The sequence below is a fragment of the Hippoglossus stenolepis genome, chromosome 3, assembly GCF_022539355.2.
Source record: "Hippoglossus stenolepis isolate QCI-W04-F060 chromosome 3, HSTE1.2, whole genome shotgun sequence".
NCBI lineage: Eukaryota > Metazoa > Chordata > Actinopteri > Pleuronectiformes > Pleuronectidae > Hippoglossus > Hippoglossus stenolepis.
The window spans coordinates 20,572,264-20,682,617 of record NC_061485.1 but is presented as its reverse complement, the minus strand read 5'-3'; the positions used below and the strand labels follow the sequence as shown (position 1 = coordinate 20,682,617).

General features: G+C 41.3%; 6 protein-coding genes across 10 annotated transcripts; 5 read left to right on the top strand and 1 right to left on the bottom strand.

Moving 5' to 3' along the window:
* Nucleotides 1-2,140: 2,140 nt before the first annotated feature.
* LOC118104468 (protein unc-119 homolog B) lies at nucleotides 2,141-7,833 on the bottom strand. Its single transcript, XM_035151364.2, has 5 exons — nucleotides 7,357-7,833; nucleotides 6,316-6,429; nucleotides 5,641-5,740; nucleotides 5,255-5,427; nucleotides 2,141-3,461 (listed from the first exon to the last, which is right to left on the bottom strand). The coding sequence occupies exons 1-5, from the start codon at nucleotides 7,610-7,612 to the stop codon at nucleotides 3,349-3,351; spliced, it is 756 nt and encodes a 251-aa protein (XP_035007255.1). The 5' UTR covers nucleotides 7,613-7,833; the 3' UTR covers nucleotides 2,141-3,348.
* Nucleotides 7,834-10,693: 2,860 nt separating this feature from the next.
* Nucleotides 10,694-32,045, top strand: tnks1bp1 (tankyrase 1 binding protein 1). The gene is made up of 10 exons (XM_047339423.1): nucleotides 10,694-10,932; nucleotides 13,698-14,729; nucleotides 16,561-19,372; nucleotides 27,078-27,190; nucleotides 27,887-27,965; nucleotides 28,152-28,296; nucleotides 28,429-28,565; nucleotides 28,655-28,857; nucleotides 28,967-29,052; nucleotides 31,097-32,045. Exons 2-9 carry the CDS (start codon nucleotides 13,708-13,710, stop codon nucleotides 29,040-29,042), a joined length of 4,587 nt encoding a protein of 1,528 aa, XP_047195379.1. The 5' UTR covers nucleotides 10,694-10,932; nucleotides 13,698-13,707; the 3' UTR covers nucleotides 29,043-29,052; nucleotides 31,097-32,045.
* A 1,442-nt stretch (nucleotides 32,046-33,487) lies between these two features.
* Nucleotides 33,488-35,297, top strand: LOC118105043 (beta-crystallin B3). The gene is made up of 6 exons (XM_035152415.1): nucleotides 33,488-33,714; nucleotides 34,075-34,156; nucleotides 34,270-34,385; nucleotides 34,480-34,621; nucleotides 34,696-34,838; nucleotides 34,953-35,297. The coding sequence occupies exons 1-6, from the start codon at nucleotides 33,488-33,490 to the stop codon at nucleotides 35,245-35,247; spliced, it is 1,005 nt and encodes a 334-aa protein (XP_035008306.1). The 3' UTR covers nucleotides 35,248-35,297.
* A 961-nt stretch (nucleotides 35,298-36,258) lies between these two features.
* On the top strand, nucleotides 36,259-73,258 carry cita (citron rho-interacting serine/threonine kinase a). 3 transcript variants are annotated; one of them, XM_035152695.2, is made up of 50 exons: nucleotides 36,259-36,406; nucleotides 36,614-36,737; nucleotides 36,872-37,013; nucleotides 37,703-37,878; nucleotides 38,829-38,930; nucleotides 42,385-42,527; nucleotides 43,722-43,815; nucleotides 43,902-44,108; nucleotides 44,340-44,493; nucleotides 45,755-45,944; nucleotides 49,606-49,711; nucleotides 50,133-50,276; nucleotides 50,390-50,509; nucleotides 51,987-52,157; nucleotides 52,261-52,314; nucleotides 52,417-52,470; nucleotides 52,705-52,845; nucleotides 52,979-53,104; nucleotides 53,584-53,679; nucleotides 54,271-54,387; nucleotides 55,059-55,168; nucleotides 55,601-55,775; nucleotides 57,556-57,753; nucleotides 57,984-58,037; nucleotides 58,611-58,808; nucleotides 59,109-59,302; nucleotides 59,394-59,529; nucleotides 59,670-59,774; nucleotides 60,029-60,169; nucleotides 60,400-60,507; nucleotides 60,664-60,856; nucleotides 61,395-61,556; nucleotides 62,394-62,417; nucleotides 62,931-63,068; nucleotides 63,602-63,782; nucleotides 63,868-63,959; nucleotides 64,142-64,246; nucleotides 64,443-64,612; nucleotides 64,973-65,017; nucleotides 66,507-66,587; nucleotides 66,676-66,811; nucleotides 66,905-67,044; nucleotides 67,200-67,292; nucleotides 67,414-67,522; nucleotides 67,702-67,830; nucleotides 68,059-68,139; nucleotides 68,239-68,317; nucleotides 68,526-68,708; nucleotides 70,328-70,715; nucleotides 71,221-73,258. In XM_035152695.2, exons 2-50 carry the CDS (start codon nucleotides 36,636-36,638, stop codon nucleotides 71,242-71,244), a joined length of 6,411 nt encoding a protein of 2,136 aa, XP_035008586.1. In that variant the 5' UTR covers nucleotides 36,259-36,406; nucleotides 36,614-36,635; the 3' UTR covers nucleotides 71,245-73,258. The 3 variants fall into 3 exon arrangements, with proteins under 3 accessions (XP_035008586.1, XP_035008589.1, XP_035008588.1); XM_035152698.2 differs by lacking the exons at nucleotides 62,394-62,417; nucleotides 64,973-65,017; XM_035152697.2 differs by lacking the exons at nucleotides 62,394-62,417; nucleotides 64,973-65,017 and having other exon boundaries at nucleotides 52,976-53,104.
* Nucleotides 73,259-75,391: 2,133 nt separating this feature from the next.
* Nucleotides 75,392-78,211, top strand: myl2a (myosin, light chain 2a, regulatory, cardiac, slow). The gene is made up of 7 exons (XM_035153186.2): nucleotides 75,392-75,495; nucleotides 76,026-76,118; nucleotides 76,628-76,703; nucleotides 76,900-77,004; nucleotides 77,113-77,191; nucleotides 77,401-77,449; nucleotides 77,724-78,211. Exons 1-7 carry the CDS (start codon nucleotides 75,493-75,495, stop codon nucleotides 77,826-77,828), a joined length of 510 nt encoding a protein of 169 aa, XP_035009077.1. The 5' UTR covers nucleotides 75,392-75,492; the 3' UTR covers nucleotides 77,829-78,211.
* A 2,734-nt stretch (nucleotides 78,212-80,945) lies between these two features.
* Nucleotides 80,946-108,985, top strand: LOC118105359 (paxillin). 3 transcript variants are annotated; one of them, XM_035153046.2, is made up of 11 exons: nucleotides 80,978-81,155; nucleotides 96,608-96,789; nucleotides 96,915-97,000; nucleotides 97,247-97,383; nucleotides 97,547-97,742; nucleotides 97,858-97,993; nucleotides 103,453-103,611; nucleotides 104,253-104,426; nucleotides 105,759-105,840; nucleotides 105,955-106,103; nucleotides 106,442-108,985. In XM_035153046.2, exons 1-11 carry the CDS (start codon nucleotides 81,143-81,145, stop codon nucleotides 106,706-106,708), a joined length of 1,581 nt encoding a protein of 526 aa, XP_035008937.1. In that variant the 5' UTR covers nucleotides 80,978-81,142; the 3' UTR covers nucleotides 106,709-108,985. The 3 variants fall into 3 exon arrangements, with proteins under 3 accessions (XP_047195424.1, XP_035008937.1, XP_035008936.2); XM_047339468.1 differs by lacking the exons at nucleotides 103,453-103,611; nucleotides 104,253-104,426; nucleotides 105,759-105,840; nucleotides 105,955-106,103; nucleotides 106,442-108,985 and adding exons at nucleotides 98,999-100,390; nucleotides 101,328-101,597; nucleotides 101,881-102,252 and having other exon boundaries at nucleotides 80,946-81,155; XM_035153045.2 differs by lacking the exons at nucleotides 80,978-81,155; nucleotides 103,453-103,611; nucleotides 104,253-104,426; ... (1 more) ...; nucleotides 105,955-106,103; nucleotides 106,442-108,985 and adding exons at nucleotides 94,968-95,060; nucleotides 98,999-100,390; nucleotides 101,328-101,597; nucleotides 101,881-102,252.
* The last annotated feature ends 1,369 nt before the right edge of the window (nucleotides 108,986-110,354 follow it).

Sequence of the window (110,354 nt, the reverse complement as noted above, 5' to 3'; positions counted from 1 at the left end):
TAGGTGCGTGCATGTGTGTGTGTGTAGGGTGAGGTGGATGAGGTTGATTTATCCCACCTGTCTAGTTGTTTCCGGTGCGTGTGTTTCGATCCACAGCTGAAATGTATTCCACGAAGGCCTGGGAACACACAAATCATCCCTGGAAAGTTGGAAAGTGTGTGTATTTATTGCTGTGAATGTGTCTGTGCATGCGCTTGCTAATTGTAGACACTAAAACCGGATATATTGAGGTTCCTATTATGCCAACACGTGGTCGGGCACAGTACAGCTGCTTTGCTTGCGTGCTGCAGTGCACAGACCCCACAGCTCTGATGGAAGGCCACGGTTATTGATTCATCTGCTTTGTGGCCCAATCAGCAACTGGCACATTGGGTCTCAGCACCATTGTCTTTTATGCATTTTAAAGGGGTAGTTGACGCTTTTGGGGAAAGGTGAACTCATGGTCGCCTTTTCTCGACAGAAATCAGTGATCAACAGGGAGGTTAGCTTAGCCTAGCTTTGTTACTAAAAGTTGGAATGTGGAAACAACATGGATGCTGCTCTGCAAGGCACATGTGTTTTGCGGGACTAGTGCAGTCACTGAAAACACAGACTTGTCGGGGAAGGTTTTCTAACCAGAGGGACACTCAGTAGAGCACATGCCTCTGTAAAGGCCCTAAAGTCCCCTTATGAAATCACATTTAAATTCACTAGATCCTGATTTTTATTCAGAGCTTTCATCAAGATATATGAAAATCCACCAAAAATGTTGAGGGTTCCTTCTTGGGTCAAGCCCCACCACTTCTCAAAATTTCATAGAAGTCGGTTTAGTAGTAATCCTACTAACTAACAAACTCGGACGAAAACATAACTAGTAGTTTAGGCGTTACTTTTTCTAACTAACTTATCTATCGCTTTTAGATAGATAGTTCAACCATTTTCCTTTTATTGTTATCTAACTAATCAAAGCCACTCTACGTGGATAGCAGATGCAGATTTCCCATTGAGATTATTGGAGACCCCACTGGGCCATAAGCAGTCCTCGTGTCACACCCTCAATATGATGTAATCATGGATGGATGTCAGCTAAACCATCATTTCAATGTAATTAAATCAACACTGTGTCACATTCAATTTCAGTTTCATTGGGTGTAAAAGAAGAGGAGGTCGGGAATGGATTTTTTTGGGATTGATTGTTTGACAAGTGAATGTATCAATGAAAGAACTAAATATACAGGGAGGCAGAAATAACATTAGAAAGAAAAAATAAGAAGGAAAGCAAAAGTAAAAGAAACTGGATGACAAGGTGAACAGGACATAACAAGCAGAGACTGTATGTATTCCTTTGTGATTCAGCAAACTGTATGTTTCTGTGCATGTGTGTGTTCAGCTGTGCAGTAACAGAGGGAAGGGAGGAGAGAGCAGAGGGGATCCATTGTGCCTCAGATTGTCCTCTTCTCTGGGAAAGTGGAAACTCAACACTCCTCTCCAGAGGTCTGGTTACCAGGTGAGAGAGGAGGAAAGAAAAGGGGAAAACAGAGCGGGAGAGCGAGGCCGGGGAGAGCCACATAGGTGAGGAGAGGGAAACAGAAAAAGGAGAGTCAAGAGAGAAGAAAAGGACCATGGGAGTTTGGGCATGAGAGCTGGAAACAGAGATGGAAATTGAGAGAGGGAGATCAGGAGATGAACACAGAGATAGGAGGAAACTGCAAAAGAAAGAATAAACAGAGAGGGTCTCAGAATTTTGGTTTGAATCCCACTAGACTCCAAAATCAAAGTGCAACAAATATCGAAATGTATTGCGTGTTGTGTTCGCTCCTCACATGTGGCCTGTGGATAAAGTAATGATGTGGAATTAGAATTATATTATCAGAGTTGTATCCCTCTCTGCAGAGAAACCCCAGCCACAGACGAATAAAAAGATCAGATCGTGACCTCAGCTGAAGTAATTCAACTTGTATTAAGCAAATAACAGATATGAATGTCAACACGTCTCAGCGTAATAATAAAAAATCACTGCTGTGGTCTTTTCCACAAACAAGCTGCACCCGAACCAGTGACGGTGCTTAGTAACTTAGTTATAATATGACTCCTCCTGGTGGACACTTTTGGGACTGTACCAGAATTACCTCAACTTGACATGAAACAAGCATCACACAGGTTGTATTTCAAAATGTACGTTTAATTGATTTTGTCACTTTTTACTATATATATATATATATATATAGTTAATTTATTTTCTTACAAACACAACCTTTAACCCTGAACACCGAAGTTTACAAAGTACAAAGTCGAGGTATGCTATCTACATAGAAGTTCTAACTTGATGTTGATCTTTAAAGATGTGCACGATAGGAGAATGATTTAAAAATACAGATGATTAAACTAAGATGGAGAATAATTGATGCGACTTTCACACAAGGAAGCCCACCATCTTCCTTTTTTATTTTTTCCACACTGAAAACCAAATAAGTTATTAAAAATTCCCTTTTTTTACATCATCACATGCGTCATCACGATATGAAATCAGATCTGCCTTTCTCTATTCACCTTTGTCCATTATTCAAGGTTTATTTGGTCGCAGTCAAATGTTAGAATTACATTGTAGTTAACTGTTCCCTGATTTGTTTCAATGTTTGTTACTATCAAACAGAGAAAGCTGCAAAACAAAAATAGAGAGTGATATCTCAGAGACCTTTTTATCTTGTACAGTACTATTTTGATGTGTTCATGAAAGTGAAAGGGGGGACAGGGGCGAGGGGGTTTGGGGTTGGATGAGGGGGTGGGGAGAGGATTACAGGAGTGACCATGTGTGTTTGACAGGAATGTTTTTGTGGATGGCTTCTCTCTTTCTCCCCAGATATTGTCTGGAGTGGATTGTGGAGGCGGTAGCTCTGAGAACAGCTGCTTCTGACAAACACTGCGTAAACATTATGTGTGTCAATTGGGGATTGAGTGTGTGCATGTGTGTGTGTGTCTGTTTGAGTGGGTGGTAGGACACTTAAATTTGCTAAGAGGACACTAACCATCTATTTATTAACCGTTTGGTCTGTTTTGGACAAATGACCCACAGCCACTGATTTTAAAGTCATCGGTCCAGAATTAAAAAGTAGATAAATTGGCCCATTTTCTATGTCTTTTTGACGGAAGCATCCTGTTTGTACGTCAGATTGATATTGACCTCACGTAATATCGAATACATCCCCCGAAATGCCAGCTTTGATGAATGTATGAGTGAATGAACTGTATTTATGTTCAGCCATGTGCATGCATGTCTGTTTGTATATATATCTATAAATGTGCGTGCACATGTGTGTGTGTGTGCATGCACTTGTTTGGGGTGTGTGTTTCCATGCTGGCAGGCAGATATCACTGTCCTCCATTATAAGCATAGTCTGCCTTGTTGTGCATGACCAGTCTGTTCTCGACGAAGTAGAAGCTGTCCGAGCGAGTCTCGTACGGACGCTCCACCATCTGACGGACTGCAAAACAGACACAATACGGAAGACAGTAATTTAAACAAATGTGTTTTTTAGTGTCCATGCAATTATAATCAATAAATGTATGAAAACAAAAAAACACCTGAAATCATTGGGTCAGTTTTATTGATTCAGCACTTGCAATATCCACATTAAACACTGAAAAGTCAGTAATTGTGGTTGTAAATCCTCCTCTCCATACTGGTCTCAGCTTCCTAACTACATTACAAAAGATTTGTCTGAGGTAGTTTCAGTCTTTTTAATCACAATGTTCCCCCTTGTGTTTTGTGTTTCACAGCAGAGGAGTTCTTTCTGGTTGTCACAAGTTGCTTTGTTGCTGGAACAAAACACAGATAATAAAACACTGTGACCATTTATACAACTCAGACACAGGGCCCTGTTCTGCATATGTATATAATGAGATTATTGTGTTAAAATTTTTACATGGTGATGATTTTAGATAAGAATATGAAGGTTATTGAGAAATAGTTATGATCTGCTGATTTAATTAACACAGTATTATCACCTATATTCATAGATGGTAATTTATTTTCAGCTGCTAATCTATGTGTTTGAAGTACACAAACATTTGAGTATTGAAAGACAAATGAAGCGAGAAAATACAACATTTAACTTAAAATGGGAATTTGCTATATTTGCTTAAAATTGATAAAGCCACTGGATTTGCCTTTGAGACATTTGAAGAAGGTTTAATTTTCATAGCAGGCTGATGATGATTGCCCCGAATAACTACCTTCCTTCAGTCACAGTCAATTTAGATTCAGTGGTTCGGTAGATTCAGTAGTAATATGCTCATTTTTACACTGATGAAGGTGTGGATGCATAGTAGAAGAAATTAAACCAGAAACACTGTGAGAAGAGAAATCAAATTAGGCTTATGTCCATGACTGTGTTGGCCCAGTGCAAGTTGAAATGATTCACAGCACACCTGCCACACAGATTCACAACCACATGATCAACTCTCAATTACAGCGTATCAGTGGAGCGTGGTTTCAACTCTCCACTCTTTCTGTCATTACTGAAAACAGGAGCAGAAGGTAACATCGTCCACAATCAGCAAATCGATCTCTTAGTTGTTTACAAAGAAGCTAATTAGCTGGATGAGAATGACAGGATTATTGTAGCCAGAAAAACACCATGTTAGTTTATTTTAGTGTAATTTCGACTTTAATAATTCCCATTTGAAGCAAAGGGCCTTTAAATTTCACATTAACTTTACAGCATAGTGTAGTAGGTAGGAATCGCTTTATGAACCATAAGTAGAGGAGAAATTATTGCCGTTATAGTTCTCAGCATTCATAAGTCATGTAGATACAATAACTACAATAAAAAATATATTGAATCTACCCTTTAAGAAGAAATAGTAGTTTTAATATGACCATTTTTCTCATTAATATGAATGGTCATAAATCAGTAAGATCATCTACTTTATAGAATGTCCTAAGTATTGTTCACAAGTTATTGATTGACATGAATTTTTCCACATGCAGACATCACCATGGTGACATAATACAGGATATGTTGGATAGAATGAAATGCAGACGAATGGGTTGAAGAAAAGTGTGAATGTCATGAGGGATTTGTTGCCAAATTATGATGAGCCTAATGTAAACTTAATGTAAATCTGATGTAACCTAATGTTTGCTTTTGTCAATGTCAACTGCTCCACTGTGACACATGACGAGGAAGGAGTCAAAGATCTCCTTTATGGCAATACTTTGGCATAATTATAATATTATAGCATTTTCACAATAGTATAGATCATCTCTTCTCACCTAGGCTGTCAGACAGTTGAGGGAACTCATAGATGTGCTCACAGGTGTTACGGCTGTTTGGGATACAGAAGCCAAAGTCAAAGTCAAAGCTCTTCAGCAGGTGATCGCGGAAATAGTGTCTTTCAATCATGCGGAAGTTGTTGAGCGGCCGGTTTCCAACTGTGAATTCCACCCTTATAGAATAACAGGGAGAGAGAGGAGACGTTACAACAGTAGGTCTTGAGTAATCATAATGGTATTGCAGCCAGTATCAGTACACAGATTGAAAAATGTGTGTGAGTGTGACTAGGTGACTGAGGACAATGCTGCAACTGTCTTCATTGTTTGATGGAACAGGTGAGTGTGTTTTTTAATAGCTGTGTGTTGGTGAAGTGTGAGTCACCCACGTCGCTCCCACAGTCCTCAGGCGCAGGAAGGCCGGGGTGAACTGGTAGCGCACAAATCGGCCTGCGCTGGCGTCTGCCTCTCTGTTCTCCTCATCATCCTCTGAGAGACACAACCGAGGAAGAAGACATTTAACATCATTCACACACAGAGGTGCTATCTGTGATCAGAACAACCAGCAGTTTCTGGACCTGGTTAAAGGCTCAGAGTCTTTCATTTTAAGCTAACTAGTGCAGAGCCCATTCTAAACATGGTTGCTTTCTTGGCCTGTTTCAACGCTCTAAAGCTACTTCAGAATTATCCCTTGTCATTAGTGAGTCTTCCTCAGACAGTTCTACAATATACTGTCACCTTTTATTGTTTGTGAGCTGGAAGTTGTGTGTAGAGTTTTTATAGGGTCTATGGTGCAGAGTGAAGCAAGACAACTTTGAATTCACCCTACCTTGTTTATCTGCAATGAAGATTGCCTAGTCAATGTTTTTCATAAAATGAACTAAAATAATATATGAATTTGCACTGTACTTCACTGGGCCATTAGCAATATGCCAAGTGTGAAGCAGATTAAACGGTTTGCAAAACATGTGTTCCACATACAGACAGACATTTGTGGATTTAGTAGATAGATAACACTAGAGGTCAAACACTATGGTAAAGGAAGCAGCTAATGAAGACAATACCTGTATTTGGTGGTTTGGCAATCTCAAAGAGGACGGTGCCCGTCTCCAGGTCTCTGATCTTAAAGCGCACAAAGTCTATGTTGTAAATATTGTCCTCGGGTTTACACAGGTACCCTGCAACAAGGACAGACACATGGCCGGAGTTATAAACACAAGCCATTGGAGTCAATATGTACACTGTTCAAGCACAGACATGCTGCTCTGTCGATGCACAAAGGTTACATGCAAAACAGTGCGTTGTAAAAACTCAGATGACGTTTTGCTTACACAAGCTGAGACAAGGCTTTAATGATCAACGTGGGGCTGCTCTGAGTTATACAAGGAAATACAAACACAATAATAATATACTGTGTGAACTAATGGAGGCAACAGAGAGATTAAAGACACTGATCATGGCTTCACAGTTGAAACCATGTGTGGTTTTCTCATCAGGGGAAATGAAGCATAGCATTACAGTTTCTTTATTTCCTTCCTGATATCAAATTTAACCTCAACAGCTGTAACTGTGGTCTAGACAGATAGATAGATAGATAGATAGATAGATAGATAGATAGATAGATAGATAGATAGATAGATATAGACAGACAGACAGACAGATAGATAGATAGATAGATAGATAGAAAGTACCACACTGATATACTCTGTACTCTGATATATTCTGTATTCAGCAACACTCCTGCCAGTGTTCTGTGGAGTTGGATGTGAGTTTAAATACATAATATCTCAGTTCAGTGATTAACTGAGAGTATTTAATATCCTGAGCTGCTTCAAACAGGATAACACATATGTTTATACATGAATGAAAGATCGTGTAATGGCGTCCTACATTTGTTTATGATGTCAGATATGTATTCTCTCCTCGTTAGAACAAGTGTAATATAACAGCATATTCGTCTCTATTGTAAACGAGAGCCAACACAAGCAGACGTCATGTGTACATGTGATCGTTTCTGATTCTCGGACTCATTATGTTCAGATATAATTCAGCCTGAGCCCCACATCAAGCCCCGGTGGTAAACCACCACAGAGAGTCACTCAAACCTCGCGTCGCCCCCCGCAGTCCCAGCACGTCCTCCGGCGAGATGTGTCCGCTCCGCGCCCGCAGGTCCTCCTCCGTGACGGGCCTGCTGTCCACCTGGCTCCTCCGGGACTTCAGCCTCTTCAGGACCCCTCCGCCGGACTTGCGGTCCCGCGGAGGAGCCGCAGTGCCGTGCCCGCTGCCGCTGCCGCCGCCGCCGCCGCCGCCGGAGACGTCCTCAGCAACAGGCGCGTCGCTGCGGGCTTTGGCTCCGCTCATCCTCGACTCTCTTACCGCGGCTCCTCTCCGCTCCTCTCCGCTCCTCTCCCGCTGGAAGCAGCACCTTCGGTCGGTCTGTCCGTCTCCCCCTGGCTCCCCCCGACAGACGCTTCAAGAATAAGATGGCGTCGCAGATGTCGAGTGGAGAGAAGTGTCGGTGAACGGTCAAGCTCCAGTTTTAGTAAACACATGCTGTACAGTTGCCATGACAACTCGTCCGCCGAGCCAGAGGAGGAAGGGAAGAAGCGGTTCACCTGAGCGTCCACCAGGGGGAGACAAACACAGCGCTGAAAAACACTCAAATGTCTTATGGTTTTTAGTTAAACCAAATTTATATATAATTCATAAATAAAACTAAAAGTCCGAACCTTTTTATTGTATTAAGTTAATTTTTCTAATTGTAGGCCCATAACTGAGGGCAGAATTTTTTTTTTTACCCATACCATATGGTTGGATCATAGACTGTATATAAAGAAGTGGTGGGATGTATCAAAGTATATTTACTTCATTACTGTTCTCATGTATCTGTACTTTACTACAGAATATTTATTTTCAGGTACTTTTCACTTTTCAGAGCAGGCAGGTAATTAGACCAGATCTGTAGTATTCTCTATGACAGAGTCTGTATTACTCTTGTATTAAACTAAATTGACAGTAGGGACAGTTAATGACATAGGTGACCATTGCAGAAGAGAATAGGCTACAGACAGCAAATACATTTACCTTAACTATATGTATATTTAAAAGTATGTACTTACTTATCTTTATTCAAGTATAATAGTCAATGTTGTACTTTTACTTGGGTACATTTTTGTCTATTCCTTTTAACTTTTATTTAAGTAAAATGTTTATACCTCATCCACCACATGCAATATTACCTTTCAACACAAACGACATTACTGCTCAACATCATGTGCAATATCACACTTTCATTATAATGTGCTATATGTGTAATACTACTTTTACAATTTCATGTTCAATTTCACTTCCATTACTATCATCTACTGAAATATATTAATATCATGTGTAATATTACATTCATTATCACGTGTAGTACTCATTTGTCATTTTACTTCTTTTCCTATTTTTTTAATTCTAATATAATTTTGTTACTTATTTTACTTATATTGTTATATATGTATAGGCACTGACTGGTCCTCTCTTACTTCCCATTATACTAGATACTTCACTTATTTTTTCTACTATTATACAGTATTATTCTGTGTTATTGTAACTTTGGAGCAAGATCTGGCATAGGAATGTATTATTAAATTTCAATCTTATTTTAACTTGTGTTATAATTATAACTATCTTATATTTCTGGTTCAAATCAAAGCCAAAAATTATCACCATGAAAATGTACTTAAGGCATCAAAAGAGAAAACATTAATTGAGAAGAATCTTGAATTACAGTGGCACACTGTTGTAACTGATTGAGATTCAGCTAAGTTTATCTAGACAATTAGGTTGGCTGTTCCAGTGGTTCCAAACTGAAGGGTCACGGGATATGGTTGTAAAACAGATTAAAAGGGAATAGGAATTAAGAAAACATAAGTTCTGCCACACAAACGTGGTCGTTCTTTGAAATATTTGATCATTTGATCTCTGGTACAGTTAATTGAATGAAACCCCTCAAGAGGTTTAGAGGGCCCAGCCTTTTGATGGGACTATCACAACATCTCAAACACAAGAAAAGGCCCCAAGTTGATACTTTTTTATGATGTGAAAACGTTTGGAAACATTTAATCCTGTTATAATCATATTTGTTTGTTCTATATATTTACAAAGTAACAAGGACCATTCAATCAAACACACACATTGGTAAATTCATCTGAAGTCTTATTTCTCAGATGTGCTGCTGAGAGTCACAGATCCCTTCACTGTTGCTGTGCTGTTTCCTGCTCTGCAGCGCGGGTAAAACAAATAAAGTTTGATGTAAATGGTGTGAGCACTTCCTGCTGTGAAGAAGCCTCGGGTCACGTCAGAACTCTCCATGAAGCAGGGAGAGCTGCAAGGATACAATTCCTTTTCTCTCGGAACCTGTTTATCCGGTCAATTGAACAACGTACTGCCGTCAAGCTACTGGGAATTCCCAGGCCACTTAAACTCTTAATTTTCAAAATAAAACGAACAAAAACCTACTGTAACTTTCCATGTGCAAAGTTGGGATTTCATTTCATTTGCGCTCCAATCACCATTCTCCATCCATGACAGTTTCCCTGCTTGATTTGGATAGGACCCATATTTTCAAATTTCACTCTGCACCATAGACTGTTTATAAAAAGCTCTGCACACAACATCCAGCACAAAATCAGTAAAAAGTGACAGCATATTGTAGAACTCACTAATGAAAAAAAAGGAATAAATGTAAAGTAGGAGCATTGACACAGGACAAGGGAACAGGCAGGTTTAGATTGAGCACTGCAATAGTGTTTGAAATGGGCATAGAAATTCAATCAAAGCACACATTGTATCAAGTAGGTGTAAGAGTAGTGTTGCTGACTGTAAATTAATGAATCAATCAATCAATAAATCAACCATTTAATCAAACTTTATTTATACAGCATCTTTCATGCAAGGTAATGCAGCTCAAGGTGCTTCACTTACGATTGACAACATGATAATAAGACAAACGTAAGAACAAACACAACAAGGGCAAAGAAAAGACACAATTAAAAACAATTAAAAGTAAATTTAGTCTAATGCACGCAGTAAAATGGAGATAAATAAATAAACAGATAGAAAAATGAATAGAATAAAATAGCATAGAATAGAATAGAATAGAATAGAATGGATGAGCTGATTTTAAGAGTGGTGGAATAAAAAACGAAATTAGGAAACTATAATAAAAGACTATAAGCAAAATTGAGAAGAATACAAACAGTTAAATACAAGTTGAGAACAAAAGATACAACGGGAATAAGCAAAGGTAGTTAATAAGGATATAGCTTAACATACAAGATATAAATTCTCTATTTCACTAAACATTGCTTTGGAAAACACTCCTGTACTTCCTGTCTCTCCTTGTCTGTGTGTGTGTGCGTGTAGCTTGACCTCGCAGGAGCCTGGCTCTGGTGCTGTGTATCGGCAGAGAGGGAGTGTCTGTTAGTGTGTGTGTGTTTGTGTGTATTTGTGTGTGTGTGTGTGTGTGTGCGTGTGTGTGTGTGTAGGAGCGGCCTGACGTCTCCCACTCTGTGTGTGAATGAGCTGCGGGAGAAGAGTGTGACAACAGCTCAGCGGGAGAAGAAACCATCGCGGAAACCCTTTCTAACTTCTTCCCGCTTCCTCCCTCAACCCGAATGCCTGCGTGACGACTGAAGGTAAACACGTAAATAACAACACAACAGCTTCATGTACACATACCGTGGGGGGGGGGGGAGCTGACCTGAAGAGCAGGTGCACACTCTCCTCTGCGTTACGTACAAGTTTTACTTTACGTGTGGTCTCATAGAAAATATGTGTAACCGAGTTTAAAGTCAATGTAAAGTTACTTTCGTTTGTCAGTTTGTTCAGGGGACGCGCTGCTGCTGGTTCAGCGACAGGGAGTTCATTGTGGACAAGTTTATTAGTCACTTATTAACAACTCCCAGTCAAACACATGGATAGAGTTGGACAATAAAACCTCATCTCACTCTTTAATGTAAACTACACGTCCTCACATCGCGCTGTTTCCGTGTAGGAGACTCAACAGATCAGACATTATTAGCATCTCTCACAGCAGTACATGAATAATCGTGTACTATCAATATGAAGCCTTGGCAGGGTATCAGGCTCTGAAGGCAAACACAGATAAAGAGAGTTTACAGTCTGGGAGCTGTGGGTCCATGACTGTGGCCTAAATAAGCAAAAAGAAACCATCTGTCAGCTGAAGCTTTGCCTGCTGGACACTGTTTATTCCTGAGGAAAACACAGATCCTGAACACATCCCCAAAACCCTGCAACACTCCCTAACTGGGTGGTGTTACCACCTAGTCTGATCCCATTACACAATATCAGGGAAACCCACAGGCGGACTGTGTTTAGGCAATGAGGAAAAAGACTTAATAAAAACATGACACATGCAAGAACTGCCTAATTGCAAAAGCTCTCTTCACTGTGCATTCAGAGCGTCTATATGCACAGCAGCTGTGTTGATACTGAGCTTATTGCTGACACATTAAGTGTTGCACATTATTACAGTGTGGGGCGTGGAGCTACTGGTTTGTGCAAAAGTCTTTCAGGTCAAACCAGATGAGTACTGTTCGCAGCAGCACCTCTGGTATTCAGTGTTACAAATTATAGAAGCATTCTTGTTATCTTCCTCACACAAGCTGGAAATTTGGGCCTTTTTTAGTGAAGGCTCTCTTGAGATGTTTGAACCTGATCACGTGTCGGTGGGTTCAGTTCAGTCTGATGTGACCGTGTCATTAGGGTTAGGGTCATGTTGTAGACGTGCAATGACTCATCGGACATGTTTCAGTCTCTGACAACACGTCACCTGCCTGTTTTATTTGCTTTTCATTTTCTCATTCAGTGTGGTGGAAAATAAACAGTAAAATTCCCATCGTAATTCGTATCGTATCGTATTTATGCATCAAACATTATCAAACTTGTGCATTATTATACATAATCAAACATGTGCTGAAGAGATTGGAGTAGTTTTCAATTGAAACAATTAGCTGATAAATCGATATAAATGATTCTGCGACTATTCTAAACTTTTTTAAAGCAACTTCTGAAATGTGAATATCGGGTTGATATTAAACCAGATATCAGATGTGGCCGAAACAAAACAAAAAAGCAAAAAAAGGGTGACGAGAGAAAATAATCGTCAGGATCTATAATGGAAATAATCATCAGTGGAAATAATCATTAGTTGCTGCTCCATAAATTATTCACTGGCTGGTAGCTCAATGAAGCGATGATGAAATGATCAGATATCAGTGACAGAAGGTTAATAACCTGTAATTGGTTAACTGTGATCTACAAGAGTCATTCTTGAAAGGATCAAGTATTTATGTATTATTTTGAAATAATAAATACCAGAGCTCGACTGATATGGATTTTTGGGGGCTGATACTGGTATTAGGGAGTAATAAGTAATAAATAAAAAAACTGATAACGATTCCTAAGGTGTTCATATCAGCAAACATAAATACAGTCACGATATGTCAGTGAAAAGCTCATATTAGCAGATATAACCGGTCGACTGATGAATCAGTCAGGCTGTAATGGAGCTTTATGTTCAGTAGGCTATTTGTACAGTTTAACTACCAATGTATTATTCCTCTCTACTCTTTGAGTCAGTGTTTTTGGTCTTTGGAGATCCTCAGTGAAGACGACCCTTCAAACAGTACTTGTAACAAAAGTGACAGTGACTTGTCAGATCTATACTGTTACTCCTCTTTTACACCTAAAGTACTGGGTATACACAGGTTTTATGGGTTAACCCTCTAAAAAAGCAGATTGACTCTTCCCATTGCCAGTGGAGGAGTTTGCCTTTCAATTTTCTTTCCCTGGTGCGTCATGTTTGACGTCACAAATGCACCTTAACTGAGGTGCTCACCTCGCTGTCTTTCCAAATTAGCGCGTTCACCTGGGTGTCAAATTTCCATCACTGCCGATCAGAGCAGGAGCGGATTAAAACGTGTGTCTACTGCAGAGTCATTTGACCAGGGAGTGAATGCAGATTGTATCCATTCCCATCACAGGCAAAGCCAGATGTTGGGTTTCAGTGGGTTTTTTGACTATTGGAAACACGGCTTTATGGAGGTGATTTAAATGGTTTTGATTTTCTAACAGAAGTGTAATAATTGTTAATACTTTTTTATCAGTAAAATAGTAACCTAAAGAAGGAAGCTAAGTAAGAAAGTAAAGGTGATTGCAGCAGAAAGACATGTGATGTGTTTTCAGTGTAATAGACTGGTTTCTCTTCGCTCTTGTGGAGGTAAAGTGCTTTCAAAAATCTAGACAGACCAGACTTATCCACTCTTTGTTGTAACAACACAACCAGCTGGCTGTGTCTCAACACAGAGTGGTAATATTTTTCAGTGTTGATTCTGCATTTTTTTTTATATAAACGTCTCCTCTCTTCTTCTGCTTTCAGCGACTCAGTTATGGAGCGCTCCATCGAGACTTCCCAGACCGGACACACCTCAAACCCAAAGCCGAGTCTGGCCTCCAGACCTCGGCTTGCTCCTAAGCCCTTCTCCCTGCAGAAGAACACTTCCATTCGCTCCATCCACGCTCCAAAGACGGTCACCACCACAACTGTCAAGTCAACAACGAACCAAACTGGAAAATCTGAAGCTGCGGATGTCTCCAAACTGACTCCGACCGCCCACGCTCAGAAACCTCCTCAGCAAACCACTGCCTCTGGCTCCAAACCCAGCTCTGTGAGAGAGAACACGAAAAATATACCAAAAACTACCAAAGAAAGTACACCAAGTCCACGTGACGAGGATACTCCTGATTCTAGTGTAGCTCCAAGAAAATCCGATCCTGCCTCACAAACTGTTCCACCCAAAGAGACACCCACATCCGAGCCACTGCAGAAAAACGATGTCCTCCAAACAAACCACAGTGTATCCACTGATCTTGTTACTAACTCAGAACAGAAAGATGAGAAAAAGAAAGAAGATGAAACTCAGACGTCTGTCGTCCAAAAGCCTGAAGAATCAGGGAGCGGCGCTTCCTCTTCGACAAATATAGTGAATCGATGGGGCGGCCCCAGGAGGAGTCTGTCCTCGAAGCTCACTTCAAGGTTTCAGTCAGGTGGTGCACCCCTGCCTCCCCAGCCAACGATAACCGTATCTACGAGCGACAGCAAAGACGATTCAAACAAGCCAGTGTCCTCCAACCTAGAGCAGAACCAGACAACAGAGCCATCAAGCAGAGAGAGTGATGAAGGAGGACTGAAGGAAGATTATAGCGGAGGAGGAAGTATTAAACGCAGAATCAGTCTTCTGTTTGACTCCTCACAGAGGCCAGAGGTCATGACAAAGAAAGAGGAGCCCGACATCATTAACTGTACAGGGGGCGTAAAGGAGCGAATCAAACACTGGGTGGCGGAAACAGTTTCTGAGGGTGCCAAGACGGAGGGGAATCCTCAGGTTGCACCTCGACCTCGGTCTCGTAGGTGAGTGAGCTTCTTTTTATCAGTGTGGTTTGAGTTTAGTGACATGACCAGACACGAGTGAAAGGAAAATAACATTCTCTTCAAAGTGCAACCAAGCAAGAAGTTTATTTTATGGTTAGTGTTAATATTATGACTCATACCAGTCAATTGGTACTCTCAAAGATGCTTCACGTGTTTTAATGTTTTCCTCAGTTTTGTTTAATGCACATTGTGTGGATGTGGTAAATGAATAACGTTGCTTATAATATCAAGATGGCAGGCAGATTTATGTCCTCAAATAAAATAGTTTAGATAAGAGAGCAAACCTGGCCACATGAATTTTAAGATTAGCTCTCCAACCTACTACTTTTTCTCAAGTAATGTACTTGAGTATACATGTAAGACACTTGTCCTTTATACTTCTTCTTCACTAAAGGGGAAAATTAGAGGGGAGTAGTGTAGTTCTTAATCAATTACAGCTTTAGCTGCTTATATTTTACAGTTAATGACTTTTCCATTCAAGACAAATGATGAATTTATAAAATATGAAGCATTGTTAGAGATGAAACAATTAACAGTACATCAAATAGATTAGTTAAATTAGCCAAACAACGTAAAATCAATTGGCAACTATCAAGCTGATATATGATTAGAAATCTATTTTCAAACAAAAATACCAAACAGTTGATAGTTGAATGTGAGTATTTTCCTCTTTTCTTTGTCTTAACTTTGTGGTTAGTTGAATATTTTGGGAATTGGACAAAAAACAAGACATTTTAAGACATTGTAATGACCATTTTTCAATGTTTTATGATGTCTTTTGTGTTTTTTAATAAATAAAAGATTAATTGAGAAAATAATTTTCAAATAAATCTATTGTGACTATGATGTTCAATTGCATTCCTAAAATATGCTCCACATTAACCAGAATGCTACTTACACATACAATACTACATTCAATATTCTACATCAATGAAATTATATGTAGTAACAATCACAAGGTTATAATTTCCTAATGAGTGCTATTACTTTTTGATATTTAAAGTACATTTATAACTCTGACTTACTTTATTGAAGTTATCTATTGATCCAATGAAATATTTTTACTGCAGTGTTACTACTGTTCCTTAAGTAAAGGATTTGAATATTCCAATGATGACAGTTTTTGTCAGTTTTCTGCTGCTGTTCTCACTATAGTGGTTGTAAGTTCTCCTCTCAGAAATCTACATGTGAAAGTAACCCGCTCTCAGTCTTTAAGAGAGTTGACTTCAATTTTAGACAATTTTACCCTCGGGGGTTATAAAGATGATCCCTCGATCCAGAAACAATAGCAGCAACAAGTCTTTACAGAAATAGAGTCCTCTCTGTTTTGAAGAGATTTCATTGCTAACATTTTTTCTGCAACTATTTTCTACTCAAAGTAAACAAAACTATGAACAATCTTGACAGCTAATTCTGTGGAAATCCAGACTTACAGAGATTCTATTTCTGAAAAGATATGTTGCTCTTTATGTTATTTAAACTTCCAATGCTCTGAGCTCCACAAAAAAATACATCTCTATTGACGAGGGAGAGGGAGACGCGTTAGGCATATGTTTCACAAGACCTGGCAAATAAAACCAAAACAAAGGAATAGTTCAACAGCTGTCTCGCTCAAGCTTCACATTTATAGACACGAGTCCTTAAATCAAACTCGTAGAACAATAGCAAGTATATTTGCCGAAATGCTGAAATCTTCCTTTCCTCTGACATGGTATATGCTTAGATGAAATGACACAACTGAGCACTGCCAAGCAGGTTTATTAAACTAATTTTAATTCAGAACGACTGATGATTTCTGTCTCTTCTCCAGCTTTGAGCCGATGGCTGCTCCAACAGCAGAGAAAATACCCAAAACACCATCGCATGAGAAACCTGCCGCGACCAGAACGTCATCTACACAGGATGTGGATCCACGTCCAAAGGTCTCCTCAGCTGAACCCCCCTCACAGACCCCAGTGGAAAAACCTAAAGACATTTCTACAGAAAATAAGTCTATGAATAGCTCAAGCGAGAAACCTGGAGAGGACAAGCAGAACAAATCAACTGATGGCGAGGTTCGACTCCGCAGTCGGAGCCTATCTGCAACGCAAACAGCTAATGATGAGGCAGACAGTGGCCAGCGCCCTCTAAAGAGAGACAATGTCAAGCGTCGCTCTGTTCGCTTTGGTATCGTGGAGAGAGACGATGGTGGGCCTCCACTGATCCTGGGCTCAGCGTCGGAGTCCAGCTCAGAGGAAGAAGAAGAAGAAGCTCCTGAGGATAAAGCTGAGGAGGAAACTCCTGTTTCGTTGCCCGTCTACAGACGAGTGGGAAGTCTTCAGAGAAAGGATCAAGAGATGCTAAAACAAGAAGAGGAGCGACTGAAACATTTGGAGTTTGAAAGACAGAGAGCAGAGGAGAACAAACAGGCGAGACTTAAGTTAGAAGAGGACCATAAACGAGAAGAGGAAGAGAAGAAGAAAGAAAACTTGAGGCAGAGGGAAGAGGAAAAACAGAGAGAGGAGGAAAGGGAAAGAGAGAAGTTGAAGGAGGAGGAGATGGAGAGACAGCGGAAAGAGGAGTGGGAGAGGGAAAGGTTAAGAGAAGAGGAACACGAAAAGGAGAGGCTACGAGAGGAAGAAAGGGAAAGGGAAAGACAGATGGAGATCATGTTGCAGGGACAAAGAGAGGAGGAAAGAGAGAAGGCAAAGCAGAAAGAAGAGAGACCAAAGCAGGATCAGGAGGAGAGTGAAATAGAGAGGTTGAGGGAGGAAAGAGAAAGACAGAGGTTGAGGGAGGAGCAGGAGAGACCGATTCATGAACACGAGGAACACAAATTGGAGGTGGAACTGAGAGAGAAGGAGATTAATAAAAGGAAACGAAGAGAGGAGGTGTGGGAAAAGGAGTGGGTGAAACGGACAGAGAGTTTGGGAGAAGAAGAAGAAGAAGAAGAGAGTGAGGGAGAAAGACAGAAAGAGGAGGACAGAGAGAGAGCGAGGCAGAAAGAGGAAAGACTTAAACAAGAGGAGAGGGAGAAAGAAAGGGAGTTGATGTGGCTGAGACAGAAAGAGGAGGACAGAGAGAGAGCGAGGCAGAAAGAGGAAAGACTTAAACAAGAGGAGAGGGAGAAAGAAAGATTGAAAAAGGAGGCTGAGGAAAGAGAGAGGGAGAGAGAAAAAGAGTTGATGTTGCAGAGACAGAAAGAGGAGGACAGAGAGAGAGCGAGGCAGACAGAGGAAAGACTTAAACAAGAGGAGAGGGAGAGAGAAAGGGAGTTGATGTGGCTGAGACAGAAAGAGGAGGACAGAGAGAGAGCGAGGCAGAAAGAGGAAAGACTTAAACAAGAGGAGAGGGAGAAAGAAAGATTGAAAAAGGAGGCTGAGGAAAGAGAGAGGGAGAGAGAAAAAGAGTTGATGTTGCAGAGACAGAAAGAGGAGGACAGAGAGAGAGCGAGGCAGACAGAGGAAAGACTTAAACAAGAGGAGGGGGAGAAAGAAAGATTGAAAAAGGAGGCTGAGGAAAGAGAGAGGGAGAGAGAAAAGGAGTTGATATGGCAGAGACAGAAAGAGGAGGACGGAGAGAGAGCGAGGCAGAAAGAGGAAAGACTTAAACAAGAGGAGAGGGAGAAAGAAAGATTGAAAAAGGAGGCTGAGGAAAGAGAGAGGGAGAGAGAAAAGGAGTTGGAGTTGATGTGGCAGAGACAAAAAGAGGAGGACAGAGAGAGAGCGAGGCAGACAGAGGAAAGACTGAAACAAGATGAGAGGGAGAAAGAAAGACTAAGAGAGGAGGCTGAGGAAAGAGAGAGGGAGAGGCAAAGGAGGCTGGAAGAGGAAGAGAGAATGAGGGAAAGACAGAGACAGGAGGAAGAGGAGAAAAAAAGAAAGGAGTTTGAGAGGAGAATGCAGCAGGAAAGAGAGCGAGAGATGGAGACGACGAGGCAAATAGAAAAACAGAGAGAGGAGGAGAGAAGGGAGGAGAGGGTGCTACAGATGGAGAGGGAAAGATTGGTGGAGCTGGAGAGAAAAATGCAGGAGGAATTGGAAATGAAGCGAGGGAAAGAACTGGAGGAAAAGGTGAGAATGTATAAAGAAAGAGAAAGGGAGGGAAGGAAGAGTTCAGCAGATTTAATCAGCTTTGACTCTGAAGATGTCCCTCAGAATTCAAAGACACCAAATTTACCCTTAGCTAAAACCTCAGCGACCACTGAGAGTCCGATCAAAGTTGTGTACGATGACTTCTCCGTCAGGAAGCCTCTGATCGAGGTGGATTTTGACGATTTTTCAGTCAAGCCAAAGAGATGGGGCTCGCGGGCCAAAGCGGAAACTAGTCCAGTCGTCGACAGCTGGACAACAAGTCCCGTGGATAGAAGAGAAGAGTCGGAGGTGCTGATGCCCCTGAGTGTATCCCCTCAGGAAAACTGCGCACCCCAGCATGTTGCAAAACCAGACAGTCCAGAGCCTCCTCCAGCTGTGGAGAAAGCAGAGGAGAAGGAGGAGGTGGAGGAGAGGCCAGAGGAGGAACACCTCATCGCATTAGAAGTTGAGGAAGAGGAAGAGAAGGAGGTGGAGGAAGAGGAGGAGGAGGAGATAGAGGAAGAGATGGATGAATCAGAAGAAGAAGAAGAAGAAGAAGAAGAGCAAAAGGTAAATACAAAATTCTGCCTTTTTCACTTGTAATGCAACAAACCATACACCAGGAAGTTAAATGCCAGATTCATAGTGTGAGGTTAAAAGAGCAGAGACAGGAGTGTACATGTGATTATTTCACCACTGAATCATACCAACCTGTCAATCTCACACACACACACACACACACACACACACACACACACACACACACACACACACACACACACACACCTCACCCCACCTGCATCAACACATCACTGTTCCTGAAACATGAGGACAGATGTCATACTTGTCATACTTGCTTTGGCCTAATTAAGTTTCATGTCAGAATGTGTCTTTGTGTGAGTGTGTGCGTGTGTGGGTGTGTGTGTGTGTGCACTCATTTTTGTCACCTCTTTCGGACTTATACAGCATAAAATCTTACCAGTCGACTTCATGGGGAACAAAGTCGAGTCCTAAATTATGTACAAAATTCAGCAGCAGAGCTATTAACTAGAATTAAGAGGTATCACATCACACCTGTCTTAAAGTTTTTGTATTGGCTCCTGGTTTGTTTAAGATTTTATTGATTACCTTTTAGGCTCTTGATGGCCTGGCCCCAGGGTATAATTCAGATCTTTTAATCGCCTCTTTACCTCTATGCAGCCTGCGATCTTCAGGCAAGCGTCTGCTGTCTCTTGCTGAATCAAGGCTGAAAACTTGATGAGGCAGAGCGTCGGCATCAGGGCCCTAAAGTTCTGGAGTGAATTGCCTGAGGAAATAAGTCTGTCTGAGACTGTCTTCTTATAAGTCGCGTCTAACAACGTTTTCATTTTGGCATATTCCTGAATTCACGTGGGGTGCCAGGCTACAATTGGGCTTTTATCTCTAACATTATTATTACCATTATTACTTATGTACTTGAAACAAGCAAGCAAATCCATATCGTGTGCCATGTGTCAGTCTATAGTGTTTCAAGTTTATAAAAAAATATGTCAGAGTGGGAGATGTGATTAAAAAAACATACATGTAACTGTGAATGTGTACAGTTCTCCATCAGTGCTGTAACCCTGAAGATGTTAGGGATGAGATTGGATTTCTTTTTCATGTTCCATTTTATATACACACATTTGCAAGGTCAGGAGTCTCTTCTTTCTCAGATCCTAATGCATCATGTGAATTTTCCATCCATTTGCAACAGTACATCAAACTGTATGAACTCTATGTCTGCTGATGTGTGAATGTATGTAGGAGGGAGGTTATGATAATCACAAATGAAACAGACCGTGAGGTTATGACTTCCTCCGAATCTCTATCTACAATTTTCTGTTTAACGCTTTCATTTTCTTCTTATTTTTGCATCTAGAAAATACTTTGTTGTTTATCTTAAAAAAGATAAACAGCAGTGGAAAATAAAAGGAGGATGTAGGAGCATGTTAAAGAGGGAGGCGTTATTTGCATACAGAAATGTTACCTTAGAAGTACAAGTGGTTTTCCTATGAATTGCAGAGCCAGCTCAGCAATTTGCCTCCTCTGTGAGAGTTCCAGCTCTTATGTTGTAGATTCATTTTTTTGTTGTTGTTTGCACTAAGACAGCCTCAATTATCACTGTAATAACCACTTTAATTAGGGACTATCTAACTATTGAACTATTCAGTGCCTCATTGAACGCACCATGTGTGGATTACATAGCCTGAGAGAGCAGATAGTTAAATGAGAAAATAAGAAGAATGATAACCACTGTCACGTCTGTGCAATCAATAGGAACCATAGATTGTATAGAAAGATGGACGACATGTCTCCACTTCCTCTCACTATCCAGAAATGAAGCCAAGATACACAAGCACTGCCATTTTGTGCATTTGGAGCCAGAGTCTGCACTATAGCAAGGTCCCACCAGTACACAAGCTCATCTCAAATGTCAATCATGATGCTTTTATAGCATCAAATAACAACTATAAGCCAGAAAAATTAGCAAATGATATACATCATGTAATAAGAACTACCTAAAATGACAGAAACCATCTTTGAGAAAAAAATGTGATTGACATGTACTTTGACATCCACTAACGTGGAGGATTTATGACCTCTACTATAGCCACCCACCAGATGGCAATCGAGATGCTTTGACTTCACTTTTCTGGAGCTGTCATGTTGACCATCTTTATATACAGTCTATGATTTTAACCTGCAGTCATCAGCTGGTTAGCTGACAGAGGGGAAACAGCTACCTTGGCTCTGTCTAAATCTTTTATTTATTCATACAAAAACCAAGATGTCAAAATCATCTACGTGTGTGTGAGTTGTGTGCTGGATTTCAGACTAGTCAAACAAGCTGTATTGTGTTTATCAGTGACCTTAAGAGGTCATTTTTTTTTGCATTTGGATAGAGCCAGGCTAGATGTTTTCCCCCTGATTTCAGCTAAGCTAACTGGCTGCTTCAAATTTGGGGCACAAACCTGAGAGTGGTACTGATCTTTAACAATCCTAATCTGTTTCCATGACAAGAGTAAAGATTTCTTCCTCTTAGTAATGTAAATGTATTTAATCTCACATCCGTAACATTATTCAGTCATTAATTTGTACTTCACTTTAAGTCAACTAAACAAAATTCTGGGTGGATCCATATATAAACGTCATCTTCCACTGCCTGAAAGAAGCCGTCTTAATGAGTAGGGAGTGTTACACTCCCTACTCATTAAGCTATTGTTACTGTGACATTTTAGCCTTGTTAGCAATGTTAGCCTTGTTTTTATGTAAAAGGGGAAGAGGCTTAAAACAAACTACAAATGGCCTAAACACAATGTTTAGTTTATTGGCAAGTACAATAATTAGATAATTAATAATTAAACAGACATTTCAAACAACATAAGAGAAATGAACATTGGAAATCTGAAGGCGGAAGTTTGTTCACCATGAAAAGACACAAAAAAAATTGTGGTGAAGTGAATGAACAGCTGACAAGGCCGTGCCAGTCAAGACAGATCAGTCAAGCACCTGTTTGAACATGCAACATTTTTGCAGAGTAAATGGAAGCACTGAATCCTGGAGCCCTGAACTGTGTGTATGCACAGTATGTGTGCGTGTCTTTGTGTTATCGTCTTTCTGTTTGCAGCGCGCACACTTATGCAAACAAATCATAACCCACATAACCAGTGAGCTACTGCAAAGGGACATTGTGCATAGCAACTTCAACATCATAACACTGTTAGTAGTGAAGCGTTGGTCTTGGCTGTGTGAGTACACCCTTGTTTCAACCACTGAGTGGTGCTGTTGCTCTTACAAATCGTTCTTCCTCATGCTTCCTTCCTGAAGTTTATCTCATGTAGACCACCTTACTCTGCTATAATATGGCCGCCATAAGACTAAACTGTATGGTTTCAGATGGTTTGATAAATAAAATGTATAATTTCTAGGGTGCAAGAAAAGCTCAGGAAAATACTGTTGTGTGTCAGAAAAAAGCAATTTGACTGAGCAGAAGGAGGTAAATGTTTACAGGGCAAACACGGGCTGTGCAGCAGACCGTGCACTCTCAGTCACTGACAAAATGAAAGACGGACAGATTGATGGATGGATGGAAAGATGGAAGGATGTTATAGTAGGGCCAAGGTGCTATGTGGTCATCATGTCCTCATTTGGATGTGTCCAACAGGGAAGCGTGTCAAATGACCATACATGGTGCCCCTATCTCCTCTCTGTCTCTCTACTCATTCCCTCCACCCTATTTTGAGAGAGAGCCTGTCACCCCCCTGCACAATCGCACACACATACACACTTTCTGGCACACATACACATAGAGAGGATGGGCCAAACCACTGACAAGAAAGTGCACATTTCATCGTGTCACTCAACTATCTTCTGCTGCGTGTTGCTCATACTTTCTCTCAACTTTCCAGAAGTCTGCCTGTTTTCTGCTGTCCTCTCCTCCCTCTCCTCTCACAAAGACCTGCTTCATTCATTACTTGCATGCAACTACGGAAAGAGAGCAGTGGAGGCAGGTACAGAAAACACCTTGGCCCCACTTACCGCACCTTCCTTCCCCCTGGGATTTTCCACATCTGAGAACAGACCTCCGCTTTGTTGTGATCAGATGTTCCCTGGAACCAGTCTGGTCTCAAGGAGATAAAAAGGGCTGATCTACCTCTCTGTACCTGGCTTTGGATGTTTGAGGAAGCAGTTATTTCCCACGCTGCTTTTCCTTTTTTTTCTAAATGGAGAACGGAGTTGCAATGTGAACTCGGAAGTAGGTCCACAAGCAAACAGGCTTGGCTGTTGCAGAAGAAGTCTCAGGAAAAAAAGAAAAGAGGTAATGCTTAGAATATTTTTTTGTCAGACTGAAAAGCTGCTTTCCTTTTTTTCACAAAGTTGGAGTGAAAGAAACTTTTATTGACACTTCTGTCAGTGTCTTTCAAATGGATAATAATGTGATGTGACGATGGGAAAGTCTATCTTTGGGAAGCTGCTGTTTCGGATGTCATATCCATCATTGTGAATGCTGCAGTCGAGTGGTGTCGTCACAGAGCAAACACATGGCTGGTCATACTATTTACTTCTTCTCTGGCAGCAAATAATAGACTGTTCCAGGAAGTTTGTGTGACCTGAACCATAAAAATATGGAAAGAGACGATGGGCACCGCTCAAATGGAAGAAGGATTATTTCTTGCTTTGTATGAGTTCAGAATCTGTCTTTCTGAAGAAGACAGTTTGAGTTTTCTTTAACGTCTGCTTCCTGAAAATGACGACTGAAAGCCAGATCACACATCCAGCTTTTTGACCCACTCAAAGAAAATCCCTTCAAAGCTGTAATTCCATTCCTCTGGTGGCCCAGTTTCCATGGTGACCCTAGTGCTTGGACGACCAGCTGTGTGAGCGTTACAACCATGCAATACTTTGGAGGGAAACTGTCAGCGGCCCAGCTGCAGGTGGCGGGCTGGGTGGGCAGCGTCCGGCGCTCCTTACAAGAGGCTCTGGAGCTGGTGTGGAGCAACACAGAGGAGAGGCAGGAGGAGGAAGATGAGGATAAAGAGGAAGAAGTTGGAGATGGAGGAGGAAGGTTTCAGAGGGCCGTGTCACCACTCCGTAGCTTTGCCAGACGTAGCAGGAGATCCCTGCGCCGCTTCTCCGTCAGAAGTCGGCAAAGTGTGCAGAGGAGAACCACTGAAACCTGCTCTGTAAGAGCTGATGCATTAACCCAGTAGATGGCAATGAATGCTTTAAAATGCTCTGCGTCAAGTCTAATTATAATCTGCTGTTTAATCAAAATGATATTTTACCTTAAAGTCTTGATGAGCTCATTTTTATAGACATTTAGTGCAATGATAATGAACGCAGCAGTTTGTAAAGCCTGAGTTCATTGCATGAATACCCAATCGTCATTTATTCCATGTAAGTCATGACCTGGTCACACCCATGTGCCAACAGATGAACACCCATGTGCCAACAGATGAACATGCAAATGTAAAGAGGGAGAGCAGCAGTCAGTGGCCGTCTGTTTCAGGAAGAATAGTTATCTGAAAACAACAAACCCTTTCCTCTTTGTCCATGTTGTCTGAGATAAAGCAGAGGATTGTAACAAACACTTAGACAAGCTTTATAGTTAAAGTGACTGTTTATGTCTGTGCACTGTGTGTGTCTGCAGCTGCCTTTTCTTCACACTGCAAGTGGTATAGATGATGGATAGATGGAATTTTTTTAGGGGTATGGATGATTTAATAATATTGCTTGTTGCAGGCTTTGAGAACTACAATAGACTTTCAGTCTTACACTTTGTTCAGTCAGTAAACCAGGTATATATTAGAGGTTAGGTGTTGTTGATGGTCGTCATCTGTTTCATTAGAGTCTCTGTTAGTTCTGCTTGTGGCATCTTTTACATCTTATCCTCATCGTAAACAAGCTCTCACCCACCAATGACTGTGACAGAAATGTGATGCAGGTAAACTGTAATGAAGCCAACTCTGTCTTGACTTGCACATCCTCTGCCCTCATGAGCACATACTGTTCAGACCCATCATTACAGCTTACAGGTGCTGTTTTTTGTGGGGTAGGGTTTAAACATACGTTACACATGTCTACACATGTGTTGAGTTTGTCCAAAATGCTCAGTTTCCATCGTGTGTCTGAATATATCTGTGAATCTCTGTGCACATGTAGATTAAAGCTGCATTTGAGCCATTGTTTTATATAAACAATGGCTCAAATGACTGAGTCATGAGTGAATGTTGCCACTGAGTTGCAAATCAACATGGTTTTTATCACACTTCCCCTCAGCTTTAAGAGGCATTTTATCACCCTTCAGCTCATTGTATCGGTTCTACGGCCTTTTTTCCAGCCACAACAGACAATGTTTTTATTGAAAGTGCTTTGGTCAACCCTCTGTATGATACCTGCCCAGCAGCAAATGACAGGTAGTCAAAGTTAGACACTAACTGGTGAACATAGTGGAGCATATGACAACTGAAAAGCTAAATCCTATCCTCAGGAGTTGGTAGGGATCAAAACAGAGCAAAAAGGGGGAGAAATACTGAACTTGAACTTGTCCAATACTGAACTTGAACTCGTCCATCAGAGCAGTTGTTCTGTTGACGTGTAATATGTTGCTTTTTCTCGAACTTAGATTTGATACAAGTGGATTAGCTGTTTCATTGGAATCCGCATATCCGAGACTGATACACACTTGCCCTTCGTCTCATTCATTGTTGCATGCTGCACACATGTACAACTACCAAACAGGAACTTTTTAGAACATTCATACAAGTCCTTTTTGAACCAGGGTGAATAGGAGGTGATAGAGCTACATGACATGACTGAAAAATAAGTTAAAAACATATACATCATGATATAACTTGGTGAGCTGCAGTGGATATACTTCCATGATAAAGGCAGGTCCTGTATGGTGCTGGTGAAATTGCTCAATCGTAGACTGTGTCTCTGTTCGACCAGACTTTGTTTTCCCCTATAACTGAACACAGTCTGTGATCATAGGAAAATCTCTAGAAGCCTATTCACTCATGCTGTGATGCTGCCAGATAACAGGCATTGTGCAAATGAAGCTGCTGTGTGAATGCTGAGTAATAAATGGACGGAGGAAGGAGATGAGATGGATATGAGATTATAAGGCTTGTTTACACGAGTGCTGTGTTGTATCCAGGTGACAATATTCAAGAGAACAGCACTGGGATGTGCCCCTTGACAAAATGTGAAGAGAGCTTAAAGGAATGTTTGTGAGGAGGTGCACAGTAGTTGCTTTTGTGTGGAATGTGTGTGTGTATCTGTGTGTGTCCACCCATGCATTCCAGCATGTGGGCGTGACAGCATGAGTGTGTTTGGTGTGTCCGTGCAAACGCACATAGGTGTGTATGCCAGTGCGTGTGCGTGCATACACACGCTGTCAGTGTTTATTGAGGACAGCCCAGTCTCTGTGACCGGCTCATTAAAAGATGCATGCTTGGCTGGTCCTCAGTCCTCTCTCCCTCTGTAGTTAGTGATCTTGGCTCAGCACACGTTCCATTTTCTCCCTGCCGCAGATCCACAATGTGAAAGTTCTCATGTGCAGATTTACTCAGCAAAAAAGCCACACGTCACATCATCATTTGATTTTGTATGATAAAGCTGTAGATCCGAAGAGATGAAGTCATTTTGTCAAACACTATCAAATGGCTCCTTCATGTTTTCTCTGGTTCTGTTGTATAATATGTTTTCTTATTCATATTCCTTATAATTGAATGATCTTTCTGCCTCTCAGACACAGGTTAACAGCTATTCCGTAAACGGAGATGACAAAGACACTGATGCTTTGATAGACAGTGAGCCAGAGCAGCTGAGTCCCAGCCATGAAGAGACATCTGAAACTGACAGGTAAGTGACAGGTTGCACTATAACATCATACAAAGTCTTACCACTAACACTGTCCGTGTTGTATGTTCAAGTGGCTTCATTTCCTTCATGTACACTTATGGAGGCAGACAGGACCAGACAGGTTTAAGTGTCATTCTTTGTGTCTTGTGCTGAAGGTGTGGCTCCACATCATGTGGTTATTTTATTCCAACTGAGCACACCTGAAAAATAGAGGCCCTTTAGCTACCTTTACATTTACACCTCAAAGTAAGTAGCCTTGAGGTGCAGGTCAGAGGGGCTTGTTTAACTGTGGTTGATTCTTACTGTGATCGGTGGCGCATCTGAAAAATAACCCAATATTATTTAGATACCAAAGTAGTTGTTCTATTTTGTTTTTTTAACCTTAGAGCCTTGTGTGATTCTGTTTTTAATCAATAAACAGATAAATTAAATCTAGTAAAACAAGCAATTTCTGAAACATAATTTCTGTCAAAATAACTGCAGCTACACATTAAAATGTCACAGCAAGAATTTCAGGAATTGAACTCCCTGTGCCCTCTTGTGGTTAAAGGAGCACAATGTCCAAAGCCCAGAGGAGTGACCCTTTGTTAAACATTGACTCAAATTACTGAAATTTAAAGTGAAAGCACCTCGAACTACACTTCAAAATGCACTGTGCCTTCTCTTCTAAGTCTGTGACCCATAACATGTTTTCAGTCCGACGCTGATCCCTGACCAAGTTCCTGAAGTCGCCTCTCAAGATGTTGATACCACTGATTTCTCTTCATTCCCTGAGGTTAGTTTCTCTTTGTTTCTTAAACCTCCTGGAGACCAGAGCAGTGATGACAGTAGCGGTATGGTCAGTAATAGTAGTTTATATTCTAGATTATTATTTGATTATTGCTAGATTATTTGTGTGTGTGTGTGTGTGTGTGTGTGTGTGTGTGTGTGTGTGTGTGTTTGTGTCTGTGTCTGCGCACAGAGCTCCGCCCCACTCCTCGACACCAGCGCACAGAGATCCAAGGCCAATGTTGGAAAGAGGCGACTTCGATCGCGTCCGTCACGCTCGCTCCGGGCAGGGCCAACTCCAAGGGACATGTTGGATTGGAGGGCTTGTGACACCGCAGGTTATAATAGCATCCTTAATATTATCTAATCAACATAGAGGGCTGGAGCTGATTATTTTAATTCAGAGTAAACAAGCAACATACACCAAATAGAGTCATTCTCTGTTTTGACTCTTAACTTTTTGTTTCTAGATGGAAAGGAGGTGTCTTTCCAACAAAGGGAGTCAGATTCTGAGGAGGATCAGCCAAAACCGAAGAAAGCCTTACCTCCCCCTCCCACCTCACAAAGAGTCTCAGTGTTCCCTGGTCTGAGCCCTACAGCCCTGATTGTAAGCTTAAATACATTTTACCAAATGAAACGTGATGGAAACGGTCAGTATTTGCAGTGAGGTAAAGTTGTCTTGACTTGCTCCCCAAGGCTCAACTAAAAAAGAGAACAGTCAGAGGAGCAGCTGGAGGAGGAGATGAAACAGAAGACAACAAGGGAAGAGAAGAGCGAGGAGGTCAACGCGAGGCAACAGCACCATCACCCTCACAACTCTCCCGCTCCTCGCCTCGCTCTGCTTCTCATCTCGCGGGGGCCGCACTTGTGCTGCCACCCCTGGGCGGCACAGATGGAGGGTAAGAACAGAACACGACAGCACACTTAAAAAATATTCAAACCTTAGAAATTATGAGAAAATTGAATGAAAGTATTTTAATGATGACTGTGATTCTGTGTGTCATTCAGAACCAGCTCTTCTCCTGCTTGGCTGAAAGAACTGAAGTCTAAGAAGCGTCTGAGTCATCACGACAGCGAGGCTTAGCCAGACACAGGTGAGTAATATGGATGATGTTATAATAAATAAATAAAATAATTATTTAAAAAAATACAAAGACACAGGCGAACTAAAATCTTAAATTCTTGCATTCCAGATTTTTTTGTTGTTGAAATTAATAAAAAACTAGAATGGCACATACCAAGGCCAAACAGTCCCCTCATCAAACCACATTTTAATTTCACAAGATTTGTATTTGATCTGCAGCCAATTTACACACACTCATAAATATCAGGCCCCTAAACACGACTTTTTTTTTTTCATCATTTCCATGAATTATTCTCTAAGAAATCAATGAAGATTTAGAAAAACGCCCTATCTCACAACATTAGAGAAAGTGAAATTAATAGATCTGCCCCCTGATCCAGATCTGCACCAAAATTTAATGGGTTCTTTCTTGGGTCATGCTCCACCAATCTACAAAATTTCACAGACGAAAACATAACCTCCTCAGTGGAGGTAACGATATTATAAGAATATGAATATGAATATGAATATGAATATGAATATGAATATGAATATGAATAAGAATAAGAATAAGAATAATAGTATCAATAGCAGTCCAAACAGTTGTCCTCTTTCTTTCTGTCTTTGAAAGATGATGCAGTGATCTTTGGGAAAAAAGAAGCATCTTTTGAATAACTTCCTGATTTCTCTAACATCTGCAGAACTTTGATGCTGGTATCTGTGAGACGCACATTAGAGTTTCATAAGCAGTAAATGTCTTGCAGCATGATGAACATTAAATTACTTAATGAGAGAATCAGCCGTAGATGAGGACTGAGTCGTGATGGTTTTGGCATTTGGCTTATGCAATGTGTTACTGTAGGAGTGAAGGCATTATTTAAAAGGACTAATTTGCCTCTAAGTCATGATTAAAGACAGCTGAATAGGTTTGCAATAATAGAGCGTGAATGGTTTGAACCTTTCTGCGGGGCTGTCAGTAACACTCATGTTACTTAATGTAGACTGTGACAGAAAAGATTAAACAGGAAATGGTCCATATCTTTGCAACACTTTCTCCTATCAGATCTGCACTGTGGGTAAAATATCATCACTGTTCCTGAATGCAGTTTGTTTAAATGGAACTTTTCTGTTCACACCTGGCATTAAAATGTATAGTGAATGTTTGTCCTGTGACCACTTGTGATCTGATCTCACACTTTCAGAATTTCGGTCCAAATTATGTTGTTTTTACCCAGTCTGAGTTTAGAGATGTGTCCAAACGTCACTGCATTTGTGTGTGTGTGTGTGTGTGTGTGTGTGTGTGTGTGCGCGCGCCAGCAAGCCAGTGAGAGAGAGAGAGGAGTCTGGACGGGTTAAATGAATCTTGTGCAGCTCTGCTAGGATGATGCATTTTGCCAATGTAAGAAAAATGTATATTGTGTCGGTGGCCACAGACAAATCAACATTTGTTGGTAAAAATATGTTTGGTTAATTGTGAAACGGTAGCGGCTCAGAGGACGTCAGCTAAGTAGGCGGTCCTTCGTATGTGGCCCAGGACAATTTTGCGTTCACACAGAAAAAAGAATGTGGCCACATGTCTGCCAGACCACCTCAAGATTCAAGATTCAAGAGTTTATTGTCATATGCACAACGATAACATTAAGCAGTCGCTTGCAATGAAATGCTTGGGTCACAGGCTCTCTTATAACAATGCTCAATCAAAATTTAAAATTTAAAATAAAATATACATATCTAAAATATATATATACACCTAAAGGTAAAAGTTTTTGTGATGGGATCTGAGGACACATTGAGGACACATTTAGATGCGTTCAGACCTAAACTTAGTGCTGAGCTTGTGATCAGATCCCTCAGGACAGATGTTAATACCAGGTCTGAGCAGAGTCACTGTGATGTACAGTTAAGTGGAGACCAATGTGGCTTTAAGCACCACTTGGCCATCCATGCTGAAACTGATTACATTCATGTGTGGAAACCTAACAAACCTATGTGATAAATGCTGATTCAATTTTATTAAATGTCTGTTGTGGTTTGAAACTTTGTTCTAAACCTTCTGTATCTCTTGTTGCCTTTAGGACACTGTGCCATGGCCTTTTAGCAAGAATCAATTCATCTCAGCTGCTGATGCTCCTGACAGACGTCTTGTCAAGATTGCTCCATTTTCCACTTCGAGTGCCTTATTTTGAACCTTTACTGGTACAATCAGAGGAGGGTTTTCTGGATATAGAGGCCTCCGAGAACTTTTATCTTGTAAATGAAATAATTGTGCCAAGGCTGTGATGTTTTAATGCCAAGTTTTATGTTTTATTGACTGTTGTACAGAGGCTGAATGGAGGGTGAACACCCCAATATAATTTAGAAAAAAGCCATGCACTGTCTTGTTGTCTGAATTTCCAAGTCCATCACATTCCGACAGGAACTGATAACACCAGACCTTCAGCAGAGTACGTACCATCATACACATGCACACCTATACTGTATATACAGGAACTACTGAATATAAATGATGGATCGCAAATTGTGTGTATTTAGTGGAAATTGTATAAAATGCTTTTTGCATTATTTTACCAATCACAAATCGTCCCAAGTAAAACTACCTAGCACTTTCAGAAGCATAGCAAATTATCTTCCATACAGTGCGATAGATTAATCAAGTAGATAATTGTTGTAACAGGGTCATGGGATTTTCTTTTTCTTTTTCTAACACCTTGAATGCCTTTCTTCTCTTCAAAGTTGCACAACATGTAAGGATATGGTCCCTGGTTTTATTAAAATGGACACTAGCTGATCAGAACATCAGCAGTGAGCTGGGAGGAAAATGCAGAAATGCTGTAATGGATTTAAAGAGTGTGTTTTGTAAAATCTCAAAACAAATGTTTTCCTCAGCTTGAAATTCTTTCCCAAGTGCTTTTTTTAAACGTTAATGATTGACTGTCATCAATGCTGTAATCATTTATGATCAACTGTCTGTATGATAAGAGGAAATCGAGGGACCTTTATTAAAACCTTTTCTATGAAATACAATGGAGTATGTTTTTGTTTTTTTTATGGGAAACTAACTGCATATCTTCATAGATAAGTGACAATGGAGAATTAAGAATCATTGGCCTATTTATCAGTTTTAAACTGAAAAAATCTGACTCCTATATCACAAGCTGCCTGTTATAATAAATACATATTTTTCTATAGCAGCTATCTAAACAAGGTGACAAGGGGCTTTACAAAATGCATGCAACACACAAAAAAACAAGTCTCCAAGTCTTGGAGAGCATAAAGAGCATAAATATTAGCTCTGCAATATAACTTGAGGCCAGATTGTGCTGGGTTTTAAAAGTTGTTAATATAATCTTAAAATCAATTTTAAATTTAACTTGGCAGCTAATGAAGTAAGAATTGGAGAGATATGTGCCCTGTGCGTTTTGATGTTGGTTTAAAGGTTCTGCACCTGCTGAAGCCGAGACACTGAGGATGGACCGGTACGTTCAAACAGTGCATTGCAGTAGTCCTGGTGTGTGGTGGTAACTGCTGTTGAATAAGGAGCAAAGTCAGTGCAGGCCTTTCTGAGATTTAATGCAGCACCTGCAGATGGAGTCATCACATCTGATGTGAAAATGAGCAAAGTGAGGAAGGAATGAGTTATACCTGTTAGATGAGTCACACATTATCTAACACTGAGTCAACACTATATGCATTGTCAACACTACAATAATATTTTGATGGTGGCAAGAACTTCAGGTCAGTTTATATTCTCCTGTCATTGGACTTGCAGTAAAGTGCTGGCGCTTAAACAAGTGTGTCCTGCAAAGACTGTAAAGAATACTGTGTCAGATGAGAGGAGCATTGAGCATTAAAGATAAGGAATAAGAAATGCATTCATTACAAAAGGTTAGAATTTACATTTCCCCACTTAGAGCATTCTATGCTCACAAGCACAACATTTTAATACAAGAAAAGACAGAGCTGATAAGATTTTAGATTTATTTCATAGATGAACGTAATAAGATTTAATAAGGTTATTGACACTGGCTTAAAAATGTAGTTGAGAGTCAAATCTGATACCAAGGTTTCTGGCTGTGGATTTAATTTTGCTAACCAGTGGACCAATAAATGGTTGAAGTTTGCCTACTGTGGTCAGGGCCAATGATTATTACGTCAGTCTTTTCTAAAATACTATTAATATTATGTGATACTATTATCAACATGGCATCATAAGAAAGCCAGAAATCTGATGCAGCTTTTTGGATGCTGGATGAAGAGAAAGATAAAGAAGCAAGTAGAAGATGGGAGAGTGCAGAGAAAGATAGCTGGGTGGGGCCGATAGTGCTGAGTGAGACTGATCCCTGCACATTCTCTTGGCTGGCAACTGGTGCGTGTGCCCACTATAGGATCATGGTCAGGATGGCAGCATGGGCAGAGCCAGGCAGTGTTTGCCAGTGTGCCAGGGACAGAGGGGCAAGCCTATTGAGATGCAGTGTGACGGACACAATGGGCGCGACAGACTTGCTGCATCAACAGGCTTTTTGCTGCTGTGGCCAGAAATAAACCATAAATACCCCCGCTGGCCTCCACCGACCCGCTCGCCAGGCCTGCACACCCACACCCTCACACTGAGACAAACAGTAAAGAGAGATAAGACAGAGGAAAGACGGAGAGCAAGGCTCCTACGTGGTGCAGTGAAGCACAAGCCATCCAGGTAAAAGACAAAAAAAAGATCATCCTTCTGTACCTGAGAGGCCTTTTCTCTCTTACGCTCTCCCTATTTCTTCTTCTATCTGCAGATGATAGGTTGCTAAGAGGCATTTTGTGTGTGCCATATTGATGTTGTATACTTGTATAGCCTTTGCAACAGACACAACTAAGATTAGAGTAAAATAAGATATGCAAATATTTGGTTTTATGTTTTGTTTATGAGCAATTGGATTGTTTGTTACTACCAACCATGTATTGAAGTTATATTATGTTTCCAGGGTTGCAGGATACACCAGTGTATTATATTCATGTAATGTAAATAATAATGCAAAATCTCTAAAAATGTAGTTGTTGTGCTTTGTAGAGGTAAAATGACCGAACAGCAGGGAACCCCGGACCAGCTGCCTGCACATAAGGGCCAAGGAGGAGCCGGTGCAACATATAAGGTACGTTTCATAAAAGTTTTTCTGTTGATGTTGAAATGAAAAAGTCAGACTCATCATGGGCTTGGGACTTTGCCGATCACACCATCAACTCCCCAACTCTTCTTGTCTTGCAGTTGGCAGTTTTTGAGTTTGAGAACTTTCGTGGGAAGAAGGTGGAGTTGTCTGGTGAATGTAAAGACTTGTGGGAGAAGACACAGCAAGTTGGCTCAGTCATCGTGGAGGCTGGACCGTGAGCGATTCAGTTTCCCCTCATCCAAGTTGTTTACCATGCTCGGGGGAAAATTGTTGCATTGATACGTGATGTGTTTTCTCCATGTCCTCAGGTGGGTTGGGTTTGAGCGTCCAGGTTTTGCAGGAGAGCAGTATGTGTTGGAGAGAGGAGAGTATCCTCGCTGGAGCACCTGGACCAACTGGATCAACTGGCAGAGTACCTACAGCCTGAGCTCATTCAGGCCCCTGAAAGTGGTCGGTATTATGGGTGTGATGTTAGCAGATAACCTCTTGCAAGTCATGCTCAAACCTGATGAATTTCTCTCCAGGACAGTGCAGATCACAAGCTGCACCTCTTTGAGAACACAGGCTTTGAAGGCAGAAAGATGGAGATAGTTGATGATGATGTCCCCAGTCTGTGGGCGTATGGTTTCCAGGACCGTGTGGCCAGTGCTAAGGTTGCCAGTGGAACGTAAGCTGCAACCCTCTCAGACATAAATATTACTCATTGTTTTGTTCTGTTATTATATTGCCCAGTTCTCCACCCCACAAATGTGATATATTATTCACTGTCTTCCCTCTGAAGGTGGGTGGGATACAGGTATCCAGGCTACAGAGGGAGCCAGTATGTGTTTGAGCATGGAGACTTCAAGCACTGGAACGATTGGGGAGCCACTGCACCTCAAATCCAGTCCGTCCGACGTGTGCGGGACATGCAGTGGCACAAGAAAGGGTGCTACATTGCCCCTGCCCCTACGCCTCCCAACCCCAACCCCAACCCCAATCCCAATCCCGAACCCAAACCCAAACCCAATCCTAACCCTAACCCTAATCCCACTCCCACTCCCAACCCCAAATCACAAACACAACCCCAATCTTAATGCCACACCTCACGCACCACCTACAGCAACTGGGGCAAGATGAAGGCAGCGAGCCAGGAGCCAGTCTCACAAACATACCAACTGTTAGTTTAGACTATCTGACCATGCAATTCTGGAAACTGGAACTGACAAACATGTATCTCTGTTGGAAATAAAATGATTTGGCCCTGATTTTTGCAATCCGCACATTATTGCATCTTTTTACTCATAAAGTGCATCTTATTCTGAGTACAGGGAAACTAGAAATGTATGGTAGTAGGAGCCTTACAGTAATTTTGAGAGTGTCTAAGAATCTGATTAAGAGCTATGTTGATCATCTAAACCTTGAAAACACAAAAACCTTGAGTTAATCAAGGTATAATTTAAGGGGCCGATTCTAACCTTGAATATAATTTTACTCTTTAGTGAGTTCCACTTAACGTATGAAAAAGTTGTGCATTTTCAGATTAATTATCTAATTAATCTGAGTTCTCTTGGTTTGAGACAACTAATTTATAACAAAAGGTCTGTGTTACAGTTTGAAAAACATTGTTTTTGAAAGATAAAGGAATTTATAAAGCAGGAAGAGTAAAAAAAAATCATGCCAATGGTTTAATTATGGGAAAAGTGATTTTAGAGCTGGACCATAGACTGTATATAAAAAGTGAATCCACATTAGAGAACAAAAGTCAGGAAATGACTTGATTTTGGCCAGCCTTTTCATTTTTAATCTATTTATGGAAAAGCAAGAGTAAATGTCTGCATTACCTAACAAATAGGCCTATAAACAGGACATATCGAATAATCAATCTACTTAGTTAAGATAACACAGTCTTTTTTAGCTTTAATTTATTTCCAGACGCTCATTATTTCATATTTATTTTTGTGCACGATATTTCTGTTGGGAAATGAAAGCGGAGTCTCTTCCTGATGTGGCGAACAGGCGTGGACCAACTGCCATTGGTTGAAAAAAACCGTTGGACCCGCCCATAAAGAAAAATTCCCATCCAGTCATACGCCATCTTCATTGAACAAGCGCGAGGGGAGGGATGGCAACGCGCAAAATTTGAAAGTTGACCGGAAATAACGTTGACCGGGAAGAAAACAGTGTGTTTCTCTTATGAAACCAATGTTTTGTGTAAATTATTAATAAGTATCACATCCACCTGCATGGCAGCTGGTGAGTACTCCCGCATTACTCTGTGAAAGTGTGCGTGTGTTAGCGCGACTTGCCTGTTAGCGACGCTAGCAGACAGACGGTAGCTAACCTCAGTTAGCTACAGAAGGGATGTCATTGTTGATGTCTGTTGCTTCGCTCCCGTCTTCACCTCCCACACACACACACACACGTCTATTCACTTCGACCACTTGTGTGTCATGTCCTCAGGTTAGTTTTTTATTAGGAAGCCATGTTGAAGTTTAAATACGTGAGTCAGGGGAGCCTGATACCGATGGTCTCCTCCACGGACCCCATCGCCAGCCGCAGCTCGCGACTCAACCAGGTGTTTCAGGTAAAATGCGGCTTTGTGTCCTGACGCTCATCATCTAGATCTATAATAAATACAGTCACCACTCGGCTTAAGACCAGCTGCGGTCATTGTTATGTCGCTGACTTCCTGTTCCGGTGTTGATGCGCTGTCCACAGGGCCGTGCCAGTCTGCGGGGGCAGCAGGAGGGATGCACTGTGGGCCGGGAAGAGTTCCTGGAGGCTCTGCTGCTCCTCTACCAGGAGTGCACCTCCCCGGAGCTGATGAGCATCCATCACGTGGCGAACTTTGTCAACAAGTGTAAGCACGCATTCTACACCTATACTACATTTCTTTGTTGTTATTTTTGCTTTCGAAAAAAACATGACACATTTCCTCTGTGTCTTCTTTTCACTCTTCTACAGTAAAAAAAGTGTCCTATGGTTTTTTTTCTTGCATTTTTGTGTGTATTGCACTCATCCCCTACCTCCACAAAAAAAGTGATCACTAAAAAGCATAATCCACAACGAGCAAATTACAATAAGACATTTGCTAGAATGATCTATATTTGCATAGCATCAATATCGATGATTGTCACAGTAAATGCCACATTGTTTCTCTTAAGTTTAAAAACAGATTTTTGCTCCTGAGTGAAGGTTGTGGTTTTAAACATTTCTTTATGAGCAGAGAATGACAAACACATACAGCAAAACATTTTACCAATCTGAGGTGGATTTAATTTGTTTTACATCCTAAGTGGGCTTGCACAATGAATAAGCAATAGATATATATTGGACTTTTAATAGATAGCTACTGCTGAAAATTATATTGCGATAATTGTTGATATTTTTTAATTTCACAGCCCTAATCTCAATCCATAAGAGCTACATTTCAAAAATGTCCTTTCAATTGTGATGTGTTGAGAGAGTGTGTCCTAAATGTTGTTTCAATTTCTTTCTCACAAACAATGGGCTTGAAACCTCTGTGTTTTCTTTTTGTCTGTGAAACAGTTTCTGAAGTGGTCTCCGAGCTGCAGGCCCTGCAGCCTCGGGTCGATGACTTTGAACTGCGTGCGTTGGTCGGCCGCGGTCACTTTGCTGAAGTCCAAGTCGTTCGAGAGAAAGCCACTGGAGACATTTGTGCCCTGAAAGTCATGGATAAGACAGTTTTGCGCACTCAAGAAAATGTAAGAAAAGTATTTGTTTATGGTGGGGACATGCTGTAATGGGATTTAAAAAAAATCTTGGTTACAATGATCATTTGGCTGCAACATGCAATCATTTCTGTGCCCTCATTTCAATGATGCTATATTTGTGGTTTAGGATTTCAAATTTAAAGGTTAATTCATTCAGACATATTTCATATAAAAATGTTGAATGAATGCAGATACTGACCACAAACTGTGTTGTTTATCACCAAGTAAACAGGAAATATAAGAAAAGTCAGACGAATAAGAGGAAACGTGTTAACAAATCCCAACTTTTATAAATGTTTATTGCTTTGAATTTATATCTTAAATAGTATTTTTATAGGACTAAGTGTTGTAATTTTATATTTTGCACAATCCTCTTTGAAGGCTTTGTACAGTGTTTTTATCTATTTTGTGTCCTGAAGTTGCAGTCTGAAAATGGTCCACTGGGGGGTGCTGTAATGTTGAATACATCTGTGTACATTATTTCACAGCTGTGCTCTTCAGCATGTGACTAATAGAACAGATTTCAGTCAGAATAGTACATGAGCTGTAACAGGAAGGAGTCTGAAGTGAGCCATATAATGAACAACTCGTGTGAATTACAAATCTTTTGCTCATGCCACCTGTCACTACTTTGCATCATTTTAAGTGGCATCCCACTTTAAACAAGCAAACAATATAACATGCAAGAAGCTAGGAAGAGAGGTCTTGAATGCTTTTAGTCCAAAAGTTTGGTATGTGCATTCGATTTTTTTATGAATTCTTTGAATACAACACATACATTACATTTAAACGCTATTCATCCTCTAACGTTTTTTATCAGATCAATGTTTTAAATTGATGAGTTGATGGGGATTGTACACTACTCACATTGACAGTTTGTCCAACACTATTGTTGCTGTTCTATATGTGTGCTGATTGCCTACCTTTTCAATTCTCCTCAGCTGGTTTTTCATGAAGTAGAGCGGAGGATCCTGGCTCTGAACACCAGTCCCTGGATCCCACAGCTTCTCTATGCCTTCCAGGATAAAGAACACATCTACCTGGTGAGGCTGCAGGCTTCTGAATTTTTTGTTGATTTTTTTTTTTCTCAGTTTTGTAATAATTATTTATAGTAGAGGCAGGTAATTAACATGTGGTGGGCTAGCTGTGTTAAATGGTATATGTAGTAGCACTTCCTACAGTCATGGTGAGGACAGGCTTTGTGCTGTAGATGCCTAGAGGTAGCCTCTTTATTTAAGCATGCTAACTGAGATACACATTTATACAGCTGTGGTTCCTTGCCCAGCAATTGTTTACAAGAGAGGCTATTTTAACTGCATTTTAATGTGTTGTCAAAATACATTTCCCACCCTAAATTAAACCAGGTGAGGGTTCTCTGGTCCTCAGTTCACTGAGAAGTCAGTTACTGACTGACGAGTTTGCATAATCGCTCAAAATCTTGAAATAATTTATATTTGACTGAATGAAATCTGTACAGTAGCAGTGGCATTGAACGGTCTACTGACTGTAGAGATTGTATTTGATCAAGTAGACAGTTATTTGATACAAATTATACTTTATTATGACCTTGATTTTCTACACATGTTAAATATATTTTCAGAGCATGAGAAACATGCTTGTTTGCTGTGTAGTGAATAGAAAATTGGAGCTCCCATACAATTAGTCATGGCAACAGGTAAATAAAGAGCCTTCCATTTTAATCCAATTAAACTAGAAAAGAAACGAGAAAGATTGATGTGTGGCAATCTACATTTATCTTTCAAAAAAGTGCAGCAGCAGCAGTGAGAGAGTCTGAGTTGGATAAAAGTGTCAATAAGTTAAGTCTAATACATTTTATTCAGGGTAGTCCACAAGACTACACTATTTAGCAGACTCATTTCCTTAATGGATGGTAAAGTGCTGAAATCCTGTTTGTTAGATTACATTTTTAAATGTATATAGTCACCTGTAACCTGATGGGAATAAAGTGCTGCTGGCAGCACAAGAAAATATAGATTCAACAGATTGGAAATAAGTTAGATCTGTGATTGTAATCTCATTGTCTGACCCAGTTATATCGGGGATTTTGGTGATTTGCAGTCGAAAAAGCATCTAGATTGAAACTGAAAATGTAAATTCTATAATTCTATTTTGTAAAAGAATGTTAAAAAACTGTTTCTTATCACTTTATTTTAAAATATAGGAAATTAAAAAAAGAACATTTAATGTTAGTGTAGAATATTTGCATCCTATACTCAACTCACTTTTGAACATTTAGTCCAGATTAAAATAATTTAAGTCTTTTCCAGAAATATCACATCATCTACAAAATGTAGAGTCTTATCTTAAAGAATCTCATAGATTTGAGTGGTTATGCAGGGATTGTAATGCAAGTCCACAGACTCTGTGTTACAAAGACAGAGGGGCATAGATTTCTTTCTGAGCTGAGGATGAAGCCTTGAGTAAAATTTGAATGTAAGAGATGGATGACTGATTATACATGTTGTAAAGATAGGTCTTGGGTAACAAGCCAATGTCCAATTTGGATGTTAATGTTCTCTAAACCTAAACGTATGCAAATTTATGTGCTCTTATATTTGCTTATATATTTACTGTCTGAATGAGAAAATGAAGTGTCATGTGAGAAACTTCTTCAGACTCAGCAGGAGAGAAACTCAGGGTTTGTTGAAGAAAACTTGCTGGAATGCAGGTTAACAAAGTTATGATGATCTCTGGCTTAAGGTTTAAGTCATCTCAGTTTCTGGAACAGTAAACCCAGAGATTGGCTCATCTGCTGTCTGAAACAGGCCTCTGGTCTCCATCATAAATGGGAAAAAATGCATCTTCCAACAACCCCAGCTATAATTAAAAAATAAGACAACTCCAAAGTATCGAATTCTGAAAGATGAGACCTGATTCTAAAACCAAAATATCTTATTTCTATATGTGGGTTTTGCAAAAAGCGCAGCATAGCTTATATGTTTTTATATAGAAGGCTTTTTACAATTAACCTGTTCTGGAAGGTGTTCATTTTTCTTATTTTCTGCCACAGCTGTGTTTTCCATAAAGTGACAAAAAAACCACTGGCATCAGTCAGAATAGGACATGAGCTGCTTCAGGAGGGGATGAGAGGAAAAACTTGTATGTCGAAGTAATGCTTTGAGGCAGGGGGAAACTGTTAGCTTTACGGTCCCCACTAGGATTTTGTTCACATTAATGACGCTAACCAGTGTTCAACCTCCCCTGGACAGGATCCTTGAGGGGCTCTTTGGGCCTAGCTGTTGTTTTAGTAGCTACCTGAAACTAAAATCTCAGTGTTTCATGTGTAGGTAAAACACCCCCAAGATGTCAGTACTCAATGTGCATATTCATAATTAATACATCTTATCATTTGAGTCTGGTTAAGGAGGTGCCCAGACATATTTCCCACAAATGTTAGTGTCTGTCTAATGGCCTAATCTACAGCCGTGAAGTAAAGTGTCAATTCTCTCCTCACAGAGAGCATCCCATGTAATCAGTGTGATAGCTGTTAAGCTCACTGAGGATCTATATTTTCTCTGCTGACCTGTTAGATTGGCACAGGGTGGAGGAAACAGCATTTCCTCCTCAGCCAAGCCTTTTACTGCATACTGCCCTTTGTTTTTCTTTCACTCCCCCTCTTCTTATACTTTCCGTCATTGCCCCCGCGTGTCTGTCTCCATTCTTCCTCCTCCTCCTTTTTTCATTCCCCCTCTGTCTCACCCTGCTCCCTAACTGAGCATGGAGGAAAATACAAAGCATCCATCTTTATCGGTGTGTCAGAGAGACACCAGTCTCCCTGTTGCTAGGTAACACTGGAGAATGCTCCCCGTTCATTCAGTCTTGCAGACCATTCATGCACCAGGGGCTCTCTGCCTGTCATGGCTGTATGACTGCAACCATATAGCTCAACCAGCCCGACCAGTGCCCTTCAGCTCAGGATGCAGAAAGGAGAATTTCAGTCAAACATGATCTAGGTTGATTTGTAATTAGCTTTTTTTTTTAAATTTAAAAATAAGGTATCTGAGGATGAGATGTGTTTTATTTATTTATTTATTTATTTTTGGTCGTGACATGTTGCTTGCTTTGAAAACACGTCTGCTTGTAGCCTGAGATCACAAACACACACACAAAACATGTATTTTTGCAGTTGTTGTTGGTGTATTTTTAGCTATGGAAGATCGTTTTTTTGACTGCAGTATCAGATAAATCTGCAATAGTGTCTGGTGTTACATAACTGAATCTATAATGAGGAGAACCACCCTATTAGCTTAAGCTAAAAAGTGCTTTGATATAAGCTCAGACACGTGGGCCTACACTTGTTGCTCTGTTTCTCATGCTTTCTAGGCCTATTTATAGCCACTCAGAAACATTTCAATGGCATGTTACAGCTGTTCAACTTAATTCTATTTAAACACATACTCTTTCAAAATCCAAGTGGTTTTCATGTTACTTATTGATCGCTCACTGCAACATATATCATTACAAATGTGTCCTCAGGCGATGGAATACTTGCCAGGTGGTGACCTGATGTCCCTACTAAACCGATACGAGGATCAGTTTGATGAATCCATGGCTCAGTTCTATTTGGCTGAGCTGGTAGAGGCCATTCATACTGTCCACCAGCTGGGCTACGTTCACAGGTAAGGCGAAAAAGGGCTGTGTAAACCTCATTCACGGCTCTATGGAATAACATAGTCGTGGGTCATTACATACCAGCTCACCAAGGACTTCCCAGTTCACATCATGGATTTTTCTTGGAAATAAATCATGTGAATTATTCTTGGGAACTTTCAAAATCCCATAGCTCTACTCCAGATACTCTTTTAGTTACACATTTCTAATATTTGGCCATCCTAAATGGCATATCTTTTTCTTTTTTTTCTTTACATGTGTGTTCTAAGCCTCAACTGTTTTTTATTTTCTCTGACAAGGAAGTTGTTTTTGACCCTGTCTGTTGGTGTTTTTGTTTGTTGGTTTGTTGATTGGTTGGTTTATTAGAAGGATTGCAGCTAAAATACTGAACAGATTTCCACAAAAAATATTGGAAGGATTGGATTTCCAATTTCTTTCACATTGGGTTTTTTCACATTTTGACCAATTTATAGATCTTGATGAAAAAACATCAGGAATAGTCAGAGTCTGTGCAAATGTTGCAGCCTGACTGAATTTAAGGAGACTCTTTGGGCTTTGGCAGAGGTATGAGCTCTACTCAGTGCCTTTCTCAGTTTTTCATCAGATTGGGTGGAAATCTAGACTGGACGTCCAAGAATGTAATAATAATAATTTGAAACATATATTCATGGAAATAGTTGTTGCTGTATATTACAATAATAAAAAAATGTAGAGCTGGAAAACCCACTTATAGATTGTAAATTGTATGTTCCCAAGAAGGAGGGAGAAGCTATAGGATTTTGCAAGGTCCTATGAACTGAATAGATTTTCATGTGAATTTCTTTAAAAGAAAATCCATGAGATTAACTGGGAAAGGTTCTTAATTCTGGGTGAATTGGCAATGTAATGACCCGTTTGAAAGTAGGACCAGAGACTAATTGGGGAAATTTTCTTAGCGCCTCAATAAATCATTGTTTGTTTCCCTTTTGTCTTCACTGGAAGGCTGAATGTGCATAATTCAGGAAAACATTAACTAAACATGAGAAATGTCGCATTGTAATGTAACCCGGAGCACTGAACGGGATGTTATGTAACACAAAAACATGGCTGGACTTTACAAATGTATTCCATTATCGTCAGAGCGGTAGACATATTACAGTACTCAGGCAACAAACAGCTCTGTAAATGCCGTATCAGATCTCCTCTAAACTCTCCACTTGCAGAGACGTCAAACCAGAGAACGTTCTCATCGATCGGACTGGTCACATTAAGCTGGCAGACTTTGGATCAGCTGCCAGGCTGAATGCTAACAAAACAGTAAGTAGATTACACAGTTTGCTTTGTGTTTTAACTGTAGTATTATTGACCGTGACATTATTGTCTTTAATTATTGCATTTTCCAGGTAGCCGCTCCCAGGGTGCCTGTTGGCACCCAGGACTTCCTGTCCCCTGAGGTCCTGATGGCAATGGATGGGGGCTCCTCTCACAGCACTTACGGGGTGGAGTGTGACTGGTGGTCCCTCGGCGTCATAGCCTATGAGATGATCTATGGCAGGCCACCTTTTTCTAATGGCACTTCTAAGACAATTCACAACATCCTCAACTTTGAGGTACATAGTCTCATCGAGACTATTTGGATTATTAATTGTGTATTCCTATGAATAAAATAAGTTGAATCTGACCTGTCATTTTCTCTAATTTATAAATCCAGACTAGTTAAGAAATATACTGGCTGCTTAGCATTCCCAGTATACTCAGTGAAATGCAGTCCGATTTACCCGAAGTCATACCTGACCATATTAATTATGTGATTAATCCTTGTCTGTGTTGTTTGCCCACAGCAATTCCTAAAGTTTCCGCAGCAGCCGCAGGCCAGTAAGCAGTTTGTAGACCTGGTGCAGAGCTTGCTGTGTGGAGCCAAAGAGCGACTGGGTTTCCAGGGGCTCCACTGTCACGCTTTCTTCTCCAGTGTCGACTGGAACAACTTACGACACGGTGAGGAGATTCCTTTCCCTCGAGACTTTGTTTGTCCAGAGAAAAAGCTCAATTTGGCTTGAAATTACAGTGTTGCTGTAATCATGTTGTGACCGATGATATAGGACTAGTTGTCAAGCAGTAATGTAGTTTAAAACATAAATAAGTGCACTGTGTTTGTACGGTTACACATAGACACCAAACAGTGATTGTGTAGCCAGTGGTGTCAGTAGTAAAATAATGAGATTCTATGCGCCGTTGGCAGTGGGCCAGCTCTTTCCCGAGGAGCAGAATGGGAGGGAGCCAGAGACGAGAAGCAACACACGCGGAGTACAGAACTGCAACTCATCTGCTTCACAACAGACGCAGCACAAATTATTTTACGCTAGCACCACCAGACATGCTCTCTGTGACGGAAATACATGTGCTTTTGTTGAACGTCACTCTTGCCATTAAATCTTGAGAGTGCACTGAATGAAAATGAGGTTGACATTTTCACCTGACCAGCTTTTGGAAAACACACACACACACCCGCAACATTCACATTTATGGACATTTTCAGCAAAGCATGGTCACATTTAAGAACTGCAGCTCTACAGTGGTTCTGTTGTTGGCATGTGTAGCTGCAGGGCTGAGGAGCGTGTATTTTTCTGTGCAGAATCGCTCTTTTTCAGATGAACAACCCCTGCTTTTTGATTATGGGGCAATTATGAAACATTGCTGCGCCAGTCATCTGTGTGCTCTGAGCTGCTTTCCACTCATTATATCCCTATCAATGCTGAATAGTGTATGTGTACATGTCTGTGTGTGTACGTGCAGGAAATGTTTCTGATATATTGATTTACGGCTTTAGATTATTGACCAATAGATATTAACATAAAGAAGAGAATTACATTTATACATGTTTGTTTTGGAACTGCAGCCACATTGTATTAATAAGTGGGCACAGATAGAGCTCTATGCTTCAGCTCTAGCTGATTAACTTGCTCTGCTGCAGTGAGGGAGAGGGAGTGAGCATGTGTGTATGAGAGAGAGAGCGAGAGAGGGAGAGGTAGAGGAGGGAGGGACTGAGAGGCAGCATGTGCATCAGCGCGCGACTTACCGCACTCTAGGCTCACACCGCTCTGCTCCGTTCCTCCTCCCCTCCTTTCTCTTCCCTTCATCCTTGTTGTATGTATTTTTTTTAATATCTTTTACATTTTTTTTATTACCGTGTTTTATTACCTGCTTCCTTTTTTCCCTGCCCTCACTTACTCCCTCCTCTCATCCTTCTCTCCTGCAGTTCTCCCGCCTTTTGTTCCTGCATTGCACACTGAAGATGACACCTCTAATTTTGAGGAGCCAGAGCAGGCAGCCCCCCGGCCAGCCTCAGCAGCCCAGCCAGGAGCTCTGTCGGTGGGCTTCCAGGGCCTGGATCTGCCCTTTCTAGGCTGGTTCTTCAGCAGAGCATTGACAACATTGGCCAAAACTGAGTAAGTGCTACCTGTTTACTCTGCATTGGGTTTTTTTTTAAGGGCAACCCCCTCTTTTTCCTCTGTTCAACGCAGATACCTCTTGTATACACCTCTCTAACACACCTTTGTTGGTTAAAGTCCCTGTGATACCCTCGGCTTCTGTTCTTCCATTAGACTCCCCATAACCCTTGAAACAAATTCCTGATAGCCTTGTTTCATGTCACCTGGTGTGGTGCCCTGGGCATCTGGTGTTGTCTCCCTGTCATCGGTGTTTTGCCTGTTGGGGCTGAAAAGGGTTTGGCCATATGCTGTGTCAGGCAAGGAATGAGCAAGAGGAGGGATCCCCCTCTTCTCTGAGGCTCTTTTTCCTTTGATTCTTGTTTTTGTGCCTCTGGATAGCACATTCACATCAAATGAATGGACCAGGGGATGTAAGCTGGCGTTTCGTGCAATCGGTGCTGATTGGTATGCGGCTGAGTTTGTCAATGAGGTTTGCCGAGAGGTGGAACCTCACACATAGACATGCTCCAACCCTCACTGCTGTTATTGTGCTTTCTCTGTTACCGTGCAGTATAATGAGCTGCTGACTTTTATAGCTTGGATTTTGGTCACTGTAATCATCCCTAATGGTCTTTGGCTTCTTAACCTCTGATGATAATGCAGGAGGATAGGATTCATTTCATTGCCCCATGGCAATTCTGTGGCAGGTTAATGGTGCTCGAGACTGCGGATCATGACAGCAGCAACAACAGAGTGGGAAGAAAAAGCATGAGTAGATTAGACAGGGAAAAGGATGAGAGCTCAGATTGGGGAACGAGAATCTATTTCTACCATGATGTTTTTTTTCCCCCAGTCCCCACCCCCATCGTTACCCGTCTCATCGCTTCCTTTTATTTTCTCCCTCTTCTAATGTCTCTGTCCCTTGCTGTTACACCATCAGTCATCTGTTCATGGTTTTTATCAGACGCCAGTCTTTTCCATTGCTGCATTTGATTAAGAGGAGCTCAGAGCTCATAGAATGTGTCAGATTTGTGTTTGAGTGCGTGTATATATGTGTGTGTGTGTGTGTGTGTGTGTCTGTGTACATATTATTCTTTACAATTCCAAAAAGGAAAGAGAAATGAACGCAACTCCAGGCATAATGAAATGCTAATCATGTGTTTTGGGGGGTTTTCCATTCTCTGTAAACTTGTCTGTCTGACTCCTCATTAGGAAAAACTCAACAACAAAATCCCCTTAACAGCTTGCCTCACATTTATAAAAAGCCGACAGTGGTTTACTGTCAGAGAATCATCTTTGCATGGTCCTTTTGAGGAATCTTGAGGTAATATGAAATGTTCTGAGGTGTTTTTGAAAAACGTATATATATATCTATATATTTTTTTTTTCCACTAATGGTATGTCTTTGGTTTTTGCCCACTAGTGACTGTGCATAAGGACAATAGTATCAGTTGGTCTGTCTGTCTGATCATCATTTAACACTTGAGTCAAGAGTGGAATATTTAGATAACTGCTGACCAGATTGCCTTGAATTGACACTGCCAGATGGCTATGTTATGAGAATATATAGTCCCCAGAGGATGATTCTTAATGATTTCAATAGTCAACTGACTTTTCATCTCATGCCGTCATCTGGTCAGTTTCCTCTTGATGTGGTATCTCCACAAGTAACACAATGTTAAAACGTTTGTTTGTTTGTATGAATAAATAAAATGAATAAATACAGTCTGGCACCAAAAAACTAAATTGGTGTGGAAACAAATGCAGATTCATCCAATGAAATCCATTTGGTCCAACCTCATTTTATGGACGGAGTTGCTTATTTCCTTGATGATTGATTCAGTGTTGTTTTTGTGTATTATTATTATTATTATTATTATTATTATTATTATTATTATTATTATTATGTCGTTATATGCACATGGTTAAAATGACAAATGAATTGTTGAATTTTCAGTTTTTCCAGAAATGATTGACAGTTCCCAGGAAAAATCTCCTACCTTTGCAACCCTGCATAGGTGTGGGATTTTTCTACTCACAGGATTAACTGTTTGTTTGCGTTTTCCTCAGCGTTCGTGTTTGTTATTGCATATGGTCCATTCTCTTTGTGTACCTGTTGAGAGCTGCTAAGCCTTTAACTTGCACACTTCTTCTCAGTCCCTGTCTCTCTTTGATTCTCTTCAATAATGCAGTCTGCACTGGCTACTCATTTATTTCCCCTCCAGATTACAGAGACATGACAATGACCATATTCCTCAGATAGGAAAATTGAGGCCTGGTTTTTTCTCTTTATTTATTTTCTATTTTGATGTTTAGAACAGTAAAAATTATAAACATGCCTTCAAAACATTGTTGATGTTTCCTTTGGTTTATAGTCTAATACATAAATAATGAGAAGTCAATAGATTAAGGTGAAGAATGAATTTGTCTACACTTCATACTAAAATTCACAGTGCCTTTTTTAAATGTTTTAAGAAAGACATGAGTTGTGAAAACATGCAAGTTAGAGCAGAACATTTTTCAGAGTTTTAAATTGCCCTATTATTGCTGTCATCCTAAACTCTTCAACTAGACGGTGGACAACTTTATGAATTTTGATGTCTAACATACATTTTTAATTGGCAACAGTTTCATCAAGAACGTTTCTTTTCTTTAGTCCAGATTCCTGTAAAATTGATTGAGTTGTTGATGTGTTTGTAAGAGATGTGAGCCAGATGTGTCTGATTTATACACTCTCTTCCCCTCTATGTATATACATATTTATATTTTATTTTTTTACTGTATAATAGTGTGCGTTTCAGGGGGCGTTTCTGCAGCGGCAAAGGGAGCTGTGATTATTTTTAACACTGTGACTCAGACTGAGTCAACTTTATTAAAGACCCCTCTGCGGTATTTGTGAACTCATTCATACAGACCCATTCATTTATTTAGAAGACTTCTATTCACAGTTGCTCTTTTCTCTGGTCAAGAGAAGGAAATTGACTTGACTTTGACTGGAAATAAAATAGGACATCACTTTACATAAACAATAAAAATAGGTTCAGTGGACTCACTGCAGACATCTGTATAGACCACTCCAAAGTAAATAGCACGGCTTAAATTCTCCTGTAAAATGATTTTGTCTGGCAAAGAGCAAATATTCTTGCTGTTTTGTCCTGAATAAACCTTGATGAATGGAATATGTCCAGCTCCTTCTGTCTTCAAAAGTGCTCTGTTGAATGCCTTATTGTTATGACTACACATTCTTCGAGTGTTGTTCTTAAAGTTGAGTCGAGGCAAATTTCCATCCTCTCGGTGTCTGTTGCTCATTTATGATGTGTGGGTGTTGTCTGCGTTTCAGCCATCTTGATTACAGCTATAATACTGTCGGGCTTTGCCGTTGAATGATGTGGGTTTATGTAATGATATGACACTGTCTGTCATCCTCATGCTGGTTAGCTGATATGATGTGAGAATTTCTGTTTTTACACAACAGAAAAGCTTGCTCACTTCCTTACATGATGTTGTTCAAAATGGGTCTGAATATGGCGCTTGACCACGATGAGTTGTCTAAGTATAGATGCAAAAACGCAAACATTTAGAGCTGGTTATTGCAATGCAAAATTTGAGAACATGTGAGGCATTTTGTATTTATGTTTGGAGTAAATGGGACTAAAGATGTATATGTTGTTGTCCTCAGATCAGTGTCTGCAGTCCTCAACTCTCCAGCTAAGGCCAACTCTATTGAAAAGAAACTTCACCTGAAAAGCAAAGAATTACAAGAAACTCAAGACAAATGTCACAAGGTGAGTGTGGACTTTTTATTGCCTTTATTAATAATTCAGTGTTTTATTACTCGGCTTTATGACAATAAAATTCATTCTTATATTCCAATGCAAGAGCAGCCAGGGATGACTAGATTAAGACATCTGCTGGCTGATTGGAAATTTCTATTTTTTTCCCCCCATATTGTAGAAATAGGCTTTTTGCAAAAACTATTCCGCCATTGTTATTATAATAATTATTATATTATTATTATTATTATTATTATTAAAGAGCACCTTACCAACATCTTGTGTTTTAAATCACTTCCTTAAGGTCCTTCACGGTTCTGCTGCATTTGAGACAGTGAATGTAACACAACTAATCCCCCTTTCAGTTATATATTAACCATTCGCAAAGTTGTAGAGAAGCCTGTAATTGTGCAGTTTTCTCTGGTGAAATCAGATGGAGCAGGAGATCTCCAGGTTCCAGCGTAAAATGACTGACCTGGAGTCAGTACTCCAGCAGAAGGATGTCGAGCTGAAGGCGTCTGAGACTCAGCGGGGCATCCTGGAGCAAGACCTCGCCACCTACATTACTGAGTGCAGCGTGAGTCACAATAACAACACTGTCTGTGTGTTGTATGTGAGAACACATAAATCAGTAATGTCAGAAATCTGAATTAATTCAGACCAATCACAGCCCTGTGTGTGTGTTTGCAGAGCCTGAAACGAAGCTTGGAAGAGGCACGTGTGGAGGTCTCCCGAGAGGATGACAAGGCCCTGCAGCTGCTGCATGACATCCGAGAACAGAGCAATAAGCTGCAGGAAATTAAAGAGCAAGTATGGAAATCTCCTCATTCAGATGATACTCTGTCTTCTTTTCATCACCAAACTAATTTAGGATGATAAGTGTTTACTTATTACTTGAAATTCTTCTACTTTCCACCGTGTTTATACTGTTTGTATCATATTACATCTCGTGTTTTTACTGCCATAACTATTAACAGAATACCTGAATCATCCCTGAGATTATACTCCTGCTCTGCGTCACACAGACGGGGCTTCCCCTCTGAGGACTCCCTTGTCCTTAGCACTCATATGGTCATCTGAACAGATGATATCCCTGCAAGCTACCAAAGTGAAGGAGACTTTTATCATTACTCTAGAGATCGGCCCATCCTCCTACTAGGGGAATAACACAGTGTTTACAATAATCGGACATACGTTCATGATTAATATCACAAGTTAAAATTTAATTAGGAAATATGTTCAGAAACAAAAAAAAGAATAGTTTTTTAAGTTAATCAGGGCTGTAGCAGACATGTCATCCTTTGTGATTGGGACCCGGTCGAGTCATTCTTTGCATTTATCCAGTGTCACTGTACAGGAAGTGATCAGGAGGTGAAATCAAAGATTTATTGTTACACCAACATCAGTGTAACATGTTGTCTCTGCAAAGCAGTTATTTTCCTTTCACTCACAAAGTTGCCAACTGCAGCTTTGAAGTAGTAAACCTTGAGTTGTTATCTTTGATTTTGACAGTTTTAGTGATAAATGGTCATTGCAGCGGTGCACTGCAGTTTCTCTAAATCACTGCGCAATGAGACAGTGTCAGCAGATCTGTGAAGTACATCTTTGTCTGTATAGCACAGCCAGAAGCTGCCGCCTGTACGAACAGCTCAGTTCCTTTGTTGAAGCTGTTCTAAAAAGCTCTTGCTGCTGTTGCTGCTCTTGCTAAAACTAAAAATGTGCTAATTGTTTTTTTCTCCAGGAGATTCCTGAACAGAACGATACATTTATTTAAGAAAAACACACAAAGCAACAACTTTGTGAAATTTAGCTTATGATGATACAGCAGTCTTAAACATTTCATTGTGGCACAACCTGAAAAGTTGCACCCATATATTTTATTTTATTCTTCCTACAGAAATGCTTTCAAAATGCTTTCATTTTACTGAGCTGGGAAAAAACACTTAGATTCGCACTAAAATGGCAACAGTTATTTTCCAACAGTTTAACCAGAACCAGTTATTTCCCTGAAGTCCTCAGATAGGTTTCAAAGTAGAAGTTGTCGCCATGTCACAATGCATTCAGCAGTTTGGTTCAGTATGCAATGCTGAGAATATTATGTAAGACATACGAGATGGAAATGAGATCTAGAAATATGAAGTATAACAGCCATGTCCGCTGTCGATACAATGTTAATGTCTTTTAAAATTCAGGTTCTAACCTGATCTCTCGTTTTATGAATACTGACACTTTTTGGAGCGCATTTCTTTCTATATTGATGGGGACTGTGTTGTTTCTCCGCCCTCAGGAGTACCATGCCCAGCTGGAAGAGATGCAGGTCACTGTCAGGCAGCTGGAGGAGGACCTGTCAGCTGCCCGGCGCCGCAGTGACCTCTATGAAGCCGAACTTAGGGACTCCAGACAAACAAGTGAAGAACTGAAAAGGAAAGCTGTTGAATACCAGCAGAGAATCCAGAAGGTTTGTTTGCATCAGAGATGGTTAAAGGTCAGGTAATGCAAATGAAATCGTGACCAAGTCTAAGGCTGAGAATTCTTTTTCTTTTTTCTACCTTATTTTTCAGGCCAAAGAGCAGGGAAAGGCCGACGTGGAGGAGCTTCTCTCTAAACTTGAGAAGGTATAAGTTCCTCTGTTCAGATAAATCTTCATGGTTTTAGCATCACTGACACTAAAACTTTGTGTCTGAGCTTACAGTGTTTTTTTTTTTCTCTCTGTTAAGACTAACTCCGAGCAGCAGGTGAAAATCCAAGAGCTCCAGGACAAACTGTCCAAGGTAAATACATTTTCGCTATTTTACTCACATTAACATTATTTGTGCTTTTAGAGTTGGGAGAACCTCTTTTCTCCTGATAGTATGAGAAGCAGATCAACAGTGGTTGGCTTGCTCTGGGTCTCTTTCCAGAGAGGCTTTTTTTTGCAATATCTCAGGGGACAGGAATTGCTCAAGCATATCACGAGGTTTGTCTGGGGATCCACTAAAAGCCTTTGAACTCTTGACCTCCCCCAGGCAGTGAAAGCGAGCACAGAAGCAACGGAGCTGCTGCAGAATGTCCGGCAGGCCAAAGAGCGTCTGGAACGTGACCTGGAGCGTCTGCGAGGCAAAAGCGACTCCAGTGACACTTTAAAACGTCGCCTCAGAGAGACAGAGGTATCACACTAAACCTACAATGTTCAATGATTAAAAAATGTTTGGTGTTTGTGATTGGGCGGCCCCAACAATTAACCCTTGAGAAATTGTCAGTGTGGTTAGTTTTATGTTATTATCTTCGTTGTGTAAGCAGGAGGGCAGGAAGACCCTGGAGAACCAGGTAAAGAGGCTGGAAATGGTTGAGCGGCGGGAGAATAAGCTGAAAGATGACATTCAAACCAAATCCCAGCAGATCCAGCAGATGGCTGAAAAGATCCTGGTGAGAGAGCTAAAGATAAGGCTCGCTAATACTTTGCCCCACTCCACCCCTAATTTCACCCCCCTCTGCCCACCTCTCCTGTTCATTCAGCCCTCTCCTCTATCCTCCTCACTTATCTTAGAGTACACACTCTCATTAGACAGTTCCATGCTAAGTGAACTCTAAAATTGGTACTAGTTAACAAGCGTCAGTAAATGTATAGATTTAAACAGATATAGGATTTTAGCAGCGTCAGCATGAGCAGGCAACGCTGCAACCGACTTGTGGATTTCCAGCTTTTCTATGCAAGTTTCTTCGTTTAATTTCTTTTTATGTTTTTGAATTTAGATTGTAGATATTTTTCAGTAGATTGTGTAATCATGTTTCAAGGACTTTAACCATGGTGGTTCTTGTGAATAATACAACCACAGAATTTTCTTTTGAGTATATTTTATTGTGTTGAATGTTTCCAGTTACCTTTTTGATTCTACATTCTCCAGGAACTGGAGGACAACCTGCGAGATGCCCAGTCGACAGCCCAGAGAATGGAAACCCAACTGGTTCAGAAAGAGAGGCTTTTTGAGGACAAGATCAAGGTGGGAATGTATGATATATACATCAGGACTGTAAATGATAGATAGATAGATTATTTTATTGTCCCCATAAGGAATTTGTTTTGTTTTTTTGCAATAATCCCAGGGCATTTTCCACAGACAAAATACTACAGAACAGCACCTCCCCACAGACTTTTATAAGACCCTTCAACTCCTACATTCATGATTGTTAGGTTCAACTATTACTATATAATGTATTAATTTTTCCACTCTATTTATATAAAATAACAGAAACCCCACTCTTTATGATGTAGCTCATTTTAACAGCCTTGGAGACTACAGTCTATAAATGATGTTTGATGACCCTGGACTGTTACTTTAAGCTAGTTGTACCTGATGGACTGCCAATTGACTGTATATGTTTAAGAAGTAATTCCTTGTCAGTGCTGCTATTTTAAATCATTGTTGTGGAAGATGTAAGTCGGAGCTGCCACATGTTTTACAGTGAGACTTGACACCACACTAATTATCGCTTCCACACCAGGTTACAGCCATGTCAATTTGCTTTTGTAATGCAGCAGATTATAGACTTCAAACTAAACATGAATATGTCTCATCTTGTGTCTAATCAAGGTTCTGGAGACCCAGATGAAGGTAGACCTGGCTGACAAGGAGAGCCTCGAGGCCAGAAGAGCCCAACATGTGGAGGAGTCCAGGGAGAACTGCAAACTTATCAGTGAACAGAAAGCAGTAAGGAAACACAGCAGTTTTTTAAAAAATGTTTATACACCTTGTTATTTTCTGCTAAACTGAGGGATTAAAATATTTCACATTGTCAAATACATTTTTATGGAATTATCTTCAGCAGCAGCGGTGTATGTTTTTTTCTCTTCTTTATACTAAGCAAGTCCAATGCACTATGTGAGTCTCACTTGGTGAAAGTTTGTAAACAAATGATCCCTTTTCATTCACCTCCGAAGTTGTTCTCAGAGTTTGACAACTAAAATCTATCAATGTTTTTCATTCAATTCTTAGTCTGTAATTTGCTATTGTGGTGCAAATTGTACCGGATTTTACAGTGGGATTACATTGTAGTATACTTCATGTTGCACTATAAAGCCTTGGCCCAAGCCCTAATCTGGTTAATGTGGTAGAATTGAAGCAGTTAAGAAGCTTTTAGAGGTAGTCATCTGACATTGACAGTAGACGATTCAAGCAACACCTTAATGGACTCTAATAGGATTTTACTGGAGTACAGAATTCTGTTTCCTGTAAAAAAAAAAGTGCAGCTCAAATATATGCATCCCAAGGTTCTTAGTAGGATTTGGCTGTCAATCAAAGTGGAATATATGAGTACTGCATTTGGAGCGTGTTTGCTGGGATGTGATTTCAACTAATGTTGCGTCTCCCTCTTCCTGCAGACCATTAATGCTATGGATTCCAAGATGAAGAACCTGGAGCAGCGCATCGCTGAGCTGTCAGAGGCTAACAAGCTGGCCGCTAACAGCAGCATCTATACCCAGAAGAATATGTAAGTTAACTAGACCATCTGCCCACACTGTGCTTTCATGAGTGCCCACACTGGCTGTGTCTTGGAGTCTGCATCACTTCATTAGTGTACATGTTTGTGTACCTTGGCTGATCTATCTCCCTCGACAGGATAACTGCAAAATAAAATACAGGAAATAAATCTTTAACTTATTGTAACTTAAAAAAGTAACATAACATACATACTTTAGTAAGTATAATGTACATATTGTCACCTAAATTTACAAGTTTTTGTGTACTGGATCAGCTACAGTATATTGAACACAAAGGTGACTTTGAAAGAAACCTTTTGGCTGACATTACTAATTTGCATGCCGCTTAAAATTCTCCTCTAGAGAACAATATGAAAGACTAAACAGTCTCAGACTCTAAACAGTCAGTATAATGGGTTTGTGTGGGTGTTGTTTTTGGTCAGGAAAGCCCAAGAGGAGATGATCTCAGAGCTACGGCAGCAGAAGTTCTACCTGGAGTCTCAGGCAGGGAAGCTGGAGGCCCAAAACGCCAAACTGGAGGAGCACCTGGACAAGATGAGTCAACAGGAGCAGACCAAGAGGACCCGACTGCTGGAGCTGGAGAGCAGGCTGCGGGAGGTGGGGCAACAGGAAACTGGAGATAAAATGCCTCATTTTAAGTAATACACAGTGGAGCATTACTCATTAGTATCCACAAAAGGGATTAAAGAAGCTGAGCAGCTACCAAGCTCAGATCCCTTTCAGATAAAGAGCTAATTAAATAAAGCAGGACGACAGTGGCACCTCTGCAAAATTTCCATTTAGCCTTCACACAAGATAAAGTTGCTGGTTTAGTGGTGTATTAATATTAGTTCTCTAGGATGATGTAACTGCATTGACTGACAACAGGTGAGAGAATATATTAAAACTAATGAAAATATAACGGAGATCCCGAGACATCCCCAGGCTCGATGAGATGCGATCCCCCCCAGTGTGTTCTGGGTTTCCCCCGGGGCCTTCTACTATTTGGGATTACCTGGAAGATTTCAAATGGAAGGTGCCCAGGAGGCATCAGATGCCTGAACCACCTCAACTGACTCCTTTTCTACACACGGAGCAGTTTCTACACCACAGCAGCTCCTGCTGAGCCCAGCTGCCCTGCAGAATTCACTACCATAAGTTCATGACCGTAGCAAGGGTTGGACGGAAGATCAGCTGGTAAATCGAGTGCTTTGTTTGTGGCTCAGCTTACTCTGTACCACAACAGTCCGGTATAACACCTCCTCTTTCTGACACTTCCCCAAGTGCCTGAATAATTTGTCTTATGAACTGACGTTAGACAGTCACCTGTAAATATTTGAAAATACATTCAAATCAAGTCATAGGTTTAAATAAATAAAAAATAGAGATAGACCACAAAACCCATTAGCTCTGTACCTATTCTATTAAAAGAAGTTTTGATATAATTGAGGACCACATAGCACCGCCCCCTCACTCCTGTTTGAGGGCTCTCACCCCCCTGGTGGGAAGTCTCATAGTCGTCATAGCTTAAACTCCATACACTCTTCCCCACTGAGATGTGACATATAGACTGGCACTAATTACTAACCTCTCTCCAGCCTCACCTACGAACACACAAACATACAGTCCTCACACACACACACACACACACGTCTACTTTCAGTTCTATCAGCAGTCCATCTTTATAACTCTGTGAAACCTATGAAGAAGCTTAATGCATCCTTGTGTGTTTCAATTTTTTTTTTATTTGAGAACACTTCCAGCACAGTGTATGTGTTCTTTTAAAAATCTTGAAAGGTCTAAAATTTAAACTGGGTCTTTTTACATGATCTACTTTTAGATTTCTCTCTGCTTCCCCAGTTTTGCAATTTCAAACTGAATTTCTATATCTGATATTTGGACTAATATCCCCTGTCATCCTCTAATTAATCTAATTTTGTCCTAATTCTTATACTGCAGATTCAGTTGGTTTTAGTTGGGGTGATTTTTTGATTCATAATGATAAACATATTAAGGATTTTTCAGTTTTGTTTCTTTTAATGGCTCTTAAATTTAACAATGGCATTAAAACGTTTCTGACAAGTTTTGAAATTGGCTGTAACCTACTGAAAGCAAAGGTAGCCTCTGTATAATTTTAGATGTAACTGCAGGTTTCACATTTATATCTGTAATTTTTGGGAAATGGTAGGACTACAGAGAGATGTTGTTTTCTTCCATGTTGAATTTAACCATTTTTTAAATTGACTCCAATTTCTAAATTGATGTCCAATAACATCTACCATCTGGTCCCCTGAGCAGGTTAAACGGATCTGTAAATTCAATACAAATACAATCTGTTCATGTCTGATTTACATTTCCATATACATACAACATTCACACAAGTCCTGCCCTCTTGTAGATGGGCCTGGAACATGAAGAAGAGAAGCTGGAGATCAAGAGACAGGTGTCGGAGTTGACCTTGTCTCTGCAGGAGCGTGAGTCTCAGATTAGCAGCCTGCAGGCTGCACGTCTTGCCCTGGAGAGCCAGCTGCAACAGGCAAAGACCGAGCTGGAAGAGACCACCGCTGAGGCTGAGGAGGAGATCAACGCCCTCAGGGTAGGACGCAAATGCAAACACAGTGTGCAATTAGAGTCACTCATAGCAATGCAGGTGCACATACATACTGTATAAGTGTATTTAGTTGTCAACAACCGCTATCTTGCTTGCAGTTCAGATCGTGTTTTCAATCTGCTCTGAATAATGGTGTCAGCAATAAATAATTCCTCATGATTCTTTAGCAATCCGATGTTGTATTTTTGATCTTCATTTGCTTTTGTTTCTTATAGAATCACAGAGACGAAATTCAGCGCAAGTTTGATGCCTTGAGAGACAGCTGCTCAGTAAGTGTTGCTGCAGGCTTTTGTCTCTGCTCTCAACAGCAGCAAAACAATCTCTGAAAGTTTCCATGCAACCTTGTGATTGTTTAAGTGCAATTACAAAACTTAGTATTAATTTAGAAATGTAGTTACTAAATGAAGTATTTGGCAAGAAAACACAGCTAGATTTCATAGAGTATGCCCTAGTTGTACTTGTTAATTTTGTATTCAATTTTATTACACTTACAATTTTGTATTTTTGATCTCAATTATTTATTTTACTGGTGCTGATACTTTTCCCTCACAAAAAACCTCCAGTGTAACCGAACAGTTCCATTGCCATTTAAAACATTTTTTTTAGCCTTCAGCTATTAAATACAAAATGTAGAATTATTTTTGGACATTTACCCCGCTTAGTGAAAGAGACTTTCTCAATCCTACATGCTAAAGATATGTCTCTTACTAGTGAGAGTTCAATATTAGTACTTGACTATATTACTCAAATGATTATTTTACCTTGGCCTTTTTTAACAGATACTAAAATACCTTTTCATTTCGATAAGCAAGGCTAATGTCCTTATGTTTGTATTCCCTCAGGTGATCACTGACCTGGAGGAGCAGCTTACCCAGCTGAGTCAGGAGAATGCTGAGTTGAACCGCCAGAACTTCTACCTGTCCAAACAACTTGACGAGGCGTCCGATGAGAGGGAGGACCAGCTGCAGCTCAGCCAGGAAGTGGACAGGCTGAGGAGGGAGGTGGCTGACCGTGAGATGCACCTCAACAACCAGAAACAGGTAAAAGGCCACTGAAATTCTTAAACAAGGCATGAAGCACTTGAACGTAAAGAACTAATTACCAACAGAACATCATATTAGTAGATATAGTGGGAAGTTAAACAGTGTTGTTGCCAGATCACATTAAGTTTTTTCTTGCTTTACCTATTTTCAGATCAAGGAATCATGTAATATTGTAGTCTCATAGTGAGACTGTGAGCTGTGACTGAAACTGACAGGCAGGAGGCAGCAATCACATGCTTTGGCTGAAAAACAACTGAAAGATGTTCTTTTTAGTCATTCTTGTGTTGATCTTTCTAGAACATTGAGACACTGAAGACAACATGCAGCATGTTGGAGGAGCAGGTGGTGGAGCTGGAGTCCCTAAACGACGAGCTGCTGGAGAAAGAGCGGCAGTGGGAGGCTTGGAGAGGGGCCCTGGAGGATGAAAAAAGCCAAGCTGAGAGACGCACAAGGGACCTGCAGAGACTGCTGGACAATGAGAAGCAGAATAGGTAAGATTCAAGCAGTGTTATAAATTAGAACGACCGCTCGGTGTCATTAAGTATATCCATCAAGATGTATTAACCCTGTTGCTGTTCACAGGATGCGTGCAGACCAGCGCAGCAGCGAGTCTCGCCAGGCAGTGGAACTGGCCGTCAAAGAGCACAAAGCTGAGATAGTGGCCTTACAGCATGCTTTGAAGGAGCAGAGACTAAAGGCTGAAAGTCTGTCTGATACTGTGAGTCACTAATGTCCCTATGTCTTCAACATGAACCCCAATCTTCTGTCCATGGACTGAAAAGTCAACAGATATTTGTGTCCCTTCTGAAGCAGAGTAAGTAGCTGCGTTGTGTTTTGTTTTAACGTGCACTCACACAGCTCAATGATCTGGAGAAGAAGCACGCAATGCTAGAGATGAACGCCCGCAGCTTACAGCAGAAACTGGAGACCGAACGAGAACTGAAACAGAGGCTCATGGAAGAGGTAAAAAGTCAAATATGACCACCCTATATAACATAACTGATTAAATATAACTTATATTTATGTACCCTATAACTCCTTAAAACCCAGGACCAGGGAGAGTACTTTTAATCAGCTGTTAAAGAAATGTATTCAATTACTTATTTTGTTTGGAACGTATCTCCTCTTATTTGAGTTAATTTGTGACCACTTTGAAATATGACACATTTTTTTATTTAAATCTGTATTTAAATATCTCTGTTCTGGTGTTTCAACAGCAAGGGAAACTGCAGCAGCAGATGGACCTGCAAAAGAGCCACATTTTCCGCTTAACCCAAGGTCTGCAGGACGCCCTGGACCAGACTGACATGCTCAAGACGGAGAGAACTGATCTCGAGTACCAGCTGGAGAATATACAGGTGTGAAGTGCAACACATTCGTAATTTGATGAAATACAATGGTCTCCTGGGAGAAAATGAGTCATAGTGGGATATTAGAATAAGACTGATGATGTGTGCAAGTTACAAGGTATCCCAGTGAGACCAAGATGATAAAGTAAGTAACTAATTCATGTCTTCTCAGAGGAAATTCTTTTAAAGTTGTCTCCAGAGGGATTTTTTTCTGAAATCCTCTGTTTTCCTTCCTGCAGGCTGTGTACTCCCACGAGAAGGTGAAGATGGAGGGGACCATCTCCCAGCAGACTAAACTCATTGACTTCCTCCAGGCGAAAATGGACCAGCCCACCAAGAAAAAGAAGGTCTGAAAATATTTTTGCATAAACTATAAACCATATTAAATTGATAATCATCTTAAATTAAAAGCTTTGTACTTACGGTTGTGTTCATGTGCAATATAAGTAATGACATCTGTGTATCTTTATTAACCAATTCAGTTCCGTTTCTTCTCTGAACAGGGTATATTTGGGCGGCGGCGAGAAGATGTAGGTACCACAACTAACGGAACGCTGGCTCCACAGGCCCAGCCGGCAGTTCCCATGCAGTACAGTGACATGAAACTGGCTCTGGAGAAGGAGCGCTCAAGGTGTGCAGAGCTAGAAGAGGCTCTGCAGAAGATGAGGATAGAGCTACGGTCCCTCCGAGAAGAGGGTAGGGACACAGTACTCTTACTGCACCAAATATAGCATTGTCTATTATGTCATATATCTTAATGGCATCTCCTGGCCAGCTTAGTCCTGGTGCAAAATGGTTAATCTTCCATCCTTCTGGGATGTTGTGCTGCAGTTAACCCTCGATGATAATCCTCCCATAGATATGGGCAAAAAGTCCAAACACAACAGTCCTATAATCAATACTTTCTTTGTGTGAAACTTGGCTTTTAAATGTTGTTGACACTGAGCCACAGAAGAGTTGATTTAACTTTTTTTTTAAATCAAAAATCATACCTTGATAAATTGAGGCCTGCTATTTCAGATGAGAAATGACAACCAAAGTCAGCTCCCTTATCTCTTCCCAGTCATCTTGTAATAGAGTTGCCATGACAGCATCCTGCTCCTCCATTGCCTACACCTGTCATGTCTGATAAGATCTATTTCAGACTCTAATTTGTTTGTTTTTTTGGTAATGGAGCCAAATGTAATATCACTGATCTAATATTGGGTTGATTTATTTGCTTGTGGTCACACAGCTGCTCATTTCAAAGCACAGGAACATATGGCTCCTTCCACTCCGGCCCAGGCTCGACACCAAATCCTCATGTCGGCCATTGTCAAATCCCCAGAACATCAGCCCAATCCCAGCAGCCTGCTCAACCCCTCCACCCGCTGTAAGGAGATGTCCACACCTGAAGGTTAGTCACACACACCAAGATGCACACAGACTAATAAACAGACAGTCAAGTGACGCTCATGTTGCCCTCAGCTCATCACTGTCAATTTGAACCTGGGTTTTGAAGTTGATCACCCTTATGCTATCGGTGTCGACACAATTGGGACTCCCTGTTCACATGTTTTATTTACGTGTTGTGTTTATGTGTGTGTTCTTTCTATGGCCTGTCTCACCAAGCAGGATTATGAAGTTGAATAAAATTGGATAACATCTGTTCAGCACATGTTAAACCAAGGATACAGAAGCAAAAAAAGCTGTTTCAGGTTTTATTCACTGCGTTTATCCAGCTAACGTCGTAATCCTGCTTGGGCCTGTCTCACAAAGTAAGAATAGTGGATTAGCCAGGTAGCACTGGTTTTAATCCAGGCTTTCCTATATCACAAAGCTAAACCACAACATTTTTTGGGGTGGTTGATCACCATGGAAACTGAACCTCGTATTACATATAATCATAGAATTGTGGCAGGTTCAGTGACTCATATCAAAATGTGCAAACAGCTCGTCTACTAACAAAGCTCTGTGGGAAAAATAGCAAGCAACAATTTGAACAGGATCTTCTGATGAGAAAATTAATGATCTGTAATCATGTGCAACTGAATCTCTAAACACCATGGTGTCAGTTGTTATGATAACATAAAATACTGTTATGATAAACTAAAATACTTGACTTAGTGATTGATATCACTAAGTCAAACTTGCTTTGTGATTCAGACCCCTGACTGTCTGCGTTCCTTTACTTTCACCTAGCTATTGTTAGACTGCTCTCTCCTTTCTGTCTCTTTCCTCTTGCTCCTCACAGAAAAGAGGAGGGTCACCTTTGAAAGTAAGTTAGCAGTCACCACAGTGCGTCTCCTCACATGCATGAGCTCATCTACATGCATCATGCATTATAAAGACATATTAACAAAGTCTAAATCTGTCTTTTTGTCCTTTTGTCGCGTAAACCATAACTTGACCAAATATTTGTCTCGTAAAGGTCAAGTTTGGCGTCTTCTTTCTATTTATTTTTTTCAGCCTCATTCCTGGAGTCATGATTTAGATAGCATATGGCAGTATAGGCAGCTTTCACCCAGGAGTATTTTAATTTACCCCATGCTCATTGGCATGCATTATATAATTCTGATTGACTTTTTAAAAAATACTTAAAGATTCATATGCCTTTTGTACCTGCAATCAAAAGATTCAATTCATTTTCAAATTGCCCCATGCTGCTTGAAAAACTGGAACTCTTTTTGCAGATTTCTGAAATGATTACTTGTGTAACAAAATGTTATGGTACCATGATTCTCTTTCAGTAACTCCTCTCCCTGCCCGCTTCTTCCTCTTTGTATCGCAGAATTTGGTCGTCGTGTGAAGGAAAGAATGCACCATAACATCCCTCATCGTTTCACTGTGGGCCTCAACATGAGGGCTGCCAAGTGTGCCGTCTGTCTGGACACTGTGCATTTTGGACGGCAGGCTGCCACTTGTCTAGGTCTGTAGCTGTGAATACCAAATGTGAAGATATTTCAGGAATATTTATTGGCCGGCTCTAACGAAATGCTGGAAATAGCTCTAGTTGTGTTGCCATCGAAATCGACTCCCTCACGTGATGGAATCTGATTTTTCTTGTTTTAGCTGTCCTTAAAATTTCTACTGTTTTGATTATTTCCCAAGCTTTAAGTCTGGAGACAGTGCAAACGTACTCATGGAAATGTGGAAACACCATTGTCTTACTCTTGTCATTGTCAATATTGTGATAACGGCAATTAAATCAAAGGATTATAGCTAGAGTGGCATGGGTTATTATAACCATTAAATCATACAAGCTTTAATGGTGATAACCCCACCACTTGATGCTTTTTCTATTTTCAAACATGATTCTCTAAATATTTAAACAAAAAGCAAATAATAACTCCCATATTAATGATTAGTGACTTGACAATGACTAGTAAAGGAACTGTCTAATAAATCCATATTAACATTCCTTCACCCTCTCTCTCTCTCTCTGTCTCTGTCTTATTATAGAGTGCAACACCTTGTGTCACCCTAAATGCTCACCGTGTCTTCCGGCCACCTGCGGTCTGCCAGCCGAGTACGCCACTCACTTTTCTGAGGCTCTGTGCCGAGAAAAGGCGAACTCGCCTGCGCTGCAAGTCAAAGAGGCCAGTGGGCATGTTCGCTTAGAGGGATGGATGAAGCAGCCTCGGTAACAATCTCAGTCCTTCTTTAACGTTTGCCATATGTTAAATACACAGCATTGAATGTGTGTACCTCTGTGTCTGCTCACATAGAAATGGAAAGCGGGGTCAGCAAGGCTGGGAGACGAAGTACGTGGTGCTAGATGGAACCAAAGTGTCCATCTATGACAGTGAGCCCAGAGAGGGTCAGTACTTATTTTTTATAGCAGTTTTTTTTATATATTGATAAAATATCATTGGAAAATACTTATTTCCCAATCCAACCCCTAAATCAAACATTCTGTCCCAATTTAACCAGTTATGTTTCCACGGAGATCAATACAACAGAATTAAAACAATAATAATCATGTGGTGGGTTTTCTTCTAGACTGTATGACACCTGAGGAGGAGTTTGAGCTCTGTATGCCTGATGGAGAAGTGACAATTCATGGAGCTGTTGGAGCCTCTGAGCTCATCAACACGGCAAAGTCAGGTAACAGATCAATATCAACTAAACCTGCTACCTTCAGACTATTGTAGGAGTTTAAGTGCATCATCCTCTCCCTGTATTTTAAATTGCAAATATTACATAATTTTTCATCTTATTCCAAAATATAACAAAAATGTTGACCATTCTGCTGGGATGTGAAAGAGAGCCGACCAGTTCAGCTTTGTGTGTCTGTACACAGACATCCCATATGTGTTGAAGCTGGAGTCACATCCCCACACCACCTGCTGGCCAGGCCAGTCTGTCTACTTCATGGCTCCCAGCTTCCCTGACAAGCAGCGCTGGGTGGCTGTGCTGGAGTCTGTGGTGGCTGCTAGCCGTGGATCTAAAGACAAAGTCGATTCCGATGCTGTAAGTTTTTCGACTGTATATTTAATGTTTCTGCTTGTGTCAGGCCTGATTGGGTTCAAGAGTTTGCCTATTAAAGGTGTAAGACAGACAAATTCGCTTATTACAGTTTGCACATATCAAATAGTAATGTAATCCGAGGGTGGCTGTATTGTTTGGTGTGATTGGCTCAAATATACTGAATGCCTCCATTAAACATCAGCCAGTGCCTTCACTTCTTTTTCTCCCCCTCCCTCTTCTTTGTCTCTCTGCATGTTCTCAACATCAACGTCTACTATTTGTGTGTTGTCATCGTCTTTCTTGATGTGGTTATACTGTGCGTGTGTATCTCCATTCAACTCGGTTGTGTGGATCATATTATAGGCAGGTGTTTCTAAAAGACAGAAGAACCTATCCCCTCTGGTTCAGGTACAGTAAGTGGCTGCACGAATGCTTGGGCTTCAGTCAGTCGACCGACCGACTGAGCATGCAGTAGCTGTACACATATGCGCATTAAACACTGACACTGTTCAGTGCAGGTCATCACAATTTAAGGCTCAGTGACTGAATATGGTCCAATGGAAGAGCCGCCCTTTGAAAAACGGCTAAAACCACACATAAAACTTACATAGTGCATGGATGTGAATAGACTGCTGTGCACCTTTGGCCTGGTGTCATACGGTTTGTTCTGGCATGCTTGCTTCTGCAAAAGCCATGCGCTGCTTCAGCCCCTTTGACTGAAACACAGACACATGTCGCACTCCTGAAGCGACCTGAGCTCAACATCAGTCTGCAGACTTCTGTTGGTTTTGTTGGTGTTTGTGTGTTTATTGCTGTTAAGAAAAAACTGTTTGTCATCTCTCTTGCGATCCTGTGCAAAATGATCCTTTAAAATAGTTTTGGATATTCTCAAAACTGTACTGCTACTACGTTTCTTAAATCTGCCTCTTTATTCAAATATGCATTTAAATATTTAATATGCAGTGTTTCCCCTTAAGGCAGAATATACTACATGGCTAAAATTATTATAACAAAATCAGTGTACCACTGAACATTTACACCTAAATGTGATTATTAACATCTCATTCCAAAACCGTGAGCTGTAATATGCTATAAAAGCCTTCACTTTTCTAGAAAGACTTTCCATAGAAATCTTAAGACTGGCTACACGCCGTCCACATGAGCATCAACATTAGCACTGATGTTGGGCGATAAGGCCAGTTGAGGTTTTACACACCAAACTCAAAGAGACATTTTGTTAAAGATTACTCTTAATACACAGGGGCATTGTCGTGTTAACATGGCAAAGGACCTTTAACTGTTGCCATAAATCTGGATTTTTAAATTATGTCCTTCATGAGGATTTTAAAAATTGAAACTATGGGACCTTGCCCAAATTGCTATGGACCAAACATGACCAAAGTATTTGGATTGAATAGTCTTGTGTCCCCATACTTTTGGCCATATCGTTTATATGTTGTTTGACTAACCCTCTGTTATTTTTACTAACCTACTTTTACTTTTTTATTATTGGTTAATTTCCACCTGCAGCACCTTTCATTACTTTGCTGTCTTCTGTAAAATGTCCATACAACCATAGAAGAACAGCACGGCACACTTACAATGTTAAACCATCTTTATTAAATTCATTTATTGACCCACTACTTTTTTTGCGCTGACGTGGTTGTTGACGTGGTCACCCAGAGTTACACAGCTCTAAACATACCAACTGATTTGTGTTTGTACCTCTGAGAATCAGAAACTGTGAAGTACTAAGCGTTATTATCAAAAGCTTGCCCAATTCCTAGTCTCATTTAGCTACTCTTTGATTGGATTTTGCCTCATTTAGTTCCTATTTTTGTTCATTTTACATGTCTATGTCCATGTCTCTCTCTGTTCATGTTTCTTGTTTTAATAGAAACTTCTAGGGAACTCCCTGCTGAAACTGGAGGGTGATGACCGTTTGGACATCAACTGCACTCTGCCTCTCACTGACCAGGTACAAAGAAGAAAAACCTTTAAACATGTGCTCTGCCTGATGCATTATTCAGCTGCATGTTCACCTGTATGATTTTCCTTTCCCTCAGATTGTGTTGGTGGGGTCCGAGGAGGGATTGTACGCTCTAAACGTCATAAAGAACTCTTTGACACACATCCCTGGGCTGACCTCCGTCTTCCAGATCCAGATCCTGAAGGAGCTTGATAAGCTGCTGATGATCACTGGTCAGTACAGCATGCCCAATGTACTCAATTGCTCAGTCGTCAGAGGTTTAGCTGTACTTTTTTACTAATTCGTTCATTGATGTTGTCCTCCAGGAGAGGACAGGGCACTTTGTCTGGTGGAGATCAAGAAAGTGAAACAGTCTTTGTCACAGTCTCATCTCCCGGCTCAGCCTGACCTCAATCCCTTCATCTTTGAGACAGTGAAGGGATGCCACCTCTTCTCCTCTGGGAAGGTGAGTCAGGCTGTTGTTACTTACACAGAACACAATCATTTTAGTTGGGCTGTTATTTAGTCAGAGTTAATGATCAGAGTAATAGCAGAGCGCTGCGCTGTCTGATTGCCGATATTTACTGCTCTCCTGATTGCAGAATTGTTCTCTCTTCACAGATTGATAATGGGACTTGTATCTGCGCTGCTATGCCCAATAAGATCACAATTCTACGACTCAACGAAAGCCTCAACAAGTTCTGCATCAGAAAGGTGAGTGGGCCTGAAAGACAAGGATATAGATTACATGATGAAGGAAAGACAGGGAAAGAAAGTGTTCTTTCAGGGAGTAGTGAGTTTAACAAAGTGTCACTGTTAAACTTTGTATTTTTAGGAGATTGAGACGTCAGAGCCCTGCAGCTGTATCCACTTCACTGGCTACAGCATCATCATCGGCACCAACAAGTTCTATGAGATTGAGATGAAGCAGTATGTGCTGGAAGGTAACTGTTTAAAATCTGTATTGATGTGGCTTTTGAAAATATAACTTCATAAGCCAGATGGTGTTGTGAGAAACTCTACATGAGGGTGTATCTGTCTCTGTGAAGTTGGAACATTCACACCTGAATGACCTCACTGATACCGATAGTGATTTATACTGATTTTGTATCTTTTTCTACAGAGTTCCTGGATAAAAACGACGTGACGCTCGCCTCTGCCGTCTTCGCTGCGTCTTCCCACAGCTTCCCCATCTCTATCATCCAGGTCACCACTGCTCCACAGAAGGATGAATACCTGCTCTGTTTCCATGGTTAGATGCCTATTTTCTGTCTGTGTGGGCTCACCTGTTATCTACACTGTGTGTGCAGTCGGGCATGTCAACACATGTACCAGTAAAGAAACAACTATTTTTACTTAGTGGGAGTAAAAATAATTCTTGTCAATGTGATACCTGCTTATTTCTAACTGGATTATTTTGGTTGTTTATGTTTACAAAAAGGCATTTGTATGTGTGATATCTGAAATATTTGTCTTGCAGAGTTTGGTGTGTTTGTGGATGCATACGGCCGCAGGAGTAGAAATGATGATATCAAGTGGAGCCGTCTGCCTCTCTCATTTGGTTCGTGTCAATCAGGGACACTTTCAAATTTTGATTTATTTTCCAATTATTTATGGTCGATATAAAAAGATAATAAGTGGATTTGTTTTGACCTTTCAGCGTACCGAGAACCTTACTTGTTCGTGACCTACTTCAACTCCCTGGATGTTATTGAGATCCAGGGACATGCTGCTCTGGGGTAAGATTCCCTTCTGCTTCTTTGTCAGTGCTAATGCCTCAATTAGTTCACACAATCATCATTTTGTGGATCCCTATTCAACATTATTATTTATTGTAGTGCTCAAATTGTAAAGAGCTCGTTAAAGATCGGAGAGAACTAAAAATAAACATTTCTTTCTCTACTATTTTGAATGATAAAATATCTGATGCTATGTCGTCTTTTCCAGGCCTCACTCATATGCACACCTGGATATCCCCAACCCACGCTACCTTGGCCCCGCTATCTCCTCTGGGGCCATCTACCTGGCTTCGTCCTACCAGAACAAACTGAGGGTCATATGCTGCAAGGGCAACCTGATCCAGAGCCAAGAGGGTTTAGGAGACCTGCAGCGCAACAGCTCCGGCCGCAGGTGACGACACGCACGCACACACACACACACACGCACACACAACTGCTATTTGTTAAACCTGCCCTAGCTTACACTCGTGGTAGCTGATAAAATATTGAATATAATGTTATCATATGTTTTTGAACCACCACAACCACCCAACATGTCTTATACACTGTTATTATATGCTAAAGTCAATTCTACAATAAAGGAATGAATAAATAAACATATTAAATGATCAAACTATGATTTTCACTCTGTAGAGCTCATACCTCCACCAAGGCGCAACAGTCCCTTCACATTCAATCAAGCTGCACCAAATTACACACACTCATAGATATCCGTCCCCTCAATATGCCTGATTTATTTTTAATCAAGATGCATCATTTCTTCAAAGTCTTTGATCCGCCTCTTTAATTGAAATTGCTCCAGAATGTAATGAGTTCTTCCTTGGCCCATACCCCACCCTTCCATCAAGTTTCAAAAATCAGTTCAGACGTTTTTGCGTAATTGTAACAGACAAACAATCCGCAATGAAAACCTCATCTACTAATACTACATGTTAGTAGTCTAGTATTTAAAATTTAGCAGAAAGTGATTGATTCATAATTTAATTTATTAAATCAGAGAATCAAATCTAATTTCAACATTTCAACAGCTAAAGATGAAAATTAAAGAAGTTATCTAACTTTAGCAACTTAACTGGAAACTCAGTTTAATTAGCAATTTGTGACAACTCCTATATATAATTTGAAAGCCACATTATCTACGTATCAATTGATAAATAAATACTGCCATGACTTAATTTGTCTTTTGAAGGAAAATAAGAGGAAAATTCTGTTCCGTGGAATTATCTTATAGGAATTGTAAATCCTGCAGACAGAAAATCATAAACAAAAAAACCATCTTATTTATTCATTCATTTATTTTTGGTGAGGTTTAGTCTTCTCTGTGATGCTGAGTCTATACTGTAAGAGTATTACACTGCACTCAATTACTCCATGTACACTGGTGTTGTTGAAGGGTCACTGGGACTAGCTGGCACTGACGGGCACAGGTCGACATCCACAGGTGGTGCTTGGGAAATTGTGGCCTTAATGTTTTTATTTGGTTACACAGTAAAAACAGAAAAGTAATACCTTCATTTTATTCTTTGCAGGAGGAAGAGTTCATTTTTTATCTGTAACAGATCGTTAGATTTGTCTTTTTAAATTAGATTTGCTTTGTAAAGTGTATATTGTTAAATGTAGGGAAAGGGAAATTGTTGAATAAAGACTGACTGCCTCTTTTTACGTTCTGAGACTGGTCTATCACAATTTGATGCCCACTATCAACTGAGCTGTTCTTGCTCATTGTGTTGAATTTTCAAACTGGCTTTGTAAACCAGTCCAAACTTTGCTCTTCCCCTGTTGTCAGCCACTGACTGTATTCTCATTTAGAAAGTCAAATGTGGTAGATGAGTTCAGTTTAGTTACAAACTGCTTAAAAAATTAGCCTGAGTGTGATCTCATCAGCTTCACCACATTTACTAACTGACCTGATTCCCACAGCGCCAAGCGAAGCCCATGTCTCAAGACACATACCTCTTTCTTTAACCAACACTCCATGCCCATCTTTATGCCTCGGTTCCTCCCTAACAGCCCCAACAAGCGCGGGCCTCCATCCTACAATGAGCACATCTCTAAAAGGCTGGCATCCAACCCCCTTGTTCACGGAGACCCAGGCACACCTCACCGCTACCGAGAGGCTCGCACAGAGTTTCGACGGGACAAGTCCCCCAGCCGTCCATTGGAGCGAGAGAAGTCCCCCGGCAGGATGCTGGAGAGCCGGATAGCGGGGTCTCCAGGCAGGGCCATGGCCGACCCCCGGTTAGAGCGCTCCCCAGGGAGGGCCATGGCAGACCCTCGCATGGACCGCTCCCCTGGCCGGATGATGGATGTTCGTAGGGAGAGGTCCCCCGGACGATTCGAAGAGCGCCAAAGGCTCCACACTGGCTCTGGACGCACACCCATAAACTCTGTTAACAAGGTTTGACAATCGTTTATTTTCATGGTATGTTCATTTGACATTATGGGTGAAATGCACTCACTTTCTTGTTTAGAGTTCGATGAGATGACGGAAACATGTAAAATCTCAATTTCTGATCTTTAGAGATGCTGGTAGACATATTTTCCTACTTTTGCACAAGGCCAGCAGCTGTTTCTATCGGCCTCTAGTCTGAATGCTAAGCTAAGCTACCTGGCTGCTGGTGTTAGCTTCATCTATAACTGACAGACACGAGAATGGTGTTGATCTTCTAACTTAACCCTCACAAAGAGGATGTTTCCCTTAATGTCACTCTATTTCTTTAGTTACTCCACTGGATTTGGTTGATGAACCAATGTTATATAATTGGTCACAAAAATCATGTTTTCCTTATTTTAGCATAGGTTTTTGTTCCAATTTTAATTGATCACAAGCAAACATCAAATTATTACAGCATATTTTCTTGCACACATGTAACTGATGGTCTTGTGTTGACTGTTTCCTCCAGGTATGGGACCAATCATCTGTTTGAGACACAGCAGAGCCACATGGACAGAGAAAATCATCTATGAAAGAGGAAAGGAAGAAACTCGGGAACCAGTGAGAATGTCACCAACTCATGATGAAACACTGCCACACATCTGTTTTGCCTGACATCTAAGCTGAGAAAACCCACAAAGGAAAACATCTGTAGCTGTTACAATTAGAGAGAATGAGAGAAATAAATAGATGTCATCACAATCAGGTCATTTTTTCCTTAATGAACTTACGAAGGTCAAGAAAATGCCATATTACCAATCTGAGCAGAGTTTTTTGAGAAAAGGGGGGATGAGTATGTGCTCTGTCATTTGGAAAGGAAACAACTTGATTTGATTTATTTTCGTCAACAGAAAACTGACGTGAATAGTCTTGACTCATGAGTTTCTCTCGCTTCAGTTTACTCCAGACAGTAGAGACAGTAATAGATAAGCACAGCCGTAGCAACACGTCAAAGCCTAAATGTTTTCAGAAGTCGTTCACGAGTGAAAATGGCAGAAAACAGTATTATCACAAGTGGCAACTTTCCAAACTCAGCTCTGTCCTGTGTAGCTACAGATGAGGGCAGGAGAGTAGTGAACATCCAACAACCTTTCTGGCTCCAGTCCTGCGCTGACACGTCAACACACAATCATTATTGGCTTATTACAATCATTCTCCACTAACCTCAGTCTCCTGTCGAGACTGTGGCTAGCTGAGTAACAGGACTTATCTCGAGCAAACGCTAATTAGAACAAAAATTCAAATGAACGAACCCTTCCCACTCCTGTACATCACACACACCGGATGATTGTCTGCCCTCAGTTAGGTCGACACTAAAACTGCACTACCCACAATCCCCCAGCAGCGATGGAGCAGGACCTTTATAATCCCTCAGAATGCTATCTGACTGTAAATAGACAAGACATAATTTTATATATTAAGAAGGAATTTCAAGGCTGGATTAAGCCATGTCTATTTTTGTTAAAGAAAAAAAAAAAGTTATTACGTGTCCTCTTGAATGTCCAATGAGTATTCTTTTAATATGTCCAAACGTCTTTTATCAAGTGAGTGATTGTATCTGGACCCAGCTCTTGTATGCACTTCATCTGTCAAAGGCAAAACCTCAGTGCTACATTATATGACAGGAGGGAAAAAAATAGATCATGTATGAAGCTTACAACATAGTACTTGAGCATTTCTTTTTGTACAATGTCCCTGAATATTGTAAATAGCCCAAAACTGTTCGAGGTGAAGATGAAAATAATCTTTTTTTTGTTTTCCCTGATTCGTAAATGGCATGGATATGTATATCTGAAATGAAAGGGAGTGCTGTCTTCTGCTTCTGCCTCATTCGGGTAATATTTTTATTCCACAGTTTTAAGAATGAAGCACGTGAATAACATCTGTTCATTTAACTATTACCTCTTTGCACAGTTCATTCTTATCATTTGAATTTTTAAAGGCACTCTTGGCAAGCTAAACATTCCAGTCTAAACTTCAAAGAATCAAATCCGTCCACCATTCTTTTCGCTCTTGTTGAGCTGCTGTTATCTCTACAGACCTTCATTCGATATCTGGAAATAGAAAATGCGTGTTTGTCAAAATGTTTTTTGAGAATCCACATTGCAACTTGCCTGTCAACAGTAGTGCGCTCAATAGGAAGATTTTCCGTCAACTTACTGAATCCACTATTGTTCTTTTTTACACGTCACAAATCTTCCTGAATGTATTCAAGCCAAGACCATGGAACCGATTCATTGGTCACAATTGTTCAACAGAAAGCACCCAAAGCTACGGATTGCACAAGTTTTCTACTGCTGTCTTTATAGGACTCTATAGAAGAAGGGTTTCCCATCCTGTTTTATTTCATTTTTATATTCTTTTTATAATTAGCATTTCTTTTCACATGATCCTGAATCACGATGCCGTAACACTGGATATGATATTGATGTCTGCTAACAAATGTTTTATTAGCGTTCTCCCTGTAGAGATTTTGTCACAGAATATTAAATATTATACGCATTGTCTTTCACTTCTTATTTGTCTTCTTGTGTTGTTGCTGTGTTCATTTAAATTAAAATCCCTTCAAACTCTTCCCTATTAAACCTGTAAGGTAAGGGAAGTGGAAACTGGTCGTGTTTGCAGCTCTTTTCTCTTTTACCCTTGTGCTTTTCTACGAAACACTTACTCTCCAGTCTGCCAGTGAAATGGCCATTTGTCCATGTCCATTGTGTGAGAAGAGGTTGGTTTATTTATAGGTGTCTGATCCCAGTGCTCAGTGGCTCGCCATTCCAGCCACAGTAGCTGCAGCGGCTGCTCGAATCAGAAACTGAGAGCAGAGCAGAAGTCTTCAACAATAGCTGCTGCCTCGTTTGTTAACAGGAACTTGTCTAATTCAAACCTCTTTGTACTCGCCATGCTGCGTGCGAGATGACACCAGTGACATCTGCTGTTAGTTCATCACCAGCTTTGTGTTTGACAGCGAGCGGACGGAGCGCTGGGAGTCTCTGAGCTCCTCTCTTAATTTAGATCACCCGCCCGTGGTGTCACCTACTCACCCCGGACCATTCAGCTCATTTTCACACACTGTCACTTTTCTTGACCTGGGTGGCATCAAGTGATACTTGACGACTTGTTAATGCCGCAGAGAGACATGGCACATTGTAAGGATGTGTTCAGCTCTTCAACATGTCGCACCTTCTGCTGTGGACATCGCTGAGATTAGTTTCACAAGCTCTTTAACACTTACACCAGTGTGGTTTAAGAAATGGATCCAAGTGGATTATCATCTTCCTTCCTGCCTTTTTCTACTACTTTTCTCTTTCATGCCTTTCATTTAAAAGTTTTCTCTCAGTCTGTTTTTCAGTGTTTTCAAACTGCTTTCTAATATTTCAGATTTTAGTCACTTTGCAGTTGAGTTGCAGATCATCCAACCACTAGCACCTGGGACATGGTAGCTTTAGGGACCTGTAGGCTCCAGCAGAGAAGACAATGGAGGAGACTCGCTCTGTCTGACCATTTCATTGGCATGAATGTCAGCAAGAGCACTGACCTTCGCAGAATAAATGTCACTTAAATAGTTGTACTATTTGTACCGCACTGTGCTGTGACATTGTCAGGGGAAGGTAGACCAACTCCAATTATGTGAAGGAGTGTGTGAGACGTGGCTTAGACATGATGGTGACACGGTACTGACAGGTCAATAAATTACACTAAATGAGCTGGTGATTTCCACACGCCTTCATCGTGCTTCTTATGGAGTCTAGAGATATGAATGACTGGTGAGACGGATCTGAGTATTGAATTCAATTTTGGTTTATCAACACAGGTAAATTAAAGTTCAAAATCCAAGTCCTTGTATACAGACTTATTTATTTTTGTATATCTTTGAGGTCAACTATTTTGAAATGGACCTCTGTGTGTTAGACTGATCAAATGTTTTACCTGTGAACCACATACATACAAAGTACAGCCTTATACTATATTGTTAATTGAATTGCAGAAAAATAGTAGTAGTGCTATTTAGAAATGAAAAGACATTTGTGCATTATATTATTTCTTCATTATTCCAATTACTTCTTTTGAAAGATGTTTTAAAATGAATCCTGCACTGCCCACATACATCCTCCTGCTGCAGTGGAGGTGGTTGGTATGAGACTGTAAAAAAAAAACTATATTGAATAATAATATCATTATCCATATTGAAGAGATACATTATGTATTTGACATTTTTATCAGCTACATTACTTTGTCTCAGTTTCATGTGACACATCCGGTGAGGACCAAACTTTTGACTTTTCAATTTCTGAAATTCTTCTCTAAAATTTAAAAAAGTACTTACGTGGAGAAGAAAAGTGAAAAATGAGAGATATTCTAAAATAAATACCTTTTAACTTTACATGTACAATATAACTTTCATCGTGGTGGTACCATGGTCTGTAGTTTGGACCCTGGTCTGCAGACAGTGGTCCATTTAAAGTGATTAAGTGCTTCAACCTTCAGTCTGCTCTTGATATTCTAGACTAGTTATTCCACTCTTCTTTGTCCAGTGTCAATCACGACGACACGGGGCGAGTGGCTACTACAGGGGGCAATACTGTATGTTCTGTATGAAGCATCATTTACCTGTCACTTCCTAAAGAGGACATAGTTTATAAATATCATCCAGTAGAGCTGAGGGTTGGGGCTACAAAAGGACACCCACCATCTCCCCCATTGTTCACTGGCATCATTGTTGGTCTGACGTCCCAGCTGCTCAGCCATGGTAAGTCTCTGTGTGCCGTTTGATGGAGTGATGATAGACAGGGATGTGCTCACTCCCATCTTTGTATTGAATTGCCTAAAATATATACTACAAGAAAAAAAAACATCTTTGAATGGAAAGCTGCAAAGGTTTTTATTTTTCACTTTTACCAGACATTGAATGCATCACTATGTGCAGGAGACATTAAATTACGAGCATTATCCTGTATTTTAATGGTGATTTCTAGGGAAACATATTTCTCTTTCATTGTGTTTGACCTGCTTATGGATACTGAAATGATGCATGTCAAATTGTTACTGCCCTCATCTGACTTAGACAATTAACAATCTCATTTTTTGATATTGCTTTCGTCCCAGCATACATTGTAATGCAGGTTATGCTTATGTGTAATAGCCCAGAAGCATTTTCCCATTGTTTATCTGTAACGTTTTCTCTTATTAAGCTTTTAAGTCCCTTTTATTCATTTATTTCTGCCAAGTAGTTTAACTAGCTATTAGTATCGGCTTCATCTCCTGTCTCTTTGCCAAAAGGCCCCCAAGAAAGCCAAGAAGAGATCAGCAGAGGGAGCCAACTCCAATGTGTTCTCCATGTTTGAACAGGCCCAGATCCAGGAATTCAAAGAGGTGAGAGCTGCTGGACCCATTTAAATTTCACTGATCATGAATGTGAGTGTTGGTAAACCATTGTCGAGGGTTATGATCCAAGTGTTTCTTTCTTCGAAACACAGCAACAACACTCAGAGGTCTCCGTTTCTTCCTCTCCCCTCCGTGTCTTTCCATTTTCATTGTTCATCGTTGTAGTATGTCCACCTGTCTATTTTTCCCCATCCCTGGCTTGACGGCAGCGAGGCGTGCGGTATGCTGGTATGAGGCTCAGCGGTGCCCAGGCATTCAGACTGTGTCATCAGTGATTAGGCTGCAGATAAACTGCTGGGCATGCCCTGGATGCCGGGCTAAACCCAGGGGGACTCGCATGTTAAAAATACTTAGCGGTGGTCATCCACTGTGTAAAGATGGCACTTAAAAGAGAAGAAAGAGAATCTAAAACCGAGCGTGACATCGATTACATGTTTTCTTTATGCGGGAAGCATGTGGCTGAAACTCTGGCTCTATGTTCTGTGCTCTGACCTCAGGCCTTCACCATCATGGACCAGAACAGAGACGGCTTCATCGACAAGAACGACCTGAGGGACACGTTTGCTGCTCTAGGTGTGTTGTCATCACCCTCTGTATCAGTCACACCCATAATAAGGCACTGCGATTGGATTATTTTCTGTTTAGAGCATTTTCAGTTGTTCAGATTTTACCAAATCAGATCTTAGATCAGAAAACAAGAAGGGTGTTGGCATACAGCTACTGAAACTGAGATGTCAAATGTCCATGTTGACTGACTTTTGTGCCGCAGGACGTCTCAATGTGAAACAGGAAGAGATCGATGAGATGCTCAAAGAGGCTCCGGGCCCCATCAACTTCACCATCTTCCTCACCATGTTCGGTGAGAAGCTGAAAGGTGAGAGCACACGGGCGGAAGACGGAAGTGTAAAGTGTAAAATATAAGCAGTGCAGCATGAATTTAAACATGTTTCAAGCATTGTTTTTTCTTTTTTAATGTATCTAGGTGCTGATCCCGAGGAAACCATCCTCAACGCATTTAAAGTCTTTGACCCTGAGGCGAAGGGTGTGCTGAGGAAGGATTAGTAAGTCGCTCCACACACTCCACTTCAATTTGTAAGATGCTAATTCATTACGAGCGGCGTTATGTCAGCTTTTACTCACTATTTATGCGTTTGAGTATGACTGCCATCACTCAGCCCTGCACAACTCCACAATGAGTGTGACCTGCACATTTCCTCATGGTGTGAATACGAGGCCTCGTCATCGCTCACACTTTTTCTCTCTCCCTCAGTGTGACACAGATGCTAACAACACAAGCCGACAGATTCACCCCCGAAGAGGTACATTGTGGGCTTTTAAACTAATTATCATTATTATAGCAGATTGCTTTGTGTGTGTGGGTGAGTCCAAACAGCACAGAGGGTTGAACGTCATTGTCTAGATCGTCTGCAACCACATCAGATTCCTTTTCATACAAACTGAATCCAAAAGAAGGAAAAAAAAACTCATTGAATCATGACACCTTTTCACACACACGAAGCTACAGTATGTTGTTTTTGTGCGGGACTAAAGCTGTTATAAGGGCCGTCATAATATCTGTTTTCTGTTTTTCAGATGGTGCAGATGTTCGCTGCCTTCCCTCCAGATGTGGCAGGAAACCTGGACTACAAGAACCTGGTTCACATCATCACCCACGGAGAGGAAAAGGACCAGGAGTGAACCTTCTTGCCGACGTTTCCTCCACATAGAAAGTCCGTCTCTTGCCCTTACGTGACTCGAAACTGACCCACTGCCCTCCAAGGAGACATGAACTGTTGTATATTTACTCATTTTGGCTGCATTGTGTCTGTACATTATTCTCTCAAGAGGATAAAGACAACAAAAAAAATCTCTCCCAGTCCCCAAAAAATGATCGGGCCAACATACTGCTCTGTTTCTCCCTCTGTGCTTTATCTTCCCACATTCATCTGAGACTAATTAAATTATTTGTCCTTATTATGTTTTACATACTCAAGCCCACTTCCCTTATGTCTTTGTTGTCATAGTAAAAAATCAATTTGTCCCATCTGTGCATGTTCGTCGAATAAAAGTTTTCGAAGATAGTTACCAGCCTCTTTTTCATTCTGAGTTTTTAAATATTTTATCTGAAGGGAACCCCAAAGAGCCTTTTATGAGAATTGCTCATCTGTTCATGTGATCATATGATTTGTGCTTGAACGCTAGCTACACTTTAATTCCATGTTAGGTAGTGGATGTGTGCACTTGAGAATAGCAGGTGTTTAGTTGGTGGTCCTCTGAAATCCCCCAGAGAGTAATCCAAACATGGGCGTGGCATTGTTTGTGTGTGTGTGTGTGTCAGAGTAAAAATGTTTGGCTACTGGAACAGAGGGCTTTAGTGAGCCAAAGCCCTGTTGTTATTCTGGTGCTGTGTTGATGGGAGGGGGGTAATGCTATACCTAGGGGTTTGTGCGACAAGAACACAATAGGATGCCAACAAGTGATCTTTGCCACCAGCACCCACCCCAGTTGCCAGACCTTGGCGGGCTGTTGGGGGGGATGAAAATCCTTGGTTTCTCCAGCTGGAGAGCCCCGGGCTGGAGGGCTTGTCAACACCCAGACCCGAGTATTGTTTTTATGAGGGAGGGGAGGAGTTACCTAGGGAGTGGTGAGAGATACAGTGTCTGGATCAACTTGGATATTTGAGCCCCCATCATTTGTCCTGTTTCAACAAACTGGCAAATAAGGAGAGGGTGAATGTTTTTATATTAACAATGAAACAAATGACAACTTTCCTGTGAACGCAGCTACTTGTGCTGACCAACTAGTGGATAATTGCAGCATTACCTGACTCAGCAGTTCCTTTATGCACTACAGAGCTTTGTAGTACCTTGTAGCCCATCTGTTAAGGTTTTGTGGCCCCTATTTTTACTGGTCTTGTTATCTCTTAACATTCTCATAACATTGTTTGCGGCCGAATCATACCCACGACAAACCTGACAGACAGAACAGTGGCCTAGCTGATAAACAGCCTCAGAACCAACTATGTCCCTCTGAATTTGGTGGAGACCAAAAACAGCTAGGTTGAACATGGACCCTTACTTCATCAGCTGCTCAAAAACATGACTCCAAATATGTGAAGGTGTTACTTTAATGTTTCCACATTAACCAATACGACCTTAAAAGGTTTTATAAAGTCTGATGTGTATTTTCTCACATCTCTCAGTGTGACTAAACTCTGCATGCAATCCTGAATGATTGTGATGAGTGTTTTCGAGTTAAGAACCTGGGTAGGATGCTGTAATTTCTTGTTTATTGCCATCAGATGTATTTAAGAGGAAGTCGTACTGCAGTGAAACCAGGACAATGGGAGTGCTCCATTTTTGGGGCTCATAAGGTCACCTTGAGTGAATGTGAATGAGACTGTGTCAGTGATGAGGTTAGCACACTGGATGTGATTAGTACACTATGACAATACTGATAAATGTGGTTCCTTACACTGTTGTGTTTCAGTTGGATGTGGTAAGAACCCTGTGACTGTATGGTTGGAGTAGGTCAGCAAAATGAGACATGACTGTAGGATGAGATTATCACAGCATGACATCACAATTGGGTGTAGTTAGCGCAGTGTGACATCACAGTTGGATGTGGTCAGCACACTGTGACATCACTGTTGGATGTGATCGGCACGCTGTGACATCACTGTTGGATGTGGTCAGCACACTGTGACATCACTGTTGGATGTGGTCGGCACGCTGTGACATCACTGTTGGATGTGGTCAGCACGCTGTGACATCACTGTTGGATGTGATCGGCACGCTGTGACATCACTGTTGGATGTGCGGTCGCACGCTGTGACATCACTGTTGGATGTTATCGGCACGCTGTGACATCACTGTTGGATGTGGTCGGCACGCTGTGACATCACTGTTGGATGTGATCGGCACACTGTGACATCACTGTTGGATGTGATCGGCACGCTGTGACATCACTGTTGGATGTGGTCAGCACGCTGTGACATCACTGTTGGATGTGGTCAGCACGCTGTGACATCACTGTTGGATGTGATCGGCACGCTGTGACATCACTGTTGGATGTGGTCGGCACACTGTGACATCACTGTTGGATGTGGTCGGCACGCTGTGACATCACTGTTGGATGTGATCGGCACACTGTGACATCACTGTTGGATGTGATCGGCACACTGTGGCATCACTGTTGGATGTGATCGGCACACTGTGACATCACTGTTGGATGTAATCGGCACGCTGTGACATCACTGTTGGATGTTATCGGCACGCTGTGACATCACTGTTGGATGTGATTGGCACACTGTGATGTCACTGTTGGATGTGGTCAGCACACTGTGACATCACTGTTAGAAGAGGTTAGCACAGTGTGACATCACTGTTAGGGTTTATTCTGATGTTGAAAATTACAAAATAAAATAATATTTAAATGCCAAATTCTTATCTGACACCATTTTGGCGATGGCAACCTTTACATATGCAGCTGCAAGAGGACATGTGCATCTCCAGGCAATCCTGAAAAATGATGATGACATTTCTCCTGCAGCTGACATCATAGCAGCAGCAGAATAAATTAAAATATGATTAACACAGATATTGTGTTTTGCACAGTATATTTTTTAAAGTTATATACATATAACACACAAGCACACTGCCCGCTTTTAAATGCGTTTGACTGTGTGCATGAGGATATTTGTGCAGATAAAGCAGACGATCCTTTCTCCCAGCACATTGAAGCATGGTCAGTAAGTCTCCGCTAGGTGTCGCCGGTGCCCGTGTCTGTGGGCTGGAGGAAAGGCGGAGGACTGGGTGATGGGGGGCGGCAGCTGTGCGTGTTTGCTTGTGTGTGTGCGCGTGAGAGAGCAGCAGCAGGGGGAACTTGAAAACTTCGCTGCGTTCAGCGGAGGGAGACGCTCGAGCAGGAGCTGAGGCGGCTGCTCACAGTCCATCTGCGGTCGACAGAGGAGCAGCGGTCCGGAGCAGCGGCGGAACCATTTCCGGCTCAACATGGATGATTTGGGTAAGTTCACCCGCCGCGACCGAACCGTCACAGCCACGCGCGCGTGAGACTGTTTGCTGCTAGGGCTGATGCGCGCGATAGACGTGGACACAACCGAATTCAATGGGGTTTTCAGAAAGTCGGCAACGACGGACTCACTGTTGTGTGTTTGTATATGAATGTGTGTGTCCAGGTGGGTTAAGTTGTTCCTGCTCAGCGCGAGGTAACGTGTCCAGAAAGGCCCGCGTGCTGATATGAGAGCAGCCTGGTCGCGATAATTAGCTTAATGGACATGTGTGTTAGCCAGTAGCTGTAGCGTCCAGACGTGTGTTTGTGTTGCTCCGGTGGCTGCACACACACACCTCGTTATAGCCCCCCCATCAGTTAACCAGGCCTTAGGGCTCCTCTAACTTTTCTCATCGCTGTAAACTAGCAGTCATGTTAATCACTGCACCCTGACCTGCTGGGCCCCTCCTGCTGATTGTCAGGTTTACATAGCCTGAAGGGATAGTTCACCCAAAGAGGGAAATTCACTCATTATCTACTCAGCACTATGCCGAGGGAGCGGTGGGCGAAGTGGTTGAGTCCACAAAACACATTTGGAGTTTCAGGGGTAAACAGCGTTGCAGCCAAATCCAATACAATTGAAGTAAATGGTGACCACGTCTTACAATGTAAAAACAACAGGAGAAAAAAAAAAACATAAAATGCCTCCATACTGCTCCTGTGTTAGTCCAAGTGTCCGAAAGCCCCGACATTCATATTCGACTAGAAACGGCGTCATTTACACCATGTTTTTAGCCTAAATGTCCTCTGATATACTCCTCTGGAGCGGACACTTGGATGACATCACAGGAGCAGTATGGAGGCTTTTAATGTATTTTTTACGTTTAAAGAATCGGTCCCTCCATTGGCCTAGTGTTGGGTAGGAAGTGAATTTTCATTTTTGGGTGAACTGTCCCTTTAACATCTAACATGATAGTTAAGATTCGATTCAACTTTATTGTCATAGCACAAGTACAAGGAAATGCAGTTTTACGTCTAACCAGACAGTGCAAAATAGTCGATTAAGGTGCAGATGAGGCAATATTTGTAGGGAAAAGATTTTGTAGATTGAACTGCTGATGATGATGCAATAATATAACAATAATATAACCTCTTACCACAGGCGGGGTGGTAACATTGAATCCTCTGGTCAAAGTAGAGGAGAGAGACTGTTTGTTTGAAGTCATGCTCAGTGTGGTGAGGACATCTGTGCTCATTTGAAAGCGTCTCACTTTCAGCCTAAATTCAGCTGATCTCAACAGTGCTGCATCTGCACGCATGCACACAATCTTTTTACTTCTATTTCAGTGAGGACACTCATTGACATGATGCAGTCCCTAGCCCCTCACCCTAACCATCCCAACTAAATGTCTAAACCTGCCTACCCCCATAGCTCACGGTCAGATTGCTGCATTTTAAACCCAACCTAACCCTAAATCTGATTCTAACACTAAAAGCAATACTTAACATTCAAACTGCCCTTTGAAAGTGGGTCAGAAAGCGAGGACCGGCCAAAATGTCCTCATTCTGTGGGGTCTACGCTCAAAATGGTCCTCAAAATGATACAAGTATACCAACACACACATAGACGAGTTTGTGCTGCTCTCTTTGTTACGACAGTGCTTTGAATTCTATACATTGTGCACAGTCTTACCTAAACGTATCCCGAACCTTAACTAGGACTTCAAAAATTATGTTTTGCCCCATTAGGACTGGGCTTTGGTCCCCACTGGTCCTGACAAGTGTGCATTTGAATTAAAAGCATAAGGAAAAAGTTAAAATAAAACATTTTCACAGTGCTATCACGATCCAAGGTTTTGGGGATTTATTTACATGCACTGATTGTATAGTTTGGGTTACAAGGCTGCAAGTTATACCCCGGCAACTGTAAAGTTAAGTTTAGCAGGACATCAATAAAATGCATTGAAGGTGTCAGGCTCACTGGATGCTAAAAAAAACACCAGGATGCATTCATAAAGTGAAAGATGATAAACATCTTGCAAAACCCATCGAAAAAATGGACTCTCTATCGTAGAAGAGACAAGTGTGTTCACATTACATTCCCACCCCTGGTTGTGTTCTCCCTGTTGTCCCGAAGAGCACCTGCATGTGTCCAACTTGGGCCAAACCAAGCTCTCCGGGTAACATGTTAGTGACGGGAGTGAGACTGCACCAAGGATATTGGTCACCTTATATCCAGTCAATATTTATGGATACCGTTTCAGCTTACATGGGTGAAGGGCTTTCCTTAAAGTAGCTGCTTAAAAAAGGAGTGTTACACAACCCAGTGTAATTACCATGTCACAGGGTTGTAAATTCTGTAGCAGAGAACTGTCAAAATGTTGCTCACTAGACATATATACTCCGCCGTCCAATGTTGGAGTCAGAGCGTTTTTTTCCCCATCCCTCCATATGTTTATGAAAATTAGAAGTGTTGGTGTTTTGATATGGTTTAAATGCACAGAGGAGAGGGTCTGAAGAAGCAGCTCGCAAAGATTTGAAGTGAGACACAGCAGGGATCATGCACCTCAGACGCCAGAGAGGACAACAAAACCTACATGTATTTTTAGCCGAGGAGAGTCTTTCCTCTCAAGTGTTGCACAAAGTAACCTTCCACCAACTTTGTTTGCCCCTTCTCCACACTGAATAGCAGTTTTAACTATTCCCACATTGCCCTATTACAACATCAGGTGTGCTTTTCTCCCTAAATCATCTTCCCTGTATCATATATATATCACACACACACACATTCAGTTTGTCTATCCTGCTGCTTCCTCCAGCATCGACTGTGGGAGCAGACTAACGCTGCTCTCAGGCAGGACGTCAAGATGGATCAGGCCCACATGCAGGGATTGGGCCTCAGCCAAAACTTATCCTCTTTAAACACTGCACTGCCCCACCCTCTCTCTTCCCACTCCCCACCATTCCTGTGGTGAACCACGTAGGAAGCTGCAGGCTGCAATCTATTGACAGCTTAAAGCTGGCTGAGTTTGCAGGAGAGCAGATTAGCATGTTAGATCTGGATCAAAGAAGATTGTTGTGCAGTTTTCACTTCTGTTGGTAATGAAAGTCAGTGTTGGAAATGGTAACGGCAAAACAATAGTCCCTTGATTTGTTATACTAAAATTGGATTTATATTATTTGTGTCTCCTCTTATTTGTGCAGTATTTGAAGTTTAGATGCTGTGGTATGTTCAGAGGCAAACTTTCACTGACCTCCCCTCTGCAGCTATCAGCGCTGCCAAGCGTTGCTCCGTGCTTCACTGCTCTGGGCTTGCACCAACAAGACATGAATGTCAAATAGCCTCCAAACTTAACTTCCTTTTACTGACTTTGATCTGCAGTACCTTTCACTCTTTCCTTTCCATGTCTGCAAATACAGTAACTGCCCTCTTTCTCTCTCGCTGATTTGTTTCACTGTCACTTCAGTGGCGTCATTTGAAGTGAAGCGAATCCCCTGAGCCCTGTCAGCGCAGCAGCTGCAGCGTTGGAAATGTCACTTACAGAATGGGTGTGGGCGAAATAGGTTTTTACTAACTCCAAGTGAGATCTGATGTAGCCTAGATTCAGTTCACTACCTAGTCTAAATTTAGTTTGGTTCATTGTTTATACACCAAATGAAACATCAGGCATCTCATGTGGACATTTGTCAAGTCATGTTTAAGATTGCGACAGATGTCAAATATACCCACGTGTTGGTTTTTCACTCCTATAAGACACAGTTTAAAGAGACACCTGAATACATTTATTCAGCTCTTACTTTTATGTGACTTAATGAAATGCATAAGCCTTTTTAAGAATCGCAATCAGATTTTCAGGCGTTTTCACCTCGTCTGAATAATGCGGAGAATTTGTTTCTGTTGTGAATGCGTCTATGCAAAGGACCTCCTTCATTGTTGTGCATGTGTGAAAGGCAAACTCTCGCAGGTCATGTCTAAAAATGGCTTATGACATATATGTTGTGTTGTCTTCACCTCCGTGGGTTGTATCTCCCTTTACATGACATTGAGTGGTTTGTAGACTAGTCAGCGTCTGATGTTGGTGTGTTTTCAATTGGGGTGGGTATTAGTCTTTCTGTTTGAATAGAAAAAATGTATAAACTGGTTTATTTAATACATTTTCTTGCCAGTGCCACTGTAATTTCATTATGGTAGTACTAACAGTATCACCAACTTCATGCACAGTACTTGACATTAGTTCCCTTGAAATGAACGTTCTTGTCATTGTGATTTATATCCACATTGCTGCTGATTGGGCGAGACCTCTGACACACTCACCAAATGAGATAAAACATACCCCGAAGCCCGTTGCACGCCATTTTGAGTGAACGTGATATTCAACCTGGATAACGTAGCAAAATGGTTCAAAGGAGTTTGAGACTGAACCTGCCCTAGGACTTGAACAGAAAGCCTGAAATGCAATATGAGGCTGTGGGTTTTTAAAAGAACTGAGCATTCATCAGACAGGAAGGTTCTAACAAAAGAGGGTTTTTTTTTGCATTACGAGTGTGGGCTCCACCTGCGGACTTGTATCTAATGACGAGAAGACCAGGCACCTCTGATTCTGCTGTCTAGGTTATATTTAATAGTTTCAACTTGGAAGTTTGTTGTACCCGAAAGCCCCTCCAGTTTGCTTTATTTTCATTTAAGCAAAAAAAAAAAAATCCCTGGTAAATTGTTGTTGTGAATTTACATCTCCAGTGACCCACAGCTTAATGCAATGAGGGGCTTGCCTACACTGAATAAGTCTCTTGTGCCCGACACATGCACATAAATCACACAGAATCAATGTAGCGTCTGAAGGTTTGAGACAATCGGCTCATTCGGCTGTATCTACTCTAGTCCATCTAGTTGATTTTTAAATGAAAATGCTGCAGGGCTTTGAAACGTTTGGTACACACACTTGTGCAGACCCTTTAAAACACATTCCTGATCGCAGCCTGCTAGTGTGGACAGGCAGCTCTGAAGGGGAAGCTGACTAAGCAGCGACAGCTCTACACTCAGCCAACCGTCATGTCATCCCTCATGGGTCCAGCGCACCACAACAACAGCCTGCAGGGTTGATATCCGAACAGCGACTGTAGTTTTTTTTGGAACCAGGGTTTTAGTGGAAATAGGCCTTCAAGCCAAACAGAAAACAAACATTGGCTTGAGTGAGGATCTGTGTAGTTTTAGCTGCAGACCAGTCGCAGTCGAATAGTCAGTGCATGAATCACTCATGTTCTCTGTCCTGCTGTTTTTCAGCTGAGTTCAATGCGCTCTCTTTATATGGTGGCTTCTCATCCAGCTAGACACATGTGCCTTGAGTGACCTCTGTTGTAGCGACAGTCAGGAGGTCTTTTTGCCGCTAACATCAGAATAGTCTACTGTAGGTCACAGACACTATGTTGGTCACGCATGACTTGTGGACATGTCTCATCCTGTCCTATTTTTGTTGACTTCCTTAATGTGAGCAGAGGGAACTGGTTTGCTCTGGATCTTATTAAATCCTGAATTCTGTACTTGTTGTTTTCACTGTTTCCTTATTTGTTTCCAGGCAACCACGGCAGCTCATTAGTGTGATGTACCATGTTGTCAGTGAAAGGAGGTCGAAGTAAGGTGTCCTCATAATACATTTTGTATTATGTCTTATAATATATAAGTGTATACCTAAAGCTCAAATAAGCCTTTCACCACCATGCTCTGCTTTGATGAATTGAGCGCCCCTCTCATCCCCTCACTGAGCCTGACAGTGACTGACAGCTCAGTTGATGTGATGCTGCTGATCCTCTGATGTGAGCTCTAACAGGAAAACAGCAGCTTTGCATACAGTAAAAAGATACCTCACTAATTGCCAAATTGTAGCACAAACTAGAATGATCCCCACCAGAGGGCTGTGCAATATGATGATATGTATTGTCATTATTCGACAGGAACGGTAAACTGACTGTATTCATATAGCATTTTCCCAGTCTTATTGACCAATCAAAGTGCTTTACAGTACAAGTTGAAATTCACTCACACGTTCATACTCCTCTTCTACTCATAGCGCTTTCTCTATTTACACACACCACAGTCAAGGGCAATTTAGAGATTAGTATCTTGGCCAAGGACACTTTAGAATGCAGACTGGAGGTGCTGGGGATCAAACCACCGACCTTCTGGACGACCCTCTCTACCTCCGGAGCCACAGCTGCCAGGAAAACAACTTGACAGCAACTCAAACAGATATTGAGGATAGTGAACTTGACACAGAACAAATGGAGATAACTGAGCAGGAGAAGAACTCTGGCCAGTCGAGATAAATTTCAAATTATGCTGCATACAGGTCACTTCAAAAGACTCAAACACTGCTTATCTCCTGGTTGGAGTGTCCACGGATGAGAACCACAGAATTAGTCACATGCCTTTGCTGGCGGCACACCCGATAGACATCTGCTGTTGCATCTTACATCTACAAAGACGTGGCACCTATATACACGGTAGAGAAAAGGTATGAGTAATGATATGTATCGTTAACTGAATATGAAATGACATCTATTCGAGATGTGAAGATTCAGTCGCACAGCCCACAACCATTCAAAAGGAAACTGCTGTTAAAATAGCATTTTTTGTGTTTCAATAATTTTGTCAGCTCTTTAAATGTCACATGGCCTTTAAAATGTACCTGCGTGGTATTTCAGGCTTTCCTCTAATTGGCTGCTAAATGAGGTTGCAGGCTCTGATGACATGTTGCTGTTTTATTAGCAAATGGGTTTGTGCCAAGCAGGTTTCCTCTGGCCTTGGCACAGGTTTAAATACTCACAGCACACTGCTGCTCCTGCCCTATTTGGGATATATAGCCATCACAATGAAGGCCTTTGGTGTGTGTGTGTGTGTGTGTGTGTGTGTGTGTGTGTGTGTGTGTGTGTGTGTGTGTGTGTGTGTGTGTGTGTGTGTGTGTGTGTGTGTGTGTGTGTGTGTGTGTGTGTGTGTGTGTGTGTGAGAGATTATGTTTGAGCTGGATTTGCAATCAGGTTGTGGCTTGTTAAAGAGGATATTTAGTTGGTCTGATCTAGACCCCGCTCGGGTTAATGACAGCATCAGTGATGCGGGTCAGGATTACTACTCCACAGGTTTACGAGGGTGTAGGCTTAATAAGACTTTACAAACGCGCGGGCACACGCATATTCAGGCTCTGGCATTCAGATAGAGCTGATGTTTTCCAGTGGACTTATTTTGCCTGTTTTGAAGACCTCACTATCCCTTCCTTTCCACCCTCTTCCCTCTGCCGCAGGGGGACAAAGAGCAGCCTGTTTCTGGTACTGTGACCTACTTCAACCCAGAAAAAGACAGAACCAGATATAAGTGATTATGGGGAAAGGGAAAATGTCAATCCATCCATCTGTCTCTCCAGGATATCTATCTTCTGACACTTACTGGGGCTGATGATCTTAGCAAGTAAAGCAAAGTAGCTCAAAAATAGAGAATAATTCATGACTTCACATCTTTCGAGCACATCTCAAGATCTTAGTCAACGACATTGTTAACCCAGAAGTGTTAACATCAGCATGTTACGATTGTCACTGAGAGGATATAATTATCGTGATGTTCACAGTTAAGCTGCTTTCAGACATGCACTGAACTCCGCAGATTCTGTGTTTTTTCTCTGGAGGAGGTTCATGTGTGAATGCAATTGCCCGAGTGAGACGCTCAGCAGTTGGGAAAGACTTTATCTGCCTGACCTCCTAGTATAAAGTCCGTAGAAATCCAGGAGAAGTCGATGTGTGAACACGCGACAGATGCAAAAATGAAAAAAAACTAAAATAAAACAAATATCTCCCGGTGAAACAGCAGTCTAACACACGTGGAAGACACCGACGAAGATGTTATCGGGGGGCTGTATCACTTCTTGTCTGTATGCATTAAGCCTTGGACAGTATCATTGACCAATACCAATGCAGATGCTTATGTCTGCCATTCAACAAAACCCTCAATCTCAACATCGTCTATGGTATCTTTTACAAAAGTTACACAGTTTTTTAAGTGCCATTACCACTGTTGCTTGCACTAAAATAACCACAGGGGACAACATATAAACCACAGGAAAGCTGTTTTCACCCACAAACTACCTCTGTATTTCCTCTTCACTGTGGGGAACAAGAAAGAGGAAGTGGGAGAGAGACTTTGAATAGTGTTCTTCTCTTGTCTCATTTTTTCCCTTCAGTTCTTAAAGCCAATTGTTGAGGTTGATACATTATTCATACTTTCAAACATCATTTAATCAATGATTTTATAAATTCAATTATTCTGGTCAGTAGATATTTCTTGTCCCTTTGGGAAATAGATTTGTGGCAAGGATTGAAAAACAGTACAAACCAAACTCATAAGCCAGGAAAAACGTAGCAGAAGAAGCATCAAGCTAAAGTAATCAGTGTGATTAAAGCAGACAGGAGAGGGAAAAGTGCATGTTAATCATCACAAGTGGTTTAGTGTGATTAAGACGACAATTCAAAAATGTGTTCTCAGATGATATGATTTGTTGTATGTTTTGTTCTTGCGCTGCACAAAGCAACAATTTTAAAGCAATCCTAACACTAGAATTCATTAGAGCTTATAGCTCCATAGTCAGTCAAGCCGCACCAAATGTTTGAGGCTGTTTTCAAAGATTGGACAGGTTTTTTTTGTAATTTATATGTACCACTTTTCATATTATTTATTCATTTATTTATTTATAAATATTCTACTCTCTGCTCACAAGAGGAGTCTGCTATCACATTGTGTGAAGTGGGTATAGATTGCTGAGATAAAAGTCTTTACTTTCTACTTGTACATTATGTCATAACATTCTGCTTCAGAAAAAAAAAATTACATAAAGATGAGACTGGACTGAGGAGAGATGCAGATAATTCCCTGAAATCTCCAGCATGCCTCTTGTTTTAAGGCACTTATTGGAGAGGTATTGATTCAACCTTCTAAACTAGAGGGAGGTATCTGAACCGCACCCTGACACATCTAGACTGCAGCACTCATACATATTTGTCAAACATTCAGTCATTTCTAGGAAATGAGACTCAGCAGTGGGTCAAAGGGTGTTACTTTCTGGTTAGAAATGTACTGAGATGACTTGTCAAACATTAACCGTTTGTTTTTTTTCTTTTCTTTTTCTGCAGTCAGCTGCATTCTCGTTAGTCTTAACTTCAAATACAAATAAGTTATTACAAAAGCATGGGAGGAAATACATTTCTAAGTAAGAAGCATATGAATATCAGAGTCATCTATGATGTTATTAAAGACAGATTTGTAAATGATGGGTAATTATCTTATTTACTTGAAATTTTTTTAATTACTAAGAGTTGCCTGTAGGCCCATATTTGACATTGGATAGGGCACATGTTAGCTGTTCCCCCCCCCTCCAGTTCATATGCTAAGCTAAGGCTTTTGCTTCTTATTTAAATTCTACAGTGCAAACTGCTGTGTTAGCAGCTCATACTCTATAACTTAATGCAGGCTGTGGTACCATTTCCTTTTAACAGCATCTGTAGCTGCACTTCATTGATCTAAAGGAAACTCTAAACAAGCGCTTCCTTACACAGTGTAAAGGTGTATGAAGACTGCTGTAAATTTAATGTAATATATAGCACGGGCTGGTTGGGTGGTCTGCAAATGTCCTGCTGTGACTATGACCGTCATGGCCATCCATCATCTATTGTAGATCCACTCACGTAGGTCGGTGTCAGGGTGAGAGGTATTTATAGTGGGCCTAGATACCTCGTCTCTCTCTGGTATGTTTAGGCAGCCTGGCTAAGAGGCACCTGCATGCTGTGCTGTTGTCAAACTGTTGTACCTGTGTTTGCATGTGTTTCTAGTGTGATTTTAATTTAGTTTTTGAGAAGTGTGTGCCTGCTGAAGCGCTCCAAATGAATACAGGCACAGGCCTTCTGCTGTCTAACACAAGCCCAGAGGGGAGAAAAGCATAAGTGCATGTGCACCCATCTTGTCCTGATTTCTTTTCTCTTTCTGTGAAGGGAGAGAGAGGGATTTGTCATTTATGTGAAGGTCTGTCAGCTTGAGTCTCGTTGAAAGGCCAACTCCCTCACAACAGAACATGAAAGACTGTCACTTCACGTCCATGTGTTCTTGTATGTTTGACTAACAGAACTATAAATTGTCCCTTATTGTTAGTGTTTTAGTCGTTATTGCATTTTTAAATCGAAAACTTAAACACTGTTTCACTCAGAACAGATGATATACAAAATGTCTTTGTCTAAGAGCTGACATCTTGTTTTCTTTCATCTGTCCTATCTTGCCTTTAGTTCCTCCGTTTCTGTCTCGTTCAGCTGCTGCGCACCTCACATTTCTGTGCGTCTCCCGCTCTTTCTCTTGCATTAGGAAGACGAGCGGTGACATGTTAGGAATTCATATCAGCCAACCCTGCACCTTGCAACACAATAAAAAACAAAAGGGAAGAAATGAAAAGAATGAGAGAAGGGAGATGCAGATTTGGGGCGGACAGAGAAGAACACTGGTAAACCTGCAGCAGAGACTGAATCTTGCCGGTTTACTGCTGATGTTCATCCTCTTAGTTCGGTGTCAGCTCATATCTCAGTGAATGTATGTGTATGTGAGCCTCTCAGATAAAGATCGGTCTTTGTATCAGCCCTGAGGAAGTGAAAAAAAACCAAAACAGAAGTGTAGCAGGCTCTCACACACAACTCGACATCACCCCCTGCAGGTTATTCAAGCACCTTTCTCCTGACGTGAACTACCAGGGCTAAATAAAATATAGATGTGTTGAGTAGTAGACAGCATTGATTCATTCTCTCTCTGTGCAGTGGTCAGCAGTAGTAGGAGCAGTGTGAAGCAGGCAGGATGTCAAGGATAATGGAGGCTTGCCTCTGTTGACGTCCTGGATTTATATTGATCAAACCCCTGAGTGAAAGTGGTGCTCCAGGATTGCTTCGTCTAATTAGATCCAATATATATTTTATGTTGTTTTTGACTGTCAACGGTTGTAATTTAAGTGCTGATCCAACATCTGTCCACACTGTCATCATAAATGACTTTTCAAATGGTTTCCTTTCCATAGTAAATTTCCTGTTTTTTAAATTCATCCTTCCTTCTGCCACCCAAATATTCTCAGTGCCCCTCCCCCCCCCCCCCCTCGCTCTTCCTCTGACTTTCTTGTAATGAGCCCCATGCGGAGCAGCGTTCATGTAATTAAAATGCACACCATTCATCTGGGAGGAAGGGAGTCTCCTTAATCTGCATCAACCCACATTTTTAGCCTCTGAGGATCTGCCTGCTTCGCGCCACGCACACACTCTTCCCAGTTTTACTCGCGCTCTCTCTCTCTCAACACTCACACCGCCATTCCTCATTGTCTCAGCCCAGCTGTGTCACCATGTCACATTTAGCATTGTGGACATTGAGGCCAATGCCATTTTCCTGTGTTCATTAGGTGCAAGTGAAGAGGGTTGTCTGTCTTTAATTAATGTTGGCAGTTTGCTAGATGGAGGTGTGGGCTATTTTAGGTAAGCAGGAGGAGATCTGTCACCCTGTCACAACTGCCAGCTTCACAGAAACGTTGATCTTGCAGGGTTTTAGCCCATATGAAATTACTTAAAGGCAGCTCCCTCTTTCATGCTCTTACTGAAAATATATACTCAACTACAAGGGCACTAGGGGAGGGCATACCTCCGCCAAGGCTGGTTGGCCACTTCATCACCACATTGCACATGCATGTTTTAAGTTGAGATACAGAAAATGTATGCAAACTGTTCACATTAAACGCACACTTAATATTCATTTTCTAATAAAGGTGAAACGAATGTATGTATAGAATCAGTTTTGGTTCACACAATTTTGATCATTTTCCAGATCAGCACCAAATTTCACCTTTGCATTGATATTAGCACAAGTGCCTGATTTTTGTCATAAATATCTCTGCATTACTTAGAAATTCACAAAAATGTCACACCTTCACCCACATCTCGCAATGTTAAGGAAAGTAAAAAAAAAAAAAAAATCCTAACCCTCCTCAATAGAATCCACTTCAAAAGGTAATGGGTTCTTCCTCGGCCCATATCCCACCCTTTCACCAAGTTTCAATAAAATCGGTATGGTAGTCTTTGCATAATCCTGCTAAAAGACAAATGGCAATGAAAACATAACCACATTGACAGAGGTAAATATTGAACAGTATCTCTCTAAGACGCCTGTCATTACAAAGGATAAGATGGATTCAGGAGGCTCATTTTAAAGCGCTCAGATGTCTAATGAGTTCCTCATTTTACTGTAGTTCCATTTTTGGTCACTGGGGAACGACTGTGTGCTCTGCACTGGGGTCTGTGTGTCGTGGTATGTTCCCTTGGCAGAGGAGGCTGACACACCTCTGTGTGTTTGTGTAGTTTGTGGATGGGTCAGAGCATGCCTTGTATGCAGTGTTGAGCAAACAAAGACAGCCTTGAAGCTGCTACAGTTATATTTCATATTCAACCAATATCCTCTAAATTATAGGAACATGCTCTGAGTACTTTGTTGAGGTAAATGAGCTGGGGATTTCAAATAATAATAATTTAAATAATTAAAGTAGGAGCACAGATCTGCAATGAGCCTAGTCCAAACAGAATATTTGTTTTATGTAGCCTGCAGGCTCGTGCTTGAGAAGTAACTCTATTTCAGAGCAGCAGATTCTTAATAACCAGGGTTAAGGCCAGTTCAGCTCCAGCGCTAAGTTGATTAACATTTCTTGTGAAAACCATCTGGACCAACATCTGTCGACTGAGGTCTCCACCAGCTACAGTAAAAGTTTGTTCTGACATCAGTTACAGATATGCACCGAATCCTTATTTATTTATGTAGCTTTTCAGTGGAGTGATTAAGTCTATGTTAGGTTTTGGCCATTTCTCTGCAGGATGCATGATTGAATGTCCGAACTTGCTCTGATGAAGTCAGAACTCGTTATTTTTTTAGTTTGTATGTATTAATGTGACATCACAGAGATAAGATCCAATACAAGGAAACTGGTCGACTGTTGAACAATAATGTGTTACAGTTAAATCAACTGCATTGTGGGAAATGTTGTAAAAAGGAAATGTTACACACAGGAAACATCAAAAGATTGACAATCTTACCTCTTCATCTGGACCAGAAGAAGAGTTCAGGTGCTGCAGCCTTGGGAGCACCGGCTGGCCTTTCTGTTGGTTTGAGACGTCTTTAAATTGTAGCTTTTATCACTCACCATACTTGGTATGGACTATTAAGACTGATTGATGTGTCGTTTCTGCCTCCATATATCTGGGGGAGTTTTTTTGCTGCCACCAGAGGATACAGAGACAGATGTGCCTGCAGTAGTGTAAACACTGGGCTGTGCTGTATCCATAACGAAACTCTGTGGAATGTGCCCAGGCCTCTGTGTCCGAGTCTCTGCTGTGAAACCCAGTCAACTGGCATGTTAGCCATGATAACCATGATCGCCATGCGAAGGCCAGGCTGGTCCAAATGGATCTGGTATTGATCTGGCTCTGCTGCTGCCTTGTCTCCTCTCTGTCTGGGGAACACTGTGCTGATGATACTGTGGTGTACCTAGCAGTCGTTCTCAGGTTAAAATGTGCAAAAGTATCCTGATGATGAATGTTGAAGATCATATTTTACAAATCTGATCCTTGTTCTTAAAGACGTCACATCTAACATTACGATGTGTTAAAAGTGAGCGTGAGTCATGAGTGACTGAATCAGACTTAGTGCTGACGATATGAAGGAGGGGCGGATTATACTTTAATATACCTTTTGTGGTACCACTCCCTCAGTTGGGCAGGCCTCTGTTGATAAGAGCTCGGCTTGCTCTCAACTTTGCTCATTTCACAACAGTGTGTACTCCACTGTCAGAGTTGGACAGCTCCGTCCTCAGGGTCGTCATTTGCGTGAGTAGTATCTCTTAACTTGAGCTTGCAGGCAGCTTGGTTGGACTTGGCATAGCTTTGAGGGGGGTGAACCTAACCCCCCACCGCTATTCATTTTAACCCCTTCCTGCCCTCTCTACCCTCACCCTCCTGTCTGTGCTCAGTAGCCCCCCCCTATCTCTCGTTCTCCAATGTTGATGGTAGAGTTAAGAAAGGCAGTTCCTGCCTGGCAGACAGTCTGTTTGGGTTGCGCTCTTCCTCCACTTCTACTTCTTCTTTTCTTCTTTGTGTTATCTCCTTTTCATTTCCCTGGGTGTCTTTTTCAAAGGTACGTCTCATCACCGTGTTATTTTAGCTTTAGTTTTTCTTGACCCTGTGATTTATTTTAGGATGGAGGTTGAGTGAAATAGTTACTGTTGAACACAACTTGAAAATGTTATATGGTAAAATATTAACTGTTTGAAAAATGTTACGTAATGAAGAACAATATAACATGATTGATATGGTGCCGTACACTGAATCTAACTGTGGTTTAATTGGCTTGGACTCTAAGTTTCCCAATGTCTTTAATAGCCTGTACTCTTGTAGTAAATGGGTAATTATGTATATGTAGCAGTTAAACCTAAATTCTCTATTCATACCATTAGATCATGTTTGTTGGTAAAGTTAGGGATTTATTTTTTAGGTGAAATTCTCCAAGAGAAACTAAACCCTGCTGTGGTGAGTGAGGGTGCTAAAATAAGCCCAGGTATTCAGTAATACAGTCTGTGCGCTTCATTATATCCCCTATAATGTTATGTATCCTTCTACCTACTGGTTATGACTGCTAAATCAGTAGTTGTGTTCTTGGACTGTGCCGTTCTCTAAATACCAAATAACCTGTCCACACAGAGAAGGTAGCTGTTGACGTGTATATGGTAAATATGAGCTTGGATTCCTGGCTCCAGACCCGACAGCCACTCTTGGATTTAAGACATGTAGGCAGACAAGGGTCAATGAGTAACTGAAGGAGTGGCCAAGACCGTCTGCATGATTCACCTTATACAACTCCACCTCCCCTGATGTCAGTGCACATGGGGATTTGTGCGATTGAGAAAGCTGCTGCAATTATTTGGTCCTGTGTGTATGGAAACCAAACTGCTGATGTTTTGCAGTGTTTGATGCTAAACATACAATGACGAATCAATTTTACATCCGTTTACATTGGACCTGGAATTTATTACCTAATTTAAATTTTAAATGTTTTTTAATTTGTGATATAATACATTTTCTGCAGTTATATCAAATAACCAGAGGGAAATGTCTGTTAAGCCATTTCATTGAATAAAATACATTCATGCAAAAATCCTGTAAATCTAATATTGTCATGTGCACTCTGCTCATTAATGTTAACTTTCTTCACAATGGTCTGATACAAGTAGAGATAATAGATAGTATCCAGCTACCTCTATATATATAGTATATATTAAAACCTTTAAAGTTTGTATTACAGTAGCATCATATTACGTACATATTATGTCTGTGCGTGACATAATCTTAAAACAAGATCAATCTTGTGTTTTCCGTAGATGCTTTGTTGGCGGACCTTGAGTCCACGACATCCCACATTTCCGAGCGTCCACTCTTCCTGTCTGACGATCCCGCCTACTCCATCCCTGTTGGGGGTCAGACCCAGCAAGACATCTGCTCTCCACAACAAGTCCCACCCACTCCCTCTGAGCAAGCCCTGAACGGACTGGATGAAACAGAGGTAAACGCACACTGTACATATACTGTATGTGTCCTGGGCATAATGTAAATGATTGTTGACCTAAAAAGTGTTCGATTTACTTTTGAAAGTGAATTTATGAATGTTCCTCTGCACACTCTGCTTAGTCCTTCAGCTCGGCTCAGAAAAGTCCCTGGTCTGGAGAAAGCAGCAGTCCAACCCAACCCACTGGTGAGGAGGAGCACGTATACAGGTAGGCGTCACAATAACTAGTACCCCTATTTTGCCAATTATAACTGGGAATATATATAATATATTTTCTATTTAACTCAGTGAAACAGTGAAAACTTGAGTTGACCAGGTTTCTTTTTGATTTTGACTTTGGACTCAATGGTAAACAGAAACACTGTCCAAATAATGCCAGTTTAAAAATATAGTAACAGTCTCAGTCCAGAGCTGTGTTGATGATAATTATTATTATTCTTTCTGCTCTCTACAGTTTCCCTAATAAGCAGAAGAGTAGTGAGTCATCAGCTGCCATGAACTCAACTTTGGGCAGCAACCTGTCTGAGCTTGATCGTCTCCTGTTGGAGCTCAATGCTGTCCAGCAAAGCACCCCTGCCTTTCCCACAGAAGGTAAACACAGAGATGAATTAACAATTTGTAAAATGTTCTCTTATGGTTCTTTGAAAGAACTCAGATTTTGATTCTCTGTATCTGTGGTACTGCAAAGGAATGTCTTGTGCAGTTGATATGTGTGGAGAGATTAAAAAAAAAATCTTTTTTTGTCCTGTAATAGAAGAAGCAGCTCCACCACTGCCTGCCAGTAGTATCATCCACCACATCCACGAGAATGGAGTCTCTACCGCTGGCAGGGCGGGACCACCTGATTTGGAAAAGCCCAAGCGCGGTGCAATGGCTCGGGGAATAGAGGACGTACGACCAAGTGTGGAGAGCCTTCTAGATGAGCTAGAAAGCTCTGTGCCATCACCCATGTAAGAGACAAGCAAATGAATTATGCCAATACATTTTGATGTTTTGATTATTGTTTATGTATGTTTCGCTTGAGGTTTTTTATATATTTTGGGCTCATACTAAATTTCCCTTTAGTCCCACACCTTTGGTGTTGTCAGATGGACAAGAGGAAACACCAGCACAGCAACAAGCCAGAATGTCTGCCTCCTCTGCCACACGAGAGCTGGATGAGCTCATGGCCTCCCTGTCTGACTTCAAAGTCCAAAGCAATGTGAGTACGCTTCACATGTGGGTAGAGATTGGTCCTCTGCAGTTTGCACACTTGACGGAGTGTGTTTATTTTTGGAATTGTGTGTTGGCAATTCTGTTTAGGACTACAGTATGCTGCACATGTTTAAGGGTTTCATATTCAACTGTCATATTTATTTTTGTAGAAAAGAATTGGATCAAATACATTTTATCCCGTATTTTGTGAGGTTGAGTTGGTTGCTGATCTACAACAGAAATGCTTTTCTCTGTTTCACCCCTGCTGTACCTTCACCAGCAGTTTACACAGATTTCTCTTACAAATATAAACTTTTGCTATGTTGACATAACATGGATCTGCTCCTTGATCCAGATCCTCTACAATATTGAATGGGTTCTTCCTTGACCCATACTGCATCCTTCCACCAAATTTCTTTGAAACCAGTTCAGTAGTTTTTGTTTAATCTTGCTTACAAAAAACAAACAAGTGGACAGGGGTGAAAACATAACCTCATTTGGGATGGTCATAATACCTAATCAACAAATTGCAGTCAATAATATGTTAATACTGTCATTAAATACTATTATTTAATTTAATCAACACAATATCAACACAACCAACCACTGTCAGTAAATAATATTATTTAATGACAACCAACCACTGTCATTTATTATTTAATCACAACCAACCACTGTCAGTAAATAATATTATTTAATGACAGTGGTTGGTTGTGTTGATATTGTGTTGATTCAACACCCTAGTAGTATGTGAGATTTTTGGTGATTGTGCCCCTGCATGTTTGAGGGAAACAATCAAAACTTAAGTTGTTACAATAAACTTAAATATATTTTAAGTACATTTTTGTTGTATTTTAGAAAACAAATGAGAAACCTCTTTATCTCTTCCCTTATTGATCCTTCCCTTCATTCTCAATCTATTTTTCCTGGTCTCTTTCTCTTTTCTCCATCGCTGTGTATGTCTTGTCTCTGTATGTACATTGCAATCATTACATCATTGCATTCAATTCAGTCCGGCTCTCAGTTGTCTGTAAATCAGGAGGCATTAGACCCCTCACTTGTAGCCGTTTCACCAGTTGTCCAAACAGAAACCACCCCATCTATATATCGGAAAGCTGATTCACTGGATACTCTTATACTTTCTAGTTACACTACTCCCACCTGTACACCTCTTCCACTGGAACTCCATATAGATGAAGATGGCAGTTCAGCCCATACCACTTCAGCTGGTTCCACAGTAGTAACTGCATCATCCAAGTACTCCCAGATCCAACAGAAAGGTGATGGTGTGAGTGTGACCCCTGATAGCTCTCATGTGGAGATCCTCAGTGTCTCCAGTAGTGAAGTAGAACGCTATATGCAGAAGTCAACCTCTAGGGTCATTGCTAGTAAAGTCTCAAGTCCAGCTGGAAAGAGTCCAGTTACTGTTGGTGGAAGTTCTAGTCCAGGTCCTGCTGCCCTGAGCTCCAGTCCAGTGGTAGTTTCCAAAAGCCCTAGTCCTGTTACTGTGTCTAATTCTAGTCCCACTCTTAGAGCCAAGAGTCCTAGTCCACCTGATCTTAAATGCTCCAATCTAAGTCCGTCTTCAAAGAGTCCAACTCCAATTTCCATTAGTCACAGTTCAGAAGCAGGTGCCAAGAATCAAAGTCCAGTGACAGTCCCAACAAGTACAGAAGTAGTGCCTAAGACTGTGAGTCCAGTCACAGTCCCAAGACTTTCAAGTCCAGTACCAAAAAGTGAAAGTCCTGTGACAGTCCCAAATCTCTCTAGTTGTGCTAATCCCGAAACGGCTCCCAAGAGTGCAAGTCCAGTGTCAGTTCAGAGAGTTTCAAGTCCTGTGACAATCCCTAATATCGCCAGCTCACCATCTGTACCCAAGAGTTGTAGTCCTGAAACAATTCAAAAGGAGGCTTCTCCAACAATATTGCCAAGACTTTCAAGTCCAGTTCCTAAGAGTCCTGTGTTAAACATTAGAAAAACATACACTCTTCCAGGCACCAGTAGTCCTAGAACTTCACCTATTTCACTTGCTGCAGTACCATCAAATAGCCTGTCTCCCCCAACCACAGCAAAACACACAGGTGAGGGTATGTATTTAACATGGCCAGGCCGTGAGCCTATATTGGATGATGCTTTAGACAAACTCCTAAACTCTGACTACCCCCAATTGGGTGAGAACCAGCCACTTGCTTCCTTTATGCCTGGATATGAAGACGGATCATGGGAGGAAGAAGATGGGCTCTACCCAGATCTGAGCCGAGAGGGAACCCTCACACCCATGACTGAGTCCAGCTGGATGGACGAGTGTTTCACCCCCTCCACCTGCCCCGGGACACCAGATGCAACGTTGGACCTGCCCTCACAGCAGCCCTCTGCTGTGGAGAGGCTATCTGCCTCTGGCCAAGTAGGAGGATCGGCTCGACCCTACTCTTCCAAAATAAGCTGCTTGCATAAAGCTAGAGAGGCTTTAGGACCCCATGTTGTCTTTATTTGACCATGTGACGCAAGATATTAATTGTCTCTGACAATAATGGCAGGATGGCTGTGTCAGAAGGCTGTTCTAGCAGAGGGCACCTCTAGTTGCTGAAACAAGCTTATTTTGGGAGAGCAGCTCGTACAAGTACCCCAGGAGCTGTGCAATAGTACAAAACGTTTTGATGAGAGAAATTCCTCTTATCTCTGTGGTGTGATGCATGTGGTGTCATTGCATAGCAATTACAAAATGGCTTGAAGGAGAAGTCTCTCTTTGGAGATTATTTGTGGCTGATGCTGAAGGTTTTGCTGAAAGGATGTGTTCACACGCCCCTACTTGCTTCAGTAGACATTGCCGTGTTAGTCACTGGGCCTGACCAATCATGTTTACACAACGAATGATGTAACCATTGACTGTGAAATCAGCACAATGATACAGGCTGCACAGTAAAGCGGATATTACAACATTTTGCCAATGCATATTTGCTTTATGAACATGCATCTGTGCTCTTTGACCTTTGGCCTTGCTTTGGCATGTGCTGACCTTTTGTGAAAGCATTTTGTGATTGACTTGTGTTGTCCCCATATCAGCTATCCAGCATGCCACACTGCCGATTCTTGATTAGTTTTAAGTGGACTTGATAGTAGAGAATGGACTTGAATGGAAGGCTGTGCTACAGCAAGACAATTTTATAAACCTGACAAAACCTGCAGAGCATTTTGTCAAAGCCAGAGCTTGAGCATTTTTGCCACTTGAGTGTTTGAATCCTGTGCTGGGCCTGTCCTGTTTTGTGATTGCAATCCAACATGGAATTTCTGGTGAATGGCACAACCCGAGCTTCCCACACATCCTATTATCTACTCTCCAGCTCAAGTCAGTTATCCGACGCACCAAAGAGACTTCCAATGTGCATCCGATGTTCAGGGAGGGACTGTTGCGGCGTAAAATGGGACCAATCATTGCGAACAAAAGCAACTCGCAAGATCGACTCATTGAGGAGCTGCAGGGGAAACTGGGGATAGGGCGAGTGGAGCGCCGGCGAAAACAACAGCCAGATGACTGGCTGGCGGAGGGAGTCATTGTCATGTCCAACCCACAGCGAACACGTGAAGAAGGGGCCCGGCCAGCTGTGAATAAGGTAGACATGAGGAGCACAGCAGAAATAGTCGGTGCTTTCATGGATAATATTAACTAAGAGTTGGGTATTGTATGTCCCTTAGTTTTTTCACATGTTAATGAATTAACTAGCAAATATTACAGTTATTTGGTTTCCTCCCCGAAATTGTATTTATTTCTTGGCGGAGTTCATTGTGCCAATTTTTTTTTAATCGCCATTTCTTTTCGTCACCCTGACCCTGTCTCTTATCTGTTTGCTCTCCTCTCTTTGCCATTTCCTTTTTCTTTTTCCTTCTTTCCCCCAGATCCTCATCCCTCCTGAACCATCTGCCCCACAGAGAAAAGTCCTGCCCCCTCCACAATCACCCCCAGCACCCAAAAGCCACCCCCTGTCAAGCAGACTCCTCCACCGCTACCTCCTCCCTCCAACCCCTCCTCCTCCTCGAGAACCCACCCTCCACCGCTACCTCCTCCCCCTCCAGCCCCTCCTCCTCCTCGAGAACCCACCCTCCACCCCCAAAGAGCCAACTCCCCCCTAGGGAGCCCACGCCTCCCCCTGTTAAGCCCCCTCCCTCACCTAGCCCCCCTCCCAAGCCTGTCACGCCACCTCCGCCTCCCAAGGTCTTTGTATCAGTTGGGTGTCAGACCGACTACGACCCATTCTTCCCACCAATGCAGGCATGGGTCATCTCTTCATCTGTCCCTCTCCTCTTCTCTGACCATTACTCTCTTTCCACTTTCTCTCACTAACTGTCTCTCTCTCTCAGACACACCAACACAAGCCACGCAAACAGAACCATTTGACTCTCTGTGTACAGATTGTTTATTTATTCAGTTCAAATCCAAGTAGTTGTATAACCTCAGTATAAGTGTGAACTACAAACATTGTCTGGTCATCGACTTTGTCAATGTCACCTTGTGTCTGTTCCTGCCACATTGCAGTAGATACCCTCTATAAGGCTGTGTCTGAAATCCAGTCAGTCCACGTTAAGAGGGGTGCTGACATTCAGGCCATTGAGACTGAGCTCCCTTTTCTAATTCTAACATCTGATGGCGCCAGGAGCCGTGTGTTCAGAGTGGAGTGGAGAGTTTAAGAGCTTAAAGTGTAGCCTCCCCATGTTCCCGTTACACTAACTATCCTGCCATGAGCAGGAATGGTAAGCTCAGGGTGCAACTGAAACCTAATCTGCCACATGACAGCACAGTTACCATCACAATTATAGCATCTCCCACTGGACTTCCGTCAACAGGTCCCACTAGGTTAGACACCAGTGTGTCCTTGTTGAATACCATGTAACCTCAAGTCTTTTAGAAGTAGTTTTAGACTTGTGGAGAGGTGGATTGACATGAGCCGCATTGTGTGTGTGTGTGTGTGTGTGTGTGTGTGTGTGTGTGTGTGTGTGTGTGTGTGTGTGTGTGTGTGTGTGTGTGTGTGTGTGTGTGTGTGTGTGTGTGTGTGTGTGTGTGTGTGTGTGTGTGAGAATACATAAACAGAGATGCTATTTTCTCTCTTAGTGGAATGTAGGAATCATGAAGCTCGAATGACCAAACCATCTGAGAAGGTCTGTTTGCTTTCATTACAGAAGCCAAATGCACCTAGATGCACATTCACATGCAACATCAGACACTGCAAACATGGACTATGTATATCAATATATACTTATCCATTAGCCTTGGTATTATATTATTTTTAAATTTAGTTTTAGTGCCATACTGTTAAATATTCTTTTTCTATATGAATTCAAAATATTTGTATTCCTTATAAGTGTAAGCAAGTCTGATTGTGTTGCTGCGTAGACCTCTGACTGAATATCACAAGCTTCTCTGTAGAATTATTGAGTGCACTGCCATTAATTATGAGTAATTTCTGTTGTCAGATCCAGTCCCAGGGAAAGACGTCTCCCACTGCGCCCCCCAAACCAGCCAACAAGCTGGACAACATGCTGGGAAGCCTGCAGTCAGACCTCAATAGACTCGGAGTCCAGACCGTGGCAAAGGGCGTCTGTGGAGCCTGCAAGAAACCCATTGTTGGACAGGTGATGATAATACTGAATCAAACAAGTCATTCAGATTCAAACAAGACTACAGTTAGTATATGTACTGAATGAGAACATGCATATGTTTAGACATTTTTTGTTAATATTTCATCTCAGGGCATTGGAGCACAAGTGAAACATGACTAAAGTACCAAATGAAACTTCATAGCTGTTTTTTGTTGATATTATGGTGAAAATGGTGAAATACATTTGTGTCGCTCAAATCAACAATAACCAAAGGGAGGTTTTCTCCTCAGTTGTATTTTCATAACAATTGTCTGTCTATCAACAGAACATATGTAACTTATTACCAACAGGATTTTGTCAACAGTTTATCAGCTATGATGATGCATTATTCTGCTTTCAATTTGAAAACAATGAAGATGGACTAATTTACAGGAATTTTGTTCATAAGAAACATAAAGAATACAAATCCACTAAAATTAACTGGGGTTAAAATGAATATGGATCAAAAGATGGATTTGAAACCCTAAGTCATGAGGTTTACATTTGCCGCTGTGCTGGTGTATCTCCTTTGCTTCTTGCATGAGAGGCTGGAGTGATTTTTTTTTTTTTTATGCTCAGCAAGGCCTTGCCCCCAACAGCTCATTTAATTTTAATGCTCTGTCTCCCCATACCAGGTGGTGACGGCCATGGGCAGAACATGGCACCCTGAGCACTTTGTGTGCACACACTGCCAGGACGAGATCGGCTCCAGAAACTTCTTTGAGCGAGATGGGCAGCCATACTGTGAGACAGACTACCACAACCTGTTCTCACCGAGATGCCACTACTGTAACAGACCCATACTGGATGTTAGTAATAAATGCATTCACACACACTCACACACTCACTCACTCACTCACTCACACATATACATACTGTACATGTGGGTGGATAATAATATTTATTTACTCATGACCTAATGGATTAAGGCCTAAGTGGAATAACTACTACATATGAGAAATTGCTGCTCTTTTTCAGCAGACAGTCAACACAAGCTGTGACACAGATACACACACACACACACACACACACACACACACACACACACACACACACACACACACACACACACACACACACACACACACACACACACACACACACACACACACACACACACACACACTCTCTCACACAGTGGTGGCAGTAAAAGGAAAGTGACTTGTAGTTCTGGTACAAATGCAGTCAGACTAACACATACGTCCATGTCACTGCTTACTTCTCTCAATTGTCAGCGCTCAATCATACCTTCATAGTGACACACTCCCACCAGGGTGTTTACAGCCGTTGCACGCACACACACACACACACACACACACACACACACACAGTACTAGAGATAATGGAAGGGAAGTAGATATTAGATAGTTGACAGTGGACTTAAGCCTGGGAAAAAGCCAACATATGTCACTGCCAAGGCCTTCAGGTTCATCACACAGCTTAACTCTCACTTCTTCTTTTTCTTCTCTCATACTTCTACTACATTTTTGTGCTTTTGTTACGGTGCTGGAAACATTTAGTCATGTACTAATGTTCTAAGGAAACCACTTAAATTTGAATCTTTAAAAAAAATATTTAAGAATATATATTTAGGGCCAAGCTATATGCATAAATTAACCACATCGTTGACAAAGGATTTCTCAGTTGTGTCATTGTTTGTGATTAGTTTGGTGATGCCTAGATGTGCCTGTAGGGTTTTTATGTAGTTCCTCTAAATCTGCAACTACTTCAGTGTAACACCCTTTTTTTTTAACATTGCACCCTCTGGTGGCAGAGTCAAGAATCATTGTTAAATCAAATGTTTGGGCTTTACATTGAGTAATTCTTACCCTGCAGCAGAGACTTTTTAAAATGTTGTGTCACATGGACGGTGTGAGTGTGTTTCCAGCTGAAGCTGCAGAGAGATGCAATCAGTCTGGAAAACATGAGCTAACTGTCATATCATCCCAGCACCTCTCACCTTGCTGCCTTTGTGGGCTCTGTCTGCCTTCTCCTGGCCTCCCACCCACTGATGTATTACTTTCTCCCATAATAAGAGACCATTTTAACCTTTTTTTACGTTGGAGTAGCATCAGAAGTTATATTTATAGATGACACCTTAAGGCAAAAGTGTGATCGTTTGCTTTTCCTTTGCTTCACAGAAAGTTGTGACTGCTTTGGACAAGACCTGGCATCCAGAGCACTTTTTCTGTGCCCAGTGTGGAGCCTTTTTTGGACCAGAAGGTATCAGCCGCTCATCAGTTAATGACACAATACCTGTCTGCTCGTGTGGCCTAAAAGCAGAGTTGAATTTTCATTGCTCTAAGATACTGACAGTGTTTGTTTGCTGCCCTCTAGGTTTCCATGAGAAGGATGGAAAAGCCTTCTGCAGAAAGGACTACTTTGACATGTTTGCCCCTAAATGTGGCGGCTGTGCCCGTGCCATCCTGGAGAACTACATCTCAGCACTCAACTCTCTCTGGCACCCTGAATGCTTCGTTTGCAGGGTGAGTCACTTGACTTTTACATTCACACGCAGCTATCTTTAAACTGTAAATATTATCCCGGAAACCTAATTGTATGCATTCTATTTTTGGAAGTAACTCTGTTTTTGTATATATTTATATTTCCTTGCTCTAGTGATGCATAATAACATTTTTGTAATCTTGTTTAATCTTTGTTTTTTATTAATCTATTTGGTACGTCTACACATAAGCATTTCACCGCATGTTTTACCTTGTATTTCTGTGCATATGACTGCATATAAAAATCATTGAATCCATTCTGTGATGAATTTAACCTTTTTCCACCCATCATCATAAATTCTACCTCCTCTGATCTGCAGGAGTGCTTCACGCCTTTCATAAACGGCAGCTTCTTTGACCACGACGGCCAGCCGTACTGCGAGGCGCACTACCACGAGCGCCGCGGCTCTCTGTGCTCTGGCTGCCAGAAGCCCATCACCGGCCGCTGCATCACCGCCATGGGCAAGAAGTTCCACCCCGAGCACTTTGTGTGTGCTTTCTGCCTCAAGCAGCTCAACAAAGGCACCTTCAAGGAGCAGAACGACAAGCCCTACTGCCACGGCTGCTTCATTAAACTCTTCAGTTAGACTGTGGGTCTGTGTGTGAGCATCTGCACACATCTGTGCTCGTGTTTGAATGCACATGTGGATTTGTTTGCCCTCGGGTCGGTGAAGTGGTTTTTAAGGGTGGGTAACATCAACTCAACACTGTGGGGAGTTTCCTGACTGTCCAACCTCTCAGGTTTGGCATTTCACACTTTTGCTAAAGCATTTTTAAGAGAGCCCAAAGAGATTTTTATTTAGAGGTTTATTCCTGTGTGCAGCAATGAAAAGATGCTTAGTTCCCTGTGTGTGTGTGTGTGGGTACATATATAAACATACGAGAGAAGCTGTGAGACTTCCTCAGAGCTGTGATTTGTAAATGATTTTATTCCCCCATTGCAGGGCAAGACCTTGCACGATATGGTGGTTTTACAATATGCAGGTATGAGACGGCTGCTTGACTGCATGGACCACGGAGAGTTGACTTCATCAGATTTAACGTATGTTGAGTGTTGAATACCCAGTGCTTGGCCAATGAGTGTTAATAATCTATGAGAAAGATGTATTTTTCTACCTTTGGAAACTGTTGATGTGCCATTTTAAAATAACCATGTAAACACTCCATATGTACAGAACATGTGCACACAGACAACTCAGTCCTCACTTCTCTTAAATACCAGTTCAAACTCTTTGCATACTCCAACCACAGATCTTCTGATGAAACTATCCTAAAGGTGCATTTTACAAATTGGTCTCATCAGGATGTTATTTCTTATTTTTCTACTGTTTTACTATGAAAAAAACCCCAGCTGTGTTTTCAGTTTCAGTACATACACACGTGTGCTTTTGTAACTTCATTGTTTCACATATGGAAGTGAAATCAGTCAACCACACTGATCTTTGTCTTTTTTACTACAGCGAAGAGTGTGTTGTCATTTACATTAATATTGGCAAATGAAATTAGACCTTTACAGCTAGTGCTGACAAAAGGTAGGTCCATAAGAATAACATCATACTATGGTTTCTTGATTTAAAAAAATAGGTAAAACAAAGTTATTGAAAGTGAAAATTTGCTCTTCTCAGAAAAAATAAATCTTCAGTTTAACTTTTTCCCCTCGATATTTACCCTATGCTACTCTTTATTAATATTAAGGATGTTTAATGATTTCAAAATTGGTTGTGCATTTGGCTTACAAGCATGCTACTTTATATTTTGTGGAATTTAATCAGCACTAGCTGCCAGTTGCTGTTACAATCAGAATCGAAATTTATATACAGTGTGTTAGACGTGACTGAACTGTGTTTTGTCTCAATCTTTGATTATAAGAAAAATATATGTATTTTTGAGCTGTTCAGGTTCAGGCTGATGTGCAAAGAGCAGGCTCTATTGATGAGAAGGGGAACAAGATGTTTACCCTCCTCACACACAGACACACACACACCAGTTGGATTCCGGTGCGTCCGACTTCCAAAGTGTTTTTATTTTGAGTCGTGAGTTATGATCCTGCTGAGCCAATATCAGTGCTCCGCTCACTGATGGAATCTGCATTTTGTGTGTTAGCTGGTCAGGAATCAGAATGCGACACCAAGCCCGGGCCGAGCCTTCAGCAAAATTCATGTAATGACTAATTTCATCTTTATTTTACTTGCAGCTCTTTTTTTTGCCATATATGAGATGTTTTTTTGAGAATATTCCTTGTCTTTAATTTTGATCACTAGGTGTGTGATGAGTTAATACACATTATCTACATTCAGATTGTTTTTTATGTTGAGAAGATGTTTGTGTTCTTGTGCCAAATGTGTCGATGCAATAAGGTCTTACACACTGGAGTTCTCTCTCCTGTGGTCGGACTCTTTTCTTGGGCTGAACTCTGGGAGAGGCTTCACCTGCTGTGGTGCATCTTAACTCTCACTTTACACTGTAATAGACAAACCATGGAGGAGATCCTCTGTGGTGTCAACATGTAGCAGACTGAGATTCACAGGTAGCAGGGGCTGTTGGAAAGACGTTTGCACCTTCATTTAAAAACTGTGTATGCCTAAGAAAATGAAACAGGAATCACCACGTGTATATTTATCTTCTTACAGTATATTGCCTTATAGTTTTTGCTTATGTCAAAGAATAAAAAATTTAAAAAATGAGCATTTTACTGTCAGAGATTAAGTGAACTTTTCTTTGTAAATGGAGACATTCATGTGACCTTTTACCATTTGAATTTTCTCATGAGCCACAACTTGTTTAGGCTCTTCGTGTGGGTGGGTCCTGGTTACTGACCGATTGATATAACTGTTGCAAATGAAATAAATACTTTATTTCTGCCATTGTTCTGTCCAAGAATAGTGTGAATTTTGCTTTGTGCACAAACAGTTTACATCAGATTTGTCACTCGAGGTATTCACAGAATGAAAGTAATCAGATTAATTTTTCATAACTTACAAGATTGTAGCAAACCTTGTCATTAGAACTGAACAGATAGTGATGTATGCTAAAATAAATGCTAGCCCAGCACTAGCAGTCTGTTTTATTAAAGGCAAGTCTCAAAACTTGTACAGCAGAATCATGTTTCTGCTTTCACATCGCATTATTTTGCAAATTTCCCCATTGCGGGACTAATAAAGGACTTCTTATTCTTGTGATCCCATATGTTTAGTTTGACTCTTCTCAGGGGCTGAGGCCCAGATTGGGAACCTCCGATTTAGGTTAACAATCAATACGCTATTGATTTCCAAAGCAGTCACTACTTTCTGCGAAAAAACAGGTATAAAGTCTATAATGCTAGAGCACATTGTGATTCTGAGATCTCCAGAATTTTTAAGCTAATGTTGAATATGCATGTTATATTTCAAAGTCAAAACTCCGTAAATTCAGTAACAAACACAGGAACAAGACATCACATCCCTCTGTCGAGGAGGAGTTTTCACCTCCAGTCTGTAGTTGGTGAGGGCTCGGAGTTTGTCAATGAGCTCAGAGAAATGTGGCAGACTATCCAGAACCTCCAAGTGCTCCAGGTCCTGCAGCTTGTGCAAGGCTAAGAATTTGTCCTCTGGTACATGTTCGAGGCGAAGTTTGAGACGTCTGAGTTTTGGGAAAAGTAGTGGTATCTGAGCTGTGTGAGCTCTCAAATGTGAGGGCCAGAGGTCTATGTGCAGCTGGAGGAGACCTGGTACCTGCGCTGCTGTGGCTGCCAGGTCCTTTGGGGATAACTCTGCGACACAGAGTGTGAGACTGGTCACTGTGGGCGGAATGGAGGTGACATAGTTCTTAGCCGCTGGGCCCTTGATGATGACCAGGGTGGACAGCTGAGGGAGGTCACTCAGCCATGTTTTCAGGTGACACACAGGTGATGGCCACTCCTGGTGCGAGTGCTTGTAGAAGACAGCGAGACTCTTCAGGCCGGGCATCAGCTTCATTGCATCTTCTGGAAACGAGTGATCCATGCAGTCGATGAGTTCCAGACTGGACAAAGCGGGGGCACGTCCTCCTCCTGGGAGATTTAAGTTGGGAACAGTGTGCAAGGTGCCGAATGTGTGCACAACAGACAAGGACAGGTGCTTGAGCTTGGGCAGGCAGCTGAGGAGGGAGTGCACCAGTAAAATAGTCTCCTGGAAGACTCCCGTGCGATGACAGACCAGGGAGGTGAGGTTGGTGAAGTGGGAGACAGCAGAGATGACCCCCTCGATGGCTGCTGTG

Bases quoted from the DNA above. Each gene is read 5' to 3' on its own strand.
- myl2a (XM_035153186.2), top strand. The intron at 77,192-77,400 runs GTAAGTCGCTCC...TCTCTCCCTCAG, and splicing joins GGTGTGCTGAGGAAGGATTA to TGTGACACAGATGCTAACAA. The intron at 77,450-77,723 runs GTACATTGTGGG...TCTGTTTTTCAG, and splicing joins ACAGATTCACCCCCGAAGAG to ATGGTGCAGATGTTCGCTGC.
- LOC118105359 (XM_047339468.1), top strand. The intron at 96,790-96,914 runs GTAAACGCACAC...CACTCTGCTTAG, and splicing joins ACGGACTGGATGAAACAGAG to TCCTTCAGCTCGGCTCAGAA. The intron at 97,001-97,246 runs GTAGGCGTCACA...TGCTCTCTACAG, and splicing joins GAGGAGGAGCACGTATACAG to TTTCCCTAATAAGCAGAAGA.
- tnks1bp1 (XM_047339423.1), top strand. From the start codon at position 13,708: ATGGAGCGCTCCATCGAGACTTCCCAGACCGGACACACCTCAAACCCA. The intron at 19,373-27,077 runs GTAAATACAAAA...TCTGCCTCTCAG, and splicing joins AAGAAGAAGAAGAGCAAAAG to ACACAGGTTAACAGCTATTC. The intron at 28,566-28,654 runs GTAAGCTTAAAT...TTGCTCCCCAAG, and splicing joins TGAGCCCTACAGCCCTGATT to GCTCAACTAAAAAAGAGAAC.
- cita (XM_035152695.2), top strand. From the start codon at position 36,636: ATGTTGAAGTTTAAATACGTGAGTCAGGGGAGCCTGATACCGATGGTC. The intron at 52,158-52,260 runs GTTTGTTTGCAT...CTTATTTTTCAG, and splicing joins ACCAGCAGAGAATCCAGAAG to GCCAAAGAGCAGGGAAAGGC. The intron at 55,776-57,555 runs GTGGGGCAACAG...GCCCTCTTGTAG, and splicing joins TGGAGAGCAGGCTGCGGGAG to ATGGGCCTGGAACATGAAGA.
- LOC118104468 (XM_035151364.2), bottom strand. From the start codon at position 7,612: ATGAGCGGAGCCAAAGCCCGCAGCGACGCGCCTGTTGCTGAGGACGTC. The intron at 5,741-6,315 runs GTATTGTCTTCA...TGTGTCTCTCAG, and splicing joins TGCCAAACCACCAAATACAG to AGGATGATGAGGAGAACAGA. The intron at 5,428-5,640 runs GTGGGTGACTCA...TTATTCTATAAG, and splicing joins CTGAGGACTGTGGGAGCGAC to GGTGGAATTCACAGTTGGAA.
- LOC118105043 (XM_035152415.1), top strand. From the start codon at position 33,488: ATGCAGTGTGACGGACACAATGGGCGCGACAGACTTGCTGCATCAACA. The intron at 34,157-34,269 runs GTACGTTTCATA...CTTGTCTTGCAG, and splicing joins GAGCCGGTGCAACATATAAG to TTGGCAGTTTTTGAGTTTGA. The intron at 34,386-34,479 runs GTGAGCGATTCA...CCATGTCCTCAG, and splicing joins GTCATCGTGGAGGCTGGACC to GTGGGTTGGGTTTGAGCGTC.